Source organism: Hypomesus nipponensis, chromosome 7 (genome assembly GCF_054491055.1).
Source record: "Hypomesus nipponensis isolate SF chromosome 7, ASM5449105v1, whole genome shotgun sequence".
Lineage (NCBI taxonomy): Eukaryota > Metazoa > Chordata > Actinopteri > Osmeriformes > Osmeridae > Hypomesus > Hypomesus nipponensis.
In genome coordinates, this window is record NC_140367.1 from 14,173,621 (window position 1) to 14,279,802 (window position 106,182).

General features: G+C 41.4%; 2 protein-coding genes and 1 long non-coding RNA gene across 7 annotated transcripts; 1 reads left to right on the forward strand and 2 right to left on the reverse strand.

Annotated features, from left to right (window-relative positions):
* Positions 1-8,358: 8,358 nt before the first annotated feature.
* On the reverse strand, positions 8,359-13,620 carry nfyba (nuclear transcription factor Y, beta a). 4 transcript variants are annotated; one of them, XM_084701182.1, is made up of 7 exons: positions 12,586-13,620; positions 11,685-11,797; positions 11,404-11,534; positions 11,101-11,298; positions 10,621-10,699; positions 10,381-10,460; positions 8,359-8,908 (listed from the first exon to the last, which is right to left on the reverse strand). In XM_084701182.1, exons 2-7 carry the CDS (start codon positions 11,776-11,778, stop codon positions 8,873-8,875), a joined length of 618 nt encoding a protein of 205 aa, XP_084557308.1. In that variant the 5' UTR covers positions 11,779-11,797; positions 12,586-13,620; the 3' UTR covers positions 8,359-8,872. The 4 variants fall into 4 exon arrangements, with proteins under 4 accessions (XP_084557308.1, XP_084557310.1, XP_084557307.1 ...); XM_084701184.1 differs by having other exon boundaries at positions 8,359-8,905; positions 12,561-13,620; XM_084701181.1 differs by having other exon boundaries at positions 12,561-13,620.
* On the forward strand, positions 13,044-94,101 carry LOC146276905 (thioredoxin reductase 1, cytoplasmic-like). Of its 2 annotated transcripts, none has more exons than XM_084701185.1 (7): positions 13,044-13,181; positions 13,614-14,403; positions 14,492-14,607; positions 15,453-15,502; positions 15,936-16,129; positions 16,224-16,316; positions 93,357-94,101. In XM_084701185.1, exons 2-6 carry the CDS (start codon positions 14,272-14,274, stop codon positions 16,290-16,292), a joined length of 561 nt encoding a protein of 186 aa, XP_084557311.1. In that variant the 5' UTR covers positions 13,044-13,181; positions 13,614-14,271; the 3' UTR covers positions 16,293-16,316; positions 93,357-94,101. The 2 variants fall into 2 exon arrangements, with proteins under 2 accessions (XP_084557311.1, XP_084557312.1); XM_084701186.1 differs by lacking the exon at positions 93,357-94,101 and adding an exon at positions 49,111-49,374.
* LOC146276906 (uncharacterized) lies at positions 15,343-104,305 on the reverse strand. The gene is made up of 3 exons (XR_014762429.1): positions 103,998-104,305; positions 65,116-65,207; positions 15,343-15,496 (listed from the first exon to the last, which is right to left on the reverse strand). It is a non-coding gene; the product is annotated as an uncharacterized LOC146276906 (long non-coding RNA).
* Between the last annotated feature and the right edge of the window lie 1,877 nt (positions 104,306-106,182).

Below are 106,182 nucleotides of genomic sequence, written 5' to 3' on the forward strand. Positions count from 1 at the left end.
AGTAACGCCAGCTGCAGCAAACACTTAGGCCTACCCCAGCCCTGGTTTGGCTGTCCGTGACGGTCAGCTATGACTGTCGAGCCTCAATTTAAAATAAAAACGATCTAGCTAGATTATGTACACTTTAAGCTCAATGCACATACCTTGTTTGGCCAATTTGGTCGATTGTGGAAAAAAAGTCGAACCGTTATTAGCCTAGTTATGGAGAGGCATCACGCTAGCTCGATTATGAGAAATGTAGCTAGAATCCACACCTCAAACAAGTTAACCTAGACGCAAAACTGTACGTCTAATCCAAAAAATAAGGATATTTTCCGAGACCCAAGACTCTGCCGAAACCAGAGATATTCTTTATATGTCTGTACAGTCAGAAATAGACTCTACCTGCAGTCTTGAAAACGTGTTCCTTTTGGTTTCCTGGTGTGTGTTTGTTTGGTTGCCACGGCAATGGAGCAGCTGTCTTCGCTAACGAGCTGGGCAGAGAATCACGAATTTAGCTGGATTCCACACCTCAAACAAGTTAACTTAGACGCAAAACTATACGTCCAATCCAAATAAATGAGGATATTTTCCGAGACCCAAGACTCTCCCGAAACCAGACATGTCCTTCATATGTCTATGCGGTCAGAAATAAGACTCTACTGGCAGTTTAAAAACACGTCTATTTTCGAAATTCTCTGACGAATTTTACCCACCTCTCCATTGAAGTTAATGAGAGAATTTGAAAGGCTGCTCTCGCTTCAAGGCTGAAAGCTGAAAATCTGTAAATGTGAGCTCTTAAGTAGTTACATTGGCTGAAAGAGGACAAGTTTTCCTACATTTTAAGGTATAACTTGTTTCTGTAAGATAAACTATATGAACGTCAGAGGAATTTGTTTGTCAATTTAGTTGAATATCAGAAAAAGAGCAGCCAGCAGTGTGCCACTCAGCTGGCTGCTCAAACATAAAAATCAAGAAGGAGCTAAATGTTTAATTTGCACAAAAACCTTAATTCTTTAAAAAGTATAAAAATGAGAAATACCAGAAGTCATAGCCATCATCTCCTGAAGGAGCTGGACGTTTTGATACAAAAATTGTAGGAATCAGTGAAAGTATGCAGGACTAGTTAAAGGCCAAACAACGGTGGAAGAACTGAGAAGTTGAAAAGCAATAGTGAGAATGCTGAACAGCATTCTCACAATAAAGAGAAACAGAAAAACAATAGTGAGAATGCTGTTAAGCAAAAAGAATAATAATAATATATATATGAGATTACAATGGTTTGTGCTAGCCGAAGGCAAGCACACCCCAATAACGCTATGTGAGAAGGCAAGCACACCCCAACTAGTCACTATAGAATGGTCATAACTTTTAATCAAAATTAGATATTTCTCATCTGTCTTCTGTTCTACATTGCCCACAGATTTGTGGATATTCCACCTACTCAAAGTATTTCTCCATCTTGTAATTAAAGTGGGTAAAAATTAAGTTGTCTGATGAGGTATGGTGGATGGAGAAGTTTTTGTAAAAAATGGCTGCCTGAAATCACCTTGATAAAACATGATTTGCCTTAAGTAATCATATATTTATTCACATCATAAAAATCCCCTAGTTCTCCTCTTCAATATGGTATAAACAGTTTAGGTGTATGATTTAATGTGAAAATTCATAAAATATGAATATTAATATGAATATCATATTTCAACAGCATATGGAATGTTCAGAATTTTGGCTCAGGCAGTAAAGGGTTCGTAATGTGTGGGGTCTGAGACAGCCCAAAGGTTAAAAGAAAATGCTTGATTTTGTTTTTGTATGCGGTAAAGTTGTTGCAAACGACGGTGGGTCACAATGACTGATGGGTCAGAATGACCCGAAGAGAACACAAGGGTTAAGAAGTACAGTGGTAAATCAAATCTCATTCTCATTAGTCAAAAAGCATTGAAAAGGAGACAGCCCAGGCCCCCCCTTTAGGGATCCTGACAGGAAGGTGAAGACGGCCATCATTTTGGCATAGGATTGAAGTCCAATTAAGTCTTGCACCATGTCATCATTATCCTTGAAGACCGCCTGCTGGAAAGATAACTTGCTTTCCCTGTCCCGAAGCTGATAGACCTCTGATTTCAATTTGGTACTATCTTCTGCCAGTTTCTTGATAGTTGCTTGGCAGGCTTCATTGGAGCATGCTACACTGCTCTCAGTATGGATGCCGTCTTTACAGTAGCTGTGTTCCCCATTCTGCCCGTTCTCTGGAAGACTGTCACTGTAGTCATTGTCTTTGTCAGTACTGTTATCAATGGCAACATAATGGGTATTAGATCTCTTTACAGCCTGTGTTTGCTCAAATTTCTTGAAGCTATTTATTTTTCTTTGGCACTGCTCAGGTGACAAGTAGGCAAACAGACTTGGCATGTAATCAGGGCACAACGGATTATCACTTTTCTTACCTGCAGTGGTAGAATGAGACACAAATAACCCATTACCTACTTGAAAGTAATTACTCTTAGCAATGTGTATCTATATATTAAAGTATAATGTTGTGACATAACATTTTTAATTTGTATTATATCAACATTTTCGTAAAATTTCTAACGAGCAGCAAGCTCTAGGATGGTGGATGATAATGGGGCACCTAGCTAGCTACTTACCCGAAATTAAGTGCTCACTACAGAGTTTAGAGTGTTCTGTATCAGTCCATTGATCCCGCTTGATAACAGCAATCCATTTCTCACGACGTTCTGTTTTTTGGTAAATTGTAAAAGGTACATTTATGTAGGCTTTTTTGTGATTTGCTGTTATCACAGCCCACAGCACAGCAGATAGACGACATATTTTTGGTCCTTAAAATGTCGCCGCTAACACTGTGTGACATCACATGAAACCCATGAACAGCTTTTGCATCACACACTTTGACTGCTGCAAAGTGTAAGGCCGAATCCCAATACTCCCCCTTACCCTTTCCACTTCCCGCTAGCCCTTAGTTTTGCGCATTCCCTTGAGAGCTAGTGGTGTCCCTATACTCTTTTTGAGTTAGGGGTAGGGCTAAGACTAAAACCAAGTTAGCTCTGGACCTTACTTGAAACCTAGGGCTTTGTGAATCCTGCACGACCGGCAACAATGGCGGTCAGATCATCCAGAGAGTCCGATAAACAGTCCTGTACACATATATTTGCAACCATGTTCTTAATTGGAACGGCTTTAAAAATCGCTAACGTTATACGCTAATGTTACATTGCTGATTTGCACAACAGTCCTGCATTTCTCTGACTAGCATGTCTACAGGTTTAACTAAACTCCATTAGCAGCTAATTTTGTTTGATATCAGTGCATAACACTACTTGCTTTGGAGATATCGATACGTGCTAGATGACGTGACCGTAACCAAGTGTCGTCTAATTTCTTAGGGCTATGTAGCCCTTACCCCGTAGTTTCGAGGGCCAAGGGCTAGGGCTAAACTAAGGGCTAGGGGTAAGGAGTAGGGGTAAGGGGGAGTATTGGGATTCGGCCTAAGTATGCTCAAAATGAAAAGGCGGTATTGGCCGTTATCTTTGGAGTAAAGAAATTCCATAAATATCTTTATGGTAAGAGATTCATCCTCACTACGGATCACAAACCACTTGTAGCAATTTTAGGGCCAAAATCTGCAATCCCCACACTGGCTGCTTTGAGAATGCAATGATGGGCACTGATCTTGATGGCATTTACTTATGACATTGAGTACAGGAAGTCAGAAGACCATGCCAATGCAGATGCGCTTTCAAGATTGCCAAGACCAGGAAAAGACAATACAGCGGAAGAAAGCTGCATTTTCTTTTTCTCGGTTGTGGAGGAATTACCCATACATGCAACAGACATTGCAGTGAGCACTCGCACAGATCCAGTTCTTAGCCAGGTGCGGGACTACACTCTCACTCGTTGGCAGAACTAACTGCAAAGTGAAGCCCTGAGGCCTTACTTTATCCGCAGAACGGAGTTGTCAGTGGAATAGGGTTGTATCCTGTGGGGATGAGGGTGCCACCAAACTAGACTCTCAAGCAAGACTCTCAAACGATCTTCACCAAGGGCACTCAGGTATTTGCACAATGAAGTAATTAGCGCGGAGCTTTGTGTGGTGGCCAAACCTGGACAAGGCTATCAAGGAAACAGTTCAGACCTGTAGTGCGTGTCAGGCAGTGAGAAAACTACCCACGGTGGCACCTTTGCTTTGTTGGCCATGGCCAGCGCGTGTATGGCAGAGAATACACATTGACTTAGCTGAAAAAGACAAACAGCACTTTTTAGTGCTAGTTGACAGTCATTCCAAATGGTTGGAAGTGATCCCAATGTCCACAACCACGTCGGCAAAAACCATTCAGGTGTTTTTGCAACATCTTTGCTGCTCACGGTCTTCCAGAGGAAATTGTGTCTGACAATGGACCGCAATTTACCTCGCAAGAATACAGAGGTTTTCTGAATAGTAATGGCATTAAGCAGACATTAGTCCCTGCATACCACCCTGCTTCCAATGGAGCGGCTGAAAGGTCAGTACAGACAGTGAAGTCTGCCCTGTTGAAACAAGTCCTGAGTGAGGGGACCCAAAAACCCAAGATCACACTACAACATCAATTGGCACATTTTTTGTTGATGAACAGGACTACACCACACAGTGTTACAGGCTATGCACCGGCTGAACTTTTTCTAAAGAGACAGTCGCGGACAAGATTCAGCCTGCTGAAGACTAACCTGGCTGGATTGGTTGAAGACAAATAGAAAAAACTGAAACAAAACCATGACCAAAAGGTTTTCTACCAAGGTCCAACGTCTGGTGGTCGGGGACACAGTCCGTGTCCGCAATTTCCGTGAGGGGAAGGAAAAGTGGAAAAAGGCAAATGTCGTTAAGCGATTAGGGGCCAGTTACTTACCTGATATTTGATGGAGAACGGGAACGTTGTGTGCACATCGACCACCTTCTTCATTCAAGTGAAGAGTTTGAGGGTTCTACAGAGGAGAGCAGCCAGGAAGCAACACCAGAGTTCACTATGCCAGCTGAATGTAGTTTAAAGGATGGATACAAAGAAACCAACGATTCCATGACAAGAATAACATATGCTCCGAAGACACCAGCAAAAGAGCCATTAACGATCCCTATGCCCAGTCCGGGTAATGGTGGAATACCTGTTACACTGGGGGTTACAGAAACAACAGCCGAACTTCCAGAAACGGCGGTACGTCAGTACCCTCAAAGGATAAGAGTACCACCACAACGTTTTGACATGTAGTTAGAACACAAGTCTGGTTGAAATAAAGGCAGAATAAATCCTTAGACTTGTGCAGCAAGGTTATGGTTGTCTAAGCTTTCCTTGTTAGTACTGAAAAATAAATAAAATGAAAAAAAAAAACTAATAACAAACTGAATGTAAAGAATTCCAGAGGAAGAAGTTATCTTTATTGTTGATATTGTTTGGCTTTACACTATTAAAAGTAACTAAAGTATTTGTTGAGAACAGTTAAATTATTTTGTAGTTTTGTAGAGAACAAAACATGTAAAAGGCGAGGAGTGTAGAATCTTGTTATCTGCTGTGTTATGCAAATTCAGCATAGACACAATCTACTGTTAAGGCCGATTTATACTTCTGCGTTTTTACGCACACGCACACGGGGAACGCCCTTTCCTTCAAGAAACGCCCTCTGTGTGTCTTCGCAGAGCCCTCGCAGAGCTCTGCGTGCGCCTCCTGATTTTCCTGACTATCCGTCTGTCTGTGCGTCTTTTTACGGATTGGCTATGATTGGTCCGTATTGCGTCAGTTTTACAACTCTTATTTCAGCTAAACAGTACATGTAAATCAGCATCTGAATTAAAATGTGACGAGAAAAGGACAGTGTAGTTGCTGAAAATGTGCTTATTTTATTGATGAAATGGTTCATTTGTAAATTTGCTCCGACTTTTCGATAACCTAACTAGCATTGCAGTGCAGCGTCATCTACTGTTCTGGCTGTGAATTGCTTTCAGCACGCAGAGCCGTTGTAGTAGTATAAATTCAACCAGTCCGTCCGACTCCGTCCGACTCCGTGCGTGCCTCTGTCCGTTAACGGAGACGCAGAAGTATAAATCGGCCTTTAGGATGAGGTAATACCAGAACAGGAAGTGGGCTGGTTAGCTATGTGTGTGCTACCTGAAAGGTACCTTGGAAAAAGTCAGTAAAGCAATTAAATGTGTAACAGAGTTGCGTCATTCTATTATTAAATATCAGTCTAGATATTACAATAGGCCTACAGTCTTTTCGCCCAAAATTAACACCTCAGCACATCCCCCCTCCTGCTAATTTAATTAAAGCACCATCTGTTTTTTCTGGCATTCTTTGGTTTGCGTTATAGCAATAGATCATGCTTGCAATTAATTTAAGTGTTTTTCAAGCACGATGAGAGCCAAAGTAGAATTTGGTTCTGAAGAAGCGCTGTCTGAAGTGGCATTCTTTGCACACACACACGACACACTCAGACAAATCCCAAATAAGAAAACATTGGTGAATGCCAGAATCTTTGTGAAAACTGCTTAAGTGGGATTTGAGAACAAATTAGTTCTTAAGAAAATTTGGTGAATGAGGCCCAATGTTTTATTATTTGGGATTTGTTCTTAGGTGAGAAAAGAATTTACGCACACCCAAGAGCACTCTTACAGACAATTGAGAGCTGACATGTTTGCGCAAAATAAGTAGTTTACCGTCCATTCTCATTTAAAATTGAATATTTTTCTCCTTTATAATTGTGCAACTATTAATTTTCATTATTTTACACAATTATGTTTGTTTTAATAAATACACACTACTTACACTTCAGCTCATTTGTAAAGCACTTTGAACTTTGTATGAATTGTGCTAGGCCTATATAAAAAAACTAGCCTTGCTTTGCCTTCAATTCACATCAATTATGTTAATAGTTAACCTTGCCATCCAATAATAAGTGACTTATTACGGTATTTATCGGCCCAAAGTAGGCTTATTCCGCACACTAGGACAACACCACAAAACTGCGTATTTATTGCTGCTGCTGCAAAATTTTGCAGATCGTGCCCTGAGGAGGGAATGCATATTCTGTGACCATAATTTATTTGCAGAATGACGAGTAGGCCTACAATTTGGGACTCTTTAGGCTACCGAGAGCAGTCTTCATTGATATTTGTAACAGTCAACTGTCTTCTAGGCTATGTTTTGAAATTGTTTTTTTTTTTACTTCTGAATTCAGATTAAACCATTTATTTTTCACTTAATCAGTTCTGCGCCCTTCTCCAGATACAGCGTTCACTGCATGAGTAATTGCATTCTGTGAATCGGTTTTATTTACTGCTCTGTATCCACAGCTGACACTATTAAATGTGTCGTTTGTCGCTAACTTCTTGCAGCTGTACCTCCACTTCAGAAAAACAAAAGTTTTTCTGTCTTTTGTCGAGGCCTGCACCATCTTTACCACGTCTTTTTTACATTTTTCTGAGTGTGCACACGGCCCTGCCATCTCATGCTCTTTTATGGGAATTAACCTATGCTAAATAGGAGCAATGGGGCACAAGCTTTCAACTTATGACATATTGGGATTCATCATTTTAAGAACACACCTGCGAACAATTTTGATGTTTAGAAACACGTCATGAATCACACACTTTTCTTAAGGCCGAATTATACTTCTCTGACTGTTACGGACAGACAGATGGAGTCGGACGGATTGGTTGAATTTATAGTACTCCAAAGGCTGTGGGTGCTGAAAACAATTCACTTCCAGAAAAGTCGGTGGCGCTGCACTGCGATGCTAGCTAGGTTATCAAAAAGTCGGAGCAAATTTACAAATTAGCCGTTTCTTCAATAAAATAAGCACATTTTCAGCAACTACACTGCCCATTTCTCGTCACATTTTCATTCAGATACTGATTTACATTTACTGTTTAGCTGAAATATTAATTGTAAACTTACAGAAATGGCGGTCAAAGGTTTCTGTTCGTCTTGTTGGTCACGGCAACCCCGCCCCTGACGCAAGCTGTTCTTAATACGGACCAATCACAGCCAAGGTGTAACCGTAAAATGACAGACGGATAGTCAAGAAAATCAGGAGGTGCACGTAGAGCTCTCCAAGGGGGCACGGAGAGGGCGTTCCTCGTCGGAGAGGGCAATCCCTGTGTCCGTCTCCGTAAAAAAGGAGAAGTATAAATCGGCGTTTAAAAACAAATATAAGAAATAACTTGGGAAGATATTGGTGAATGAGGCCCATTGACACTACTATTGGTTGGTTCTCTCAAAGTGAGAAACTTCAAATTGAGTAACATCTGTAGATACTTGTGTGGTACATGTGCAATTAAAAAATAATTTTACATTCGAATAAATATAATTTAAAGTTGAAGAATGGGTCTAATACAGCTTTTCTACTACTTTCTTCTTTTATTGAAATGATTTTACACAATTTTTCAGCATGTGGCATTCAGTTTTCCACAACTTAGAAAAGAGTTGCATTATTCTATGACATTAAGGGCATCTCTCCTCATGGTTCAACCAGAGAGGGTGCTGAAACAAAACAAGCTTCAAAAGACATGTCCCCCCCATCCAATTTGTAGGAAATACAACTACAACAAAAACTGACCGCAAACTAAGTTGCGGCCTGAACGCCTTTTAAAATAAAGCCTTAATAACTTCCCCATCTCAGACGTTTAGGTACCTCACATCAATCATTCTTACTACAGTTCCTAGTCAAAGGGCTTCCCTAGATTGTACACTGGAGGGCTCCGTCAATGCTACCTTTCCACCCAACCACAGCACCCCCTCCCTAGCCGTCGTGTTGGTGACCTTTGACCAGCAGCAGGGTCTGAGGAGCTCCGCTGTGACCGCTTAGACAGTTTGGGCACAGTTGGCACCGCAGCGTCCAGGGTGATGCCTTGTCATGAGAACTGGATCTGCTGCACGCCAGGAATCTGCTGAGTCAGACCAATATGTGAACACACAGCAGGGTGAGATCACTACTGCATCATGTCCGTGGAAATACAAACAATCACGTGCAAGTTCATTAAAACTGACTGGTCTGAGTAACATGGAGGAGGCAAGGAACACGTGTTTGGCTTATTCATTGTCAGGAAAGGAGTGAAGAAAACAAAGGACTGAGGAGATGGCTACAAGTGAAACTCTTCGTCCACTCGGAATTGTATGCTGACAATTGTGCTCAATCAACTAACTTCCAAACAGCAAGTTGTGGTTTCATAATTTTAACACTGCGATACTGCATCTTAAATGTTGGCTGATGTTAGCTTAAACGGTGCAACACAGATCTGTGTAGGATACGTTTAAAAGGTATGGATTTTAGGATTAAATTACTTTAAGATTTAGCATAACCCCAAAACATTTTACGGATGCATTGGGAGTATCCTGTGTGTTCATGTCAGTTGTTGTGTTTTAGTTTGATGGTACCTTCACTCACATCCTCCGGTATTGGGACAACAAGCATTAAAACAATATGGGGGCAGATTAGTATAAACATGCTTTTAAGGAGTCAGGTCAGTACCGTATATTTTTATAAATAAGCAGCATTTACTATAAACTGCACCCCACCAGAATGGGAGCTTTGTGTTTGTAAATCGGAGTATAAACTGCGCAGGAATATAAGCCGCACTTGATACAGGAACAATGATACCAATACTTTTAGGCATCCATTTCGGCGTCTCGCGCTCGCCATCCACTCAAAACGTAACGTTAGCCTACTACTCTTTAGCCGGCTCGCAAGCCCAAACAAGTGTGTACAGCGTGCCTGCTGTTTTGTTTCCAGTCTAGCTAGATCCGGTGTGGTGTTGTAGTCAATAGTTGTTGCAACAGCACGTGAAAAAAAACTAAAACGTTTGCTAGGCCAAAAAGAACGTTAAGCTCGCGATTACAAAATTGGCGCCCTTAAAGTGGGTTTGTGTTGACGCTGTTAATAACGCGTTTAACTGAGTTAACTAATATTTACCTTTAGAGGAGTGAGTTCTAAATATTTCTGACTGTCTCCAATGCGTGTTATTTTTCAAAACTGTAGCTAGCTAGCTTTAGTTAGTTTCCAGGCTAAGTTAGCGAGCATAATACTGGTAGCAATGCTACTACCATGCTAGCAGACATCCACACCTGCAAAAACTAATTTCAGGGAGGTGGCTTTACTGGCTACGCATATATACAACGTTATGCTGTGAGACCAGCATTCGAACGATCACATGTGCGACGCTATTCCTGAACAGGTTCAATAGCATTCACAAAAACAGTGCTTCTACTGTTGTTGTTGTTATAAAAACTTCTAAATATAAACCACACCACCACAAGAACAATTTCAATTCGAGTTATAAACCGCGGTTATATTTCCGAAAAATACGATAGTGGTCTGAGGAGCCATTTTTGAACTAATGGGACCAGTGGTGTTGGGGATTACCTGTTGATATGAGGTGGTATACACCATGACGTTTTGTTGCTGTCCATCCGCCGTTATGATGCCCGCAGGCAGAGTGTTTGCTGAAGACAGAAAAAAATAGATTTTCTCCAACAGAATCCCAATGGCCACAATATTTGGTGTAATAAGCAAGGATAGCGGGAAAACCTATGCAGTATCTGTGTCAGAGAAATATAAAGATTTGGGAACACGTTCGGAGCGAACTGTCGCCCGTCCACTTACTGAAGCTGTCGTCTGCTAGCTCCTCCCCCAGGCCTTCTCCAACAGACACACCTGGCATGCCCTTCTCCCCCTTCATTGCCTGAGACAGCAGGAAATTGTCAGTTTACATTTACATTTATTCATTTAGCAGACGCTTTTGTCCAAAGCGACTTCCAAGAGAGAGCTTTACAAAGTGCATAGGTCACTGATAATAACAACAAGATAACCCCCAAAGCATTGCGGGTAGCCAAAACAAGAAGTACACATTGTGAACAACCAAAAAATAAGTGCTAAAGGGAGGAAACCATAAGAGCATGTAGTTAAACAAGTTACAATTAAACAACATGAAACTCTAAGTGCAAGTGTACCTGTAGGAAAACAATAAAAATTAACTAAAGATTAACTAAAATAGAAAACAGTTTAAATCAGCTACCACTACCAAACAGTTAGCTCCAGTGCAGAAAACACCAGTGCATGGTGTGTCTCCTCACTCAGGCTCACCTCTCTGAACTTCTGCAGGTAGAGTTTGAGTGGCTCCACATACATGTCGAAGCCTAGAGTGGACATGGCGAACAGGATGTCCTCTCCATTGATGGTCTTCCTCTTCTCCTGGTGGCAGCGCTCGCTGGCCTCGGAGGTAATGAAGCTGATGAACTCGCTGACGCACTCCTGCACACACTCCTTTGCATCCTTCGCTATCTGTAACACACACACCAAAGACCTTTGAGGAAAGAACGGTAATGAAACGATTCAAATATGTCTGGTGGCCACGCCTCAACTTCTGCTCTGTCTAACACAGTTTACCTTTCCTGTCTGTGGAACAGCATTCTTCATGATGCGGGCAACATTAGCAATAGGTAGATAGATGTCCTGCTCCCGGAAGTTCTCTTTGATGCTACCATCATCATGGTCATTCAAGCCCTCTTCTCCATCATCTTCACCAGACATATAGGAATGCAAACATAATATTAAAAGTACGTTTATCTTTTGGGAACGTGACTAAGGCCACTTCCTTTAAAGCCACAGATATTCAAATGCATCTCAGATAGAACAAAGTCGAACTCAAACAATCCTTGGAAACTCACCATCGGGGGACTGCAAGACGTAATGACTTCCAGCCATGTACTCTCCACTGATACCCAGCTGAGAGGTGTCCGTCGTAGAGCCGTCTCCGTCCATGTCACAAGCTAGCTACCTACTACAAGAACATATAAAGAAAGAGTTGTTACAGTAGTGAGCTAGGCTAGCTAGCTAACGCTAGATCTAGGTTAGCTGCGACAGGCGAGGAACTTGGTACTGTACAGTAGACTAAGTAGGACGCTATGGGAAATTTTTGATAAAAAAACAGTTCGACGTATGAGAAATTGTGAAAAAAAAGGCACCAATAAGATAGGTTAGCTGTTTCGTAGGTGCTAGAATTCAACAATGATAGATTGATAACGTGAAAAGACTGTTTATGAAAATATCTCAAGTCACTTCGCATTGCATTTCACGCGCGTCAACAAAAGGTATCGTTAGCTAAAATAAGCTAACCTAGCATTTCAGAGCACAACACAAACATACCACCACAGTCAATACTGGCGAGCTAGTTAGCAAAGCTTGCTAGCTGGCAAACCAGCCATTAATTGTATTGTGTAACGTTACCTGTTGCAGATAATCAATACTTGAACAAACGTTTCTAGTATGCTATCCATTGCAAAAGTTCGTATTGCAAGCAGTCTGACAACTTGCGCTAAGAACTGCCATTGTTGCTATACGATTCTGGCCTGTTCACGCAGAGCAGGACAAGGCTCGGCCTTAAGTATAATTAATGTTTTTAGCGATAATTAGCCCACTACCTACTTCCTGCCATTCACTGCTCATTCACATAGACTACAAATACAAATCTGTCAGAGACGGACATTTCCATTCGAGCTAACGAGAAACTGGTTAGCAATCATTGGCCGGAGCCCGACACAAACCTGCAATGAAGCCCTGGTTGGTTACCTTCTCAAAACGGCCGTTTGGTTGGACAGAAAATGGCTGCGAAAGAACCAGTCCTCGGCCGTCCTCAGGACAGAAGTCGAATGCTGCACCGTACCTTCCAACCGCAAGAAGGCTGTTAAACTAAGTATACAACCGCCCCTGGTACAATACAAAATAAATGCATAAGCTGCTCCATTTGGGTGGGTTTCTCATATACTCATAGGAATTCAGAATTCAATGTGACAATATAGGTTATTAATTGAATATTGTGTTACAAAAAAAAGAGAAAACAGTGGTTCTATATCAAACCTATATTGAGCCTGTGGTCTATCAAAGCGTAACTCACACTAGCCAAATCTAGACCAGCCAAAGCAGCAGCAGCAGTTTATGAATGAGGTTATCAGAGTATGCTTTTTTTCTGTCCAAAATCTTTTGTAAGTACACAACTTCAGGTTATAGGTATGCGTGTTTGTGAAATTAACTTGTCATTTGCATACTGTCTCGTATCCCTGGTCTAAGATCAGACTCAAGGTTAGACATGGAGCAAAAGTGTCCTTCCTCAGAGTAGTAACCTGCTAGTCATTGGAGGAGGATCCGGGGGTCTGTCTATAGCTAAGGTTTGTCATGACAAAAACAACACACTACTCTACTTCATGGCAGTTTATTTAACTGCTCACTCTCACAGTATATCTATTTTAAACTGCTTTCCCCCCACTACCAGTGTATATTCCTCTAAACTTCTTAAATTATAGTATTTGTTTGACTTACTGCATTGCCATGGTCATCTTTACTTTAACAATCCCCTTTAACTTCCTGTTAAACTGTGTCACTAACTGTGACAGTCTCTAGACTGACCTGTGTAATTACTGCTAATCGGTCCAATGCGTAGGCCTACATACCACGAGCCAACTAAAAATTATTGTGAATGATTTCTCTCATAAACTGCTGAGAAAGTGAAAATAAGATGGAGAATGCAGATTGGTAAGATCAGAGACTTCAGATCCCTGTATCTCTCTTTGTACTGAAAGGTAGTTTTGTTTTCCTCCCAGGTGGCTGCTGGCTTTGGGAAGGAGGTGTTGGTCCTTTCTTTTGTGGCTCCTTCACTTCAGGGCACCAAATGGGTGCCCTCTCCCCTCTCTCCTCCCCTTCTATCCTCCTCGATTCTCTCTATTCCCCTTCCCTTCTCCCCACTCCCTCATTCTTCTTTCGCATCCAGATCTTTGGGGTGTCAGTGGCAGTATGGGCAGGGTTTCCAGGAAACTGCTGCACCAGGCCTCCTTTCTGGAAAAAGCCCTCCAAGACTCCCAGAAGTATGGCTGGAAGGTTAAGGAACAAGGTGTCTCATTCAGTGTTTGTTACTTACATAGGGATGTGGTGATGATAGTCAAATTAGCATGTTTGCACATACTAGGCATGCTAAGGCTACGTGTACTAATGTATACATTTTTATATTTATATTTTGTTCATTCAGAAAACGCTTTAAAGCAAAGTGACAAAAACTGCATAAGGGAAGTGCAGCAGAAAATGAAGAGCTGGAATTGCACATTTCTAACAGTGTTACAGCTGTGGATACTGTACCTCTGTATACCCCACAGATGCACAACTTCCCATACAGAGCCTCGATGACTTGCCATTAGATGTTTTAAATGTTCTCTCTAATTCTAGTGATGTGTTGGGTGTGTGCTGTTGCTATGTTGTGTTGCATGAATGGGCTTAACTGATGGAGGCAGTACAGGGGCAGGTGGAGTATGGGTGCAGAGAGCTCCAACAGGATCTGAGGGAGAGTGGTGTTTCCTTCCTGAATGCCCGGGAGAGATAGTAGGGCCACACAAGGTTCAGGTGGGTGTCTATGAGCTCGGATTGGGGTGGGGGAATAAGGGTGAATTAGGGTCATGGTGTGAACAATTCCTGGGTGTTGTCCTGTCAGGCGACCAACGTCAATGGAAGAAAAACAATGCACACGGCAGAGACTCTGATAATCGCCACAGGATGCAGACCTCACTACCTGAATATACCTGGAGAAAGAGAATGCTGCATTACGAGGTACACACTCACAAACACAATCCCACACTGTTTATCCTGTCTTTCTCTCTGTTCTTCTCTCTCTCCCTATCTCACCTCACCGCTGTGACACCTCATCCTTTCCCCACCCCTCTCCCCCCTGTCATCGTCAGTGATGACCTGGGGTCTCATTTATAAAACTGCGTAGGATTCTTACAAAAATTGTACGTACGCCATTTTAGGCTTTTGGGCGTACGTACAATTTTTGTAAGAATCCTACGCAGTTTTATAAATGAGACCCCAGGTCATCACTGACGATGACAGGGGGGAGAGGGGTGGGGAAAGGATGAGGTGTCACAGCGGTGAGGTGAGATAGGGAGAGAGAGAAGAACAGAGAGAAAGACAGGATAAACAGTGTGGGATTGTGTTTGTGAGTGTGTACCTCGTAATGCAGCATTCTCTTTCTCCAGGTATATATATATATATACACCTCATGAATGCTAATCCAGTATATTAATAACCCTGGCATGCGATTGTTCTTTACGGTGAATCATGGCGCATGACAACTTCTCAGACACTGTTAGCCTATTGGCGGAGGCCCGAAAACCACATTTTGGTGGCCGTTGGATCACCAATAAAAAAAACAGTGCGAGTGGCGTCTACTGTGCCAGTGATACCACAAGTCGAGATACAATTTGAAGTCTATTGAAGTCTGGACTGATAACGAGGACGTAGAGTGTAGCAATTGCGCGGGAGCTTAACGACTGTATTTCCAGTTTTTGACATGATGATACATTAACAGTATTAAATAAATGTATTTAGTTATACAATGTCTTCTGCAATTATCTAAAGGTAGGATATGTGATGTTATCCTGTATTCCATGCAGTCGGGCTCGGGCATCTCCCCCTCCTACATCCCGCAGTGGACAATCTGATGGTGAGACATACAGACAGAATGTTGATTTAAAATTTGAGTTGGATTGTACAAGGTGTTTATGGAACAATTATCACTCAGTACAAGCGCAAACAACAGTGCTGGATTCAATCTTCATAATAAAGATGAAATCGAGTGAAAAAAGTGTGTGAGGAAAACAAAATATATAAATATTAGAGTAATGTTCTTCCCACATTCACTTTCTACAGTCTGACTACAGTACATCTGTGTCGCCAATTCCAACTGTTTCCAAAATGTGCGTAGGCCTATGAGAGGGTCAGAGTTTGCGTGGAGGACCGCACATTCTCCCGTCAAGTTTGTTTTTTATAAATCACAACCTTTGCGTGGAAAGTGGCATATGCACATTTTCAGCCCCGTTTTGTGCGTGTGCAAGCTTTATAAATGAGACCCCAGCTCTTCCTGCCACACTCTCCAGGACGGACCCTGATGGTCGGTGGGTCTGACGCAGCCATGGAATGTTCAGGTTTTCTGTCCAGCTTGGGCTTCCAAGTCATTGTCATGATGACCTCAGGCGTGCTGGCAGGGTTTGACCACAAGATGGCGATCAAGACAGATAATCATATGCTGGTGCATGGAGTCCGCTTTCTCCATTGCTACGCTCTAACAAAGGTGCGGAGTGGGAACGTGGAAAGGGTGGGATTAAATGTTTGGAGTCATCTCCTTTTAACTCAAATGTGTGCATGTGTGTTGGAGGGGGCATTAGGTGGAGAAGGTGGAAGTTGGCAGTCCTAGGAGGTTGAAAGTGACAGCTGTCTCTACTGATGGAACATAAACATAACAGAAGGAGTTTAACACAGTGAGTGAGCTGTAAACCTCAGTAATACATTTATATTGCATGAACTTACTGGCCATGGTATGTGTGTGTGTAGGTTCTGCTAGCCGTAGGGAGAGACGGTAATAATAGTGAAATTGGTCTTGAGTGCATAGGAGTGAAGTTCAACCAAGAGTGAGATGTAGTCATTTAGATTGAGACATTGCTTGTGTCTGGTTTAATCTTTGTGCGCGTGTGTGTGACATGTAGTCGCGCTGTTCATCAGAGTCACTTATACCCCAGCTTTACCCACACCGGGCTCTGACCTCAGGACCTCTGACTCGCAAGCGCAACTACTAACCAGCTACTGACATGGGTGGACTGCTCTAATACTGAGGACTGAGTTTTACCAGTTCCGGAAACCTAACCGGAAATGCAATACCAACTACATCCACCGGGGCCGTTGCTTCAAGCCGAGGGGCGAGGGGTGGGGGCTTGAGTTAGAGTATAGAAGTAATTTTGTGGCTGTAGGGCCTACTTAACGTTATTGAAAATGAATGACTCCGGACCAAGCCCCCACCCCTCGCCCCTCGGCTTGAAGCAACGGCCCCGGTGGATGTAGGTGGTATTGCATTTACGGTTAGGTTCCCGTGTCTTCCGGACGTTTTTATTCTATTAACTCCAGTCAACATTTACAAAACTATCTCCCCCAATCATTTTTGTTCGATTCTCGAACCTGGCTCATACTACTAGCTTTTTCATAGAATAATCTTTCCTGATTTTTGCTAAGTTTGAAACCAATCCGAAATGGGTAAACAAGCACCCCATTTATTTGCCCACGTCAATAAAAGTTGCCTGCAAATGTGCTCGCGGATACTAAAAGGGCACGAGCACAAAAGTTCACATTGGCCGATAGCCGATTTACATTGAGCTGAATGAGCCATAGACTTATATTGAATGAGCACAGGGAGAAATGGCTTGAGTTGCCTGCCTTGTTGTTGCAAGTTTAGCAAATCATTGTCACACATACATGAAATGTTGTTAATATAGTTTATTCCCGTTATTTTAAAACAGATTTGGTTTTTCGTAAAAACGTTCATGACATGATGGCAAATATATTATGTTAAGCGCGAGCATAGATTGGTGACATGTCTATCTGGAGCAAAGACGAAGATTATTACTTTAACTGTTAACCACAATAGGAAATGATATATGTTTCAATAATATTAGTTTTGCTTTCAGAAGCTTTTGTTAAACACACCCATTATTCTTTTTTTGATCGTGTCATCAAGCCAGACTGCTTTTGTGGGACAATGAAGGTCCTCAGTGACTATGTTTCACCCCCGCTTAGGCTACATCTGATGGAAATGTCTTGTAGCCGATATGGTTCTATGAATATGCCCCTTTCAAAGGCAAATGTTCAATAAAGTATATTTTAGACACACTTCTCAAGCTTTTATTTATTACATTATTAACACGTCTTGTTAGATCACGTTATATCCATTAATAGACGTTTGGTTTTCTAGGTTGAGCATGTAAAACACTCGGTCGCATTTCTACACTGATGTGATATTGAAGGCAGTGTGAATTTCGTGGCATTTCGTTTGAATATAAAGTTGACAGTAAGCTATGTTAAGTCTGCATTATGGAAGATTTCGGTTACCAAAATAACTATTAAGCTTTCTTTGCCTGGCGAGAACAACGACGGAGCTGTTCATGTTAACAGTTTATTTCATCCGATACAATGCGTTGGAAATCATACTCATATCACGAAGAAAAAAAGCAACATGTGATGAGTTCCATCTAGAATAGCCCTATATTTAGCCCTATAGCCTATTTCTAAAAAACATTTCCGTTAAGTTTGCATCATGTGTCTGATTCTTATCGGACTTGTACCACATTCTGCCCAGTGCCCGTAGATTCTGCAACTGCAATGCCTTAGCTCACACGCTCGTAACCATATAAATCTATGCTCGCGACTGGTTGTCGCAAAGTATGACGTGTACAGCTAGTTGCAAGCGTGCACGAGGTCTCGGAGCTAGGGAAAAAAAAAGAGCCACTAGGCGCGTTCGACTTCATGCAGCTCCGGCGGCGCCGACAGTCGGCTGCAGTCGGCTGCCGTAAACTAAGAATGCCATTAGCTGCTTCAAGTCGGCCGGGCTGCAGGCAGCTGCAGGCGACACCGGCACTGCATGAAGTTGAACGCACCTACTGTTTATAGCTAGACCGGAAGACACGGAAGTGGAAAGATGGCCACGTCCAGTCAAACGCTCTCGCTTGCCTCACTGCGCCACTGAGCACTTTTCATAGAAATTAATGGGGACGCCATCTTGGAAGACAAAAGTAGCTTACTCTAGTTATATTAACTCTATGCTCCGGACCGGACTTCAGACGTTCTCATTTCTCAAATTCTGTCAGATATCCTCACCAAACTCCTTTTGAGAGGAGAACTTTAGTGGAGAAAATAAAAATAAAAGTTTGGCCCAACCTGACATCAAAATTACACAACAGGCGAGCGACAAGGGTAGAGGTAAATCATACACAGAGGTTTCTCCCACGATAAGCTACAACAGAAAGGTCTGGCTAGCTGGATGCAGTCATGTCAATGCCTTATTTTGCTTCCTGTGCTTGCTTTTTATAACATTTGGAACAGATACAGCATGGACTGTTACAGGAGTTAAGGACATTAAACATTTATCTGGGAAAACAAAACAAGTGCACAAAGGCACACATGGAGAACACAATCAAGGTGGACATGCTAGGCAGAGACAATCGCTATTGCGACTGGACGAAGGTCACCGGATTGATGTGAGGAGAAACAACGAAGAAGTGGATAAGAACAGGCACGTTCTATCAAAGATAATTGATTGTGTTAAATTCATTTATAAATCTGTCAGAAATATTAATCTATCAAGCATTGCACAGTCAGTCGGTGAACAAGTTTAAGAAAGTTTATTGCTTGCGGCCGGCCCACAAGGAGACAAAAACATCACACGCCATTGTGCTACAAGTTTGTCTGCTATCATGTTGTGCTAGCTAGCTATTTAAGCAGAACCGCTCTTTACAGTCATTGGTTAAGACAAAGGCATGCAAATGTTCCATTGCTCTTCTTCATTGGCTCCTTACATAGACCTGGGGCAGGCGTGTGTGTGTGCGTGTTTGAGTGTGTGTGCCTTTTGACCCCTGTAAGCTTGATCACATGATTCACCCAACACAGATAAGGCCAGACATCTTTTATGGCCTCTCCAGTAAGAGAGAGTGGTCAGCCCAGGTCACCTTGTTTACATATGCCTCGTGTTCCCCAAAGTTCAGATTTTGGGGTAGGCCTCTCTCTACACAAAAGGAATGCTGACCACAGAATCATTCTTATACAGGATAAATGTGTTACATCTTCAATTTTCCCAACAAAATCCTTAATATTTAGTTTTACAGTAATAGTTGTGTTTCCTGATAATACCAGGGAGACGTCCGTGGTTTTCAATATTTCTGAACTGAGTGTAATGATATTTATAGTCCACAAATGTGGACATTTGCCTATAGCTGTGTGCATTAATAACATAATTACTATTTCACAGAGAACCCATATCATGCAGTTTGTGTTCAATTGTATTAGGATGGTTACTGAATTGACTGAATATTTCACAGCCCCACCTAGAGTAATTTTCACCAGCCGCCACTGCCATGTAGTTAATACATTTGTGACTGAATTCCTGAATTTCCCATGTGCTTCACTAGCTTGCGATGTAATGCAATGGATTACAACAATGGATGTGTTTTTGCTTGTGGGATCGAATCCCACTCAAATCTTTTATTTTCTTAGCTTCCATTTATTATGGCGTGAATAGCTGTAATGTAGTGATCACTACATTTGTAGAATATAAAATTATGAAATGAATTGATTTCAAAAGATATAGCGAGGAAACACTCAGCCATAGGCTACACGAAATCGCATAGGAAACTAATGTTTCCATGTTATGTTACGCATATTTTGATCGTATTGTCTGGGATAACAGCGTCAGTCTTAGTATGAATTTTTAATATGTGGTGTCAGAGAGGAGCTTTGATGTTGGGGTAAATACGGCTATTGCCTCGGAACAAACCCCAAATACGTGCATAGTAGCCTACATTCGGGTAGTGTGTATGGTAAACAGTTGTTCCAGAAGAAGCCAAATCAAATTGTTACCTGAAGGCCAAGGTGGTTATTAAGTATATAACTGATTTGAAGATTTCCATGAGCTAGAATGGCTCGCAGTGTAAAGCAATGGCCTTTGGTGTTTTGGTCTAGTGCGATCGAATCCCGCTTCATGCGAGCCTGCAAATGTTTTATTTTGTCTCCATTCATTTTGTCGTGAATGGTAATGTAGTGCGCACGTAGCCTATACCGGGTCATGACCAAGGATGTCTCCTTGCCAACACAATCTGCATAGGGAGACTCGGACTGATTGTGGCCTAGGTCGAGGGCGCCCACCCAGACGTACTCACACATTAACTTTCACCTACTACAGATATCACCACCCCCCCACCCCCATCCAACGCCTTCGACTGCTTGTCGAAGCATTGTCTGGGGGTTGCCTTTTTCTCTCCTCCTCTCCTCATGTTATGCTGTAACCTTTGTAGTTGGCGCCAAAAATGGCTGCCTAGGTAGGCTCTCCTGCCAAATTAAATTCCTTGTCTGTGCAAACTTTCATGGCGAATAAACACCAATTCTGATTCTGATACTGTCATATTCGCCGCAGCAAATATGAGATCCGACTTGAAAATCGCCAGTAATATGTTTGTGAATTTTTGACGAATCTGGTGCTAAAGGCAGACTGATAGGAGCACGCACCTCTGGGAAACCAGTTAGTTCGGAAATCAATAGGGTCACAACACCGGGTCCAAAGGTTAAAGACCCAACGCATGCTCGCCGACCAGATTCTGGGTGTGGAGCGAGCAAATCCTGATTCCCTGGTTATCGTACTTGGCCACTTTAACAAAGGTAATCTCAGCCACGAACTACCCAAATACAGACAATTCATCAAATGCCCTACCAGAGAAGGGAACACTGGACCACTACACTACAGTCAGTAGAGCCTACCACACTGTCCCACAAACAGCACTGGGGCATTCTGACCACGCCATGGTCTACCTGATTCCTGCATACAGGCAGAAACTAAATCTCTGTAAACATGCTGTGAGGACATCAAAACAGTGGACCAGTGAGGCAATGGAGGATCTGCGGGCGTGCTTGGACTGTACTGACTGGGATATGTTTACGACTGCTACCAATAGTCTGGATGAGCTCACTGAGGCTGTGACGTCGTACATCAGCTTTTGTGAGGACTGCTGTATACCGACACGCCCAACAAAAACAACAACAACAAACCCTGGTTCACAGCAAAACTCAGAAGGTTGAGGTTGAAGCAAGTGTTTAGGAGTGGGGATAGAGACAGATTCAAGGAGTCGATGAACAGGTTTAGCAAGGCGGTGAGAGAGGCTAAACGACTGTACTCAGAGAGACTAAAACATCAGTTCTTGGCTAACGACTCTGCTTCTGTATGGAGAGGGCTCAGGCAGGTCACCAACTATAAGCCCGGACAATTAACAACTCTTGCCTGGCCAACGACCTGAATGAGTTCTACTGTAGGTTTGAAAGACAATTGGACTGTCCTCAACAACACCTACCAACCCAAGAGGCCTCCCCCCATCTCCACAGAGACTACTCTCTCCATTCAGGAAAGAGAAGTTAACAGTTCAAGAGACAGAACCCCCGCAAAGCAGCTGGGCTACACTCTGTCAAACTCCTGAAGTTTGAGGACGACACCACCTTCATTGGGCTCATCTCTGGTGGAGATGAGTCTGACTACAGGTGGGAAGCTGACAACCTGTTGACCTGGTGTAGCCAGAACAGCGTAGAGCTCAATGCTTTTAAGACAGTGGAGTTGGTTGTGGACTTCAGAAAGAATACAGCCCCACTCACCCCATCACCCTGTGCAACTCCCCAGTCAACACTGTGGAGTCCTTCCGCTTCCTGGGCACTATCCTCTCCCAAGTGGGAACTGAACATTAGTTCCCTTATCAAGAAATCACAACAGAGGATGTACTTCCTATGGCAGCTGAACCTGCCTAAGACAATGATGTTGCGCCTCTACACAGCCATCATTGAGTCATTTAGGTCTGCATGAAATTCTGCAGCTGTTTAAATGTACTATTTATTTATTTATTTTCCCTCTGAGGGGCACTTTGACTCGAGGAGGGCAAACAGGTCATTGCCCGGGCAACCTTAGCCACAACCTGTGCACGTCCCTGACTAAATGTCATCTATTATAAATAAAATCTAGGGTGAATTCAGGTAATGTGGGACAGCTTGTCTGGTAAAGTGGGACAGTCATTGTCTGTGAGCCTAGTCTGCTAATAAAATAATAATTACTTTATATACAACAATGATAGGTGCAAGGGTGTAGTGTAGTGTGATTTCAGGTAATGTGGGACACTTTTTGGTAGAGGCTCCAGTAGACTTACAAAATAACTGTTAACTCGCCCCAGTGGTGTTTCTGTAAATCGTTTTAGGGCTTAGGAACATTTTCATGTTGGAATGAAATGGGAATATACAATATTTTAGAAGCTACACACTTTCAAACATAACATGACCCCCTCTCTCACTCAGGCAGCATTTTCAGGTAATGTGGGACAGTCATTGTCTGTCAGCTTAGTCTGCTAATATAATAATAAATAAGTGGAGCTAGTTCAGGCATGGAACTCGGGCAGCGCGCGCCATATCACCCATCGCCGTGTTCTCAGCCCATAGGCTTAGATTGATAGGCGGCGCTATAAAGTCGCACACATGCACGCACACGCGTCCTCGCCCCCTTGTGTTTTGCGCTGCTGCCACCCACCACCATCCCCTTCACCCCCATGTGGTCTGTCTGTCCTCCCCGTGGGGGATTCAACTTGTTACTCCCTGCCTCATGTCATGCATGCTGCAGTGAAGGCAGGGAGCGCTTCCCCATGTACATCCATTCCGCCAATGTTAAACCATTTGTCATGTGTATGAATAAATGGTGAAATCAATCACGTGAGTGTCTTGACTGAATTAGTTTAAATACAACAATGCTAGGTGTGGCAAGATTCATTTAGTTGTGGGGGTTGACTTATACAATAGGCATAAAGTTTAATTGATGTAAACCTTGATGATCTGCAGTCTATGTGCTAGCTAGCTAGTCCCGCTGCATTAGCATTTTGTTGGGCTCACATTTATGGAGGACCAAACCTGCCATATTTAAAAATGAATGAATGAATAAATAAATGTCCACATCCATGCATTTAGACATAAATAAATGAATACATGTACTAATTAATGCACAATTGTCAATCAATATTACCTTATAATTTACATGTATTTATGTATTTATTTGTGTATTCATTTATCTATTCATTTATTTATTCATTCATGTATTCATTCATTTATTCATTCATGTGTTCATTTATTTATTCATTTATTTATTCATTCATTTATTCATTCATTCATTCCTGTATTTCTTCTTCTCAATATGTTAATGAGATGTGTATCAAAATAGGTAGGCGGTATTTGACACACCATTGGCTAATCGTTTTCCACGCTTTGTATTCGATTATGTAGCCTTACATCCATCCTTGCTGTCATGGACAACATAGCCTACATGGACAGGCTGGCCGACCTTGTTGAAAACAAAGATTTAATTCACCATATATGATATTTGGATAAACAAACATGTTATAAAGATTTTAATACGTTAGTTGTGGGCTATCACTTAACACCCAACTTCACTACGCTGACCGGCCAACCATGTGTTTACCCCGATAAAAACGTAAACATTTTAAAATAAAAAATCCTGTTGATTGTCAAACCAACATATTTGTCCTGTGTGTAAGAGCGAGATAGACAATCTGGCATATAGCCCCCAATCAAGCAGAAGAGAAATTTGTGAAGATTGACGACACAAAGTTAATCATCGAAGATGAAAAGTAGCTTAGTCCTAAATGGAGTTGTATGCCCCATAGCACATATTTTACAAAGACTACGGCAACAAAAGCCAAACGTTGGCACGTTATATTGGGAATGGGATGCCGTTGCGACGGTTATTGTCCTAAATAGCCTGTAGACTATGCCATGTTTATGTACATGTCAGCTTTACATGTAGAATAGAAAATCTCAGAGAAGGTGAAAGGCTTGGTGACCGGCGTGGAGAAATGCGCGTCTAGTGTGAACAGCATCGCGCCATTCGTAGTATATTGTGGCGCTCCAGGGCGCTTCGCAGCCAGTGTGTCCCAGGCGTTAGCTAAATTGAATCTATGGCTCTGGATTGATTGCAATGTCTGAACATCAGTTTCCACGCCTACTGGCCTCCTCTCATTATCATATTGGGAACAATGAATGAATGAATGAATGAATGAATAAATAAATGAATAAATAAATGAATATATAAATGAATGAATGAATAAATCAATCAATCAATAAATCAATACATAAATACATAAATACATACATACATGTAAAATATATGTAACTATTGGTTGACAATTGTGCATTAATTAATATATATATTCGTTTATTTCTGTCTAAATGCATGGATGTGGACATTTATTTATTCATTCATTCATTTGTAAATATGGCAGGTTTGGTCCTCCATTGTTAGCGGTCACGCTTACAAGTCTGAAAGCGCTGATTCGATGACAGTGTAAGTTGTTATTTAGTTGGGAACTTAAGTGCAGTATGATGCATTGGTATTAAACATTTGAGAACTGTTGAATTAAATAATTTTTTTATAGCATAAACACAGCATTACTTGATGTCCCACTTGCTGTCCACTTGCTGTCCCACATTACCTGACATGATCAGGTAATGTGGGACAGTCGCATAAAATTGTTTTTTTTTTCTAACAAAGCATTATTTTACACATTTTTGTGTGTGTTTCAATCAGTGGTGAAACTCCTTCAATATGCTGCAATAGAACTGCATTGTAACTTCATTTAAATTGCTTTGCCAGCCTTATCATTGAGAAATATAATGTCATATGCCGCTGAACTTTTGATGCGTTTTTTGTGTATAGACCTCTTGTAAAGCCAGATCACGCCTACTCTGATGATGTCAGACAAACAAAAACCACTGCATAGTGACTAGAAGTGTTGTATTTTACGAGTCAAGATCAGCTCTGGTGATTGGATGTCAGTTTTGCACATATTAAATGATCAAAATGCATAACTGTCCCACTTTAACTTTAATTCAAATTCCACTTAGTACTGCTAGTTTATGTACCCTTTAGTATAGATAGTCCACATTTTAATTTTAGGTTCCTATATGTTTATTGTATGCACCTTCCTGCCAAAGTAAATTCCTTGTCTGTGCAAACTTTCATGGCGAATAAATCCCTTTCTTAATCTTCTGATTCTTTACCTGATGTCCCACATTACCTGAACTCACCCTATTAAAGCAAAATTTGAAAACTTTAACGTTATATTTCAGGGAATTCCCATGGTAGGCCCCAAAAATGGGGACAGCAGCATATACACGTTTTGGGTGCGCTCATTCTGCACGGTGAGAGGGGGCAGAGCAGAGAAATGTGATCCTCCCCCTATAGTTCAGCAAGTGAAGTGGAATAGTACGTTCCAGACTGAATACATTGAGCTCGTTGAGGAGCGGACAATTGCAGCGAGTATCCCCCATCAGTACCACCGCTGCACGTCAAGCCCCGGCGCGTCGACCACACTGGCCTCTTCACAAAACAAACGGCATCATAGTCTCGCTAGCCATGAAACAGAACCTGCTTGAACTCATGAAGATGAGCAGAATATGCCGGATGGTCTTTGCCACTTGTTTGGGATCTTTTATTCTGGTCATCTTTTATTTCCAAAGTATGTTCCAGCCAGGTAGGTCTGATGTATGAAATCCTCTCGCGCTGTGCCCTCATGTGTTGTTATGACACGTTGACATCGATATAATTGCTGTTTATTAATGCAGATCGGAACCTAATCAACAATGAATAAGTAACCTATCGTGTGAACGCAATATCTTGTGGTCGAAATGGTTAAATATCAGCCAAGGTGAGACACGTTCACACAGTTAAACCATTGATTGTTTAGTTAAACCATTTGCGCAGTATTTTGGGGAAAAGCACGAGCACTCTGCTCTGTTTTTGGTTAAATTAGCGGTTTCAATGTTTTTGCCTTCCCCATTTGACAAGTGGCTATGGAAGTCGGGGCGTTCTCCCTTACCCCCCTCTCCCTGTGGATGCTTTTTGTCTACAATCGGCGGCAGGAATCGACTGTGCCACGGCTCAGTGCGAGAGGTCTGGCTGTACAGTGGACGCTCTGTACGTCTGAATCAAAGAGCCCTCGGTTTAGACACGCGATATTTCACTGTACAAACATCAATATCCCAATATTGACTTACAACAGGTTTACTGTAACACAAAATCATCTCTGCGCATCCGTGTAGAGCTTAGAAATGATTCCAGTGACCATACTGCTTCATTAGTAGCTCAATGTCTCGATCAAAGAGCATGCAGGCTAAATAAAATAACCAGTTCAGCAATACAGAGGCCTAACGTAGACTTATGTATAAATAGAAACTGAAAATAACAACGCATTGTGTTGACCGTATTGTCTAACATTCTGTCGAATTTCCCATTTTCGCTGTATCAGTCACTGTCGTTGAACAGTAGCAATGGAATGTATGATGCTCGGTGACTGGTCCAGGAGCGACAGTTTATTGGGAAAAGCGGGTGAGTTAGACCTAGGTTGCATCGGATTGAGCGGATTTGCCGTGAGAATGTGAAAGGTGTAGGATTTGGCTAAATAGAAAACATTGTCGTATGTGAGGGTTCTGTCCCAGTGGTGCGGCGGCTGCGTGGAGTACGTTTGAAATTATTGGTGATGTTCAAATAATAAGACCAGTCCACTGCACAAGGACTTACAAATCAAAGTTTGGAAACACCCCTGTTGATATTTCATTGCACTTCGATGTTTGTGTTCATGTATATTTGGTGTAGTTTTTTCTCTCTTTTTCTATCACTTTTTCTCTCCTCCCTCCTGGTTGCAATCTCTTTCTCCCCCACCCCCTCACACACACACACTTCTCTCCCATTACGCTGGGTTTTAGATACACACTCAGTTATGGTCTTCCAGAGCACACACTTCATTTTCCATAGCCTCAGATATGGTTGAGGGAACAAACTCTTCAGTTGGTATTTGTTAGTTGGGTTCTCTCTATTCTTAGCTGCCATATGCTGTTGCGTAGACGTCAAATGGAAGCCATACAAGTCAAATGGGGAAGTGGTTTGCGGTTTTGGCAGATCAGGGTGGGCAACGTTTGTGCTGTTGTGATTGTGTCGGTGTTTAGGTTTGTGCACAGGCCTGTCTTGGTGTGGTGACGGACGCGGTGGGGGAGGGGGCTTGCCCTGTTAACTCTTATTCTACTTGTCTGAGAACAATCCCACAGCCCAAGTTAAAGTTTCAAGGTTTTGTGCCAGTACTGTCTGCTTGGAGCTGTCAGACTGGCTGCTCATTGCAAGGCCTTTAATGGAGGAATTTAGTTCTGGGATAACAGCGACAGTTAACATGTCAGGGTAAAGGTACAAGGTACAATACATTTTGTCCCTTATAAACATGGTGTGTTAGCTAATGAGGCCCTGAGTTGGTTAGCAACACAGATTTTTTGGAGCTGCCTGCTACTTTCCATTTAATTATGTTCCAGCAATGCTTTTTCAGCCAATTGTGTTCGGCGAGGCAAGACTTTCCTCCTGGGCTTATTTTGTGAACCTACTGTCAATCAAACTTGAGCTGGAGGAAAGCACGGAAATTCAGACAAGTGGGGGTGCCATTTCTTAAATTTGAATTAGTTTTAGAACGTTATCTATTCCAGCTTTAAGGTTTGTTTGAGAGATGCCTGGAGGGCTTAAGGAGATAGTGAGTGAATATGTGTGTGTGTGTATATGCTCTTGCTGTGACGCTTTTCAGCCAACCTCTTTTCACCTAGTCAGAAGACTGACCTATTTGTGCGCTCTGCCTTCAAAGTCACACACTCACATTTCACCTTCCTACAATGCACTTCTGCCCTCCATGCAACTGACTGTGGCTGGTGACAGGCCCAACCGACCAGCCTACTGTGGAATTCTATGAAATTATGGGGGGAAATATTACCATAATGATGGACGTCAGACAAGAAAGGTAGAAGAAGGGGCTACGGTTAAACAGAGATTCACAGGTCTCAGAAAAAATTAGATGGCCAAGCATGGAATTTCTTTGAGAAGCTCGAAATTCCTCATGACTGCTAGTGTAAGTGCTATGTCAGAAAGAACTGATGCTCACTTAAAAGGGAACTGCTGAGTCACTGACTGTCAGCACCTCTTCTTGAACGAGAATGTCTACTTTGAGTTCTTCTTTGTGTTCGGAGATGTTTTGATTTACTTTGTGTGACTTTTGAGTTTTTACCTCTTTCCTGACCGTCTCTGTTCTCAAAACCACCCTTCTTTGTGTTTATCCCGGCTCATAAAAAAAATTTGAAACAGGCTTTTGAAACAAAAGATGACCTAAAGAGATTGCATGAGAACTGTTCTGTTTTCTCGCACTCGCCTCTCAGTTTCTCTCTCTGTCTCTTGCTTAACACTCCCCACTTTCCCAGCCCCATTGTCCCAATTCTCCTGTCACCATGTGATAGTGTGTGTGTGCTTCTGTGTGTTATGGAAACATGTGTATCCCGGAAGTCCTATTTCGTATGATTGTTTTCCTCCACAGCTTGACTTAAAAACCCAGGGGGGGATGGGTTTCAAAACAGAAACACACATTTATTCTATGCCAATGTAACGGGTGTGAACCTGTGAAACTCACTCCTCAGGTATGTAATAGGCTACCCGTGTCAACGAATAGCTAGCTTTTCTTTGGCGTAGCTGGTAGTGGTCGCGCTTAGCAAGTCAGAGGTTGTGCGTTCGAGCCCAGCAAGTGGCGAACGACGCCTTGTAGTGACGGAGCGTGGCCACGTTAGTTACATACCGTCACTCCACCATGTGTTTTTTAAATATGTGTATTTCTTACATCTGTTGAATCCCTCTTCATTAGGCTCAGTTTTAAGTTTAGGGTTGGGTATCGTTTGGGTATTTTTACCATTCCGAACCGGTACTTTTAAAACGATTCCGATTCCTAAACGATTCCTATTCCAATTCTTGAAAAACTGAAAATGACAAAGAAAGGCTCTTTTGGTTTTTTTTTTTATTGAAAATTATTTTAATTTAACAATATATTCACGTTTTAAAGTACCTACTTAAAAATTTACCTACTTAAATATAAGTAAACCTAAGTCACCTAACACACAACTACAATAATTTAACAATAAATAACAGTTACACTATTAACAAGTAACAACAAAATAAATTAGTTGGTATGCTAACTAAACCAGCGTCAAACTTTAGCAGTTCTTTTGCAGAAAAATGACCGTATTTGCGTTCTCTGGCAAGGTATATATACCCTGACCAAGATATGACACGTCTCCTGACTTATGGCAAGTCCTGCACAGGAGAAAACTATAAATGGTGTCGAAGAGGCCTGTACACACAGGTATGAGTTTGAAAGGGCAGACAAATTGGGGAGGCTGTCCCAGTGTGTTGCACCGAAAGCTGTGACCCATCAGAAACTGTGACCACAGCTGCACACGTCTGCCCGTGCATGTACAATATTTGGAAGTTTAACTCTTTTAGGGGCCACATATTCTGACAACTATGTATCCCCAATGTACCCCCTCCTCAAACAAAACAAAAAGTTTTGTCTCCAAGTGGCGTCTTAGCTTGTTCGGCTTCAAGCTGTCACAAGCTAGCACTTTAAGACAGACAACACACTGCAGTCTCTCCTCATTACCAAGCCCAAACAAAATCTGCGGTTATTCAGACTGAAAATCTGCGGAATTCCGCCAGCCTTCCTGTTCTTATGTTAGAGCGACCAAAGATATTCCCCAATAGTTTGACGCCGAATATGGTTGATTGAATGTTGACAGACTTTGCAAAAAAGTATTAATCCATCCTCATAAAGATCGGCGGAAAAATCCCTGGCCCTGTCTATTGCTGTAATTTTGGTTTATAAGTGTTCCCGTGTCAGTTCTTCAGGGCTGAATCTCTGCATTTTTGTTGCAGACGAAAAGTTTTAATATTGGCTTCAGTAGCGAGTCAAACGTAAACGTTGCTGTATCAGTTTCAGGGTTGACAGACTTCCTTCGATTGCTATCACAGACCAACCTGTACTGGTGGCAATGGGCTGTGTTTACAGGTTAAATATTTAGAAAGAATTGGGACATGATATGAGTTGACAAGTTTACACAGATTTTGCCTCAGACTAATGCATTGTGAAATTCCGCTGTTTTTGTCGGAATTCTGCGCTTGCAAATTCCGTTTGTGCCTGTGTAGGCTACAGGTCAAGCCAAAGACCAAGATGTGTCATCATATTTTCTAGTCTTTGCCTTGGAAGGAAATTGTTTTGGAAGCACATTTGGCGATGCCTCATCCTCTGCTTTGTGTTACGGTTAGGGTTAGACGTGGGAGCCCCGTCAAAAACGTGTCCATGTTATGTTAGTAGTGTAATTTATTGCTAATTCATTCCATGCGCACCCCTCCCCTGCAATGGCTCTGGGGGGGGGGGGGGGGAGGCACAACCCCCCACTTTGGGAACCACTGGTCTAGTATAAGTTTTAGGTAGGTTATAACAAATTTAACTCATGCATGCAATCACAAATACATACATGTTTAGAAACATTTCAGAGGAAATGTACCATAATGTATTTTATTTAGCTTACTTTCAGATAAACATGTTACTACCGCGAATAATCATGCGGGCACAGTTTCTGATGGGCCACAGCTTTCGGTGCAACACCGGAACCAGGGACTGCTGTCCGCAAGCTGTCAAACATGGTGCATCCTTCTGCTTTAAAAAGTATCGCTTGTCACCGCATGTTTCAATAAATTCGATGTGCTTCCCCCTTTGCCTTTCCCCCTTTCCTTTCGCTTGTTCTGAAACATTAGTTGCATTTTGCGATGTCGGAATCTTGTCTGTGAAATACAGCCACACTTTCGCTTTAGTGCATTTCAATGCACTAAAAGCTAGCTAGCTAACGATTGACTCCTATCAGAGCAAGTGTAATATGTTTACTAGCGATCACGTGCAGTGAATGGTTATATGCTTTTACGTACGTTTTGGTGAGCCCAGAGGGAAAATATGTAATTTTTTTAAAGTAGCCTACATTAATGGTAGCTAGCGGTACCCAGCTAACACAGTTACGTCTTTGGCGACGTTGCGGGACCGTGCATCTGTGGGGCGCCATTAGGTTGCCGCAAACGTCATCTTGTGACGTTGCCAGTCCATAACCGCAACGTCGTGGCAACGTTATTTTCCGACGTTGCCAGTCCGTAACCACAACCTCCTAGCAACGTAACTTTCCGACGTTGCCAGTCCGTAACCGCGACGTCGTCGAAACGTTATTTTCTGACGTTGCCAGTCTGGAGAACGATTTGGTGTGAACTTCAAATGCAGCGTTTCTGCAAATATCGTTGTGTTTTGTGCTAATGCTGCGATGTTCTCGGCTAATGCTGTTGTGTTCTCGGCTAATGCTGTTGTGTTCTTGGCTAATGCTGCAGTGTTCTCGGCTGATGTTTGGGGTGTGAACCAATGCTGTTGTGTTGTAAGTAGTAGATTGTTTTTGAAATGTAGCGTTTTAATAAATGTTTTGTTTTTGTTAATGTTGTTGTGTTGTGTGTTAATGTTGTTGTTTTTTCAACTTTTGTTTGCTTCGCTAATGTTGCTGTGGTGTGCACCCGTGGGCCACCGTAGCATTGGGTCCAGCAAACCATTCCTAAGTACTGTTGTACTCCCAATAACGACAGTTCAGTGGGTAAAATGGACATACAGTGAACCCCCGTGGAAGAAATTGTGATTTCCTGTGTGCATACATTATTCACTAATCAATAGAACTAGTCATTGGATACTAGTTAGTATGTTCTCATGTAAGCTTGCTATGAATAAGAGTAGATTGTGTCAGGGTTAATAGATGTTCGGGATCAGGAGAAAGTACTGGGTAAACGTTCCTTGTCATGACTTCAAGGAGAGCTCCAAATATGAACTCTCTAGTCTGAGAGTGGTCATGTGTTGAGAGCTGCGAATCTCTTTCTCTGAGACTGTTGTAACGTCATTATTGCCAGACTGTCACTATCTATGTTGACATTCTTGTGCCCTATAAAAGATGGTCCTCCAGCCTTTAGGGCTGGGAGAGATGTGATTTAGACCTAAGGCTGGTGTTGTGTTGTCATTTATTATCAGAGGTCTGGGTTCCTCTCCCAATCTGCAGATTGATAATACTTATTGAAATCCAGAACTCAACTGAACTTAGTCACTCCGTTTATGAAGAAACGGACTAAACACTTTCTTGATCACCCCAAAGTCCATTGACACCTCTTTCCTATGCAAATCTCACAATTTAAAAATGTAGCTGTAAAACGGTAGGTTTTGAAAAAGCCACCGAACTGACGTCAATTTGGTGGCTCCACCTTTTTTGGCTCTGGACTGTACCTTTGTCACACCCCAAAACTTGCTGCGCGCTGCTCTATGTATACTTCCATGGAATTACAAAGAAGAACATTTTTCGAGGATATTGAAAATGGACTATGGTCGTAAATGCAGTGTTCCAGCCTGTACAGGGAATGCTGACACTTTTCAGGGTGTTCCCAAGGAACCAAACACTCGACGGGCTGTGATGTTTGTCTATAAAAGATCCCTGTGCAGTTCGACCCTCAATTACACATTTGCGCGAACCATTTCACCGAGGACTGTTTTGAAAACCTGAGATGATGTAAAGCAGGATTTGCTATGAAGCTGTTTCTGAAAAGAGGTGCTGTCCGACCTTATGTTCATCACAACCGCAAGCTGTAGTATACATTTTCAGCCCAACCAATCTACATACCCTACTTGGAGACCTTAATGAACAGTTTGGAATACCCCAAAAACCTAGTCTATCACCCCTTAAACTTTTGTCCAGGCGGCAGCCTTGGGCAACCTCAAAGGGAGCCTAATCATCTACTGATAGCAATTTGCTGGATGGTCTGGACTCTATTAGTTGGGAGGCTTGGCTTTGAAACTCACTACGTTTACATGATGGTATCAATTAAAATCTAGCTTTATTCGGATAATGCAAATTTTTGGGGCAACTGCTATTATCCTAATATATATGGCAGTGAATAAACCAAATCATTGGCCGAAAGCATGTAATATCCCAGTGCGATACGTGGCGCTGTTTTCATTACAACTAGTGGTGATACAGCCCTTTCCGCTTGACCTCTTCACCACTACCAACAACAACATCAACATTTCGAGAAAGACGGCGAACGGAGAGCAAGGTGAAGCTACGTCCCTCTTCATTTCGTCCATGATGACAATAGGAGTACTGCGAATACAAATGGCGCTATTGGCACGCATTGTTTGTTTGTTTCTGCCGGGCCGGCTCCCAGCAGCGACAACTTATCGTCTTTTTCGACTTCCAGGTCACGACCTTGGAGGGAGGGCGGGGGGATCTCAAGCATGCGCAAAGACGCAGAGTCCAGTTCATAGTCCGATTCACTGTTACAAGCATGCAATGTCCGAATTATCAACCAACTTGGATTGAGTTATCTCGGGCAGTCGATCGGATCGTCGTCGGACCGCAATCATTCAAACAAAGGTGTTTACAAGAAAGGGATCATTCCATTTCAGTCCAAATAAGCCAGTAATTCAAATCCAATTCAGTAAGTAAGTCAAACTGGTGGCACTGACACATGGGTGCGCGCATGCATACACACATACGACATCCAGTTACAGCCATTGAGCCAGTAACATCCAGTTACAGCCATTGAGCCAGTAACAACTGTTGAAATTCCATCAATGGAAGACAATAAACAGAGACTTGGCTCTGTTGGTCACAATAAACAGATAAAGTCTTCTACTCTAGAAACAGAAAGTGGGTCTACTCCCCCCACCCAGCCCAGCCCAGCCAATTTCCTGTGCCTCTCTGATGTCCTCTCATGGGCCTCGTCTGGTTAAGCCTTACTGCCTCAGGAGACAAAACACATACATACACTCAGTTACCTATGGTGTTACACACGGTGGTAAAAATGTATATTTTCTCTGATGGCAAGCGGTTCTCTTCAGAAAACCCCAGAAATGCCAGAGTTTGAAGAGAGAGTTTACATACATTATTTTTCAGGTTTCTGTCTTCTAATGAACTGAGACACATTCTCTCTCTGGTTCTGGTGTCTGACCCAACTTCATGGCCCTTAGTGTATGAAGTTATAGCAGAAGACAACTGGAACTTGATTTTGAGATTTTCAGGTGTTCGTGTTGCTGATTTGTGGTTTTGATTCCTTAGACAGCTGTTTAAAATATGTGAATAATGGAAACAGATGTCCTGACACAAACACACACTGTAGATGTAATTGGGTGAGATGTGACGGAAGTGTGTGTGTCTCAGTACAGACTGCCCAGATAAAGGGATGCCAGATGTTCTGATGGAAAGGTGGCGGCGAGAGAAGGGTGTGGGATGGCTTCTGTCTGTCTGACCTAACCAATAATTACCTCCTCATTTTCCTCTCTGATAGAGGTGGGAATGTAGGGAGGAACGTTAATGAAGGAAAATGTCTGCCCTAAGCGGTTTTCAACCCATTCACATCTGCTCGCACAGGCTCATAAAAACGCATTGCAGCTCAATCAAATCTCAGTCAGATCTCTGACTGAAAACATTTACTGTCTTGGCTGTGTTTAGTGGTGGTTTGTGTTGCAAATTTACTGTTGTGACAACACTACTTGACAGTTGTGTATGACCATAGATCAGTGGTTCCCAAAGTGGGGGTCGGGAGACAGCGAGGGGGTTCGCAAGATGATTTCCAGAAATCAAGGAACATTTTAAAACAATTAGAAATAGCATATTTTAGCTTAAATTTTAACAAGTTAAAATAGTAGTTAAATTAATGCATGCAAATAAAAAAGCCATCAGCCTTTTGATTTTCCAATTCACTGTAAGTATGGCAAACCATCTGACATCCAACCAGTAGGACGCATAAGTTGAACTGTCAAGCGACCCAATGTTTAAGGCAGCGTTCTCAGGTAAGACTGGCTGAGTTTTGGATTTCAGTGGAGAGGGAATACCCACAGCTATCCAAGGCAGCTATGGATGTACTGTTGCCGTTTGGCAATACTTAGCCTACTCGTACAAAATAGTCGGCACTGCCTTTTTCGGAGTCGGCACTCACGTAAATTAAAAATAAATGCATATCGCGACTGAATGTGGAGGTTGATCTGCGAGTGGCGGTCTCCAAAATTAAACCAAGAATGGACTTGCTGTGCTCCAAGCATTGTGCCCACCCATCTCAGTAGGTCACATTAACGTTGAAATGAAAGTAATGAATACATTATAATAAAATATTATTACGGTTGTTAGGCTGTTGTGTTGTTTTGTGTTAACATTACGCTCATGTTTGGATAGGCCTGTTAGTGCCTGTGTGCACTGCAAAATTTGTATATGTAAACCACCTCCGTGGAACCACCATGGATGCGTGGGTTGCGAGTCACTGGCACCATTATTTTAGGGGTTGTGGGCTGAAATGTTTTGGAACCCCTGCCATAGATCATATTGTAACTTTTGCAGGGATTCAATTGGAATAGGATCTCAATTGTATTGTTCCAAATTAAAGGTCACATGAAATGCTGTTTTTGGATGCTTTTATATAGGCCTTAGTGGTCCCCTTCTAAGGGTAGCAAGCTAGGTAACCATATAGTAAGCAACAAAATGATATGGCGTTAGTTGACTTACTTGTGCGAGGTTTGTAGCTAGACCAAGGAGTACTGATCCAGAATTACATTTCAGAGGGTCAGCAAGGCCAACTTTGTATTGGCTCAAGTTAAGGAAACAGTGGTGGCTGAAATGTTTGGCGCAGACATGCAAAACTTTGAGAAGTTGACATGACATCGGCGCATTTCCAGCGAAAATAAAATTCATTATTTTAAATCAAATTAATTATAATAAAATTATTATCTGTTCTAATGACTCCTCTTCCTTTTAAAGGAATGAGTGAGTATGTCTAGAAGAAGAATTGTTGCCACCTTTTCTTACTTCTATCTCACATCTGGCTGGTTTGTGGTTGTCTGTCAACACGTGTGCATTTGTCTGTGAGTGCTTGTCTGTCTGTTCCGTGTGTCTGTGAGTGTTTGTGGTTAACATGTGTGTGTCAGTGGGGGTGTTTTGTGGTTTACCAGATTTGTCAGGCAGAGCAGTGAGTAGGTTGTCTCAGCACGTGTGTCAGACACACTCCCCTCTCTAGATAGGATTGTAATCACTCGGCTGCAGCCAATAAGTATTGATTTTATATTTTTGTCCCCAGAGCGGTGAGCTGGTCGTTAGAGCAGGAGCACTAGACAACCACATTTGGACATTATTGACAGCTGCGCAGCGTCGGGGAGAGGGGGTGGGGCCTAGGGCGTGATAGAATGGTTCTTACTCTCTGCTTCTGAGTCTCACGGCTAATATTTACCTCAATAGTACTCAGGATCCAAATGGGTGTGTGACTATACAAGTGTGTTTTCCCTAGGATTTTTTTCAGGAAGGGCGGTAGACCAACATTTTGCCTCCCATACATTTTCAGTGATAGTCACGTGACAGGCCCTGCATCAGTGGGAACCCTATTCTATGAGTTTATTAGGACATTTGTGAGGAGCAACATCAGTATGTTGACAATCAAAACGAAACTAGCAAGCATAACACAGCTAGTACAGTATATTTAAGGAAGTGAATGTACTGAGTGTGTGTTTATGGACTTTAGTGTGTGAAGGAAGTGAATGATAGTTTTAATTAAGTGGAGGAAGGCGTTTAGACTTGACCAGTGTTGGGGAGTAACGGAATACATGTACCGGTGTTACATATTCAGAATACAAATTATGAGTAACTGTATTCCGTTACAGTTACAATTTAAATAGTTGGTATTTAGAATACAGTTACATTGTTGAAATCAATGGATGACATTACGATACTTATCTGTTTCACAAGTTTATTCACTCTTGAAATAAATTAAGGCAACTCCATGCATTTCCCAGAACTTCTATCTGGTGGTTTCTACACTGTACGAATACAACTATATCTATCGCTTCTATGTCATTGCCTCTTGTTCTTTCCTTCTGCAATGCTATTGGCTAAGCCAATGCATGGCCATCCCATGCACGGGGGATGCAAACTCACGTACCATGGTTGGCCAAAGCATGCCTCTCATCCACTCTCAAGTAGTTCTTAATTAAGAGACACATATGAGGGTTCTCCTTACGAGCATGTTCGGGGAACGCACGTAAGCAATAACGATGGTTCGTTATTTTGCTCATAGAGAATCCTTGTAACAACTAAGATCCATCGTTATTGGGAAACGCAGTTAAGGAAACAGTATTTGATGGCTGCATTCCTACACTTATAAAATGCAATTCAATGTGGAAGTAATCCAAGTAATCCAAGTAGGCTATTCAGAATACTGTAACGCTCACCCCAGTGCCGCAGCGTTGAATAAGGAGTCGATGACTGGCTTGCAACTTCTGTTCATTTATTTAGGGACCATAGATTAAATCCGGTCACTGTTGGCCGTGACCACGCCGTAAATTCAGCTCTCTAAACACCAATAGAACCCCCGCTCTTCTCTTCCAAACTCTGGTTGTCCCCCCCCTCTTGCGAGACAATCCCCCCCAATAGGTCTCAACAATAGACCCACATTAACCTTCCAGAGGCCTGTTCCATAAAGCGAGTTTACCAAATAAGCCAGACTTGTCAGTTAGTCGGACACATTTCTAGTTCATTCGGTTCCATAAAGCTAGCTCAACGTAGTTCGAACTCAGTTACTATGTTAACTAATGCTTCAAAACTAGCCTGGTCCGGGTCAGGCTAATTGTCAGGCTTAGATCGTGTTCTTACTTAACCAGACGTTCATGTAACACTGACCCAACGGGAAAACAATGATTTACCACGGACATTCTCATTTTCTAATTCTCATTAGTTCAATATGTAGGCTACATTATAGAAAATCAACTTAAAGTGGAACTGAACTGCGATTAGACACAGTGATATTCTAATAGTATATACATTTAAGACATAAAAATATATATAACATACAACTGTATGCCATATTCTACTAATAATCAAAATCTCTGGTGTGTAAATTATGTACTTATAAAGAACTGGGCGCCGCCATGTTTAAATGACGTATACATCTGACGTCACGAGAATAGTTGGGCTTAATTTCAACCCGCCAAACTGCATTAAAAATTGAAGTAAATCGACCCGTCATACCTATCCCTGTTCATCCCATGGCGTATGCTTTCGAACCAATACGTAATTTTGTACCCGCAGGACTGCAATTTTTCCAAATGATGCAGAATATGTGGTTTTGTCGGAAGATATAAATATAGTTAACACTGACAGGTTGAACAACACCGAGTGGTGTGCTTGTAGCTAGCTCTTGTCGTAACTGCACGACAATGCCAACAGACAGAATCGATCTGATCAAATAGGCAGACCTGCATGACCTGGGTGTTGGTGGTCCACCAAAATGATCGTTCACCATCAGGAGAAAGACCTTTTATGTTAGCTTATCATAGGTGTGACCTATGAACCATAATATGATCTGATTAGGCTACTTATATGTCATGCTATGCCAGGTTGCCTTGCGTTGTCTTGTCTGTCCTAAGAATATCAGTGCAGTGTGTTGTTCTTTGCATCTGACAATAAAAGACTTGAACTTGAAAGTTTGGAGCGCCCTATACATAGCGGGTAAGTTTCAGTTACTAGCCCCTTCAAGTTGTGTGAAACATGCTCACTGGTTGAGTTGATAACTTGTTCGCTGCTCGGTTAAACAAACTACAGTGTAGGAAACGTAACGGAGCTGGCTTTGGCTACAATGAGATGTGAATTTAGGAGCTAGAGCTAGCTAGCTATGTCAAAAACGCCAGTGTGTGTATGTAACGTTAGTGTATTTAAAACGTTTATAAATATAATCCACGTCTGTGAAGTGATCCCTGCAAACTCTGAATCCGGGGGCAACTGGCGGGCTTTGGCCCTGTATAGAAGCTATTTTCGTAAAACCGGTTGCCGCTTGGTAGGACATGATAGTGAATGCTAGCCTGACGTTGTTATACTCATAATTCTAGTCAGAATATGAGTCTGAAAACTCTCCGTTGGGCTTTGAGTACGGAGCGTGTTTCAACCGAACTCGTAAAACAAATGCCTCTACGCTCAATTGGATAGACCTACAACCAATCAGAGCAACGTATTATGTTATTTGTTGAAAACGAATTCAACCCAAGGGCTCTTTCGTGACGTTGTTGATTACGTTACTGTTGATCATCTGTCCATCATCGTATAAAGCCCGCCCTGGCAATTTCATTGGTCCGTCCCGATTCTGGGTTTTCTGTAGTTGTCCCCAATACAAGACCCTCCAGACCCAACTTCCCGAACAAATGTTTTTGTGGGCGGGAGAAGTTGGGCTGGCAGCCAGGCTAAGTGAATGCCTTCTCTTGTAAAAATGTGTTTATACAACCAGCCAATAAGATCCTACTTTACACCAGAGCCATAGAAAAAGCTTTTCCGCTTTACACTAGTGATGTTATGCTCGATACCGTGCTCACGAAGCGATATCGACCTTTCGAAACAATTGGTACTGATTAGCGATGTGTCGTTCGTGAACAATTTGTTCATTTTGAACTACTCCTGACAAGGACTCGGGAGTAACGAGTCCTCTCAAAGAGTGATTCGTTCATTTTCTCATGGCTGCGCATCGGGACTGTTGCATAGAGGGTTTTCACCGACGTCACATTCTGGGCAGTAACCCGGATGCGCGGCCATTGTGGTATGGAAGTTTATTAGACTCTTTATTCAAATAGCAATGCATTTGTCAAATGGCAATTCAATGCGCAAAGTGACAATGCAATCCACAATTCAAATGGCAAAGCAGTTGTCAAATGGTAATTCAATGTGCACATGACAATGCAATCCGCAATTCAGTTTGTATTATTTTGAATAAAAATGTGAATGAACGCTTATTGCATTGCATTTCATATTGACAAGGTTTTTTCGATTCTTTATTCAAATGAAAATGCATTTGTCAAATGGCAATTCAATGCGCAAAGTGACAATGCAATCCGCAAATCAAATGGCAAAGCAGTTGTCAAATGTCAATTCAATGTGCACATGACAATGCAATCCGCAATTCAGTTTGTATTATTTTGAAGAAAAATTTGAATGAACGCTTATTGCATTGCATTTCATATTGACACAGTCTTTTCGACTCTTTATTCAAATGGAGATTCAATGTGGTAGCTAAACAGCGCCCCCAATCTATTGCATTAGCATTTACTTGTCATCACGCTCTTTTTGTTGCAAAATGAAAATGCAATCTGTCAGTTCCCCCATCAAGGCGGGTCCCTGCCCCTATTGAGGGTAAGACCCAACTCTACTCTGCTTCTGAGTGGCTACTATGGCGTGAAATTAGTGCCAGGAGAGCGAGCTCTGTAAAAACGATTTGTAACTTGCAAAAAAGATTTGTGTACTTGTAAAAAAAGTTTTGTGTCTCCGTAGAAGAAAAAGATTTGTGTAGCCTACTTGTAAAAAAAAGTTTTGAGTCTCCGTAGAAGAACGCCCAAAACCATCTAAACCCATTAAATATAGCCAGTTTCTGTGTGTAGTATCATTATTATCATTTTCGTCTGTCTATCACACATGACCTAGGTTGTAGTAAGTTTAATAGTATTTTAATGTCAATATGTATACGGATATTTAATTAGACAACCAGTCATTAAACCCACCATTAGTTGGACAATGTGCAGCTAAATGGCAGGGAACTGGCGCAAAATATAGTGGTTTTCATTCGAAATGTATTATTTACTGCCAGTTTAACATAGTTATCTGGGTTCAGATTAAATTCCACTAAATTGGCAGAACTACGTCACCTGCTGTTCAAATGTGTATCTGCTCAGTAGCTGTAGCGCAGCATTTAATTCCTCAAAGCAACGGAGGATTTTCAAAAAGGTAACATGTAGTGAATGCTTGTGGAGGACAATATAATGTAAATAACGTGAAAAGTATTTAAAGGTTGACCCAGTTGTTAGGTCAAAAAATTTAAAATTGTTCATTGGGCACACAATTCTGCCTGCTGAATTTGTGAATAAAACCTTGAACAATAACCAAAATTTCAATGAAATGGTACATTTGTCTAGACAATATGTAATGCAAATTGAACAAGCCTGGTGTATTCCTGGCCTTAGGGTTAGAGACTAACACCTGTGTCACAGGTTGATATGCAGGACTCCAGTGACAAGCTGAACATGGCATAACTGTCATAGTTTCCAAAAGCATCTTCAGGGACTGACACAACCATGTTGTCTAATTAAATATCTGTATACATATTTACATAAAAAAACTATTCAACTTACTACGACCCTTATCCATTAGTTTATACTATTAAGAGTGTGTTAACTGAATAATCTTTAAATGTTGCATTAAAGATACATGCCCATGGATATTTTGAACTATTAAACATTACCAAATGACTCGCCATTGAAATCATCAGCATTCTAGTTTTGTTCTTATTCGCTGACGTTCTTTGTGTGATAGACAGACAAAATGTCCAATGATACTAAACACAGAAATGGCTATATTTGATTGGCTTAGATGGTTTTGGGAGCAGTGTTCCCGCCTTCTTCTACGGAGACACAAAACCTTTTTTTACAAGTACACAAATCTTTTTTGCAAGTACACAAATCTTGCCTTCTTCTACGGACACACAAAACATTTTTTTTGTAAGTACACGAATCATTTTCTACAGAGACACAAATCTTTTTTGCAAGTTACAAATCGTTTTTACAGAGCTCGCTCTCCTGGAACTAATTTCACGCCATAGTAGCCACTCAGAAGCAGAGTAGAGTTGGGTCTTACCCTCAATAGGGTCAAGGACCCGCCTTGATGGGGGAACTGACAGATTGCATTTTCATTTGAATTTTGCAACAAAAAGAGCGTGATGACAAGTAAATGCTAATGCAATAGATTGGGGGCGCTGTTTAGCTACCACATTGAATCTCCATTTGAATAAAGAGTCGAAAAGACCGTGTCAATATGAAATGCAATGCAATAAGCGTTCATTCAAATTTTTCTTCAAAATAATACAAACTGAATTGCGGATTGCATTGTCATGTGCACATTGAATTGCCATTTGACAACTGACTTTCTGCAGCGTTTGACACGGTTAACCACCAGATCCTGCTCTACAGACTTGGAGAGATGGGCATCACTGGCACTGCACTCCAGTGGATCTCATCCTACCTCTCGGGAAGATCCTACCAGGTCTCCTGGGGAGGCAAACTGTCAGACCCCCGCCAGCTCTCCACCGGTGTCCCACAGGGCTCCGTCCTTGGACCCCTCCTCTTCTCTCTGTACACCACCTCACTTGGACCAATCATCACCTCCCATGGCTTCTCCTACCACTGCTACGCTGACGACACCCAGCTGTACCTGTCGTTCCCCCCGACCGATCCGGGGATCTCTGCTAGGATTGAGGCCTGCCTCGCAGACATCTCCGCCTGGATGACCGAGCACCACCTCCAGCTGAACCTCGCCAAAACAGAACTTCTCATCATCCCGGCTAAACCCTCCATCTCCCACGACCTGTCAATCACCCTGGGATCTGCGACGGTGACCTCCTCATCCTCTGCCAGGAACCTTGGGGTTACAATGGATGACGAGCTCTCCTTCACGGCCCACATCGCCGCAGTCTCCCGGTCTTGTAGATTCACCCTCTACAACATCCGAAAGATCAGGAGATACCTGTCTGAGCACTCCACCCAGCTGCTAGTCCAAGCACTGGTCCTCTCCAAGTTGGACTACTGCAACTCGCTGCTCGCTGGTCTCCCAGCATGTGCAACCCGCCCTCTTCAGAGGATTCAGAATGCAGCGGCCCGCCTGGTCTACAATCTACCCAGACGCTCCCATGTTACCCCGCTCCTCATCTCCCTCCACTGGCTACCCATCAACGCCCGTATCAGATTCAAGACCCTGGTACTGACCTTCCGAGCAGTGAACGGGACTGCACCCATCTACATCAAGTCTCTCCTGCAACCTTACACCCCCACCCGTCACCTACGGTCTTCTTCAGACAACCGCCTGGTGGTCCCACCGCTCAAGACTGCCCGGTCCCAACACAAGCTCTTCTCCTGCCTGGCGCCCCAATGGTGGAACCAGCTCCCCACCTCCATCAGGGACACTGACTGTCTCCCCACCTTCAAGAAAAGGCTCAAGACGCACTTGTTCCGGGAGTACAACGGCACTTAAGAATGCTTGGCTGGATTTGTTAGTCTCCTCCAGGATCACTACGACTCTTATTGAGTGACTTGTTGCTATTGTAGGTTAGATATAACTAAGTTAAGTCTTGTACTTGCTGTGTAATATTTTACTGTTGATTGTTCTTTTACAGGTACAGTCCTGCACTTTTGTGGTTCATGTTGTTTTATTTGTAACTTGTATAACTACATGCTCTTATGGGTCTTCCCTTTTGGCACTTGTTTAGCTTTTTCACAATGTATGCTTCATGTTTTGGCTGCTTGCAATGTTTGGGACTATCTCGTTGTTATGTTCAGTGACCTATGCTCTTTTGTAAAGCTCTCTCTTGGAAGTCGCTTTGGATAAAAGCGTCTGCTAAATGAATAAATGTAAATGTAAATGTAACTGCTTTGCCATTTGATTTGCGGATTGCATTGTCACTTTGCGCATTGAATTGCCATTTGACAAATGCATTGCCATTTGAATAAAGAGTCTAATAAACTTCCATATTGTGGAGGCACTCAGTGTAAATAACTGAACGGAGTACAATGCGCTTTGGAAACTTTAAGTGAATGTAGCCATGTCCAAACAACCTAAAAACTCATAAAAACACGGCCAAGATGCAAAGGCATATAGGGAAGGATTTGGACCACAAAAAAATGATATTTCTAGAAATTACAATTTATTGGCGGTGTAGATCCCTACAAGTTAGCACCTTCTTGGATCCGTGACGGCCCGGTGATTCTTCCTTCAGTTGCATATCCCAATATAGTCAACTACCTGGTTTTCTCGCCGAGTCCATACACAGTGGAAGAGCTTAAATCCTACAAAGGTTTGGAGGCCTATAACCAGATGGTGTGTGGATGGGTGAGGGAGACGCAGTACCAAGTTATCAACGACCGTTGTGTTGTGAAGGCCAAAGTAATGCAATAACGTCTTTAACCAACCTAACCTTAACTGTATGATATCATTGCGAAACTCAAGGTGTAGCCAAGTGACTCTCAATTGTGTTTTTTCCATGGTAGGTCTTGGCTGAGCATTGCCAACCACAAGCGCCTCCTTTACATTGATAATTTCTGACATTCCTCTCCCTGGTTTTTAATAACTTTTGGAAGTCAATAATATTGCATATGTTTTTCTCTATCTGTCCTATTGGTACAACCTGAAACACAGCAATAATCAACCATTTTCCTTGACGACGTTCGGTATATACTTCAGTGCCTGTGCTTTGTTGTGATGCGGAGTGCCTCCAATATGGCAACTTCCGGTCTGATGACACGCCATGAAAACCCTCTATAGGCTCGTCCAAGTAAACAAAAATTATTTGTTCATTTCCCGACTCGGCCTTTCTACGAGTCTTTGGATAATTTTTCACATGACCTGCATAGGCTCTGTACTGGTAGCTAGAGGAACGATTCGTTTATTTCCCGACTCGGTTTTTCTACGAGTCTTTGGATCCTTTTTTCACGTGACCCGCATTGTATTTTGTAGTAGAGGAAACAGTTTCCTCATTCCCTTTTGCGTGGTCGCTGTTTTAGTAAGACATGAATGATATTCGCTCAAGTCATCATACTGACTGGTTTTGTTATTTTCACTTTACATTTACACTTACAGTTTACTGCAGGGTAATTGTGTGTTAATAAATGACCAAATCATACAAACTGTCATGATACATAATTTTAATGCAGGAATTTATTTTGAAATAGTATCTGCTGGTACACATGTCATGCACTAACCTACATGATTAGATATATATAGAATATGATACGTGGTTGCAGTGGACGGATAGCCCCCACCCCCCTTCCCCCGTTGAAATGAACGAATGACTCGAAAAAAGATTTGTTCATTTTACTGAACGATATTCAAAGTACCGAATCAGTAAAATTATCCAAACTTCCCATCACTAGTACCGATACAAACGTGTCGACCATGGCTTCAAATAGGCAAAAACCACGTGATCAGAGTCGAAGTGTCAAAGTGACATCCGAAGCATCGGACGTCACACGAGCAGCTGAGAAAAACTGCGTTTTATTCAAACACTTAAAATACATCAGAAATCCCTAATATTCGTAGGTTATAGAGAGGAGACATAGGCCTATTTACGGACGCTATAGAATAAATTAATTGACAGAGCCAGAGATACAGATAGATTGCCAGAGCTAGCTAGACAGAGATACAGATATGAGATCGTACACAAGCACAGCTTACATATTTCTACATAGTTTTACCAGCCTTCAACCATTCTCGTGACGTCACAGACATGACGATTCAAAGATGCCCAGTAGTTAAGTAATAGTTTGTTTGTTTTTATTAACAAATGGAACATTTTGCTCTTAGTTGTCAGATAAAGTTTTGTGATCTTATTTTAATAATTATATGAGCCGTACTTCATAAATCAGTTCAGTTCCACTTGAAATAGCCTACATAGCCTACAACATTTAGCCTAATGCATTAAACAATGAGAAACAATGATTTGATACACAATACACAATGTGATTTCAAAAAACATTTGAAATCACAAAAATACCATACAGTATAGCGAAATAAAACGTATGGCTATACTGTATGGTAGTTTGTGATTTCAAATGTTTAGGCATCAGACGGCCTATCTCAATCTAAATTATCCATGTATAATTATCATAGCGATATAATTATTAACAGTAGCCTATAAATGCAAAACAAACCTAAATCTAGAGGCTACATCTATCCTCCATTTTTCCCGACACAACAACCATGTTAAACAGTTAGGCTGCCGGGTAATGTATTGATTAATAGTAGGCTATTTATTTAAAACGATGTACAAAAAAGTCAATTTGGATGTGTTTAGAGGGTGGATGTTTTTTAATCAACGAAGTAAAGGTCTAAAAAAGGACCTTGACCTACTATCGTTGATGTCAATCATGACGTGTCATTTTAGTTTGATGAAGCGTTGGATGAGGGAGCTGTCATAGTACACGGCTTAAAGGGAACGTTCTTTCTGGAACAAGTCACGTGCCGTGTGCATTGCTTTTGCCGTGGTGGATTGTATGATCCATGTTTTACCTTTTGGGCTGTTTAAGAATAGGGTGTACGCGCAATTAGCTTGACTACTTAAATCTGACTTGAATTATTAGGATTGCGTGAGCTGAAATTTGCTTTTATGGAACCGCTTTAGGCCCGCTTGACTAATTAAAATAATTAAAGTCTGGTTTGGGACTTTGAAGTCCAGCTTTTTTGAGCGGCCTTGCGACTGTTATGGAACAGGCCTCAGGTAACATTAGTGCATAACACAGACACATGTAAACATTTGCCTAACTGATGAACTCTGTGGGATGGGTAATGTGGGACATCAGGTAAAGTGGGACAGTTCTGCATTTTGATGATTTAATATGTGCAAAAATGACATCCAATTGCCAGAGCTGATCTTGACTCGTAAATACAACACTTCTAGTCACTATGCAGTGGTTTTTATTTGTCTGACATCATCAGAGTAGGCGTGATCTGACTTGACAAGAGGTCTATACAGAAAAAAACGCATCTAAAGTTCAGCGGCATATGACATTATATTTCTCACTGATAAGGCTGGCAAAGGAAACACACACAAAATAATGCTTTGTTAGAAGAAAAAAAAAACATTGTATGTGAGTGTCCCACATTACCTGATCATGTAAGGTAATGTGGGACAGCAATTTTCAGGTAAAGTGGGACATCTAGTAATGCTGTGTTTATGCTATAAAAGTAATTTAATTCGACAGTTCTCAAATGTTTAATACCAATGCATCATACTGCACTTAAGTTCCCAACTAAATAACAACTTACACTGTCATCGAACCAGCACTTTCAGACTTGTAACGCTAGTCCAACAAAATGCTAACGCAGCGGGGCTATAGCTAGCACATAGACTGCAGATCACTAAGGTTTACATCAGTTACACTTTCTGTCTATTGTATACGACCCCCACAACTAAATGAATCTTGCCACACCCTTGCATCTAGCATTGTTGTACATAAAGTAATCATTATTATATTAACAGACTAGGCTAGGCAGACAATGACTGTCCCACTTTACCAGACAAGCTGTCCCACATTACCTGAAAATGCTGCCTGAGTGAGAGAAGGGGTCATGTTATGTTTGAAAGTGTGCAGCTTCTAAAATATTATGTATTCCTGTTTCATTCCGACATGAAAACGTTCCTAAGCCCTAAAACGATTTACAGAAACACCACTGGGGCGAGTTAACAGTTATTTTGTAAGTCTACTGGAGCCTCTACCAAAAAGTGTCCCACATTACCTGAAATCACCCTACGTAACGGAATACATTACAAAATACATTTTTGTATTCTGTAACAAAATTTGTTTTGAAAGTATCTTTCCCAACACTGGACTTGACTCATTAAATAATTCTGGGAGGAGCATTAAAAGTTCATAACTTGACTCTCTCTGGCTACTGGGAAAACATGTAAAACCTGCCTCTAGTAGGGCAGGCCTTCCGCCATCTGGGCCTCATTTACTAATATTGTGACCGCAGCTTAATGGCACAATCCTGTTAGTAAATGAGGCCTCTGTCTCTCACTCTTTCACAGTAGCCTTCATTAATTCCATTGTTTCTTTCTATTTTTCTTTTTTTTCCTTATTCTCAGGGGAATGATCTTGACTCTCATTCAGTTTCTAACAGTCTTTATAAATGTTAAGCCGCTTGCACACTGCCCCGACAAACGCCGACCGACTCCAACCAACGCCAACTGTCGGATCAGTGTGCGCCGTCAGTCGGTGTTAGTTGGTGTTGGTCGGATAGAGTTTTTAGAGTTTGACCAGTCGGGTCTGGTGGAGTCGTGGAAAGTCTGACCAGTGTGCGGTGTTTTCCAACTAAAGGCAACATTCTGGAAGTATAAACCCTTGAAAACTAGCTCATACTCGCGTGCGCTATTTTCTCTGATCTAAAAAACGGTAGAACAGTGGCGGATCTAAGGGGTGGCAAGGGGTGGCAGCTGCCACCCCAATAAAAAATACTGCCACCCTAATTTTTTATGCATTTAGCAGACGGTTTTATGCAAGTTGGGCATTATCTGAGCAGTGTGCAAGTAGCTTAAGAGGATTTGAAAAAAAAACTAAATTGGAAAACCATGTAAAAATTGAAAGAGCTGAAAGGTGACACGGAAGAAATAGAATAAAATGAAGTTGAATAAAGATTAAAATAACAATAGTTGCTGAAGCAGCATTCCAACAATTAAAATATGTCTATACTCCCTTAAAAAGATATAATTCAAATGTAAGCACAGAAAATCCCAGGACCTAAACTGGATTGTACCATTTTTGAGGGACACAAACAACGGGGTTGTTTGTATTGTCATGGTCAGCATCTTCATCCTCTGAGCCAGCTCAAATACCTCTGATTATGCTATATCTTGCAGTGCTGCAACTCATGCACCACAAAATGATAGCGTGCACCCAAAGACTGTGTTGTTCTAAAATAGACAGAAGGTAAAATTATAGCACCCTGTGTGTGTTTCAGTCAACCCTGAAAGAAACTTCAGAAGAGGTCATGGAGAAAGACAAAGAGGATTTTAAAGCATTTCTGATGTCACACACCTTGATCCGTGGCATCTATGACCGTGACACTGGAAGTGGAAATTGATACACACTGGCCCAAGAATGAGAGTTATGTGTACTTCCCTCTGGTGGGATGCCCTCTCCACCCTCTCACCGATTCAGAGAGAGTGAGCGACTCTGCTTGCTTTTGAATGGTGTTGATGTCATATGACTACAAGCACTTACCAGATGCCCCACCCCACCCTACATCACTGTCCCCTGCTACACTACTTTTGTTTCCACAGTAACGGACCCCTGCCTGTTCAGCATGCTTGCAGTTGGAGGTGTAATGACAGCATGTGTTGTCTTTCTCTCTCACTTCCATCACCATCTCATCTACCCTCGGCCATCCATCATCCTTGATACTTGTTTTCTCTCCCTCTCCTCCACTTACTTCCCCCGTTCCCTCCATCTGCAGGTAGCTGATACACACTCCTCATAAACAGGTCCGGATGCAGCCTGCTTTGACTGGGGGTGCAGTGAACATTTCTGGGGGTATCATAATTACGGAAAGGGATCGTCTAATTTTTTATAATGATACCATATTTGAGACTGCTGTTAATGAAGTGTGGAGCCAGACGTTGTAAACATTTGGGGCTTAGCCCAAACCGAGGACATGCTCTAGGTTAAATGTGATGCTAGATAGGGACCTCCACACTTGATGCGAGCGCGCACAGCGAAAATAAACAAATTATTTTGGCTTTCATTTGAGCGCAAAATAATTTTTTGAGCTTTATGTAAAATAAACATTACGTTGAACTCATATTTTTATATTTACAGAAAATATAAATGCTAGCCCACCCCTGCACCCCCCTGGATCCAGCCCTGCTCATAAATATCTTACAATCAGAATTTTTGGGGACTCATCGAACCCGACAGTAACGGAAAGATTAACATCACATACACACACACAAGAATGCGCACAGGACTGATGTCTTCTGTAGGCCTACAAAAGGTGATAAGGGCTCTCCTTGCTATTCTGCTTGCTAACAGCTGGTCTCATTCTACATGTCAAACATTGATGGAGGGATGACATGAGGAAAAGGGGAGGGTATCTTAACGTTGTCCTTGACTGAGCAAATCTCCTTCCTATCATCGTCTCTCTCTCTCTTCTCACCTCTCCCTCTCTATCTTTTCTTTCCTTTTTCTCTTTGGTCTCTCTCCTCTCTTTCTCTGTCTCCTCTCTCTCTCACGTGGCCTGAGGTGACCTGACCAGACATAATACAGACACCACAGTCATTAGACAAGGTGGGTCTGTTCACGTTTACGCCCTGTGTATCTGAGCTGTACTGTGTATCTGTGTACCCTTCACACCCTTTTTCTTGCTGACTCATCAGACAAGTCAGCAGGCATTTATTTGTTCCTCCGACATTTGCGTTGGGGTGCACCATCCAACACCCTTACGCTGAGGGATCAGAGGGATCCAAAATTCTCATCCAGGCCGGCCTCTGGGCATCTGCCCTAAAACTCCATAGTCAGGGCTCACAGACTGGCGATAGTGCCCAGCCCTACGAGTGCAGAGCCAGCCACGCTGGCAGAACAACCTGCCTATACAGACGCTCAACAAATATCCCAGCGAGAGGGAGAAGAAAAACTTAGAGGGTGACTTTAAAGCCCATTGCACACTGCTCAGACAATGCCCAACTAGCCCAAGTTGGCAGTAGTTGGTTGCAGTCTTTAGAATGTTCAGAAAACTAACTGCCAGTTCCACACTGCCCAGACTGTATCCAATTGTAAACAACTTGACACTTTTGTTGCCTATATTTTTTTCACTCTTAAGATGCCCCAGCTTTTGCAAATGTTCCCTGTTTTGTGCCTCCAGCTTTTAAGCATCTACTAACCATGGTTACTGTTGCTAGAAAAAACACTAATTTCAGAGACTGCATTTCTCCTGGTGAACGCCTTATTGTGACTTTGAGATTCTTGGCAACAGGTGAGGTGCTACAATGTGTCAATATAGGCTAATTTATTTGTACAAATTACAATACACTTTAGATAGGAACAGTGTTGGGAATACTTTTTTCTTGCATGAAATCCCCAATTTCTTGTTTTTAATCTAACTTAAACAAGTTTATGGCGACGCAGTGTATGAATGAATCAATCCGCATTTTTGACCAGCCCACACAATAGCCGACAGTTCGGACCGTGCAAGCTTTTTGTCATAGAAATATCGGCATTATTTTCCCTTGTCTAGATCAAGGATAAAAATATACTAGGTAGTTGTAGTTTGTGTGCAGGTGCGAGCACTTTATCCACTGCAAAGAATAGTTATTTTAATCTTCACAAGCACCAAGTAAAACAACACACTTCTACAAAGCTAATCGCGAAAGAACCCAGTGGTAGCTCCGCTGATCAAGCAGTCGGAGCCAATTCATCTCAACAGCCGAGGCTTGATTTTAAACATAAGTATTTCCAGTCTCTAAGCCAGGCAGTATGTTGTCAAGACATGCAACCTATGTCAACAGTTGTGTCCGTTGCCTTCAGGCAACTCATTAGCAACATACAATAACCTTTTACAGTTGTCTTGTCCCACACTGTGGCACTGCAACACTAAACTATTATAACAAGGCCTATCTGTGTACGTTAATTTGGTAATAGAAGCAGGAAATTAAAAGTAACAAACGTTACTTTCCCTTGTAACTAATAACTTTTCTATGAAGTAACTAGTAAAGTAATGCAGTTACTTCTGAAATAACTAACTAGGAACTGTAACTAATTACTAATTTCTACCAACATTCTCCACACTGGATAGGAAAAATGAATGCCTAACATGGCTTTGTTTTACAAGGTAAACCTTCCAGAGCCTTTCTTACCAATTTCGGATAGGTTGCTCAACAATTTGTTTGTTTGTTCCTGAAACCTGTGTGGCCATCTATCAAGTTCTCTGTGAAAAATGTCTCAAGGTAAGCATTAACAATTTCTCATCATCATCATCTCATATACTAACCCTGATAACAGCTCATTCATTTGAATCAGGAGTGTTGGAAGACTGAAACAACTACAAAATGCAGAGCAGTTGGTCACCAGGACCACAGTTGAGAAACACTGGCTTACAGGCACCGTTCAGCAAAATAATCAAAATAATGTAAATGATGCAAAAACACACAAAGCCATGAAAATATACTCAGTTTAATAAACAGAACAATATTATGAATAAATATTATAATATATGAATGGTAGCCTACATGATAGAGTAAGCAGATATTATTGCAAGAAGAAAGGATTGATTAAATGCAAAAGGGTTGTCATGCTGCAACAAATGTTTTTGAGGGCTTGGCACATTATAGATGAGCTGACCTATCTGACCTTGTACATATCTAAAATAATGTGAGTCGGACTCTTGAATGGCTTTAAAGTCATGTTCTAAATATTGACAGTATGCCGTTATGTTGTCTGAACGTTTGGCAACTGCACTCTCAGTAAGTGTGTGCAGAGTAGCATTAACCATCTCCAGCACTTGGATATCTTTTTCTTGCGCTTGTGTGTCTGGGGACTTCCTCCTGCGCATAATGAATGGCGGTGTCTTATCACAGGGGCTGGTTGCTGCTCTTCCCTGTTTGTCATATCATCACTGTTGGCAGCATCTTTAGAACTGATGTCCTCTTCATTCTCATTTTCTGTTTCTGTGTTACATGAAGTGTCCTGTTGAAAAAAATATTAAATTTAAAATAAAATTTTATATTTTTTCCATGTAATGCCCAAACACAACAACTGAGTGGCTTGAGGTTGCTGATGGGTTCCAGAAAAAGTGGCAGTTCCTCCACTGTCTGGGTGCTTTGGATGGGAAACATGTAACAATTCAACCCCCACCAAATAGTGGCTCAGGTTTTTATAATTACAACCAATTGAATTCGATAGTACTCATGGCCCTGGACGATAGCAACTATACATTTGTGGACATTGGATGCACTGGCAGAGTGTCAGACGGAGGAGTGTTCAGGGGATGTACACTTCAAGAGACCCTGGAGCTACAAACAGCCAACATCCCCCTACCTGCTCCTCTGCTTGAATCAGAAAATGAGTTACCATACTACATGGTAGCAGACAAAGCATTCCCCCTAAAACCACACATCATGAAGCCATATGCTAGGAGAGGTCTTTCTACAGAACAGAGAGTCTTCGATTACAGACTGTCAAGAGCACGTAGATTGGTAGAAAATGTGTTTGGCATACCAACCAATAGGTGGCGTGTACTACTATCAACCATCAACCAACGACCAAATGTGGTGGAAAATATGGTCCTTGCCTACTGTGCCATGCACAACTTTCTCAGAGAGAAATACAGTGCAGTATATGATGGACCAGAAACAAACTCTACTTTGCAGCAGGCTGTTCTATCTGGGTCTACCAATCCTACTCAACGGGCTAAGATCACTAGGGAAGTCCTGACGGAGGGCCTCATTTACTAACAGGATTGCGCCCATTTCAGGCGTGAAATAGTGAGTAAAGAGTGCAGATTACCGCTGCTGGGAGGGTATAAGGGAAAGTGGGTGTGTATATTTCTTGCTCCTGTTAGCTGAACTTTTTTTTTTTTTTTTCCTTGAATCACCCATGGTGGCTGTAACATGCAGCCGATTTTTCCCATCTTTTAACAGCGCGCTAATGAACACTAAAGGACGGAGTAAGGCTCTGATTGTCCGACAAGGATCTGGTTTATGAATACCACGCAAAATGGGGAAATACACTGTCCGCTATATGCGGTTGGGCAAAGGCGCAAATTAAGCTGCGGTCGCAATGTTAGTAAATGAGGCCCTGAGTATTGTAACCCCCCCCCCCCCCCCCCCCCCCCCCCCGAGAAGAAAATAAAGGAAAAGACGTCAGGTAACATAGTCAAAACAACAAACAAACAAAAGTTCAGAAATGTTATTTTGGTCGATTATTCCTCCACTTCAATAATACCAATTGGTATTGTGTTTCATAACGTTGGAAAGCCTGATTAGTCACCTTTACAATGAGGTACAACTTGTAAGGATCGTGCATTCCTGGAATGAGCAACACAGATAACCGTGTGGGTAGCGGCCCCAAAACATTTGACAAAATCCCCTTCACATGGGTCTTGACCTCGATCTTTAGCCAGGCCCAGCTCCATTTGCACCTTAGCCCCGAGTCCAGCTGTGCTATATAAATTGAATCCTTCTCTTTAAGCTCGCTCATTCTGGAAAACAATCGTCAATATTTTATGTGCTGGACCCAGGCTACTTATCATGATCATAAAAGTTTGTTAAGCCCAACTCCGACTGCATTAAATCAACGTTAAATGATTCGCCAGAGCAGGTGTTTCGATCACTCATTAAACCAAACACCAATTGTTTTCATTACGTGTTCGTAATGAAACTACAAACGTATTTAACTCCAACATTGTAGGTAGGCTACTGCAACACATTTTGCTGATCTTACGTTAGCTGACAAGCTAACTAGTACACAAGCTGACAACTGTAGCTTTTTCAAAGAAGACGCTGCAGTTCACTTGATTGTGATTGGCCAAATGACTCGCCTGACGTATCACCAAAGATCCTTTATTGTGAAGACGACCGCAGTAGGTTTTTGAAACTCCCGTTTATGAGAAATTGTATCACCCCCTCCCCCAAATAAAAACTCATCCGGATCTGCACGATCCCTGTGGATTTTTTCATTCAAAAAGGCTATTTTCACCAAAAAGTGACAAGTTTGCAGGTATGCTAGATGTGTCCAGATGATCTTAGCCTGTTGAGTAGGATTGGTAGATGTAATTACAGATGTAAAATAAATAATCTCACGTTTTGAGGGATGTTTGATTTTGACTGCCTTTTTTTCATGTGGATCTCAAGAAACTTCAGTTTTTGCAAGATCCAGGACTGGCATGGTGTGACAAAGCCATCACTGCCTGATGGCTTTGCCTTAAGGTATCGACTGTATTGAGTCCTCATGGTCTCCATCTTTGCTTCTCTTTGGCAACGGTTGATTCCGTTTTAGCCCCGGAGTGTTGTTTAGGTGCGGACAGGAAACAGGAGATGAAAACAATGACCCAACTGATTCACAGAGACTTCCTGTTCAGACCAGGAAAGGTGCCTTTCTGTCATAGACGTATGTGTGCTGACTGGTTACGCTTCCTCTCTGTGTGCCTTCACATTGCTTGGATTGTTCTATGTTAAGTACAGGCAGCTGAACATTATGGCTCACACAGGCTCTGGGTCAGAATAACTGCTGTGTTTTTTTTGCGCTGACCTTTTGTTGATATGGGCTTGTTGGATTCTTGGCAAACATTTCAAAGAGCACAGACGAAATAGAAGAAAAATTGTGACAGAGTGACGGAGAGGAAGGTCTGGGATGGGAAATGTAAGAATTCAAAGCAGAATTGAAAATATTACAAAGAGGTGTAGGATTTAGTTGCTCAATTGCACACATTTTGGCGATAATTTGTTTAAATGTAAACAGAGAATGGAAGTAAGGCGGCAGACACTATTGAGGCAGGCGACATAGGAAACTAATGGACCAGTGAATGACTTGGCATTTTAAGGCAACCAGTTTCTGACTAAGACAGCACATTTGGAATTGTATTTTAGGTGCATTATTACGCTGAAGTCGTTTTAATGAATAAATAGTGGGTATATTGTTATTATTTGCTACAAAATGCTTAGCCTATCAAGATCGAATGAAGCAGACAGTGTACATGGAGCCTGGCTTCCAGCCCAACTTAACCCCGCCCACAACAATTTTTCAAATTATTCAAATTTGGTCAGGAAACTATATAAAACCAGGAGCTGGGCTGACCAATGAAATTGCCAGAGCGGGCTTTATTCGATGATGTACAGATGATCAACAGTAACGTAATCAACAACGTCACGAAAGAGCGCTTGGGGTTGAATTTGTTTTTGACAAACAACATATTACATTGCTATGATTGGTTGTAGGTTATCCAATTGAGCGAAGAGGCATTTGTTTTACGAGTTCGGTTGAAACACGCCCGATAGTCACAGCCCAAAGGAGAGTTATCAGACTCATATTCTGACTAGAATTATGAGTTTGACAACGTCAGGCTAGTGTACATGCTTTTGACTGGCCTAATCCGAATGTTTGTAAACAAAGGTTGCCAAGACACTTCCGGGTGGATAACTGTCATCCTGTCAACAGCAGTTAGTATGGTAGCATAGCAAAGTATTTAATAGTAGTTCATTTAAAAGATTAGATTGAAAAGATTAACGTCATGCCGAAATGTCAAATGTACACAGGCATGTAAAGGATAAGGCTTTTTCCGTTTTGCCACGGTTAAATTGAAATCGACCCAAGGAACCTGTGGATAACGTTAGCACAGATCCAGCTATAGTAGCCTAGTCCAGTGGTTCTCAACATTTTTTCAGTGATGTACTCCTTGTAAAATATTTTTTCAGCCAAGTACCCCCTAACCAGCGCAGAGCATTTTTGATTGAAAAAAAATGTAGGCCCTAATACGCAGAGCTATGCCATTGTAACGGATGTGTTCAGGACATGAACAGGCACAACTCATGGGTGGATTTTTCGATGTATTCGCCCCTGCATAAGACAATGAAACAACAAATTGCCATCTTATTTTCTCTCTCTTTGCACCTCCGCTTCCTTCAAGCAATACAAAATGTAGTGTTCATTCACCATGAAATCACATATTCAATGCACACTACTAGCCAAGAGCTTTTCAAATTTCACCAGAAAACATTTAGCAAATGAATGTTAACATCACAAAAAACTATATCCAGAGGAGATAACAGTGCCACCTAGAGCAGGGGTTCTCAAACATTTCAGCCCGTGACCCCTAAAATAATAGTGCCAGTGACTCGCGACCCCCGCATCCACAGAGGTGGTTTACGTATACGTTGGAGTAAAAATAGGCCCTGGACTTTGATCCAGACCCACCCACCAGAACCGCCACAGCTACCCTGCCCTGCTAATGCATGCACATTCTGAGTTAGATGTGCTGCTAGTTCAGAAGATCAGTAGTTAATGCAAGCACGCGTAGTGCGCAATCCAATTTTTTTTGCCTTGAAGCGCAAAATATTTTTTGAGAAAAACCAACCACTCATGACCGGATTTAAGAAAGACATTCCTCACAGATTATTTATAAAAAGTTTTTGTTGGGTTGCTGTTGAGTAGCATAATGTTGGATTGCCTATCGTGCAAGCTTGCTAGCGTGAGAGTACTAGTCCAGTTGATGTAAATAAACAAACCGCACACACGTGGCGTGATTTGGCTGGAGTTTTTCATTTACAGGCCATTCAATTTCAGGCCTAGGGCCTAGACCTCAGCTCAAACTACAAACATCATAACACACTCAAGGCTCTAATAGGTATCAAGCCCTATGGCTCAATATTATTTGTTTCCAAAATGTGGGGAGGAAGAATATCAGACAAGGAGATCAGTGCATAGTCTGACTTGTACACTAACATCAATTCAGGAGATCAGGTTATAGTAGACAGGGTTTTTTTGATTGTTGAAGAACTGGCTAAATGTGGTGCCACACTGGTGCCACACACATGCCTTCATTCCTCAAGGGGAGAAAGCAGCTAAAATGTTGCTACGCCAAACACAAAAAAAAATGGCCATGAAAGCAAAATACAAATATTTCATTATTTACAGTAATTTGTACAGTACACTCACAGTAAACACAGTATTTACAGTAAATACAGTACACACAGTCTTTACAGTAAACACATTATTTACAGTAATTTGTATTGTATTATTTATAGATATCTGTATATTTAGGAGGTTTCCTTATTTAAGCTTAGCATAGATGTAATTTATGTTCTGTGTACTTATGTTAGGCCTATGTAAATGCCAGGTGCTTGCGTTGTCTTAAGAATGTGCATCGGACAATAAAATACTTGAACTTGAACTATATGAAATCAATATATATATGCTTTATACAGACATATACCTGCTATATGAAACAATCAGTATTTAACTGATAAGAAATCTTAATGTTTGCTATATCCAACATTTACCTTTCTATTGTCAACTCTGCTCATCGATCCACAAATTCTCAAAACTGCTCATCATTACAATGATAAAGTTTCCATAGTCAATAAGATAGATAGGTACTTAATTAACCCCTTTTGGATCCTGTTAAATGTGCCCAAAAACGCCTAAACAGCATACCCAAAGTAAATTGACTGCTGTTCTTGAACCATTTGGAGTACATGCATGTAAATGGACTCTTTTGAAAGCTGACACTCTGAAGTTATGTTCCTTGTTGTCAGGACCCCTGTCAGTCCTACTGGTGTTGAGTCATAGAAGCTTGAACACAAGGAAAGTGAAAGTTTCTATTTCCGCCTAGCTTTTGTGTTGAAAACAGAGGCCTGAAGAGGCCTAGAGGTGGTAGGTATTAGCTGGAAGACAGCATTGGACCACAGGTTGAAGCCTTACCCAATTCAGATCAAAAGTCAAACATAATACCACAATATATTCATATTTGACACATGTTTTTATAAGAGTACATCCATGCGTTTTCTAAAAACGGCCTTTTGGAGAGTCCAGAAAACCCTTGTAACCAAGGTCAAATTCTTAGGATAAAAAGGTATAATTGTTATCTCTAATGAAAGGTGGTACTTAGAACTATCATAAATAACAGCTAAATCCCTCATTAGTATTACTGAAACACAAAAACTGAAGCATGAACACATTGGAGTGCTTTATCTGATTCCCAGGATTGGCGCACAAAGAACACTGACATATTGCGCAATCGACTTTTATTTTGAAGGCTCCACAAACCGTGGCATATGGGGTATCGCCATTTACAGCTAGCGCTAAGCTACAAGGATACCTAGCTCATTTCAGTGCCATTGTAAGCCAGTTAGAAAAAATCGTGTAGAGGGGGCGGGGGGGGGGGGGGGGGGATGGGGGGGGGGCAGGACGCACAGACCTGGTTGGCTTTAGAGGTCTGTCACCGGGGCATGGAAGCTCCTATTGGCTCGACCGAGGTGTCTATCAAAAGGTCAGAGTGTAGCGGCCATTTTAAAACTATTCCCGGGTTTCTAGTGTACTCACATGAGTAGCTATGAGCGATTATTTGTGACACAAATCAAAAACATTTTTTGACGGAGGAACAATGAAGCAACAAGATCGTGGCTATGTGTGGATATAATTCATTGTTTGGACAACTACTCGACATGGTTTGATACTTTGGACCCTTGGGAATGTAAGCAGATGAGGTTTTGATGAGTTGTGTGCATACCTGGAACATTCCTAAGTAATCGTAGGTAAGTACAACTTTTTTCTCTGACATTGTTGAATGAACGGTCACCGGACAAAGACGTTGATTGTACTTTCTGTTGCGAGTTGAGCTTGAATTGGTTTATTTCAATGGAAGCACAAGAATCGTAGCTTTCCAACGATGTATAACATGTGTACTAGTCGAAAAAAAATATTTTTTTGAATTGAGTGCGTTCTCACTGAGGGAGGGGGCGCAGTGTTTCTGGCTCGCCGGCGAGCCAAGGAACGAGAACCCCTGAAGGAAAATTATTGTATCCAGACAGATAGCTAGAAAGCTCACACAGTCCAGAAAATCTTTAATCGTTAAGTTGGATATTGTAGCTACTGCTAGCGAGTCACTACAAGTTTGATACACCGTTACAAAATTACCGTTATTCGCTAACAATATCAACAGCGACGACATTGGGAACATCTCGTTTTTCAGTTCACAAGCATAATCATGAAACGTGTTATAATCATAATAATCATAAAACGTGTTTGTGGTTAAATGACATGGAAAATCCTGTTGGCTTCAATGGCTTGTTAAGGTTAACTATCGCTAGCTAAGATCGACATTATCCACCCGGAAGTTAGATATTTGTTGTTTTGACGTCCGGCCGAAATGTCCTATAGACCAATTATCACACTACGTCGCACAACTGTCAAGCAGGATCAACTGCGCATGTCGGTTGAAAAAGACGAACTTCTCCCCGGTCTATTACACTTGGAGTGTCGATCAGGTCATCATATATCTCTGGCCACTGGATTGCAGGGCTTGATATGAACTTTTTGAGGCTCTTGGCCTTTGGACAAATACATTTACGTTTCAATTGTCTATGCACATAAGTCACTTGACCCCGATACCCTTAAATAGCCTGACCAAGTAATCGGGTAAAACTAGCCTGGCTAACGGAGGTCACTTTCTCAGGCAAATGACGAATGAAACAGGCTCGGTTAAAGAAATCCGAGACGCTGGCTATCTTCATCAGGCTCGTATCTACATTAGGCAATCCTCCCTGATGTTTCTGGTGTAGAATGGAGTGAAATACAACATTGTGCACACTGCCAGTGAGCGAGTCTGACTGAGGCTAATGTCAAAAGAGGGTAACTGGGAAGCAGTCTCACTCAGATTGCCAGTGTAAACAAATCAGAAAAATAATCGGACCAGCTGGCTAAAAGCAGAATTACCATATCTCTTGAAAGCTGCCCTGTTTGACTTTTTAGATGTAGAATTGACTGTAAAACTTAAATTATTAACTTTGTGACATGACGTGAAGACATGGTTGCCGCTCGACTATGCGGTCTGTACCGGGCGACTCAAATTTCAAGACTTTTGTGACCCAAATCAAAATTCTGATGTGACAGATCATTGGGTAATCACTTTCTCTCAAAGGCTGTCCTCCTCAACCTTTTTGGTCTTTTTAAATCTAACTATTTGTATTATCCGTGTGGTCCTTTTGCCATTTAAAATGCTATCCTTTCCTGGTTTTCTGCAGCCACATTGCGCGCACATCCCGAATGTTTACAAACAAATAATTGGTCTATAGTCTATAGCTATAGCCTATAGGCCATTGACCATTTACAATAAGTTGTTATGTCAATTATTAATTGGCAGCATTCATGCCATTTAGAACATACTTTAAGGTGTCTTTTAAGTATGCTAACTTATTTAGGGGAAATAGGACTAAAATATGTGCAATATTACATTAGCTATTAGACTATTAGCTGGAGGGGGGGGGGGGGGGGGGGGGTCCGGACAGACCTGCCCCCCCTGCTAAAAAAAATCCTAGAGGAAACACTGTAGTAGTTAACAGACTTAACACATATCGTTTTATTCGGTGTGTGAAAAAAAAAGAGAAAGCAGGCGATCTGCTGGTCCAATTTATGAGCGGGCAGAACGGCCCATCGGGAATTCTCCCGATTCTCCCGATGGCCACTCCGCGCCTGAGCCCAGTGTTCAAACGAAACAAAACTGCATCTTTTAAAAAGTCCAAGTATAAAAAGCAAAATGAAAATTCAAAGTAGAATATTTGTGTCCAAGATGCAGTGGACTACAAGTATAAAACAGCAGACAATACTCAAGTAGGCCTACTTATTATAGCCTAATTAAACACTTATCATTACAGTCCACAAATGACCCATGATAACCCATCTTTTTTTAGGAAAGCTTAAAGCGACAGTTGTTATGCTTTGCAGCCAATATTTCACAAGCATGTGGGAGTAAGTGGATTTTATAGGGCTGCATAATCATATAAATTATTGATTTCCCAACTAGCACTGTATTATTGTGTGTTGTAACGTAAGATCGGCAAAACAGCGACCATCAGTAAACGTTATGGATACAAACAAGAGTTTATATTATATATGAAGCTGTTTTTGTGTTTACTAAAATCAAAACTTATCAAAGGACAGAGGGCTCTTACAAATGAAACGATTTGACTTTTGGCTAACGTAATAGACTCGCTGTTTTTGCTGATGCTGAATCGACTTTAGCATACATTACATTCATTACCAATGTAAATTTAAGTTAAACGTGTGTTTAAACTTCACCTTCAGAGGCTCGGGGACAGCTCAGTTGCTCCAGTCTTTGCCGCAGCAGACTCACTGTGTGCGAGCCAGCTCTGCACGTTTGATGCAGGGACGTAGCTATTTGAGGGGCAGGGGGCTAAGAATACGTTTAAAATAAAACATTTAATTGTTCACTTTCAGTAAATGGATCGTTCAGTTCAATATTTTGAGAAACTTGTGGACATATTGGCGGGTTTGTTTTTACAAGTACAGTTTTTGGATCACCAAAGTTAGGGGGGCAGTTAGGGGGGCAGCTAGGGGGCAAGACTAAAGTGGGGGGGGGCAGCTGCCCCCCTTGCCCCCCTGTAGATCCGCCCATGGCTGGGGGTCATACAACTTCCTGTGCTTTTCAACTTCGAGAATTAATTTGATGTCATCCATCTCCTTGAATTTCTCTCTGATTTTAGTAATCGACTTGGGGGTTCTCTCTCGGTAGGCTATATTTGCATGTGTGTGTGTGCAATGCGTGACAACAAGTTTCTGTCAAACAAACAAAACAACTACGGGCAGCTTGCTCAACAGATCCAGCGGCGGTGCGTCCCATTGGGCAAGTCGGGCAGTTGCCTAGGGCCTCGGCCAGAAGGGGGGCCTCGTCGTATTTACAAAAAAAAAAATTATAATGAAAATAAATCACTTGTCATTGCAAACAAATGACAATTCAAACTAGAGAGGGTACAATTTCTGGGGAAATTGTAAGGTGTGCTTGCTTGCTTCAGTTGCAGGTGGGTCCATTTTCCCTTCTAGTGATATTTCAAGCATTTAGCCTACTCATATTGCATACTTCATTAAGAACACCCTTTGAAACAAGGAACCCCCTTTGAAACAACCTACTGTAGTGGTGCGTTCACACTGCAGCGGGGCGGGCAGAGCGGGGCGTCGTCTTCCAATTCATTTTCAATTAAACCAGGAGTTGACGCTCGCGTAGGGCATTGTGGGAAGGCAAGCGGGGCGTCGACGATCGCGTAGGGCATTGTGGGAAGGCGAGCGGGGCATCAAAAGTTGGATTTTCTCAACTTTATGTAAATGAGGAGCGTGAAATCGCTGGCGTTGGCCAATCGGGTTGGTTTCTTGTTTCTTGTAACGTAACAACTGTTGGTAATGGTAAACATTTCTAGGTTTAACAATTTCAAGATGGAAGAGCAACTCATCGTATGTGTCTTGTTTTATACTCCTCTGTACGATTAAAGAGACGTTAACAAAAAATGTATACCTGGCGCAGGGTTGCCGAGGTTGTCGGTGTCCCTGGTGTGTTCAATTCAGTCTCGTCACTTTAGCTTGCTACAGTACGTAACCTAGCTCTCTTCTGTGCTAGCTGCATACTGTACTAGTCTAGCTACAGTAGTCTAGTTTACCCGGCACACGATTGACATTCAACGTTGAAATGCTGCTTGGCTCTCACTTGCTAGCAATACAGTAAATGTGTAGTGGCCATAACCTAGCGAATGTTACTGAAGTGCTGTACAGTACTGTAACCTTACAGTAGCCTAGTTGACAAGATCATGCAACATCTAGTCAGCGTATCTGATTCCTTGCATCATGCAGTGTAAAAGCTGTATTTTGATCGAGACAGGAGCACCTATATTTATATCAATAATGATCGATATTGTAAGTACATGAACCCAAGTCTGCACACTTGTCAATGACACCGTTTAACACAAACTACAACAGTGACCTTAGAGAACTACAAATCTGTATTCACTTTTCTAACGCTCCGAGCGTGGAGCACTGTGGGAAGGCAAGCAGTGCAGAGCGTTAAAAAACACTGTAGTGGACACGCACCGTGACAACGTTGTCACTGGCAGTATTTCAGATGGAATTGCCATTCAAATAGTACCGAAAAAAGTCCCCCAAAGCATAAAAGTTAAATATGAATTTAGGTGGACATGGCTAATTCAAAAGCAGTTTGCTAGACTCAAGCTAGCTGCCGTTGCTATCTAGCCTGACGTTGTCATACTCATAATTCTAGTCAGAATATGAGTCTGAAAACTCTCCGTTGGGCTTTGAGTATGGAGCGTGTTTCAACCAAACTCGTGCCTCTACGCTCAATTGGATAGACCTACAACCAATCAGAGCAACGTATTATTTTGTTTGTTGAAAACGAATTCAACACAAGGGCTCTTTTGTGACGTTGTTGATTACGTTACTGTTGATCATCTGTCCATCATCATATAAAGCCCGCCCTGGCAATTTCATTGGTCCGTCCCGATTCTGGGTTTTCTGTAGTTGTCCCCAATACGAGACCCTCCAGACCCAACTTCCCAAACTAATTTTTTTGTGGGTGGGAGAAGTTGGGCTGGCAGCCAGGCTAGTTGCTATCCACACTCCACTGATTGTTTGAAAGCGCAGGAAATTAGAATGTTTCTTTTGTAAGGGATAATTATGCAATAAGCCCCAAGAGGCCGTGGTTTGGGCTGATTTTAGAACAGGTAAGGGGAGTTGTTAGGCACGACGCGAAGCGGAGTTTTCGCCAGTTTTGTTTCGCCATGAAGGGGCTTATTTCCCCGATAATGTATAGAACCGGCGTTCTATACATTATCCCGCTTATTACACGGCTACCTGCCAACAAAAATAACTTAACACAGTCTGTCTTTTTACAATGTATTTGTTACCATTCATATTGTTGATCAGCAGAGAAATAGTTCACCAAAGACGTTGAACTTCATAGACTTTGAACATTATTTAGGCTTCAAATAAGCTGACGTCGCTAAGCAACAGAGTACGCTGGGGTTGAAAAGTTACCGGACTACTTGCGGAGTGCTACGAAAGACATGAATCCGAGGCAAAAAGGCCACTTCCCTTGACAGCAGTCAAATATGCATAGCAACGGTTAAATATGAGAAAATTGTTCACTGCAGAATGTAAGCCCCATTCAAGTGAATGGAGCATTCTACAGCATTAAGAACAGCCGTGTAATAAGACAGTTTAGTCATAGCTGTGGCATTGAAGACAGTACTGTAGCCTACTACACTGCCAGTGGGCGAGCCGAGTCTGTGACTCTGTGGCTAACGTCAAATAAGACGAAGTCTCACTCAAATTCCAAGTTTTACACAAATAACAAACTATGCTGACCCACTGGCTGTCTTCGCAATCGCCATATCTTTAAAACACTGCTGTCCATTTAGATGTAGAATTTACCCTGGTACGAAATTAAGAAAATACTCACCAGACGCAGATCGACAGTTGACTGAGTGTCAACACTGTTGACCACTGTGTTGTTGCTGCCGCAATCGTCAATGGAGGCTGACAGGCTCTCACCTGGCAAACAAATCAACGTTTTTACAGCAACCTATATTAAAATCTCACCACCTGGCTTTTTTCACAATAGTCATATCGTCATAACATTTCCCTCTTTCTGTTTTTTTCGTGTAAAATTGAACTATAAAATTTGAGAAAAAAAGAAATACTACTTTGACGTTTTCTAGCCTGGCTGCCGCCTAAAAGACTAGGCGGTCTCACGGGTGACCTGAACTCGCTCAAATTTCAAAGACTGTCACAACCTAAATAAAAAAATTTAGATTGCAGTTCCAGTCGAAATCGCTTTCTCTATAAAGCTATATGGTTGTGATTTTTTGGGGGTGGTATTTTTCACTCGTAATCCAAGCTCCAATTTGCGAGCTAGAAAGTCTCTATCACGTTGTATCCATGCGTCGTTGCTAACGTGTGTTGACGTGGTGACGTAGCTGGCACAGGTTACCCTTCGTCGACAAAAGGCACTTTGTCCCCACAAAAACGTTAACGTAACCTCCTAAACTGTGCAACGGAACGTAAATCCAAATACAAGCAACTCAATCGCTACCAAGACGAAACGTTTGACACCTATGTTGTCTATGTAGTCCAAATATTGACAAAGTTTTAGGGGGGCAAAAAGAATAATAATATATGTGAGATAACAATGGTTCGGCGAGCACACCCCAATTAAGCATGACAACACAATTCTTTAATTCTATTCTTTATAGCTAAATGTTACTTAAATCCATCATGGAACATATGATTCAGGTCATGACCTTTTAAGTGATGGGCCAAGCCCACTTATCTACCTTAGTTTTTTAAATGACCTGTCCCAGTCGATGGAGGAGCTGTATTTTTTATATTATCAACGTTGTTTTGTTCTTAAAACATTTTCGTTTGTTGGCACATCCAATTCTTGCACATTTTCTCTGTAGCTTTGTTCAAAGTTAGCAACTTTCAGGCAATCATCTCAACTACCTAAGTCTCCAACCAACCAGAACTCGTGTATCATCTTTATAGCTATCTGTTGGGCATTCACTGACCTGGAAACTTAGCTGGCTGTGAGCTGGGTAGCCAAAAAACACATAGAAATATGAGAACATTGAGACGTTTTTATACAAAAAATACCATAATATGTAGCATATGGAAAGTGTTTATGTAGTCTTGGCTCTTCCTCTTGTGCTTAGTAGAGACTTAAAATCGACACTGGCTGATCCTCAATGGGGTAGCCCTTGCAAGTGATCCCCCAAAACCCTGTAAAAAGTAATACACAACATCCGAGTTAAACTGTTTTTAAACATCTGATGCTATAATAACGTGTTCCAGGTCGAGGGTGTAAGCTGTCTTGTGTCTACCTATTGTTGAGTATACTGTAGACTGGGCTGGCTGGTGATGGAACCCTGAGCTGACTGGAGATGGTAGACTGAGCTGGCTGGTGAAGGCACCCTGACCTGACTTGAGATGGTAGACTGAGCTGGCTGGTGATGGGACCCTGACTTGAGATGGTAGACTGAGCTGGCTGATGATGGGACCCTGATCTTACTGGAGATCCCTTACAAAAAAATAAGTATATTAAAGTATACTATAAGTATACTAAAATATGGATAGTACACTTTTAGTTCACTTTTGATATACTTTTAAGAAGTATGCTCAGAAAACAGGTCACTTTTAATATACTTTTAAGAAGTATACTTAGAAAATAGTTCACTTTTAATATACTTTTAAGTATGCTTTGAAAATAGTTGACTTTTGATATACTTTAAAGAAGTATGCTTAGAAACAGAAAATAGTGTACATTTCTTCTGGAGTAAGATGTACGTTTTCTATTATTATACAGCAAAAGCAGTCCAAATAAATTTAAAGTACATTACAGGTTACATTTTTTAGATCCATCTCATTGTTGGAATGCTGCTTCAGCATTCCAACTATTGTTCTTTGAATCTTTATTCAACTTCTTCTATTTCTTCTTCGCAACCTTTCAGCACCTTCAAATCTTCAGCTATTAAAACCGTTCAGCTATCAAAAAATTCAGCAGTTTCAGGCCATGGGCGCAATGACTTTTCAGCTTTGTACCTCTTATGGTTGAATTAATATAAATCAATATTCATAATATTTTTAACATGGGTTTCCAATTGAGTTTTCTTTCAAATCCTTTCAAACTTCTTAAAACTTCTTCAACTTCCAAATCCTCCTTCTTCCTCAATCTTTCAGCTAGAGCTACCATTTAAACTTTAAAACGTTGACAAAACCCTAAACTATTTTTATATAATTCAGCTTTTTGATATCTATTCAACTTTTTGATATATCACTGATTATGTTTCATGACTTTTTCAAACCGTTTCTGAGATTTACATGGGTGTTTACGAGAAAGCCCAGAGTGTGCAGACTGAATCGCTTAGAGCGGAGGGGAGCTTCGGATGTCGTTGAAAACATATTTCTAGTTTGCCACCATTGCCACAATTTTCGCTCTTCATGCTTCGTTTTTGGATCAATAGATAGCTAATTTTGTGCTGGTTGTAGACAGTTGTCTGTGGAATCTAAAAGACTTACACATTTGTTCAGAGCCCCACGAAAGCGAGACAAAGTCCAACTCTCGCCCCTTAGAGTCCAATGCAAATGTGGTGACAAATTCGTCACAGAAAACAAAAAATAACAAGATTTATAAACTGCCGTTATAGTCGTATTTCTGAACGCACAGGTATCAAAATGACATCTCTGGTTTCGGCAGAGTCTTGGGTCTCGGAAAATATCTTTATTTTTTGGATTGGACGTATAGTTTTGTGTCTACGTTAAATTGTTTGAGGTGTGGATTCTTGCTAAATTTCTGGTATTCTCTGCCCTCATCGCATTAGCAGCCATAGCTTCACCATCACCGTGGCAACCACACAAACAAGCGCCTGTCTCTTACACAGGTGATTGGTATTAGCTGATTAGTGGAGACACAAGACAAGCGATTCAGTCAACTCGTCTCATTAAAAGACTGACTAAGAGCACCACAACCAGGGGCGTTTCTAGGATTCAAAGAAAGGGGGGGCTTAGCCCCAAGGGGAGTGGCATGTTTGCGTGCGGCAATTATTTTTTATTTTTTTATCCTCTTTTTTTCAGATTGATGCTATAGTGCTTGGCAAGCTCATCTAAGTGTGATTCACTTAAGAAGTTCTGAGATTTAGGGCTGCATGCCTGGATGAAATGTTTGGCGCAGACATGCACAACTTTGGGAAGTTGTGTCGGAGCATTTCCAGCGAAAATAAAATTGAGATATTGGTTGTGCAGAGGCTCGGATGAAGGAATTAAGGGTGCTTTCACACCTATTAGTCCGTTTGCTTGGTCCGAATCAGTGGATGAGTTGCTACTTTGTTGCATTTTTCATTAGGTCCGGTTAGTGTTCACACGGTCCTGTTTTAAGCGAACCAACGTTTGAAAAAAAACTGACATAAAAAAAAAACTATGACACGCGGTCATACAGGTTGTTAATCTATTGGCCAGAAAATGTGTGAGGGAAAATCACTTCCTTGTCACAAACAACAATGGAGCAACAGCAGCGTATTGCGATCGCAATACTATCTTTAATTGTTATTTGGTGTTGCACGACCACGTTTTTTGGGTTGCTCGTTGGTCTTTTACTCAGGATTATATCCAGGTTATCAAACCATGGGAATGATATGTTTTCGTCTGACGAGCTACCACTTTTCCATAGAACATCACGCACTTTTAGCTGTCTAAGTTTGTAACTTTCAACCAACATTGGTCCACTGTGCAATATTGATGCTTTATTTCAGTACCTAGGCCTATATCACTAAATCATTTAAATACCTCGCTACTCTGTCTCCACAAGTATCTCTGCAATATGATCATCAGACCATATTTGCCGTTCCTTCACTTCATCATTGCCCCACGCTTTCCCTCAATAATTTCGCTGCTAATGAACGGCTGTCTCCGCCAAGTGTAAATTCCTTTTTCAACCCACAATGCACTACATTTTGGTTTGCTTCCTGGAATAGGTCAATATTAAGTCCAATTACGTTCACACCTAAAGCGAACCGAACCATGGTTCACTTGGAACCGGACCGAGTCCCATCTTTTTAGGGGGACCATGGTTCGGTTGTTTGGTCCGCACTAGAGTTCGAATGCGTGTTCTCACCTCTCCAAACGAACCGTACTTTCAGAGAAAACGGACCATGGTCCGATTGAAACGGACCAAACATGTCAGGTGTGAAAGCACCCTAAATAAAGATTTGTGCTTGCATTTGTATATCCAAGCACTGAGCAACTGTTGTGCTTTGTTTGTTTGCTCCCCATGATGTCTCTCTAGGAAAAACCGATATCGCACTTGCCCTTTTGCACGGTGGTAGCTCAGTTTCTCATGGGCGGGCCAGATGATCTGGGCGGGCAAAGTAGAGAGAGGGGAGGTAACCTTTCTCGTATCTACGTCACTTGGAGGAGATTTTCAAACAGAGCGTTTGAGCCTTGATTTTGTCAAAGGCGGAGAAGAACACCAAGGGCTTTGTTTAGACCTATCGAAAATTCTAGCCACTGGGGGACCAAAGGCAGGCTAGGGGAACTCATATTAATGTTAAATAACCTCATAAAATGAAGTTTTCATGTCATGTCACCTTTAAGATAAGTTCAAACATTGAAACATAACTGATCGAAATCCAGAAGCCAATTTTATGACTTGGCATAAAAATATCATGTAATAATCTAGTTTAGGCTATGCCTTGGAGTAGCCTAGGCCTGACAACAAATGCCTATACATTTCTACCACAGTAGAAGAAAATAAAAAAAACTCCACTCATTTCCTTCTAGACCTGTAGACCGCTAACCTCCGTCACACCGGCTCCTTCAGCCCTGTCAATCTCCTGCTTCTCTCTCTCATCTGACTGGGTGGAGCTGCCACCTCTCCTAAAGAATGTTCTTATATCCATCTGGTCAATGAATTGGATGATATACCGGCACAATAGCGTTATGAGGGACACTATGACATTTAGTTTTCACTAGCATTAACTGATTATAAATAACAACATTCTATAGGGACTGATAATATTGTTTTGAAATACTAGAGAGATATATCAATGCAAAGGATAGAGAGACGTCGGTAGTTATTTCTTGTATTTCGAATTCGCTAGTTCACACTCTTGCTAACTGGGGACAGTTTCTAACAAAGTAGTTAGCTAGCTTAGTTTTAACATAGCCCACTACAATATTCGCTTTCATTTGCCTCATATCAAATAAACCTAAAGCAGGTAACACTCGCTAACAACTACAGATAGCCACATTCTGTAACTCCTTGTACTTACAATTTCACTCCGTGCATCATTTACTTTGAACTCCTTGGCTATAATACTGGCTGTCGTTGACGTCGAGACGGTACTAGTGCCCGGGGTTTGTATCGTAAAGTATGATGACAGGCTATTGGATTATAATTTGTAAGAGTTATAAATAACTTTTCCGTGTGAGAAACAAAAGTTTAATTATTATTATTAAAATAATATAAAAATAAAAAGACAATAATGCCAAATGATTTGGGGGGGCTGAAGAACATTTTAGGGGGGCTTTAGCCCCCCTAAAATAGGCCTAACGACGTCCCTGACCACAACTCAACTACTACCACTACGGATACTGCTATATCTTATGCCACACTACAACTACTAATTCTGAAGATGCTGCTAATATCTCTTTTGCTAACTACTATGCCAATGCTACTGTTTTGTTCAACTATGCCACTGAGTGCGTTCACTTGACCATGATGAGAAACCCGATAGCAATTGTCAGATTATGCCAATAATACAATTACTCCGTTTACATGTGTAATTAGTAATGTGATTACTCAAACACGTCTACATGATTCTTTTTATTAATCCTTGTATGGTCACGGACAAAACGTGCACCATCATCCTTCTGCAACAAAGTGTCGCCGTGTCTTCCTGTATCAGCCCTACTACTGCTGTATGTTTCATTCATCAAAACATTGAATCCTACTAAGAAACACGAGTAAACGCACTCAATGATAAGCTACATCTGCTACTGATATTACTATCCCAACTATAATTTCAGCTGTTAAAACTATAATATTCTTGTTACAACTATAGCCTACTTCTTCTGTTTAACAGTTCAACTTTCAGCTTCTCCCGCATTGTAGGCAATTTAAGCTCTTATAGCTTTGTTGATGCAGCTCAGCTTCCACACTCCATCTTTTGTGTAAGTCATACATTTGTTAAAATAATTTCAGCTTGAGGGTATTTTCTCATTTCTGTATTTTCAGCCATTAAAAAAATAAATAATCAGATTTCAGCATTCCAACACATTTTCAGCAGGAAATGCATGTTCTAGTTCTAATTATTCATGTCTATGAAAATGTATTATGCATTGCACATTGAATCTTTTTTTGTTGCTGTAACCTTAATTACTGCCAAAACATTCTGAAGCCCTATACTCTTATACTAATAATTATCAATTGGAGTATTAATGAAAATGAAAAAAAAAAAAAGCTACTTGAGAATTTGAAGGTTATATTGTCAAACTGACTGAAGAACGAAATAACAACGTGAAATAATGAAGATAGTGTGGCTCATTAGCTAGTCTAAAAAAATTGCTGACAAGTTTGCCGTTTGTTCGAAATACAAATGTAACTTCATCAGGGTTCCCGCGGGGTCTTGAAAGGTCTTAAAAAGTCTTAAATTCTGAACTTTAAAATTTAAGGCCTTAAAACGTCTTAAAAACGTCCATATTTTCATCCGAGGTCTTAAATTTCATTTAGTCAGGTCTTAAAAAGGTTTTACCCTCGTTAATTTCCAGAAACACAGTTATAAGGTAGCAAAAAAGTATTGAGTCGTATCCTACAAAGCGAGTCTTTGCTACAAACAAAACCAGCAGAACGCTGCCCACCGAACGTTGGTTCGGTGTGTTGTATTTCTTTCTGAAGATAGCCTATTGGTGTTGGTATGTACGCGGTAATACAACTACAAATCCCGTGATAACTGCAATACCTGCATGCAAAATACGTCTGCGCTTCCTCAGAGTTTGTTAAAATTTGGCTACGTGTGGAAAATGGGAAAGTTTACTTTCAACGAGACATGAGTTGCGTTCGAAATGCACCGACTTCATGCAGCGCCGCAGCCAGCTGCAGGCGACGCCGGCGCTGCATGAAGTCAAACGCACCTATGGCTAGATCACAGCGATTTCCGCTGTTGGTTACAAGCAGTAGCCTATCCAGCCTCCAGGAACGCGGCTCGCTGCAAACTTTGCCCCAAAAATATTCAATTCGATTAATGTGATTGCTTTATCTATAAATTCAATTTATGCTTTTTTTTTATGAATTCCATTCATAGAAATTACATGTTTTTTCAGAATGTCTTTTGATTTGAATATTTTTGGGGTAATGCGTTGTGTAGGTCTTAAATTTCAATCTTTATGGTCTTAAAATGTCTTAAAAAGGTCTTAAATTTGACTTCGTGAAACCTGCAAGAACCCTGTTCATGAATTTCGTTTTTTAAATGTGTCTGCTTAGAATGTAGTGTTTTGTTGCGTGGTAATTGTCATTGTTGTGCTGGTTTACCATTGTAACCATGAGTTAAATGACTGTTACGTTTCATCAGAAGAGCTGGATTCGTAAAATGTTGATGCCTATGCAGTAAGTAGCTTCCTTCAGAATCTGCAGTTTGACTTTGTGAGGGCCCCCGTTCTCGCAATATGACGCAAGATCTGATCTGAGGCGTCTGAGGGTCCCCTAAACTTTTAATTTATTAGTAAGTCATAGTGAAATGACATTTATTAAGTTTACTTCTTGATGTACTTGCATTAATTGAAAGTGCACTTGAAAGTATTGCAAAGTATACTTTGAGGCTCTTTAGGAAGTATACTTCATGAACTGAAAGTGCACTACACAGGTTACTTCAGAGTATACCAAAGTATACTTTGAAGTACTTTAGGAAGTATACTTGAACTGAAGGGTGAACTACACAGGCTACTTTACAGTATTCAAAAGTAAACCTTGAAATACACTATAAGTGTACTTTAAAGTGTACTAAATGACCTAAAAAGTGGGCCAATTCAGTTTACTTACTACAAAAATTGTATATTAATAAGTACACTGCTAGTATACTATAATCCTGTTCTCGTTCCTTGGCTCGCCGGCGAGCCAGAAACCCTGCGCCCCCTCCCTCAGTGAGAACGCACTCAATTCAAAAAAATATTTTTTTTCGACTAGTACACATGTTATACATCGTTGGAAAGCTACGATTCTTGTGCTTCCATTGAAATAAACCAATTCAAGCTCAACTCGCAACAGAAAGTACAATCAACGTCTTTGTCCGGTGACCGTTCATTCAACAATGCCAGAGAAAAAAGTTGTACTTACCTACGATTACTTAGGAATGTTCCAGGTATGCACACAACTCATCAAAACCTCATCTGCTTACATTCCCAAGGGTCCAAAGTATCAAACCATGTCGAGTAGTTGTCCAAACAATGAATTATATCCACACATAGCCACGATCTTGTTGCTTCATTGTTCCTCCGTCAAAAAATGTTTTTGATTTGTGTCACAAATAATCGCTCATAGCTACTCATGTGAGTACACTAGAAACCCGGGAATAGTTTTAAAATGGCCGTTACACTCTGACCTTTTGATAGACACCTCGGTCGAGCCAATAGAAGCTTCCATGCCCCGGTGACAGACCTCTAAAGCCAACCAGGTCTGTGCGTCCTGCCCCCCCCCATCCCCCCCCGCCCCCTCTACACGATTTTTTCTAACTGGCTTACAATGGCACTGAAATGAGCTAGGTATCCTTGTAGCTTAGCGCTAGCTGTAAATGGCGATATCCCATATGCCAGGGTTTGTGGAGCCTTCAAAATAAAAGTCGATTGCGCAATATGTCAGTGTTCTTTGTGCGCCAACCCTGGGAATCAGATAAAGCACTCCAATGTGTTCATGCTTCAGTTTTTGTGTTTCAGTAATACTAATGAGGGATTTAGCTGTTATTTATGATAGTTCTAAGTACCACCTTTCATTAGAGATAACAATTATACCTTTTTATCCTAAGAATTTGACCTTGGTTACAAGGGTTTTCTGGACTCTCCAAAAGGCCGTTTTTAGAAAACGCATGGATGTACTCTTATAAAAACATGTGTCAAATATGAATATATTGTGGTATTATGTTTGACTTTTGATCTGAATTGGGTAAGGCTTCAACCTGTGGTCCAATGCTGTCTTCCAGCTAATACCTACCACCTCTAGGCCTCTTCAGGCCTCTGTTTTCAACACAAAATCTAGGCGGAAATAGAAACTTTCACTTTCCTTGTGTTCAAGCTTCTATGACTCAACACCAGTAGGACTGACAGGGGTCCTGACAACAAGGAACATAACTTCAGAGTGTCAGCTTTCAAAAGAGTCCATTTACATGCATGTACTCCAAATGGTTCAAGAACAGCAGTCAATTTACTTTGGGTATGCTGTTTAGGCGTTTTTGGGCACATTTAACAGGATCCAAAAGGGGTTAAGTAACATGATAATAGTATACTTTTTATACCAAGTATACTTACAAAATAAACTTGAAGTATACTTCTTTTTTGTAGGGATGGTAGACTGAGCTGGCTGGTGATGGGACCCTGAGATGACTGGAGATGGGAGACTGAGCTGTGTCAACATAATCAAATGTGCGATAGGTCTCGGTCTGCTCTAAAAGTTATATCCCAACCTTTAACCTACGTCATAGTCTTTCTTACTCTGTCTATAAGCATCTAAATATTATGTTTTATCTCTTCACTTTATAGCCTTTATTGTACAAACTCTACAAAGGCATTGTCTCCTCTCTCTTCAGCCTCAAAAATGCATTTTTTTTTGCTGCATCTGAAACTTGTTTTCATTTACATTACATTAATACATTTAGCAGACGCTTTTATCCAAAGCGACTTCCAAAAGAGAGCTTTACAAAAGAGCATAGGTCACTAATCAACAACGAGGTAGCTCCAAACATTGCAAGCAGCCAAAACATGAAGCATACATTGTGAAAAACCAAATAAGTGCCAAAAGGGAGAACCATAAGGGCATGCAGTTAAACAGGTTACAATTAAACAACATGAAACTCAAGAAGTGCAAGTACAATTAAACAACATGAAACCCAAAAAGTGCAAGAGTGTACCTGTAGAAGAACAATCAACAGTAAAATATTTCACAGCGAGTACAAAAGTTTAAATCCATTATAAGTAACCAACAAGAGCAACAAGTCTCTCAATAAGAGTCATTGTGAACCTGAAGGAAACTAACATCAGGTCCAGCCAAGCATTCCTTTTCATGATGTTATGTGACTTTCTCCCTCCAGTGTCTGGTCAAATAGATTGATCATACATTTGATTGTTGACATGTTTTGAATATCCTTTTTATCTTTTCATGATTCATGCAGTTCACTGTGTTGGAGTGATGTGGGGCATCTATGCACTGCATCTTTGTTTCGGGAGAATCCAGTCAGTCAAATTTTAGTTTTGGAGTCTCTGTTGGCTGTTTGCTTTATGACTTGATCACAGGCAGTGTTTGCAAAACCATACTCCTGTTTTCTCTGAGCAACTAAATCCCCAGATTGTACCTAGGTATGTGCAAAATATGTGTCCTCCAGACTGTTCATCTCCAGCCAGTAAGAAGAAAGGCATCTTGCATGGTTTACCTTATTGTATGAAAAAAAAAACATGGCAGCAGACACTCGGACGACTAGAGGGGCATGGTATTCCACATCAGATTTATAGGTCTTCTTTGTCCTGCCCATCCTCTCCTCTGCCCTGCCCGTCCTGTCTGTGCTTTTAATAAGCATGCAATGTCTGTCAACACATTTTCAAATAAAAAGTGGTGCACTTAGATTGTAACAGCAAAATTGATTTTGCAGTAGGTTATTTGTATACACTGGACCCCACTGTACAACTTGCCATACAAAATACATAAAACCTTCTCCAGAGCTACATTTTCAATCTTACGTGCTTTAGCTGTATTTGTTTGTTGTATTTGTGCTAGTGAAGTTACTGTAACACCCCTGTGAAATCCAGCATTACCTAGCACAGTGGTTCCCAACCCTGGTCCTCAGGGCACCCCTGTCCTTCATGTTTTAGATGTTTCCCTGCTCCAACACACCTGATTCAAATGACTGGTCATAAGCAGGCTTCTGCAGAGCTGTCAATATGTATTGATAAGTGTTACTGATGTGGTATACCTACTCCTGGCTAATTATAATTACGAACATGTGCAGAACAATGTTCATTATCACTTAACTGTTAACTTGCTCTGATGACTAATAGCAGCGTAATACTATAACAAACATGCTCGTTTAAGTGGAATGTTGCAATGTTTTTTTTAGAGAATACCTGAATGAGCCATTTGTTTTACTTTTTTTCCATACATTTGAAGCCCAGTTGACCACTGACAATATACCAGCTCACCAAAATGCACATGTGAATGTTTACTTCCTCCTTTACTCACCTTGAATATCGGAGTATACGATCGGTGGATTTTATGAAGCAGATTTTATGCAGAAAAATCCAGCTCCTCCATCGCCAGGGATCATTCAAATGCACTATTTTGAGCTTCGGCCCACCACCTATTTCTGTCAGGAAAATTTGTCATGTGTGGAGTGCATAGACATAATAAAGAGTAGACGCCGCATCGACCGCTACTGCCTACTGGCACTGACGAGCTGTGGGGCCGCCATCTTGGAAGGGGCAACTGCTCCACTCAGTGTAATCTGTTTGGCTGGGGCAATGAGTTGTCAGCGCATTTAATTAAACAAAAGGTACAAGAAGCAGTACTTAATTGTCAATAAAGTACGTGTTCAAGGGTGTTGTTTGTTACGGGGTGGTGGTGGTGGACCCAAGTGCACAAGACAGACACGAAAAAACGGAGGGATGGTCCAGAGGGGTTTAATGTTGGGTAAGTGCAGAGGGGAATGATGATGATGGAAAACAGATAGAACGGCAGGGTAGGCTGTGCGGGGTCTGGCTGGGAGGCAAGGTTAGTGATCCTGGAGGCACAGGCAAAAAGTCAGTACAGAAAAAAACAAAAATACTGGTCTTACTGGAACCGGGAGTATACTACCAAGGGTAGACAAAACTAGTATCCGGTGATGAATGATGTGAAAACCAGGGTTGATAAACTGCAGGGCTGATGAGTTGATGGGAGACAGGTGTGGAGACTGAGTCAGAGTGAGTGGGTAATCAGGACTGGAGACCATGGCCACACCCACAACCGGGAAACACAAACAACAACCCGCCACTAGGGGGCAGAGGGCATGACAGTTGTTAGGCAAACCCTGGAACACGTACTTAATTGACGATAAAGTACTGCCTCTCGTACCTTATTGCTTTTATAATACGATTACCAGCGACATTATAAATAGTAAGCTGCCTTTCAGCACAAAATAGTTATTGCCAACAAACGTTGGGTATCGCATTTCAGTAGCCAAGAAAAAATCCCATACGTGTGGCTGTTGCTATGCAACGGACAAACAGCATTGTGAACTTCACGTTTGTTAGCCTAGCTAGATCTCGCACCATCTCATTCATTCTCAATGCTCATTTAAAGAGGCAATTGACTGGGTTTTTCACACTGTTCCTTAAGGTCTCCGAATAGGGTATGTAACATTGGTTGGGTTGAAAATGGCCCGGGTGCTCTTCTATGCCCCCTGATAGATCCTCTGAAATGTTCCCGGGAAAAAACAGTAGCTTTTCTCCTTTTATGGTATGCTCATTAATATTTAGATGGGCTGCGCGCTGATTGGTTGGTTTTCAACCAACTAATGTTACAAGTGAAGCTGGGGAGGAAAAACGCAACACGGCCAACAGCAGCACTCACTGAAACACCGAAGGTGGAGACTTCCCTGTACAGCCTGGAACACAGCATTTACGACCGTGGTCCATTTTCAATATCCGTGTTATAATTCAAAACATTCTTATTTGTAAAAAGTAGCCTACACAGAGCAGCGCGCAGCTAAACTAGTATCGGAGATAAACGCTACCTCGGGCTGGTCTGGATGTAAATTTGGGGGCGTGACAAAGATACAGACCAGAGCCAAAAAGGGCGGTCCCCGGTCTTACATCACACCGGTGGCTTTGTTGAAAAGCTAGCGTTTTACAGCCACATTTTTTCTTTTTGAGATTTGCATGGGAAAGAGGTGTCAATGGACTTTGATATTCACTGTATGTTCATTTTACCCACCGAACTGTTGTTATTCAACTATGACAAGGTAAAATCGGATTTGCAATCAATTGCCCCTTTAATAAAAGTTGCTTTTAAAATAACAACGATAATGGGACACTTTCAATAAAATAATATTTAATTTATACATTAGGCCTAAACATTCAATTATAAATGTTTCGTAGGCACTGGGTATATGCTAGCTAGCTACATATGCTGTAAACTATAGTTACAGTACGAGTGACTTGGGACTCGATACACATTTGATAAACATTAGGCTGTTGTTAAGGTTAGCCTATGTTGATTTGGATACCTCCATTAATTGTGCATCCATGGAAAACTTAGTTTTAAGAAGCCAAAAGCAGGTCATGTAATTGCGTGGCTACGAAGCTTAAATTAAATAAGTGGATATCTTGTAGTGATGGGAAGTTCGGATCATTTTACTGATTTGGTTATTTGAATCTATTTCAGTAAAATGAACGAATCTTTTTTCGAGTCAGTTCGTTCATTTCAACGAGGGGGAGGGGGGCGATACGTCCACTGCAAACACGTATCATATTCTTATGTAGCTTAGTGCATGACGTGTGCACCAGCAGATACTATTTTAAAATAAATTCCTGCATTAAAATAATGTATCATGACAGTTAGTATTTATTTATTTGGTCACTTATTATCACACTAGCATTTAATTATCACGGCAAACAATCACACTGTACACACACAATGTAAACAGGCCTACAGTACTTTATGGCTCAATATAGCACACCCCGTGACTCACTCTCAACCAAATCAGAATGCTTGATTTCATCTACCCGTATTATAATTAATCATACCGAACTGATTTTCATTCGGTTTGCTTTGCTGCAAAGATAATACATGTAGCTATGATATAGGACATGGTTATCATTTTCACAAAATATAACCAATAGTATGGTAATGTTAAATCTTACTTGTTTGCGATTGTCCGCCAATTTGAGCAGGAATATGCTGCACAGTGCTGGCATCTTGTTTATTCTGATGCTAAGCAACTAGGAACTTGCCCTTTCCAAGATGGCGGCTGCATTTCTCGCACCCAGCAGCCAATGCGGCATCTACTCTTTATTACGCCTATAGGTGCGTTCGACATGGACTGCCGGCAGTTCTCAAATCGATCTCACGGTACTTTGATGGCTACGTCACAGTGACCTAGCCTCGGCAACGTCTCAAGTCGGACAAAAAGTCTAACCAGAATTCACTGTTTCAAGTCAGCCGCCTGCAGCCGGCTGCATGAAGTCAATCCATGTCGAACGCACCTAATGGTGGAGTGTGTATGATCGCGGAAACATGCCGATATTCTATAATGGCCAAAACGTAACGCTAGCAACAATGCTAATTTCCGCTTTGTTAAACACTATTGACTTATGCTAAAACCGAGGTTCAATGTAAATTAGCCTATTAATATAAATAGCCTACAGTATCCTCCGAACAGCGGTGGCGCTAATACCTCGGATACACATGATAAAAGGGGCCTGAGGAGAGAGTTCCGGCTTCAGGTGCCTGAGGAGAGAGTTCCAGTTTAGAGGGGCCTGAGGAGGAAGCGCCCGAAAATGTAGAGAGAATATATATAGATATATATATTATATAGAGAGATATATATATAGAGATATAGAGAGATAATATATATATATATATATAGAGAGAGAGAACTGCCACTCACGGGAAACTTCCAGGTTCTGAACTGGTTGCAGTTCCACTCTAGTTCCATATGAGGGCGCTTGCAGAATTAATGGAGGTCTATGGAGCTATCAAAATCCACTTTTCTTTTTTCTAGTAATTTGAATTTGAAAGGGGAGGCAAAACAAATACACACTGCTGGGTGTTAGAAGTCGCCTTTCTGTTCTAAAAAGCATTTTAAAATGTCATTGACGTCATACACATCGTACGACCAGAGATATTGTTTTACGGCAAGCTCTGGTCACTTCCTTTTTTCTCTCGAGCTATCGACAACACAGCTGACGGTTAGGCTCTCCCTGTCAATACACATGCTAGAAAGAGTTTTGGGTTGCTGATGTTGTTGCTAATATTGCTAATGCTTTGACATTCTGATTCTGCTTCGAATGCCATCAAGTGGGATCTATGGTCGTAGTCAGTCCTTCACTAACCAATCAGCATTCATTAGCAGAATGCTAGCGTGTTATGGGCAACGACTTACCTTGTAAGAAATAGAAAGGACATAAGTGCTCGTTCATTCAATTTTCGACCTATAATCCATGTTGAACATATAAAAACTACAATAAAATCTGAGATTTCTCAACGACAATCAGGTGAAAGAGACAAATTTAGCCGTTTAGCTCCATAGACTCCCACTCATTCCGCACTCAACCGTAATCACTCCCAGTGGAACTCTGGTGGAACTGCAACAAAATTCGGTACAATGGGGCTTAATAGGGAGTGGCCAGGCTCTCCTTAAACAGGCTCTGGGAGCGCTGCAATTGGACCCTATTGGGTGCCAGGGGAAACCCCAGCTGACAAGGCCTTGAAAGACTCCATAAAAACATGATATGATCAAAAATAACTATAATAATCGATTAAAACTTATAACTTTCCCCAAAAGAATCAACAAAGATACCAACAGAGCGTTAATTCTATTTGTGCAAGCTTCCCCTCCCACCCGATACTACTGTGGACTAAAACGCAGCATCTCATTCAGAAACCTCAAATCCATCTCCCCCTCAGCTCTCTCAGCTCCCTCTCCAGTAAACTGTCTGCCTCCCCTCCCCCACTGTTTGATAACCCCTTTGACCTTACCAACTATTATAACAACACACTCTCCTCTTGTTTGGATCACCTGGCTCCTGTTAAAACAAAAATTGTCTCTTTCACACACTCAGCCCCCTGGTATACTCCTGAACTTCATAAGATGAAATCCTGTAAACGCCAGCTTGAAAGACTTCACAAGAAAACTGGTTTAACAGTCCATCACCAAGCCTACACAGACCACCTTCAGGATTACAAACATGCCCTCTCTACAGCCCGGTCCACCTACTACTCGCACCTCATCCATTCTGGCTCCACCAACCCCAGGACTCTCTTCTCCACCATCAGTAAACTCCCGAAACCTAGCGACAACATTACTTCTTCCTTCACAGTTAACAAGTACAACGCCTTCCTGTCATATTTCCCCCAAAAAATCGACAACATCTACAGCAACCTGACCACTTCCCCTGCCTCTCCCACCCCCTATCCTACCTCTCCCACCACCCCACCTGTTTCCCCCCCCGTACCACCCGGTCCTTGTCTCAGTTTTCCCCCCTGTCCCCAACGCCGTTATCCGATCTCATGGTCGGAATGAAAAGCACCACCTGTGTTCTTGACCCCATCCCATCCACACTTGTTAAAGACTGTTTCCCAGCGATCTCCCCTCTCATCATACACATCATCAACTCTTCCCTCGGCTCTGGTTCAGTTCCTCAAATACTCAAACTGGCTGCCATAACCCCCATCCTCAAGAAACCTGGACTCAACCCTGACGACATGTCTAATTTCCGTCCCATCTCCAATCTCCCTCTTCTGTCAAAAATACTGGAACGTGCTGTCGCCTCGGAGCTGAAAACCCACCTCACCTCCAATAACCTGTACGAACAATTCCAATCTGGTTTCCGCCCACAACACAGCACTGAAAAAGCCCTTTTGAAAGTCACCAACGATCACCTACTCTCTTCAGACTCCGTCCATCTAAACATCCTCATCCTTCTCGACCTCACTGCAGCCTTAGACACTGTTAACCACCCTATCCTCCTCTCCCGCCTTCAATCCACTATTAATATCACTGGCACTCCCCTTTCCTGGCTCAGATCGTACCTTACTGACCGACAACAGTTCATCCACATCAACAACTGCACCTCCTCCCCTGCCCCTTTGTCCCAAGGCGTCCCCCAGGGTTCGGTGCTTGGTCCCCTCCTGTTCATCCTTTACCTGCTTCCCCTCAGCAACATCATACGCCGTCATGGACTCCGCTTTCATTGCTACGCCGATGACATCCAACTTTACATTTCCACTACCTCCATCACCCCTGCGACAATCTCCACCCTCACCAACTGTCTCAGTGAAATTAAATCCTGGATGCAAATAAACTTTCTCAAACTCAACTGTGACAAAACAGACTTCATCACCATCGGTCCGAAATCCCTCACCTAAACCGCCCACAACCTCACCATCAACATTGACAACTCCACTCTGTCCCCCTCCCCCCACATCCATAACCTTGGCATCATTTTTGATAGTCATCTCACCTTCGAACGTCATGTCAATAACATCACCAGGACTGCATTCTTCCATCTCAAAAACATTGCACGCCTCCGTCCATCACTCTCCTCCTCCACTACCGAGATTCTGATCCACTCGTTCATCAATTCCAGACTTGATTATTGCAATAGCATCCTTTACGGCTCACCATCCAAAATCCTCAATAAACTCCAGTACATCCAGAACTCCGCCGCACGTCTGCTCACTCTCACCCGCTCCCGTGACCACATCACCCCCGTCCTCCAGAAGCTCCACTGGCTCCCCATCCTACAACGCATTCACTTTAAAGTCCTTCTTCTCACTCACAAAGCCCTTCACAACCAGACCCCCGCTACCTCACCAAACTGCTTCACCATCACACTCCCTCCCGCTCCCTCCGTTCCTCTAATGCCAACCTCCTATCCACCCCACTCAGGACCAAGCACCGAACCTGGGGTAACAGAGCTTTTTCCATCGCCGCTCCCTCCCTTTAGAATTCACTCCCCAAACCCATCAGAGACTGCACCAACCTGTCAACTTTTAAATCATTAGTTGAAATGCACCTTTTTAGATCTGCTTTTAATGTGTAAAAATGCTGTGATTTTATATGATGTACTTGTTTTATGTTTATTTTAACCATGTAAAGTGACTTTGAGTATCTTGAAAAGCGCTATATAAATAAAATGTATTGTTATTATTATTATTACTATTCCAACGATTGCAGCAACTGCACAGCAAAGCACATCATATCAGTTGGTTTAATATGAGACAGTAGAAGAGTGAGGTGAATCAAAAAAACAATTTGCTGAATCAAACGCAACTCCCCGAACGGAGCACCAAGGATAAAGACAAAAGAGGAGGGTATACAAGTAGTTGCCAAACTGAAACTACAGAAGGAAACGTCATTTTCTCTCCACTGGTATGATGCGGCAGCTAGCACAAGTGCTGCTCAGTGAAGTTTGGCTAGCAACAGCAGCTAGGCTAGCTTGCACAATTTACCGGGGTCAGCTTCTCCACGCTAACCTGGCTCTGCCCTCTTACGTACTTACACTCAATTTGGATTTTGCTTCTGTACTCGGTCTGGCCATTCAGTACGTAAGTCAGATTTTGCAGGCTGATTTGTATCCGGCCAATCAGCGAACAGAGGGAGTGGCCGAGAACGATGACGTTGATGTTGTGCACTAGTTTGTGTTGTAGTTCCGTAATGGCGGCGGAGAAAGATGCGAGCAAAGCCATTCGGTCCGTTGTGGTAACGCTGCCGAATACCCGACAGCTAAAGCCGGAGCAAGAACAAGTTTTGCAGAGTTTTGTTAGTGGCAATGATGTTGTGCCCCCCATCTGAAAAACTGCAGGTGATCATTGTTACAATAGCTTGTTTCAAAGGGGGTTCTTAATGAATTAATGCAATATGAGTAGCCTAAATGCTTGAAAATATCAGGGAAAAACTTAAGGTGACATAGTCAGAGGTTAGGACCGTTTTAAACCGGATTGCCAATATCTTCGTTTGATCCAACTTTTCAACTGAGGCTGCTATAGTTTATCAACTCATTTGTAAATGAGCAGCAACAAATGTATGCTTTTAAATCTATGCAATCTTCATAAATAGTAAATAAGCATTTTTATATAAAATATACAGAAATATCAGTTGTAAAAATTACAGTTAATAAACTGACTCTTCCGCAACCGACGCTAGCAAGCACACCCTACAATTTCCCCAGAAATTGTAGTAAATACATATTTCCCCAGAAATTGTACCCTCTTTAGTTGGTGGCCAAGCCGCGAAGCGTCGAAGCCACCTTAAGTGTTTTCCCCAGATTTTTCCAGAAATTGTACCCTCTTTAGTTGGTGGCCAAGCCGCGAAGCGTCGAAGCCACCTTAAGTGTTTCTACGTATTCTTCTTATTATAATTATTATTAGTCCTGTCAGTTTAACACGTTATTAACGGCGTTAACGCAAACCCAAATTAACGGCGTCAAAACACCACACAAACAGACAAAACAACAGGCACGCCACACACACTTGTTTGGCTTGCGAGCCGGCTAAAGAGTGGTGGCAGAGCCCGTTTACGGATATCAGACATCCTCTGGTAGTAGGCTAACGTTACGTTTTGAGTGGATGGCGAGCGCGAAACGCCAAAATGGATGCCAATAAGATTCTGAATGGAAAGTTTACTTTAAAAAAGTTGCCAAATGGTTCCACTGACAAGACCAAAGTGATCTGTGTGTTTTGTCGTTGTAAACTGAACTATCATCGCAGCACGTCCAGTCTGAAATACCACTTGATGGCCAAGCACACAGCTGATGCGAATTCTCTGCCCCCTCGTCAAAGCCAAGTGATTGCAATGTTGTTTTCAATAAAAAAAATATTTGCACGAAGCAATCCAAATCAATTTTCCATGTTGATAAGAGCATTAAAATTTGAAAAAAGAATGGGACAAAATGAAATCAATGGACAATTAGAATAGATAAAAATGTACGATTAATTGTGATTAATCGCGAGTTAACTATGACATTAATCGCGATTAAATATTTTAATCGTTTGACAGCAGTAATTATTATACATCTTCTTCTGCCATGGGAGTCTATGGCAGCCCCTAGAACCATATTGTCAGAAGTTGTGAAATTTGGTACACTCTTTGGGACCAGTTCCCTCATCAATTTCACCAAGTTTCATGTCTCCCCTTCCAACCATCTAGCGCCACCAATGGGTCAAAGTTGAAGGTGTGTTTACACATGTTACTTTTGAACCATATGCCCCATTGTCCAAAATGAGGTATCGTTGGATTCCCTGGATCAAGAAGAGTTCAACGCACTATGACATCATACCCAGTTCTATAGATTCTCTGCCATTTTGAATGTAAAGGAAAAGCGTTTTTTAGCTATTCCTCCAACAATTCTTGTAGAATCTTCAAAATTGCCACAGAGGATCTTCAGACCAAGCCTCACAAAAGACATCACATGTTTTTTTGATTATCTAAACCTTTTGACTGGAACAGCCAAACAAAGTCGTTAACCAAGCCACCATAAAAGAAGTGAGGTCATATCTCAGCACCTCTTCAATGCATTGACACCAAATTTGGTATAGGGACTAGGGACACTGTTCTAAAGAGGTCCAAAATAGGTCATGCCATTTCACCTCTAGGTGGCGCTGCAACAAGCAAAAATGTATCTTCAGATCAAGCCTCACAAACGTTTTCACATGGTTTTTGATTTTCAAAACTGTTTTTCCGGTAAAGCTGATCAAAGTCGGCGATGAAGCTGCCAAAACAGGAAGTGATCATATCTCAGGAAATATTTGCTGAATTGACATCAGACTCGGTACAGGTGTTCGGGTCCCTGTTCCAAAGAGGTCCACAAAAGTTTGTGTCATCTAACCGCTAGGGGGCGATCCCGTGTCTGACACATGTTAAATAGTAATACCAGCTGAATTGATGTGGCCGCCATTCTAAATGAATGAATAAAACGTTTTTGGTGAATATCAAAAATTCACCTAATTTGGCACAGATTATCTTCAGACCACAATCACTGTGACATGTCAAAATAGAACTGATCTACAGCTGTTTAAACTAGGGCCAAATCTGACCACACTTGCCACACAGCCAAAACTGACAAGCTTGTCATGTCTCTGATTCTCTGTTTAACGAGACTGTAAGCCACTGCATAGGAAGCCAGGTACACCGCAATCACTAGATGTCGAAAGTTTCTTCTGGGTCATCTGACCTGCTTGGCCACCACATTGCTGCTTGCAGCTTTATTAGGATTCCTCTGTAAGGAGGAAACCTATTGTTATTGTCAGTTTTATTCTTTTTATTAGGATTCCTCCGTAAGGAGGAAACCTATTGTTATTGTTAGTTTTATTCTTAAAAAAAAAAAAATATTCTTGTACCATGGAAGTCAATGGCAGCCCCTAGAACCATATGGTAACTTTTTGTGAAATTTGGCACACTCATTAAGGACAGTCACTTCTACACTTACACCAAGTTTCATGTCTCCCATTAGACCACTCTAGCGCCACCAACGGGTCAAAATTGGACTTGTGTTTACACATGTAACTTTAGAACTGTATAACCGATTTTCAAAAATGAGGTACTATTGGATTCCCTGGATCAAGCCGAATTCAACGCACACCATGGCATCGATTTCCGGCTATACAGATTTTCCGCTATTTCCGGTTTTATCAAAAACCTTTGAAAGCCTACTCCTCCTACAATTTGATTTAAATCTTCCCCAGAATTGGCATACATCATCTTCAGAGCAACCCTCACTCAGGCATTAGTTTTTAATTGGATTTTCAAAACCATGTGTCCGCTACAGCCGATCAAAATCGGCAACAAAGCAACCAAACAGGAAATTGGATCAAATCTCTATGTCAACACCAAACTTGGTACGATAATTCTGAACTCTATTCTGAGGATGTCCACACAATTTGGTGTCATGTGATCACTGGGCGTAGCCGCAGGAAGCAAAAATGTGTTTTGGCCAATAACTATTGATTTGTTTGCCTTTATTAAGTGATTCCTTTGTCTCATGATATCTTGGGACATCCCGTGTGTGACTCATAATTTGTGATAATAGCCGAATTGATGCAGCCGCCATTTTGAATTCATTGAAAAACGATTTTTCTCTACTCCTCCTACAAATGTTGTCCAATCTTCACCAAATTTGGCAGATATTATCTTCAGACCAAGCCTCACAAAAGCTTTCACATGATTTTTTTTTTCTTTTTCGAAACTGTTTGCCCGCTACAGGCAATCAAAATGTGCCATTAAGCCAGCAAACAGGAAGTTGGGTCGTATTTCAGCAAATCTTTGATGGATTCACACCAAACTTGCTGCGTGTACTCAATACCCTCTGGTTCGCAATGTTTGGAGGAATCCGCCATTACTGCTTGCAGATATATTTTATTATTATATTAATAATTATTATATGGATTGAAAATTATGAGAATAGGAGTTAAGGGGGCCCCATGCCTGTCTTTGCCTGGGGCCCCCAAATCACTAAATCTGCCACTGTGGACTCCAAACATGCGAGGTGGATATTTCTGGAGTTTTGGTCTTCTCGGACCATCTTGAGCATCTAATGTCACTGATGCTGCTATAGCACTATGTTAGCACCCTCAGTGGTGGTGGAGGGTTGACCTCCTTGACCACACCGTTCCTCTCCTTAAAAATCCACACCAGATACCCCTGCGATTTCTTCTTCTTCTACGTCACTCTCGTTTCTTAATTGTTCTTCCAAACGTGGACATTTAGGTAGAGCTAGCAAAAACCGATGCAGTGTTGATGTTAACTTGAAACTAGTACTAGTTCCCTTTCTCCTTCAACTGTCCGGTAACGTAAACGTTTAAACGCGTGCAACGTGAAAATTGGGTTAAAGGGTATGACAATGATTTCTCTGCGTTTAAAACAATTGTTAATTTCGATAATTATAATTCAATAATTTTATTTTGTGAGGTAAATATTCTGGACATTCTAAAGACAGTCACCAACAACTGCCAACTTTAGAATGTTGGGATTTGTTGGAGTTCGTTGGAGCAGTGTGCAAGCTGTCAATTAGCCTTTACTCACAGTTCACCCAACAATGTTCCCTATACCGTTGTCTTGTGCTAACTGTGCAACATGTGCCAGTATCTAAATCAATTCTATTTCAACATTGTGCCTGTTGTATTGGACACAGACCTTTCCCTTAGTACCACCCGTTCAATTCTGGGTTGAAGTGAGGGGATATGGTAGCCTGGCTCTGCCCTCCTACGTACTTCCGCTCAATTTGGATCTTGCTTCTTATGACGTTAATGTCGGGCACTAGTTTGAGTAGTTCAGTAATGGCTTCAAGGAAGTTAACATTTGTCAATGGAGAGATCCCAGACCCTCAGTACAAATGAAATGTACGAGGGTCTAGTTAGGACCAGGCTAGGGAAATGGTGGGATAGCATTGAAAATGACAGTTAACTATTGTAGAGGTGTTGTAGATCCACACTAGACTCAGGGGTAGTTTACATGTTTGGCTAGAACTAGAAGGCTTGGGAGCTTATACAGCACAGCAGGACTGACAGTCTAAATGTGTTTTGCAGACCTGCATTGATGACAGTTTAGTGTGAATCCCCCATCCCGTCTAAATTCCTTACAAATTAGATTAAATCCCACCGACTTTTACATACTCTTCTTACCCTCCGCTCCTAACAGTTTCTTTTTTTTATTCTTAAATTATCTCTCCTAACATTTTCATCACATCTTTTTTTTTTTCAACACATGGCATCATCTTTTTTTGTTGTCCATGTCTGCACTGTTTCTCTTTCCCCTTTCTCTCTTTGCCTTTCCATATTTCCCCTTCTCCAGGGTGTGGCACACACAAATAGGGTTTTTTATTGGCTGTGTTGTGCCCCAGAGATGTGTGCTCTGAGCTGGGTGAGAGGCCAGCTTGATCCCCACGGAACCACAGCTGGATCCTGGAGCTATATATAGACACTGTAACACAGACAGGCGGGACTAGTTTCCAGAGTAAAAACGGAGAAGTCAAAAGTAAGACGGGAGAGAGTGAAAGGAGATAGCTTAAAGGAGCAAGGAGAGCAGGTCAACAGCCTATAAAGAGCAGTCCATATGTCAGTGTGAACGCTGAAATTACATTCAAGTGACATTGAGCTTCAACAAGTTCCCAACAAGGGCATTTATTTTGTTGAGGCTCAATGTAAAGGTCAGGTCTAGGGGCAGTGCAAAGTGGAATTAGTTAGGTTCTCACCTAAATAAAAATGAACTTTTTGACAGCCGGTCAATTTTAAATCATTCAAATCAAGAACATCAAACAAGAACACAACTTAAATTCAATTGGTTTTATTGTATTTAAATTATAATCTTATGTTTTACAAAATGCCCGCCCTCTCTTAGTTTTAATGATGTTGCACTGCATTATGTTCGATAGCAAACCTCCAAGAGGTATGTAAGCGTGGTCCCGTAGAGTTAATTTACTTCACTTGATTTTACAACAAAAGGTTAAATCCCCCACTTTGCATGCACTGCCCCTAGTGGTCTGGAGAACGATTAGGTGTGAACTTGAACTTGCAGCGTTTCTGCAAATGTCGTTGTGTTTTGTGCTAATGCTGCGGTGTGCTCGGCTAATGCTGTGGTGTTCTCGGCTAATGCTGTTATGTTCTCGGCTAATGTTCCGGTGTTCTCGGCTGATGTTGGTGGTGTGAACCAATGCTGTTGTGTTGTAAGAAGTAGATTGTTTTTGAAATGTAGCGTTTTTATAAATGTTTCGTTTTTGTTAATGTTGTTGTGTGTTAATGTTGTTGTGTTTTCAACTTTTGTTTGCTTCGCTAATGTTGCTGTGGTGTGCACCCGTGGGCCACCATACCATTCCCTCTTGCAGGGTAAATGAGAAGACAACTATTTCATTCTACTCTTCACTTTGAGTTGTAAATGACCAGCAAAAAAATATGCTTTTAAATCTAGGTCATTTTTATAAATAATAAGTAGGCTATGCATTTTTTATATAAAATATATAGAAATATCAGTTGTAAAAAAGTCATTAAAAAATTACAACCGACACAAGTAAGCACACCCTACAATTTCCCCAGAAATTGTACCCTCTCTAGTTATTATTAGGATTCCTTCGTCAGGAGGAAACCTATTGTAATTGTTGGTATGATTATTATTTTATTATTAGGGTTCCTCCGGTAGGAACAAAAAACCCTCAAGGAACCATAAGGTCCGCCATGATGGATTTTCTTGTACAGTGAAAACTTGGAGAAATCTTTAAAATTAATCTCCTCTTAAACCAAAGGTCAAATTGACTTCAATACAGATGTGTAGGATACATGTCTCTATATAGGGTGAAATGGAAAATAAATGCAATACAAAATGGCTGAAAGGGGTGTATTTATGTAAATGTCCACATTGCCTCAATATCTTTGTGTCAATAAATCAAATATAATTTTGACTGATGGTTTTTCAAACCTAATAGGGTTCAAGATTACATCACTGAAGTACCATAAACAATTTCACCTTGGTATGTCAAAATATGATTGAATTCAATTGAATTGCTCCACAGCGTGCACGCTCAAAATTCTTACAGACCCATCCTGCCCCTTGACACTAGGGTGACCACCTGTCCCGCTTTGCGTTGTGTCGGACAGCATTTTCACCCCTTGTCCCGAACGTCGCATATTGAAAAAGCTTTGCAATACAGCGCAAAGCGGGACAGAGGGTGACCCTACTTGACACACGTGCAAGCTTGGCGAGAAGCACACACATCCTTTCTGGAAATTGTGGGGCTACCAAGCCCCAACCCTCGGTTTTTAGCTCTTGTTTCATTTTGCTTCCAATCGCAGCTCGCCGTTACGAATATAAATTATTTTTCAGCGGCCATTGTTGTTTTCAACTGGAATCGCCTGTTAGCCGTGTTGGAGGCAGGCAGCCACGTTCGGTAAGTCATGTCACCGATTTTTACACATTTTAACCCTTTCCTGCTGGACCATTCAAATATGGGCATTGAAATGCCCATGGTTCCCGCCTTAATCTTTGCCATCCAATCACCGATTTTATTTCTGAAAACTGCCAGATACTCATGACTATTTATGCTCAAAGTGCATATCATTGGTTAAGGGTTTACTGGGAGGGGAAAATAAATGTATTGTCAGCAACGGCAGCCATTGTTTTCTGAGGCGGAACCAGAGCGGAGACAATGGGAGATTGCCTACAGTGTTAGATTTACAGCTTCTAATTGAAATCGGAGACGAGACGTCAATATTGTCAATTAAAAGTCAAAACTTTTTACTTACGAAGAATTTGTTTGGTGGAGTTTTTCAGGAAAGAATTGCGTGACCGGTTTGTCCGTTTGTGACACAGGTAGCTATGACGGAAGTACCACTGTTTAGCCTCGATTTTAGCAGATTTTTGTGAAAACAACATTAACTGGCTAGATTATGTACACTTTAAGCTAAATGTACATGCCTTGTATGGCCAATTTGGTCGATTGTGGAAGAAAGTCGAACGTTTTTTTAGGAATATCAAGCCATAGCGCTAGCTACTAGAATTCCGGTTTCCCCCATGTTTCCACTAATCACTATAATGGTCATAACTTCAAATCAAAATATGATATTTCTAATCTGTCTTCTGTTCTACATTGCCCACAGATTTGTGGATATTCCACCTACTCAAAGTTTTCCTCCATCTTGTAATTAAAGTGGTTAAAAATGAAGCTGTCTGATAAGGTATGGTGGATGGAGAAGTTTTTGTAATAAATGGCTGCCTGAAATCACCTTGATAAAATATGATTTGCCTTAAGTAATCATATATTTATTCACATCATAAAAATCCCCTAATTCTCCTCTTCAATATAGTATAAACAGTTAAGGTGTATGATTTAATATGAAAATTCATAAAATATTAATATAAATATCATATTTCAACTAGGGGTGTCCCCACTTAGTCGACTAGTCGATTTTCTGGTCGATATGCTCTTGGTCGACTAAGATTTTTTTAGTCAAGCTGCCATATGGCAGTGTGAGATCTGATTCCCGCTTATTTTTCATAGTTTGACGTCGAACTATGATGTAGCCTACCACCTGAAAAACGTAAGTTGGTCTAGCCCTACTTCGCTCATGCCAACCCCCTGTGTTGAAAAATGAATATGCCTATTATAAGAATCACATCCAAATCAATGACATTATCTTCTCCGGCCAAGACAACAAAATCTTTCTCTGTTGCAACGTTCCACACTCAGCTTCTATGTAAGTTCGCATGCTGCAAGTTCAGGCAGAGATAAGCGCGCTCTGATGATTTGCAACTGAAACAAACAATATTTGTAATTTGTAGTACATTGTAAGAGATACTAAATACCATCTGCATTTGGTTACAACAGGACTGGTGATACGAGTCTTATTATTAGTAGGCTATTAGCGGCTGAATCTGCAATGTCCAGCAGCCATTGAGTCAGATCGCAATTTTTTTTTTTTTTTTTTTTAAGTGTTTCAAAGTTCGATTAGTCGATTTTCAGTCGTTTTTGTCAAGTCTTGGTCGACCAAAGAAAATCTTAGTCAGGGACAGCCCTAATTTCAACAGCATATGGAATGTTCAGAATGTTGTCTTATGGCAGTAAAGGGTTAATCAATGATTGGCTTTGTGAAAGTGCACTACTCTTGAATTATGGTGAAGGTTTGAGCACATTTAGACTTTTAAATCGTGAGTTTGAAGTGACGGAAACCAACCGGGGGTACATTGTTTTGACGTTAGCCTCAGAGTCAGACTTGGCTCGCTCACTGGCAGTGTGTAAACAATTTTGTATTTCACTCAATTCTACTCCAAAAACGTCAGGGAGGACTGCTTTTTGAAGACAATAGGTTGCTAAAGATAGCCAGTATATCTGATTTTTCAAGGCGAGCCCGTTTCATTCGTCATATGCCTTGAGAAAGCGACCTACGTTAGCCAGGATAGTTTTGCCAATTTCAGTAGGTCAGGCTATTTATAGGTCTCTGACAGTCAGAATCACTGTTTACAGGCAAAGATCGAGCTGGTCTTTTGTCAGATGTGTATATATTGACCAGTTTAGAGCTAAATACTCTTGCAAAGCCTGGAATCGATCCCGTGTTTTGAGTGACTTTGCATGGGTCTCCATTAGGTCATCACATTTGAATTCAAGTTCAAGTAATGCCACTGCATTTCACAGTCAACTGTAGTTTATATCAAGTGTAGATGGAAAAAGCTTGATTTTTCACAACTGACATGGACCCTTTCTTTACTTTTACAGGTCCGGAGGGTCATGCAGAGGCCTGCTCAACAGAGTTCAACAGAGGATTCTGAGAGCAACAACAGAGGATGCTGAGCGTAACAGAGGATGCAACAGAGGATGCTGAGAGCAACACAAACTCCTTGCTGGACTACCCCTCTCTAGCCGGACAGCTTCTATTCAGCCCTGACCCCAGGACAGCTTCATACAGCTGGCCTGCCCTGCCTGCATGCCAGCCCTCCAGAGACAGACAATCACCCACAACACAGACCCCTTGCTGGACTTCCCCCCTCTCTAGCTGGACAGCTTCTATTCAGCCCTGACCCCAGGACAGCTTCATACAGCTGGCCTGCCCTGCCTGCATGCCAGCCCTCCAGAGACAGACAATCACCCACAACACAGACCCCTTGCTGGACTTCCCCCCTCTCTAGCTGGACAGCTTCTCTTCAGCCTTGACCCCAAGACAGCTTCATCCAGCTGGCCTGCCCTGCCTGCCTGCCCTACGTGCAGGCCCTGCCTGCACGCCCTCTAGAGACAGACAGTCACCCCACAGACTACTGTGGCTACTGGCTCTGCAGATAATTTTTTTGAGGACATTGATGAAAAAGGACAAACCAACATTTTCTACCTTTATAAAAGTCAAAATGTTTAATTCTTTCCATGTCCCAGCATGCCAAGCTGCTGACTTAGTGTCTTAAGTGATGAAACCAGTTCAAGTGATAGACCTTTGACCTGAATCCATCTGAATAAAAAACACTCAAGAGAATGACTGCTTCTTGAATGATTTGTGCTCCACATCAGTACATCTCACACATTTGCCTTTGTTTCCATGGGATTCATGGAATTGCTCGTTTTTGCTCCACCATTTCCACCATGGTGTAGTAATAAATTTAATTTAGGACAGCAATAACTTTTTAGTGTCATCCTTTCACTACACACGTTTAGTCAATGTTCTTAAACTCAACCGATAATTATCATTTTACTAGGGCTGTGAAAAATAACGCGTAAACGCGTTATGATTAAATTACAGGATTCATTCGTTATTTTTGTTTAACGCATTTAACGTAATATAACCACAATTCCACCCAATCAGCAACTTCTGGATGAGAAGTTTGTGTTCCAAAAAAAGTAAGATGGAACATCCAATAAAATCAGTGATATGCACACTCTGCGGCAGGATTCCAGACTGCGACCTAATGGTCGCATTTTGCGACCAGTTTTTGAGACAGTGCGAGCATTTTTTAAAGCACTCGCGCATGTGCGACCTACAAAATTTGAATTCATTGGGTGTGCACAATGTCAGCACACGTTAGCAACAACGCATAGATACGACGTTCTAGTAAGACAGCGATATCAGCTTTCCTTCTGCATTAGTACCGTAGCTTAAGGTACCTATAAACCTAGCTAAAAGTCTTGGAAAGTTTCGGATATTTTTCGCTAGGCTCCTACGATGTCTTAATCTGCCAGACAAGTGGGGGCCCCTTCGTTCTTTTGGTGAGAAGTTTCACGAACCCTACTTACTCGGCGTTATGGAGCCGAGCAGCTAAATCCTTATTTAGCACTCGCGTTGCTACTGTATCCCTGCCTGTGTTTGAGCTGTTGCGCTGTTATACTCGGCACGTATCGTGTTGTGGTGTCGGAGGACTGATCAAAAAGTGCATCATACATTTAAGTCATTTAGCTAAGACTTGCATGTACAGTACGTAATGTCACATGAAATAATGTATTTAAACTCAAACTTATATGATGCGTTGCAGGCAGTGACAGATTTAGTGATTTGGGGGCCCCAGGCAAAGACATGGGGCATGGGGCCCCCTTAACTCCTATTCTTACTCTTTTCAATCCATATAATAATTATTAATATATATATAATATTGATAAGCTATAGCAGCCTCAGTTGAAAAGTTGGATCAAATGAAGATATTTCAATCCGGTGAAAAAGTTCCTAACCTCTATGACTTTGTCAACTTTTTCCCTTCTAGTGATATTTTCAAGCATTTAGCTTACTCATATTGCATTGATTCATTAAGATCCCCCTTTGAAACAAGCTATTGTAACAACATTGTCACTGGCAGTATTTCAGATGGAATCGCAATTCAAACAGTACAGTACCACTTGTTTACTGAAAATATGCCCCCAAAAACTAAAATAAGCTTTACAATTATTTAGGGGGAAATGGCTAATTCAAAAACAGTTTTCTGGAGGCGATCATTGTCAGTAACAATGCCAAATGTGGTCTCAGTCTAGAGCCCTGCGTGGAGAAGCTGACCTCGGTAAATTGTGCTACGAGCAAGATAGCCTAGCTGCTGTTGCTAGCCAAACTTCACTGAGCAGCACTTGTGACAGCTGCCGCATCATTGGATACCAGCGGAGAAAAATTACGTTTCTTTCTGTAGTTTCAGTTTGGCAATTACTTGTTTACTCTCCTCTTTTGTCTTTCTCTTTTGTGCTCCGCTCGGGGAGTTTTGTTACATTTAGCAAATTGTTTTTTGCATTCACTTCACTCTTCTACTGTCTCACATGAACCAACTAAAATGACATGCTTTGCTGCGCAGTTGCTGCAATTGATGGAATAGTCCACAGTAGTATCAGGTGGGAGGGGAAGCCTGCGTTGACACAAATAGATTTGTATTATTATTATAGTTATTATGGATCATATAGTAATTTTATGTAGACACCCCCCTTGCATCTGGGGGCCCCCTGGTAGCCCCAAGTGGTTGCCTACCTTGCCTAATGGGTAAGTCCGCCTGGGGTGCTCAGCCCCCAATGAGAATGTGACATGAATACAGTGCCTTGCAAAAGTGCTAAACGTAAACCCCCATGCTAATATAAATCCCTAATTTCACTGGATAACAATTAATACATGTATGTATTATTATGCAAAATATTGAATGAAAAAACGAAGGATGTCGCTTCATGAACTACCAGCATCAAATGATAATAAACAATATATTTAAGAAAATATTTAAAAAATATTAGGAGTGCTTGAGCACTCCTAAAAAAGATCAAAAATTGCCACTGAATTGTACCCTCTCCAGTTACATTAATAAATGCATTGCAGGTCAATATAAGGTGTGCCCCTTAATTTTCCGCTTGCGCTCCTAAAATTTTCAGTCAGGGGCTACTGTGCTCCTAGTAAAAAAAGTTAGTCTGGAGCCCTGCTTTGCGGGAAGACGTTATCGCTCTGGATAAGAGCGTTTGCTAATTGACTGAATGCTAAATGACTGAATGTTATCGTTTCACCGAAGCAATACCAGCCTAAAGTAACATATAGCCTACCACCTCAACGCGAAGCATGCGTTGGTCGGCGAGGGGATTTCAAGTTGAATGCGCCAAAACACCCTCACTGAACAGCGTAGGGCCCTCACTAAGTCTGCCAGTGACAAGGTGACTAGCACAGTTGCCAAATGTATTGCAAAAAGCTGTAGACCGATTGATATTGTTGAGGACGAGGGGTTCACCAAAGTTTTGCGAGTGGCAACGGGCGAATCGAACATCAAGGTAGGCCACCGCAAAATCAAAGACGCACACTAATGACAAAAATTCGGAAAATCGGTAATATGTAATTAATCATGATTAATCCACAGAAACCTGTGATTAATTTGATTAAAAATTGTAATCATTTCACAGCCCTACATTTTACCATACTATTCATATTGAACAGACATTAGTGTTAACTTGGAAACATGACTGTATATTTCCATTTTATTTCCATTTTAAGTTTGGTCTTTAATTTCATTTTGACGTGCTATTAAATGGTCTTAAAAACTGGGACATCTTTTTGGAAAGGTGTTTACAACGTAGGGGAAAATATTTAATTTGGGATGATCTTGGGGGTATTTCTAGATGGGACTGGCAAGTTAGCCCATAGCTAGCATGATGTCTTCTACAATTACTACCACTACTACAGCTAGCTATCTACATCTAGATAGAGCTACTATGAGTAGGCCTACTAGTCTACTTATCTGAACTACAATGACATGATTGTCCGGGACAAGTGGATTTGTAGGGCAAGTGGAAGAGAATGTAGGCTACTTGCCCCACTGGACAAGTTTAAACTCAAACAAAATAAAATGGCATGTTACTTGCACTGGCCAGCTTGCAAATACTGAGGATAGCCTACCAAAGTTCAGTTAGCCAATGTCGTTAGCGATGCTAGCTAACGTTAGTTTGCTAGCTGTATATAACATTTCACTTGGTCTTGCCGCTGTTTGATTGACTGAAATTATTATAAAATGTTATGTTCTACTACTAGCCATTTTCCTACTTTTAGCAAGTCACAGTATTTCCAAGCCCTGATAATTTAACTGAGAAGACGCAGTAAATAATTCCTCTTTCAAGTAATAAGCCCCCGTTCAAGTCGAATTAGCTGCACGGTCTGTAGAGATACTGTATTGGGACGAAGCTGCAATACAGTAACTACATAACAGAAAGTGTTTCATTCTGCAGAAATTGTGTAAATGTTTAACGTAACAAATACAGTTTTTATAACACCTCAATTGTTATCATTTGTATAATATTACAGCACATCTTTGTTGGTCAAAGGCACATTGTTTACCCGGACGTGACTTTTGTGCATGGAAAAGTGAAACGTAAATGTAGGCTACTGTAGTGCCTCAAAAAGTTGTCAGGCCCTGAATGATCACTAGATAGAGAAAACGTTGACTTCCACTCGGTGCTATTCACTCAATAAATTGTATGTGCACTGCTGTTCGTAGACGAGCTCCAGAGGTCGTTGCTACGTTGCTAAATGATAACAAGTCACCAGGAGGACACAACTCTCCACTCATTTTCCTCAGTACAATGAACAATCCATTTATTTGGCTTTGAAGGCCGGCTGCAGGCCATCATATACACTAGCTAGTGGTTCTTGCCACCTCTTCTTCATCCCGGTCAGTCACCATAATTCTAGTACTAGACTGAGGCTACTCTTCTCCACGACTCCCCAACGTGACGTCATCGTTGAATTGCGTTAATATGCTAATGCTAACACAAAAATGACAAAAGCTGGTCTTAAACACCATTTGAAGATTTCTTGAATAATATCTTGAGTGCTTTATGTACCCATTAATTGACAGTGGTGGTTAACCTGCCATATGGCCTTTAAACATAGTCATGCATTAAGAGTAGAGTAAAAAATAGAGACTAAATGTGTAAATGGATGTTGAAACTCAGTTCTCTGAGTTGGTACATGTCCGTTTAGGCAAAGGTAGCCTTTTAAAACTTAGGTTTAAAAATAATTCAGATTTGATGGAACTCCCTCTTTAATACATTTATTGTTGGATTTGGCATTTAACAAACATTTAATTCATTTAGCAAGTTGTTTAACTTAAACAACCATAACACAGTACATGTGGTATACAAAGCTGCAGTCATATTTGGCGAAATTGTTAGCTTGGATGTTATCTTTACATATAGATGGGGTCTTGATGATGATGCGCACGCAGCTTCAAGGAAGAAAGACGTGTTCCGTTTTACTTTTACTGTACCCTACACTTTTAATGTTCCCGCCATCCCCCCCTTTCTGAATAAAGTTCGACTGATCTGATTTGATTTCTGTTGCTATGAAAACCAGTTTAGCCAAGCTAACTACACTTGCACTTATAGCGATTCATGTTGTTTAATTGTAACTTGCTTAACTACATGCTCTTATGGTTCTTCCCTTTGGCACTTTGGCAGAACTTGTTAACTCGGAGACCTTACCGCGTCACTAGCATCTGGTCATTTCACGCAGTTGGAGCACAGCTAGATAATCAGCGTCAGCCCTTACGGAAGGAAAATAAATTGCAGTATATTGGAAAACATCATGTGATATATTGGGCAATATATGTCCATATATGGGAATTAATATGTATATTGTACAATACATTGAAACATATTCAACATGAATATATAATATGTGTTTATATATCCCAAAATATATGCAATATTATATCAATAAATACCACCATAATATATTCCGATTTATATGGGAAAATGTATTGGTAATATATGTAAAGATATGTGTCACATGTATGTTTAATATATGGTAGAATATATTTGAATTATATGTAAAAAATATACAGCTGCAAGCAGCAATGGCGGATTCCTCCTTCAAAATTGCAAAATATTGTAAAATTGACATAGTAGATAGTTACACCGGGATTACCTAGAAAAAAACGTTTCTAGTTGTCAACAAAAAAATGTCTGTGTCTGGAGTTTAACCTGGAACCCTTTATTTACCAGCACAACCTCTCTTCCAATTGAGCCATTCCAAGATCTAGACTTTGCAGTGTTCAGTTACTGAATAATAAAATAAGACGTTTCTCCTATGGCAATCATAGTCACATTTGGTCCAAGCTCAAACAGCTCAATTCATTCATATTTTCACATATTAAGGTGCAAATTTGCAGGGTACTCCAGGGGGAAGACACCTTAAAGCCTATTCCTGACGGGGGAATCCTAATTATATGGAAAGATATACATGAAATATATATATATATATGTTCAATATATTGTGGAATGTATTTTAAATATAGGTAAAATTATATGGAAAAATATTTGAAATATATACTGACAATGATCGCTTCCAGCAAACTTTTTTTGAATAAGCCATTTCCCCCCCTAAATAAATGTCAATCTTACGGTAGCCTATTTACGTTTTTGGGGGCACATTTTCAGTTAGCAGGTGGTACTGTTTGAATCGAGATTCCATTTGAAATATTGCCGTTGACAACCTTATTAGAATAGTAGAATCAGGTCTTTTACAGCTCTAATTCTGATACCTTGGCGGCAGAAATTTAACCGTGGCGGGGCGTAAAAAATAAAATCAACATAGGGGAAACACTGCACATAAGTGGTTCCGCTACTTGGCCACCAATAATCATACAGCTTGCAACCGTGGATGTATTGTAATGTATTAATGTGGTCACAGTTTCTGATGGGTCTCAACTTTCTTTGCTTCACCTTTACTGGGAAGAGGCCCCGGGGAAGACCCAGGACACGCTGGAGGGACTATGTCTCTCGGCTGGCCTGGGAATGCCTCGGGGTCCCCAGTGCCGCCGCTTGCCATTTTGGTGCCCTAGGCATAATTCCTTTATGATGCCCCCCCCCCACCACCACCACCACCACAGCTGCCCTGTCAATGCATCTACATTCTGTGTTAGATATGATGCTAGTTACGTTGTTAATGCGAGCGCGCAATGCGTGCGAGCGAAATTTGGGGGCCTTTATTTGAGTGCATAATAGTTTTTGGAGCATAAACAAAATATGTAAAATAAACAGCCGTTTTTCAATTGGTAGAAGGTGATGTATTTTTGTCTCTTAATTTTTCAGTCCCACCCTTACGTTTCTTAGCATCTTAACATTTAAAACTGAAAGCATGCAGCCAAGGAGCTCTCCACCTTTATTACTCATTTAAAAACCATTTGATCAATCGAATATAAAAGCATCATAGAATGTACAGTAAAGTAACATCTAGCTGGCGTCAGTTATTTCAAATGCATAGATAACATATTTGAGTGTGCTAAAATTAGCAATAACGTCAGCTAGTTCGAGGCTAACTATAAGTTAGCAGCACATTTCCCATATTTAACAATAATTAAACATGAACTTACCTGAAAGTGATGCACGGGCATCATCTCTCAGTTTATTTCTATTTCTGCCCCTGACTCCTGTTGTCTTTTTGAGGCCATTTTCGAAAAGTTTACCTAGCCTACTGTCAAAATTCGTCAGGCCACTGAGGTAGGAAAATGCACCCACGGCGAGCTTGGAAAGTTGAGTGTGTATTAGTTTTTTTGTGGGGTGGGGGGGGGCACCGTCGTAACATTTTTTGAGCAATTAAATATATCTCTTGTTTTGCCTGTTTTGTGATTTACATGCCTAAAAGGTGCGTAATATTTATATAGGCCTACTGAAATAATATCGGCATTATAATTATAATAACTATGATGATTTTTCAGTTGGCAATGTTTTGGTGCCCCCTCAGGACTTGGTGCCCTACGCACAGCGCGTAGTGCGCGTTATGGGAGCGGCGGCACTGGGGGTCCCCCAGGAAGAGCCGGTGGAAGTGGCCGGGGAGAGGGAAGTCTGGGCCTCCCTGCTTAGGTTGCTGCCCCTGCGACCCGACCCCCGGACAAGCGGCAGATAACAAACGAACAAACCTTTACTAGATATGCCTGCAAACTCCTCAGAGTTGCCGCTTGTAGCCTACTTCGTTAGGTTTCTCATGTAGACCGGTCGCCAGCGCATAGTCCTCAAATTCATCTTTGAAATTGTCCCAATTAGTATTCCAGCCCCCTGTGAGAACCATGGGATTTGGTGGCGGAATGTTTGCTGCCATAGCAATGGAATAGGAGATTTCCTTGCCTCCAGCCATCGACGTACGTAGGGGATGCTAACTAGCCAGCGAACAACACATTTATCAGTGAAACGGCGTGTGTTCTCATATGGAATGTAACTGCGGCTATACTGTACTTAGGTAAAAAAATAACTAATAAAAAAATAAAATAAAACTGGTAGCTCCACAGTAAGTGTGTTCCACTAGGGTAGGGTGACCAGGAGTGTATTCCAGGTAGCAGGTTCAACAAACTCTGAGATTAACCCTGAACTCAGAGTTGAGTTAGTCTAACATGGGAAACTCAGAAAATTTGGTTCCAGAACACCTGATATGCATTAGTTAATTCGACTCGGAGTACGTCAACTCTGAGTTTAGCGCGTGCATGAATACTACCAAAAGCCAACATCTATGGAGCTCCGATACTAGGATTCACCATGGCAACCGACGACAAAAAACGTTGTATGTAATATTACAGGAGAAAAAGTTGTGGACTTAATAAAATAGCATGTTCAATGTTATATTACATATAAAAACATACTACGAACAGGTAATGCATATTTTGCTTATAGGCTACACTTGTGATTGTAGCCTCGACGTCACCATGGGTTTAATCATATTCGACATGATACAAAGTTTAAATAACAATTGGTGGGTGGCTATTTCAACTTGTAGTAGCAGTTTCCCTCAACAGAATGCTTTTTATCAAAGGATGATGATGATGGTAAAGATGGCGAAGAGACATTAATGACTGCAGCCGCAGAAATGGATGCAGAGAATTACTATGTATGGTAGCTAGGGCCTACTGGTAGTTCGCTCTCCATGTACTTTTATTTACAGGCTTTTTTTGTATTTGTCAGTTACACTGACATTATGAGAATATTGAATATAAAAAGATTTGCACATTCTGACAACAGGGAATGCTGTATATAGTGAGATGTTCATTTAATGGCAGGTGCATTTTGCATGTGGAACAGTGAAATGCTAATGTAATCTCATGTTACAAGTAAATTAGTTTTACTTGAAGAAAGTGCCAAAAACTGACCAAGAGATAGTGTAGGCCTACTTAGGGTAGAAGAATAAAGGCTAATCTCGAAAAATATGTACTGGAACACCAGTTACGAGAGGATGCATGGTCACAGGTGATGTTAATTGTAGGAACAATAACCTACATTAATATTAATTGTTGAATTTGCTGAATTTCTATTTTGACCAAGAGATGTTGTACATAGGGCAGAAGAATAAAGGCTGATCTTGTAAGGCTATCCACCTGCCCCCACCTCTCTTATGGTAAAATATGGAGTTACTGGATGGAGTCTCAACTTGATGGCTCTCACATCTTTGTAACTTACTGTAGCATTGCTAGACATGTTGATAAGTAAGGGTCAAGATTCTGGTGTGATTGTAGTTGTTCTTGGGTATAAATGGAATTGTGAAGCATTGTTCTGTGGATTCTTGATCTCCTGAGACCTCCTCAGCTCTGGCTTGTCCTAGGCCTACTCCTTCTTCCTCACCTCATGCTTTCTATCTCTGGTTTACAATAATCATGGTAGAGTAGGCATAAGAGTTAAATTAATTGATTGCATTCATTTGCAATATGATGAAATGATTATATTATTTAACCTTAATTTGACCATTCCTGCTCTGATTTAACCCAAAGAGACAAATAACTGTAATTCCATTGGTATTGGGATTATTTGGTTAATGTTAATACATTGTTCAGTTTCCCATCTTCCTTCAAACCATAGGGGAATTAGTTTAGGTTGTTTGGCCAATATATTGACCCCCAACAATGTTGAAATAGATTTGCTGAAACCACAGTTACAGGACGGTAGGCTAAATCATGTAAATTGTAGGAATCATATGAATCATGTAAATTGTAGGAACAATAGCCGATAGAAACAAGCTACTCATTGTTAGATTTCTATTTGTAGGCAATAAAGAAGACCAAATACAATTTCAATTATTTGTCTTTATTTCAGTGGCAAAAGGCATTTGGTCAATTCTGAGTGCAAATCCACGGCGAGTAACACTATCGATGAAGACCCAAGGGCTGAGAATGTTGCTAAAATAAATTACAGATTGTGACAGGAAACAGTAACGTTAACTTAGGTATTCATCAGGGAATTAAAGTACATCGAACAGCATTCTTAAAATCGTCTCCCGGCGTATAACTAAGCCAATACAATTTTGTTCGAGATCGCTCGGCTGAACCAGGAAATGATATGCCGTGTCTGCCAACGCTATCGGGCTCATAAAGTGGGAGGGGATCGGTAGAAACGCAGAGTTTGGCATGGAAAACCTGCTAGCAGGTTAGTTTCAAGGAGTAAGTTACCATGGAAACTTACCAAAAGGTTTCGTTACCTCTCTTTCTGGAACGTGGAACTCGGAGTATGCCTCTTTTCAGGGTTAAACAACTCAAAGTTTTCACTAAACCCCCCCAGACGTCCTCTTTTACCCGGACATGTCCTCTTTTCGACCCCCAAAAAATGTGTCCGGCAGGGATTCCAAAATCGTCCGGGATTTTGCCTCGTCGAATAGGCCTAGGTTTCTTTGGGTCTTTCACAAACTAGTTATTACGCCCTTACAAGTTTTGTAAAGGGTATCTCCCTTACGTTCCACCGTCTTGTGCAAGCTCTGACTGTAGAGAGAACTGTCATTGGTCAACCTCCCTCTCAGTGTTGCCAGATGCACGATAATTATCCTCCAAATACAATCTTTTTGAGCCTTTGCCATTTCCAATCTGGTAACACTGAGCACTGTGTTATCATTATTGCTTTAATATATTGGCTTAAGTTTCTTATATTAATACTTCCTGCGGCCTGCTCTTGTAGACTCAATTTTTGTCAGAGTACACATTATTACAAACTTTCGTTTCTCAACGTTTCTCAGATATGGTCTGAATTATTTAAAGGTCTCTTCAGACAGCTGGCAAAACAGACATATAAACAAATGTGCAATATATATTTAAAATACTAGTGGTGGGCCGTTATCAGCGTTATAGTGCTGGGTTAACATGAGACTCTTTTCGGGCGATAGGAAAAATATCGCCGTTAATCTATTCTCAAAGTTGGGTTGGGAGCTGGGTCTATGCTACGCAAGCTTTGATGACTTTCACCTTGATATTTTAGCGCGGATGTATACCTAGCCGAATTGCACTGAAGGGGGTGAGAACGAGTCTTCGAACCTGTGTGTACGAAATTATCACAACAAATGTGACGTGCTAACATGGATGCAGCTATGAAGCTGCCTGGTTTGTTTCAGGGAAAATGTATTGTTAAGAAGCTTCCCAATGGAAACCTCAACAAGACTAAGGTTGTTTTGCACCTTTTGCTATGCGGAATTAGTTTACTGTACGAGTTCTTCTAGTCTCAAATACCACCTAAACGCAAAGCATCCCTTAGCTAATGCGGAAGATGCCGGGCCAAGCACTAATGTACCGCAGAGGAACAGTCGTCGTCAAACTACATCACAAACTACAGTTTGTGATGCATTTTGGAAACAGAAGATGAACCCCTGGTCTAATGCGCCACCTGGCTTGAGAAACCTGTTCTCAAAGACTTACTATTAGTCATTATTTGGGTAGCACACATTCTGAATGCCTTCGGCGGAATTCAAATGAGACATTTTAATCTAGATAAACACCAAGATTACAGTGAGATTAATCTATATTTAAAAAAAATTACCACCACTAATATATACATTTATTCACAGAGTCAAGATCAATAAGGAGTCCTACATGCTTGGCTTCCAACAGCTCCCCCCTGTTGTGGGGACTGTTGAGCCAGTAGTGTTGGAAGCAGAGGGTACTACTAGACAAGGGTATTTAATTAGGCTACCTACGACTCAATGTGTCTAATAATCCACACTGAGACAGACAGAAGAGGAAGGGAAGAGGTTTGTGTTTGAGCTCTGTGGTAATACACATATTTGTTGGTACACCAGAGGTAACTTTCCCAGAGTAATGTCAGGGACAATTTTGTGTCATCACAGTGTTGATGTCTGGTTGCCACGAGAACAAATCCACCCATCAACGTGAAACCCATCATTAGCTTCAGTAATGTTCTCTTTTTTTTTTCTTCTCTCACTTCTCTCTCTTCCACTTTTTTTCTCTCTTCTCTCCGTTTCTTTCAATTTCTTTCTGTCTTTTGCGCTCTCTCTCTGTCCCTTTTGCTATCTTTCTCCTTCCTACTCAATCTGACTCTCTCTCTGTCCTCAGTACTGATTCGACAAGCAACCTTTTGAATAGGTTCCATGTTTTTCTGTTTACTTTGATCGAATCAAATCAACAGCCATGTGCAATTTTGCTAGCAGGTGAAGAATACAAACAACGAAAATCACCAGTTAACTTAATTTAAATTTGCAAGAACTATAGAGTAATACAATAACAGGTTGAATGAACTGACAACATAAGTTATACGACTGCACAGAGGCTCGTGTGCCCCCTCACGGTGTGAAGCGTGTGTCCGTGCTATTCTCCGACATGCACAATCACTGCTAATAGACGGCCATTTGTACATCCCTATTGCTGAT

What these genes read in the sequence shown, in the direction of transcription:
- nfyba (XM_084701182.1), bottom strand. Translation starts at nt 11,778, where the DNA reads ATGGACGGAGACGGCTCTACGACGGACACCTCTCAGCTGGGTATCAGT. An exon ending in ACCTGCAGAAGTTCAGAGAG is followed by an intron (nt 10,700 to 11,100) that starts GTGAGCCTGAGT and finishes CTGCTGTCTCAG; the next exon opens with GCAATGAAGGGGGAGAAGGG. An exon ending in GCTAGCAGACGACAGCTTCA is followed by an intron (nt 10,461 to 10,620) that starts GTAAGTGGACGG and finishes TTCTGTCTTCAG; the next exon opens with CAAACACTCTGCCTGCGGGC.
- LOC146276905 (XM_084701185.1), top strand. Translation starts at nt 14,272, where the DNA reads ATGGGCTTAACTGATGGAGGCAGTACAGGGGCAGGTGGAGTATGGGTG. An exon ending in TAGGGCCACACAAGGTTCAG is followed by an intron (nt 14,404 to 14,491) that starts GTGGGTGTCTAT and finishes TTGTCCTGTCAG; the next exon opens with GCGACCAACGTCAATGGAAG. An exon ending in ATTGCTACGCTCTAACAAAG is followed by an intron (nt 16,130 to 16,223) that starts GTGCGGAGTGGG and finishes AGGGGGCATTAG; the next exon opens with GTGGAGAAGGTGGAAGTTGG.